The 144,179-nt window shown below is 37.2% G+C and overlaps 6 protein-coding genes across 6 annotated transcripts; 4 read left to right on the top strand and 2 right to left on the bottom strand.

Moving 5' to 3' along the window:
* The first annotated feature begins 18,812 nt into the window (after nt 1–18,812).
* LOC114193512 (40S ribosomal protein S6) lies at nt 18,813–21,061 on the top strand. Its single transcript, XM_028083340.1, has 6 exons — nt 18,813–18,988; nt 19,151–19,215; nt 19,979–20,036; nt 20,131–20,239; nt 20,318–20,590; nt 20,685–21,061. The coding sequence occupies exons 1-6, from the start codon at nt 18,983–18,985 to the stop codon at nt 20,915–20,917; spliced, it is 744 nt and encodes a 247-aa protein (XP_027939141.1). The 5' UTR covers nt 18,813–18,982; the 3' UTR covers nt 20,918–21,061.
* A 35,829-nt stretch (nt 21,062–56,890) lies between these two features.
* LOC114194344 (poly(A)-specific ribonuclease PARN-like) lies at nt 56,891–70,397 on the bottom strand. Its single transcript, XM_028084505.1, is given in 10 exon segments — nt 56,891–57,104; nt 57,107–57,595; nt 61,477–61,692; nt 61,784–61,898; nt 66,100–66,216; nt 66,319–66,448; nt 66,450–66,630; nt 69,799–69,929; nt 70,017–70,178; nt 70,180–70,397. Coding segments are annotated over 10 exon segments (1,854 nt in total). The 5' UTR covers nt 70,332–70,397; the 3' UTR covers nt 56,891–56,943.
* Nucleotides 70,398–82,929: 12,532 nt separating this feature from the next.
* Nucleotides 82,930–97,980, bottom strand: LOC114193104 (monocopper oxidase-like protein SKU5). The gene is made up of 9 exons (XM_028082803.1): nt 97,727–97,980; nt 91,977–92,086; nt 91,624–91,894; nt 91,403–91,541; nt 84,775–85,135; nt 84,148–84,513; nt 83,966–84,044; nt 83,593–83,789; nt 82,930–83,328 (listed from the first exon to the last, which is right to left on the bottom strand). The coding sequence occupies exons 1-9, from the start codon at nt 97,859–97,861 to the stop codon at nt 83,202–83,204; spliced, it is 1,785 nt and encodes a 594-aa protein (XP_027938604.1). The 5' UTR covers nt 97,862–97,980; the 3' UTR covers nt 82,930–83,201.
* Nucleotides 97,981–111,583: 13,603 nt separating this feature from the next.
* Nucleotides 111,584–112,507, top strand: LOC114194910. Its single transcript, XM_028085315.1, has 2 exons — nt 111,584–111,946; nt 112,106–112,507. The coding sequence occupies exons 1-2, from the start codon at nt 111,584–111,586 to the stop codon at nt 112,505–112,507; spliced, it is 765 nt and encodes a 254-aa protein (XP_027941116.1).
* A 22,659-nt stretch (nt 112,508–135,166) lies between these two features.
* Nucleotides 135,167–136,141, top strand: LOC114194909. The gene has a single exon (XM_028085313.1). The coding sequence runs from the start codon at nt 135,167–135,169 to the stop codon at nt 136,139–136,141; it is 975 nt and encodes a 324-aa protein (XP_027941114.1).
* LOC114194908 lies at nt 136,138–136,806 on the top strand. The gene has a single exon (XM_028085312.1). It carries the CDS (start codon nt 136,138–136,140, stop codon nt 136,804–136,806), a length of 669 nt encoding a protein of 222 aa, XP_027941113.1.
* The last annotated feature ends 7,373 nt before the right edge of the window (nt 136,807–144,179 follow it).

Genomic DNA, 144,179 nt, shown 5'->3' with positions numbered 1-144,179 from the left:
CCTTCTTCGCAGTTCGGCTAAGTCTCCCTCGTTTCCAACTTTCCTATAAGTTGCCTTCTTCGCAGTTTGTCCAAGTTCACTCTTTTCCAGCGTCATCCCCCCAAGTTGCCTTGGGCGCAGTTCGGCCTAGTTCACTCTTTTCCAGCATCATCCCCCCAAGTTGCCTTGTTCGCAGTTCATCCTAGTTCACTCTTTTCCAGCGTCATCCCCCCAAGTTGCCTTGTTCCAGTTCGGTCTAGTTCACTCTTTTCCAGCATCATCCCCCCAAGTTGCCTTGTTCGCAGTTTGGCCTAGTTCACTCTTTTCCAGCATCATCCCCCCAAGTTGCCTTGTTCACAGTTTGGCCTAGTTCACTCTTTTCCAGCATCATCCCCCCAAGTTGTCGTTGCCAACAACCTAAGAGTCCGTAGTATTCGGAGTTCTAGCGGGGCCTCCCCTTGCTTCCAACAACCCAAGAGTCCGTAGTATTCGGAGTTCTAGCGGGGCCTCCCCTTGCTTCCAACAACCCAAGAGTCCGTAGTATTCGGAGTTCTAGCGGGGCCTCCCCTTGCTTCCAACAACCCAAGAGTCCATAGTATTCAGAGTTCTCGCGTGGCCTCCCATTGATTCAAACAACCCAAAAGTCCATCTTCTTCGCAGTTCAACATCGCCTCCCTCGTTTCCAACAGGCCAAAAGGTCGTCTTCTTCGCAGATCCACGAAGAGCTCGTCACGATTTTCCACATTCCATTTGCCACGGGTTGTGAACAACACTTTCTCACATTTCCCGCAATCGAGTACGTTCATGACATGCCAAAGCATATCTTATTTGCCTTCCATCGCACTCAAGACGACGGGTTGTGAAAGAACGATATTGTTCACAACAAGTTCAAGGACAACGTCTCAATCAAGGGACACAACTGAATTATGTTGACTGGGTCGCTAAAGTAAACCCGAGTTCATATAATGCACCGCATCCAAAAGAACTAGCCCCAACACGTGCATCACTGAGATGTTTCACTAGATGGAACACGTGCGTGACATTAGGATCCTCCAACACCTCTTCGTGATGGAAAGATAAAATTCGAAGCAACCACAGAAGTATCGTTTAGTGGGTAGGCAACACAGGGACTGATCAACCAATATCACCCAAGGCAACGGGTGAAAATGGAAGAGATGCATGCTTGACCGTTCGATACGCAAGGCATGGAGCCAGCCAGCAGGTACATCTCGATCACAACTCACACACCCTCACGTTCGCAAGACACCACACCACAAGACGGTCCACCCCCCACCTACCATGGGCAAGCAAGCAAATGGAAACATCAAGTGACGCAGAGTCAAGCATCGCTAGGCATGAAAATAATTTTCCACAATATCCGAGGGACTAGCTGTCGAACTGACCAACGATCAGTGACGACCGTGTGTTGGTTTAAAAAAGCTCAACAACTATGAAGAGGCTAATCGTGCCATGAGAAACATGCTAACGCACGCACCACGTGAGGGGGGAGGCCTCATCAAGCTCCCTTTAATACCTGCCAGTGTGGAGCTGGCCGGCTCAAGGAGCACTCCCCCCTATAAGAGGTTAATATGCAAAAGGCAAATTTGTACAAGTAGATACACTTTTTTTGAGCAGACATAAGTCCATATCTTAAGCTACACTTCGAATTTTGATGCCATTTTTTGCAGTAATTCTTAGAATAATAGTATCTCCTTGTTCGACAAATTTCATAATTTTTCTCGAAGGGGAACTATTTTTTTTATTTTTTTTACTTACCGGGTATGTGTAAAATTGGGGAAAATAGAAAAGCACATGTAGACTCCGAATTTCGACCTCTTTTTTTCCAGTCCACCACTAAACAATATCAGGAACCTCCCCACAAAATTTCATTCAGTTTGGCCAAGGTCTTAAATTTCACAAAATTTGGCACCAAGCTATCTAGTCGCGGTGCACCGACCAACTTGCACAAGTGCAAACTCCATCCAATTCAAAACTTTCGTGCACTGATAAAGGATTGATCCCTATCAAGGATGATGGCCCATGGCACATGCTTAGAAGAAAGGGAGTTCCTTGATCCCTTCCTTTGCTTTTATTTTCTTTAGTTTAAAATTCCTTTAAGTTGGCTTGGTTGACTATTTTTGAGTTGACTTGTTGACCTTGACTTTGGGTTGACTTGTTGACTCAAAAGATTATCTTAACCTTAAACCAACATGCTAATAAATTCCTTAATTTGCTTTTGTAGGAATAAGAAAGGAGGAGGACCACATAGGAGACACTTGGCGTCCTAAGGAAGAGAGAGAAGGAATAAGACTTTCTAGAAGCATCTAGAAAGGGGAGGCCCACATGCCTTGGACACCAAGTCTTCTAGAATGTTCTAGAACCTTCCTTTGGGAGCCTTGGCCATGAAGACTTGCCACCTAGATGGCTTGGACGAAAATTCACCCATGTGCACCCTAGGATAACCTACTTTCTAGAACATGCTAGGTTTCTTTTGTAATCCTTTAACTTAGTTGTTTTGCTAAGGGGCCCCTAGACTTGTCTATTTAAGGGGACCTCTAACACTTGTACAAGGGTTGAACATTTTGGAGAAATTATACACTTTGTGTTTCAACCTTTTGTGAGAGCATTCCTCCTTAGGGAGTGGAGTTCTTTCAAGCCTTATCTTGCCTTGGCAAGTGGCGGCATACACCACTCATCTTCAAGGTTGCCATGGCTTCTTCTAGCCTAGCCTTGTAGTGGCGTGAATCCTCCATTCCTCCCATTTCCCTTGCTTTTCATTTTATGTTTCTTTACTCTTCTTGGTTTATATTGTTTCTATTATATGTTTTTTTCTTTTGATTTCTTACTCCCCATCAATCCATTCTCCTCCTCTCTAGAACCTTGGAAAGGAACCTTCACATCTAGATAGCTTGCTATCTTAATGTCCAGTGGGGATTTCCTTGGTTTTCTTAATCAACTCACACCATATTCAATAATCTTAAAAAGGAACAAGATAATCCTTCATCATGCACCAAGACTTTTACAGTACTCATTTGGGGACATTTGTAGGCCATTCCAACCCTCACATCTCATAAATCACGAATTTCATTTTTTCAAAAAACTCCCCACCAAGTCATCTAGCTATGCCGTGGTGCACCGACCAACTTGCCCAAGTGCAAACTCCATCCAATTCAAAACTTTCGTGCACCAAGACTTTTACAGTACTCATTTGGGGACATTTGTAGGCCATTCCAACCCTCACATCTCATAAATCACGAATTTCATTTTTTCACAAAACTCCCCACCAAGCCATCTAGCTATGCCGTGGTGCACCGACCAACTTGCCCAATTGTAAACTCCATCCAATTCAAAACTTTCGTGCACCAAGACTTTTACAGTACTAATTTGGGGACATTTGTAGTCCATTCCAACCCTCACATCTCATAAATCATGAATTTTATTTTTTCACAAAACTCCCCACCAAGCCATCTACCTATGCCGTGGTGCACCGCCAACCTTGACCATATGCAAAACCCTTCGAACTCAAAACTTTCGTGCACCAAGAATTTCATGGTATTCATTTGGGGACATTTGTAGGCCTTTCCAACCCTCACATCTCAAAAACCACGAATTTTATTTTTTCACAAAACTCCCCACCAAGCAATCTAGCTAAGCTGTGGTACACCGACCAACTTGGCCATGTCCAAAACCCACCGAACTCAAAACTTTTGTGCACCAAGACTTTCATGGTATTCATTTGGGGACATTTGTAGGCCTTTCCAACCCTCACATCTCAAAAACCACGAATTTCATTTTTTCATAAAACTCCGCACCAAGCAATCTAGCTAAGCGGTGGTACACTGACCAACTTGGCCATGTGCAAAACCTACCGAACTCAAAACTTTCGTGCACCAAGAATTTCATGGTATTCATTTGGGGAAATTTGTAGGCCTTTCCAACCCTCACATCTCAAAAACCACGAATTTCATTTTTTCACAAAACTCCCCACCAAGCAATATAGCTAAGCCGTGGTACACCGACCAACTTGGCCATGTGCAAAACCCACCGAACTCAAAACTTTTGTGCACCAAGACTTTCATGGTATTCATTTGGGGACATTTTTAGGCCTTTCCAACCCTCACATCTCAAAAACCATGAATTTCATTTTTTCACAAAACTCCCCACCAAGCAATCTAGCTAAGCCGTGGTACACTGACCAACTTGGCCATGTGCAAAACCCACCGAACTCAAAACTTTTGTGCACCAAGACTTTCATGGTATTCATTTGGGGACATTTGTAGGTCATTCCAACCCTCACATCTCAAAAACCACGAATTTCATTTTTTCACAATCCCCACCAAGCAATCTAGCTTAAGCCGTGGTGCACCGACCAACTTGGCCATGTGCAAAACCCACCGAACTCAAAACTTTTGTGCACCAAGACTTTCATGGTTTTCATTTGGGGGCATTTGGAGGCTAATCCAACCTTCACATCTCAAAAATCATGAATTTCATTTTTTCACAAAACTCCCCACTAAGCCATCTACCTAAGTCGTGGTGCACCGACCAACTTGGCCATGTGCAAAACCCAACCAACTCAAAACTTTCATGCACCAAGACTTTCATGGTATTCATTTGGGGGAATTTGGAGGCCAATCCAGCCCTCACATCTCAAAAACCACGAATTTCATTTTTTCACAACTCCCCACCAAGCAATCTAGCTTAAGCCGTGGTGCACCGACCAACTTGGCCATGTGCAAAACCCACCGAACTCAAAACTTTTGTGCACCAAGACTTTCATGGTATTCATTTGGGGGCATTTGGAGGCTAATCCAACCTTCACATCTCAAAAATCACGAATTTCATTTTTTCACAAAACTCCCCACTAAGCCATCTACCTAAGTCGTGGTGCACCGACCAACTTGGCCATGTGCAAAACCGAACCAACTCAAAACTTTCGTGCACCAAGACTTTCATGGTATTCATTTGGGGGAATTTGGAGGCCAATCCAACCCTCACATCTCAAAGACCACGAATTTCATTTTTTCACAACTCCCCACAAAGCAATCTAGCTTAAGCCGTGGTGCACCGACCAACTTGGCCATGTGCAAAACCCACCGAACTCAAAACTTTTGTGCACCAAGACTTTCATGGTATTCATTTGGGGGCATTTGGAGGCTAATCCAACCTTCACATCTCAAAAATCACGAATTTCATTTTTTCACAAAACTCCCCCCAAGCCATCTACCTAAGCCGTGGTGCACCGACCAACTTGGCCATGTGCAAAACCCAACCAATTCAAAACTTTCGTGCACCAAGACTTTCATGGTATTCATTTGGGGGCATTTGGAGGCCAATCCAACCCTCACATCTCAAAAACCACGAATTTCATTTTTTCACAAAACTTCCCACCAAGCAAGCTAAACTACATTACATGGCTACATGATAGTCTATTCCATGTGACCAATTAGTCCTTCAGAATTTGAAGCTAGAGGTGTCATAAAAGTTACCACAGGGATAACTGGCTTGTGGCAGCCAAGCGTTCATAGCGACGTTGCTTTTTTATCCTTTGATGTCGGCTCTTCCTATCATTGTGAAGTAGAATTCACCAAGTGTTGGAATGGCCTACAAATGTCCCCAAATGAATACTATGAAAGTCTTGGTGCACAAAAGTTTTGAGTTCGGTGGGTTTTGCACATGGCCAAGTTGGTCGGTGCACCACGGCTTAGCTAGATTGCTTGGTGGGGAGTTTTGTGAAAAAATGGGATCTACAAGACTTTTGGTGATGCTTCAAAGATGGGATTTCTGGTGTTCCTTGAGTTGAGCTCAGAACGTATCCCTTGAGTTGAGCTCGGGATAGGGGTTAAGCACGTGGCATTCCTCGAGTTGAGCTCGGAATGGCATCCCTCGAGTTAAGCTCGGGATGGCGGATGAACACGAGGAATCCTTAAGTTGAGCTCGGGTTGGCGAGTGTTGTCGGTATGAGTGTGCTGGTTGTGGCCAGTACGGATGGGTCCAGATAGATTGCCCTCCTTAGTTGTTGAGTGACGAGTTTGGTAGTCTTGGGACGTTGTGAACTATGTTCATATTTGGGAACTCCATCTGGCGTTACGGTGTGTGATCTGTAGCAATGGTTTCCCGCACGTGCTCTACCGATTGTGGCCGATAGGTTTGGCAGCAAGTCACCTTGGAGTAATCACTAAAAGAGCTAGAACACGATTCACATGGTGGTGGCCGTGTGGTGTGGCCTTAAAGAAAGGAAACTCACTTGATGTGAATGTTGTGTTATATATATATATATATATATATATATATATATATATATATATAAGTGTCTTATATATGTGAATATGTAATTATATGGTTTATTTGTTAAACTCACTCTATTTGTTTGTGTTTGGCGATGATCGTATACGCGGTATACGTGAGTAGATGATGTTGTTGCAGGTGGTTTTGGTGAGACTTAGCCGCGGAGCGGGGAAAGCTTAGGAGTTTTGTATTATTTTGATTTGAAATATTTTGTAAACTCTTGTGAGAGGTTTTATTGTTATGTTCAGTTTTATAAACTATGGATTGTGGATTTTAATTTGAAGTAATAAAATGTTTTAAATTTCCTGCATTTTGGGAAATGAGGTATTATTAATTGCAGCATACTTATTATTTTATTATTCTATTATTTAAATTCGTAATATATTGACGGGATGTTACAGAGAATGATCTACTTCACATCGAGTCATACTAAATTGTTGAACAACATTGTTAAACTTTCCAAACGAGGCTGATGAGTTCAAATTTTTGTCCTCATTTAATGCTTAAATTTTGGGATTTAATTGAATTTTTGTGCTTAAGGATTGATTTAATTAGGATTTGTGATTATTGGATTTATTGAGTACGTAAGGTAAAAATTGCGCAAAAATTGATTTTAGTTGCATAAAATATTATTGGATATTCTAACGTTTGTTAATGCAGCTGAAATTTAATTTGGGTCATTAAAAGTGTGGATTTGAAATATTCAAAGTTACAAAATAAGTCCAAAATCAACAAATTCTAAAAATAATAATTCAAGAGCTAAATGCACCCTAGTTTTATTTTACACACTCCTCTTGCAAGTGGACCAGAAAAACATGTTCTGCACCCTCAATTTTTACTAAGTTGCACCCCTCCTACCACTTAAACTCCATTCACTCAGATGCTACCATGTGGCAATCCTCCACTAATTGAGTTGACCAACCAGAAGAAGCCACATGGGCATAATCCTTGCACATGCATGCGAACCAATTAGGGCGTTCCACGTCATCATCTCACACATGAAACCCTAACCTTAATTTTTCTCCTCTTACACCATCACCATGTCGGCAGCCATGGCAGTCGCATGACCAATGCAGCCACCATCATCTCCACGCAGTAGCTGCACCGAACCACCATGGAAGCAGCGAGAACGAACCAGAACTGCACCGCGACGGCCACCAATCATCTTCCATCTCGTACATCTTCTCTATAACGAACCACAACTTTCAACCACCGTGCCACCATCACCACTGCACTGCACCAAGCTCGCGAACCAGTTATGCCATCTCCACTATCAATCACGTTGAAATGGCAACCACCGCACCAACAACAACCATGGAAGCCACGCAATCCTATAGTGCAGCCACCACAGTGCCATCGCAGCAGCGAAAATCACACCACATTCACGCATCCAACCATGATGCAGCAGCAGCACCGTGAGCTATGTTCCATCTTCTTCTCACAACAGCAGTGCAGCTTCCACACCAGCAGTGAATGTGAACCATGCATCACCGCAACCTCACTGGCGGCCACTACACTAATCACGAACGCACACTGCATCAGCCTCGCACCCGTCATTGCCTCTACACCTCCAACCAGCGGAAACCCTAATTCTGGAGAGAGAAAGTGCACTCTGCCATGTGTCAATCTACTATTGCACAATCAAGCTGGTCAATAGGTCAACTGGTCAAAGCAACAGTCAACTCTGGTCAAATTCTGGTCAATATTGTAAAAATGGTTGAACAAGAGGGGCAAAATTGGAAATTGGACAAAAATTAAGTTGCTAATTAATTAAATAAAGATAAAAGATTTTAACAACTGAACAAATAAAGTCCAAGTCCAAGTCCAATTGAAGCCTATATAAAGAGGCCTATGGGAGCAGAAGAGGGACACTTAGCAACTCTCTAGTTTTTGCAGATATCGTCGTTCACCACATCTCTCATTCTTCCTTTCCTTTTATATTTCTTTCCTTCATCATATTATCATGTATTCCATCAAAGCCATGGAGGGATAAGCTTTTAGGGTTGATTCCACTGTAATTTCTTAATTGGATTCTGACGTTAGATGAATTTATATATTTGTTATTTTGATTATTGTTGTGGTTTTTGTTTATCTACGTCCTTTGCTTCTTAATTGAATAAAAAATAATGATTTTAAATCTACATGCATGCTAATCATATGAGTTAAAAGGTTTTTAAATTCAATTGAGACTTTACTTTGACTTTATTTAGAAACTTTCATTTGATTAAATAAGTTTTTGCCAATAATTGAGACTATACTTTGATTAAAGGTAACCACTTTAACTAAAATTAGTCAAGACTTTACTTTGATTAATTAAGTTTTCTATTTGGTGAGGAAACAAAGGAATAGACATGATTAGGCATAGTAAAATTTAATTGAGACTGTACTTTGGTTGTATTTACTATGGATAATCTAAAAATTCTCACTTTTAATTGAGATTGAACTTTGATTAAAAGTGAGAATGCCAACAAATGAATTGAGACTTTACATTGATTGATTTGTAAATCAAGAACAATAATTAATTTAACAATAATCTCTAGATAACCGATGAAGAATCCTATTTTGAAAAAGCAGTGGAATTGACCTATTTACTATTACTATGTTTACAATCTCTGATGTGTGTGTCATTTAGTCTTTGCATATCAAAACCCCATATTTTTATAGTTTCTAATTTTAATTGCATTTAGGATAGATTTTTATAGAACTCAAATATTTGAAATCAATTTCGTATTGATAACACTGTCGTTGACGCGATCAAATTAATACTACTTATCTATAACAACTTCAGTATTGTTAAGAAAGTAGTCAACAAAATAGAAAGGGTAAAGTAACCCAAAGTCGTCTCCCAACGAACACGGAATTGATTTTTAACAAATTAGTTCTTATAAAACTATACAAAAGAGACAAATAAAATAATAAAAATATGAGAGATAAAAATAAAAAGATAAAATAAGATAGAAACAATACAATAGTAAAGAAAAATATGTCGATTCCACTACTTTTTCAAAATAGGATTCCTCATTGGTTTCCTAAAGATTATTATTATTGATTTCTTGTTTAAGATTTCAAATTAATCAATGTAACTTCTCAATTAATTTGTTGGCATCCTTACTTTCAACCAAAGTAACTTCTCAATCAAAAGCAAGACCTTTGTAGATTAATCTTAGTAAATTTAACCAATATAACTTCTCAATTAAATATTACTAATCCTAATCATGTCCATTCTTTTACCTCTTATATCTAGTAAAAAACTAATTACCAAAGTAACTTCTTGATTAATCCTAATCTAAGTTTACACCTTTAATCAAAGTAACTTCTCAATTATTAGCAAAAACTCATTCAATCATATGAAAGTTTCTAAAATTAATCAAAGTAACTTCTCAATTAAAATTTAAAAACCCTTGGACTCATACGATTGTTATGTTATGTAGATTTAACACCGTGCTAACTTGATACAATGTAAAAATTATTACTTTTACTAAATTAAGAACCAAAAGACATAGATGAAAATAAATCTCAACAAGAATCAAAAGAACAAACAAATTAATTGATCTAACCTCAAAATCCAATTAAGAAATTACAATGGAATCAACCCAAGAAGTTTAGCCTTCCATAGAATGCAAAATAAAAATAGAAGAAGAATAGAGAGAGAAAGGAAACGAAATTAGGCCCCCCTTAAGGGTTCTTAAACTCCAAAGTCCTAAGCTTTTTCTTTTTCTGCTTCCCCCTTGGTCTCTTTATATAGGACTTGGATTGGCTTTTCGGTTGCTAAAATCTCTCAAATATCTTTTAAAATAAAGATAAAGATAAATTTTCAAAAATATTTGGAGAGATAGTCAGTTTTAAAAATATTTGACAAATATAGTTGGCTAATAATTTATGATATACTTAAATAAATTAATTATTTAAAAATATCTGATAAATTATCACCAAATAATATTTGCATTAATTTTCTCAATAAGACATTTTGAAATTTGATAGTCCAAATTTGTAGAGACATCCAAAAATATCAATATTTCCAATTTAACCCCTCTTATTTGACCATTTTTGACCAGTCTTTGACCAGAGTTGATTGTTTGACCAGCTTTTGAATGTTTGACTAGATTTGACTCTTTGACTGTGCAATGACAGGATGACACGTGGCAATTTTCTCTCTCCAGAACTAAGGTTTGAGGGAAGAAGATGATGATGATGTGGCAACATGCTATTGGTTTAGATTCTTTAGTAGAGATTAAGCCCATGTGGCTTGTGTTGGTTGGCCAATTTTAAAAATTGAGGATTGCCACATGACAACATCTGAGTGCATCTATTTTATGAGTGGAGAAAAGGGGTGCAAATAGACAAAGGCAGGGGTGCAGAAGTAGATTTTGTGAGACCCATTGGGAAAGAGGGGAGTGTATAAGTAATGTATGGGGTACAAAAGTGGTTTTTCCAGAACTTGCTGATTTTAGCCTTATTTAAAGGTGTTTTGTAATTTCAATCAATTTATTTTCCCACCTTTAAATAAGCTTAATCTTAACTTCAACTGCATCAACAAACATTAAAATATCCAAAAATAATTTATGCAGCTAAAAATCACTTTTTAAAACATTTTTATCACACAAGTTCAAATAGCCTAATTATCAAAATTGTTAATTAAATCACTTTTTAAGCACACAAATTTAATCAAATACTCATAATTAAACATTGAATGAGGGCAAAAATACGCATTCATCACGTATTCATTGAGAGACGACTCAAGGCTAGCTTAACTCTGACTAGTTTGTTCACTACTAACTTGGCAATACTGAAGTTGCTAAAGTTAAGTAGTGGTAATTTGATCGCTTAACGACAACGTTATCAAATTTGGCGTCGTTGCCGGGGAATACAGTTAGTATTTCTTATATTTTGATTTTGTTTTTATTTATTTATTTATTATTTTTTTACGCATATACGTTTAATAGAGTTTGTGTTTTTTGTAGTCTTTAGTTTTCTTTTTATATATTTCAAGCAAAGTTCTATTTTTGTTCTGATTAAGAATTTCTTTTAAGAAATGTTTTGAGACTAGTTAGGAAAACTCTATCTGCCACCACCTACAAGCCACAACTTGTAGAACATGTAACATCCTGGTCGGATATTACTAATTTAAGTAATAAAAATTAAGAAATATGAAGAAAACCTCATTTATTATACTTTGCCCCCAAAACGCGAGAAATTTTAAAATATTTATTAATCTGAAGTTATCCAAAAATCCATAATTTATGAAACTCCAAAACAATATCCAAATTCACAAATCAGTAAAATATTGTTTACAAAGTTCATAAAAATAATAATGATAAAATTCCAGTAAAAGCTTTTCCCAACTAACCCTCTCTCCGATGCAATGCCTCATCAGCACCACCTACAACATCATCTGCTCTCATGTAACGCATTACATGATCATCGCCAAACACAAGCAGATAGGGTGAGCTCATAAACAGATAACATATAAGTTAATAAGAAAATCAAGATACACCCATCTATTTTATTCTAGTTAAATTCTTGGCCAAGACCTCAATCCCCAAGGCTTTTCAACCTTCACAACACACAAAAATAGTTAGTCTCGGATTCAAGGTTTATGATGCTCACACGAACCTGCCTGCTCGTGGTCCTGCCTCTACGAACCTCCCCGCTCGTAGTCCTGCTCTACGAACCTCCCCGCTCGTAGTCCTGCTCTACGGACCTACCCGCCCGTAGTCCAACACACGTGATCCACCAGCTACGTACCTCCCCGCATGAAGCATCTCTCAAGTGTGAGCACGGAACATACAAACCTACCTCGCTCGTATCCCCACACGAGAGTAACAGGATATGAACCTCCCCGCTTATATCATCACGTGTTCACCACCATCCATGAACCTACCCGCTCATGGCACAGCATCCCCTGATCCAAGTCTCACATCACATCATGATAATGAAACAAGAAAAGCACACTACGCTACACAAGGTACATACTCAAGCTGGTCTTAGGGATTCCAATGCTTCCACGAATCTGCCCGCTTGTGGTCCAACTCTACGAACCTCCCCGCTCGTAGTCCAACTCTACAGACCTCCCCGCCTGTAGTCCAACACACGTGATCCACCAGCTACGAACCTCCTCGCTCGCAGCATCTCTCAAGTGTGATCACGGAACATACGAACTTCCCCGCTCGTATCCCCACACGAGAGTATCAGGATATGAACCTCCCCGCTCATTTCATCACGTGTTCATCACCAGTCATGAACCTACCCGCTCATGACAACATCAAGCATATCCTAGACCAGAACCAACACAACAAGCCATGCAAAACATATTACCACGCATCCTGCCACTACACCATCACCTAGCGCAGCCTAAGCACCGTTAGGCGAAATGGCAGTACAGACCGCCTGGCGGTTCCACCTAACCGTCGGGTGCCACAACTCACAAGACATCCTTGTTTCCTACTATCGCTTGGCAGTCCACTCTACACCGCCAGGCGCCACACCAGTAATGTGATACTACTAGTTTTAGTTACTCTAATTCATTTCCTACCATTCACCCTTTCAATACTCAAACATCCAGAAATCAGCATACACATTCATATATTCCAAATTACAACATCACAACACATGCATCTTTCAAGTATAAGCACACATTCCTATCTTTTATAATTCATATGTACTTACCTCTTAAATCAATTCCAATGCACACTTTATTTTCCCCTTCTCATTTTCCCAACCCTTTGCATGCTTACAATTCACATACCTCACATAAGACACAATCAAAGCTATATACTTATTCCACATGCCCTCACAAATTTCATTACATTTAAGGTATGATTATCATGTTCCCATACTTCCCCAAAACCCGTCATGATCATGCAACACTCGGTCATAGTGATATCATCAATAGTGGTCTTTTTCACACACTTATAACATCATACATTCGAGCTAACATATATAAGTTCATATATTCAACATGTCTTAGCAAGCACTACCAAAAACATACTCATCAATCACACATCTATATATTTATATATATACATTCACCAATCAAGGTCATACCAGCACTTGAGAACACTTAATCATCCATTAGTAATCATATTATTAGGTTATTAAAACAACAAATCATGACTGATGTATATCTCTAGCTGCAAACATCCAATTCAAATCTCCACCGTTCAAAGTGAAGAACAACATGTTATGAATCTCCTGTCAAAATTTCACCAAAATCGGACGGTTAACGAATCCGGAAATGCAGTTTTACGGAAACTGCGCAAACTAGAAAATTTTGTGGCGCCTAGCGCCCAGAAAATCGAAAATCAAAGTCTGGCGCCTGGCAGTATCGAAGCTACGCCCGGCAGTTCCTGCTGCGCGAAAAGTACAAAAAATAGCTTTTTTGTACAGTGTTCGCGTCGCCTGGCGGAACCACCCTTGCCGCCAGGCGGTTCATCACAAAAAAAACCCAGAATTGGATTAAAATTCATGCGTCGCCTAGCGGCACATTCAATGCCGCCAGGCGGTTTCTGGGGATTTTCCAGAAATGCGTAACAGAGAGATTTTTATCATACAAAGGCATCACATTCGTATAGTATACACAAAAATAAGTACAGATCATATACACATATAAAGGAACTCCCCTAACCTGTTAATCCTTGCTCAATTCGAAAACTCCAAGCTTATTTCGTGCTCCCCACAAGTGCTCCTTTGTTTCACCACCAAATTGACCCGAAACCCTTGCGCCTATGTTGATAATGGTTGCTTTGATCACTTCCTTTCCCAGTGCACCCACAACAGCAGTTTACACACTCTTACCACTGCTTTTTCATCGAATTATTAGAGTAAAAAATCCTATTTACTCTCTAAAACGAAAATTTGTATAAAGGAGGCTTAATGACTATTCAATAGTCATTAACAAGGTGTTTTCTTAGCCCGCTAGGCTGTCCATTTTGCAGCTAGGGTTTCTCTCCCCTTTCATATTCTTGCCAAAAGAAAATTAGGCAAAAAGAAAGTTTAATTCATTCTTAGCAAGGTTTGAACACACAACCCCTCAATTACAAAGTCAATGCACAACCAATTCAACCAACACATGTTTCATGGTAATTCCTATAATATTAGGATTACATTATCACTACTCACATTCAATCATAACATTAAAATAATGCACATTTTAAAATATCATATAATTGGCATATTTAGGACTCGAATCCAAGTCCTTTCACACAACCAAGTACTCTCAACCACTTGAGCTAGTACTATTTCACATCATATCAATTTGCATTAAATGTCATAAAGGCTTCTACTACTCGTATTTATTAAATAATTATTTATTTAATTAGTCAAATTTCTTGGGTCTTACAGAACACGTAAGGGAAATCATGCTATGGACCACACTCCGTAACACCAGGTGGAGTTCCCAATACGAACTACAATTCGTACTCTCGACACAAGATTAACACATCACTGGCTACAACTTGTGATAGCACACTCACAACTCAAGGAATGTCCAGTGTTCATCCTCCATCGTGAGCCATAACTCAAGGGATGTCATTCCGAGCCACAACTCAAGTAATGTCACATGTTTACCCTCGATCCAAGCCACAACTCAAGGGATACCTTTCTAAGCTACAACTCAAGGAATGCTACAGCAAGTCCATTTTAAAGGTATCACCCAAAGCCTTGTAGATCATGCACATCCAAAGCACACAAGTCCTTGCCCCTGCATTATCACCTAGCGTTGCTTCCGCGTCGCCAGGGGAAATGCCAGTTACAGATCTCCTGGCGGAACCTATCTAGCACCATGCGCCAAGTGCCATAGAACACCCTACCTCTGTAGGTATCGCCTAGCGGAACGAACTTCACTGCTAGGTGCCATGCATTTCCAATGTCATTGTCCACACATCAGTCGCCTGATAGAACATCCACATCGCTAGGCATTGAGCGCTCTAGCAACCTCTTCAATTGTAGCTATCGCCTAACGGCTCAAAATCATCCGCTAGGCACTACACCAGTACGACGAGTTGTACTGGTTTTATGCATAAGAAAGTAGATTTTAACCACAATCCATACATTAAGACCTACAACAATCTTCGCAAGTTAATTTCGTCAAGTTCCAAAGTCTTGAAGCCCACACTCTAGATTACTTACAATATTTCTATTCCCATGCAATTTCACCAACCTAAGTATTCCACAACTTATACTTGATTACAACCCACCATGCTCATATTAATTAACCAACAATTACAAGTTTGTACACACAACCCAATTATGTTATTTCCCATCCAATAGTACCCAATGTGCCTTCATCATTTGGAATCCTATCCCTTTCACAATCCAATCCCAAACTAAGCCTACTTCTAGGAACTCCAACTTTAGCAACTCATGACACTTAACAGGATAAAATTCACACAATATTATCATTATCCCTTCCAACCACCCCTTTGCAATCCCATCCTCAACTCCCACACTTTACCATCTATTCAACTTAGGAAACTTCAAGGTAATCATCCAAACCTAGATCCTATTATGTAGTCCATTTTACAGATAGATCACAAGCAATTCCCAACGAACCTTTTAAACCTACCTCCCCGATACCAGAACTGTTAACTACCAAAAATGCACCCTACATTGATCGAGCGCCCCTTGCCACCAGGCAATGCATAAAATTCTGGAATTTCTAGAAATTTATTGCACCTGTGCAAGTCCAATGTGACTCAGCTTTCATCTCCTTTTGTTTGTTTTCACGATTTCTCATTCATTCACACATTCAAACTCACATATCATTGATTACCAGTTCAATACATAAAAAATCAACTCCAAATTGGAATCCAACCCATTCTACCCTAAATTTCTCCAAATCACTCAAACCACCTATTCAAAGATTCTTAGTCCAACCATTCATCGTAATCCAAGTTCATATTACACATTATATATCTAAATATATTTATCGCACAACTTTCCATGATCCAGAGACCTCATGATCCCCAAAATCCCAAAATAACCCTAGAAACATATCACCTAGAGTACTCCATCACACATCACTTAGTGGCAGTTCATCACCGCTAGGCGATTCAAAGCAGAAACCCAAAAATTCACAGAAAATAGCATGAGTAGCCTGGCGGCTTTGAAGGCCCACCAAGAGATTTCTGAAAAATTTCCAGAAATCCAAAAATTATGAACTTTGGCAGAATGAAACATAACCAATTCATGTTTCTTGATAATTCCTATACACCTAGGATTATATTATTACTCATAATGATCAAGCACATTATTATTAAAAATAATAAACAATTAAAATAACACACAATTGGCATGCACAAGACTCAAACCCAAGTCCCATCATACTAACTAAGTACTCTAAACCATGTGAACTAGTTCTATCGTACATCATAAACTTCAATATTAAATACCATAAAGGTTCACACTACCTCCATTTATTAAATAATTATTTATTTAATTATTTAAATTTTTTGGGTCTTACGATCTTCATGAGTGAGAGTAAAGGCAAACCAAAATGTTAACTTTAACTTTACTTTCTCCCTCTATTTTTTTACGCCTATTAAGCCAACTAACATCCACTATTCACTACATGTGTAAGCATCTCAATAACCATATTTGTTGTTTTATTTTTGTTTGTTAATTACAAACGTGGTCTAAGCCCACTCTAAACTTATCTTTTGTTTTCCTTTTATTTCAATTTACTAATTGTTTTCGTCGCCTAAGCCTTTTCTAAGTGGAGTTTTTAAATTTTTATTTAGTAATTAATCTCTTTGTGTCGGTTTAGCCCTCTCTTGAATGGGTTTCTTTCAGTTTTATTCAAAAATTAATTATAGAGCGTGGGTCAAGCTTTCTATTGTGAGAATTTTTTATTGTCAAGCTTAACCAAGCCATTTCTTTCAAAAATTAACCACTTTCTAAGTGGTTTTTTAGTTTTTTTTTATTAAATAATTAATTCCTATGCGTGGCTCAAGCTTTCTATTGTGAGAATTTTTTATTGTTTTATTATATTATACGTAAGGCCTTTTCTAAATGGCTTTCTTAAAATTTTATTAATTTTTTATCCATAATTAATTCCTATGTGTCGGTTTAATCCTTTCTTGAGAGGATTTTTTAAAATTTTTGTTTTATTACATTATTTCATCGGCCAGACCTTTTTAAAATAGTGTCTTCCAACCCATTCTTGCTATGATTTCTTTACTTTTTTATTTTTATTATATTATATTATATCGATGGCTAAACGACATTATGTTATTGTTATTTTATCCCTAACAATTTGTTATTCATTATAATTGTTTTTTTGTAATTATTTTATTTGATAATATTTAATAAATGTTTGAGAGTCGGATAAACCCACTCTATAATTCTAATTTTGATTCCCCTCTACTTGACTGACACAATTAACTTCCATTTTTTTGGACTCTCAAAATTTTTTCGTAGCTTCTTGGACTAATTCTTGTAGTGGTTCTTATCCAAAATGAGTGAATATCTTCGGAGATGACATGAGGTTGTTGGTGAGTAATGTAAAGCCAAAAAAAAAAATTCACCTACATAAGGTTCTCCGGCGCTTAAATGAGTAAGAGCATAAAAAAATATGTAATATGCGTGTAATTTGTAAAAGAGTATACGAGATTGTGTATATACTCCATCCGAGAATACATAACATTTATGGATAGGTGTTTATTAGTTAATATTATCATTATATTATGCCTCAATAATATTTTTGATTAACAAATTACTATCCATTTAATTTATTATTTTATCCATTAGTTTATTCACAATATATTTGATTGCCATAACATTTATTATAGCATAATATTTGATGATGAACAAATATTGTATGCATTAAAGAGAATATTTAAAAAATATTATTATTTTATTTTATTTATTTGGTCTAAAAAGAATGAAGTATTATATATATATATTTATATAATTTATTTAATATATAAATTTATAATCTATAACTATATATAAAGGGGATTCCCTCTTTTGTGTCCACATTTCATAATTCCAACTTTACCCTTTATAATTTAATTATTTATTAAATTTTTAAAAATTAATGGTTATTTGTATAAGTTTTTATAAAATTATTTACTTATCTCCTTTTTCTTTTTTTCTCTTACTATTCATCAACAGTTATTTTTCTCTTATTTTCTCCGTACATTTTATTTTATTTTTTATAAATATACTTTTATTTTATTTATTAACTTAATAACATTACAACATCATCAATTATTAATATAATTCAAAAAAATGTGTACACACAGGCGCGATAGCGCCTGTGTTTACACTAGTAATAATAATTTTATTCTTCTTTATTATTATTATAAAGAAAATAACAAATATATAATATATTTTCCCATATATATATATATATATATAATATGTATGTCAACACAAAAAATAAATTTTATTATTTTCTTGTAAATAATTGTCATAAAATTTGTAATGTTCGGAAAATAATGCATTACTTTTACCACAAAAAATCATCACAAAAAATTTAAATTTCAGAAAATTAAAATAAAAAATACTTAAAATTTTAGAAAGTTATTGGGCTCAACATTGTGGAGCAGGCGCAGACCAATTTCATCGAAGTGCCCAGTTTAGACCCAAGAGAAATACCTGGGTTAGTAATATTATAGTTGAACATTAAACCCTACTTTGGCTCTACCGTGTGCATGCTCCCAGTTTTCTGACCACTTTCTCAGAGAGTTTGACGCGGCGGAAAAAACATTTCAAAATGAAGGTTCTCTTCTAAAATCCTTCTCAGTTTTTTTGTTTTTTATGTGAGTCGTGGTTTTAGTTTTGTCTTCGTCATCCAATTTCTTCTGATTTATGCCTATTCTTTCTTCAATGTTGCTTAAGGCTTGTTGTTGATCAATTTCATTTTGTGCCTGTTATTCTGCAGTTCAACATTGCGAATCCCACCACTGGATGCCAGAAAAAGCTCGAGATCGATGACGATCAGAAACTGTATTATCTTTATCTTTTTTTTTTTGTTTTCTATTTTAATCTGTTCCAAATTTTGTCGTGCTCCGAAAGAAAGATGTATAGTTAGATTTGCTTCCTCCATTTATTTAGTTTGTAATAAACTATTCCTAGAATTTTTTGAATTCCTCTTAATATTGTTTCCTGATGGTATAATCATTATTGTCATTTTACTCTTTTCAAAATCTGTATAGCTTAGCCAATGAATATTAATTGTCCAGAGTCAAATTTTACTGTAAACTTTGTAGTAACATAAATATAAATAGGTATTTTAGTGTTATTTTGAAGTAAAGTTAACCTTTTTAAGAGAAAAATTAAGTCTCTAAAAATATATTTGTATTATTTGCCCATTTATTTATCAATACAAACCCTAACATTTTACTGGAAGTTTGCCTGTTATAAGTAGTATGAAGGAGACAATTTAAAATATAAACATATATAATGTGGGATATTAGCAAGGACAATCTTGCATTTCACTTGTGAATTAAAAAATGAACTATAAATGAATCTGTTGAAATTTTAATCCTTTAGGCATGTGAAATTTATGAGCAATTTATATCATTCTAGTTTCAATAGTATCTTCATATTAATCTTCCTTATACTTGATCACTATAGGAAATAAAATAAATAAATGAATTTATTTAAAATTGTAAAAGTGTTAAATGCTGCATATGAGGGTCGTGCCATATCTTCTTCTGGGCAATGCAACTTGTGTTCATACTAAAATATTCCCAACTCCAAATTACAGACGAGCATTTTGGGATAAGAGGATCTCACAGGAGGTCAGTGGAGATGCACTTGGGGAGGTATGTATGCCCTTTAGCTTGAAACCTTAAAAGTGTGATCCAAAGTTTTGGTGAATTTTTAGTGATATTTGATCACGTCTCTTGTTGGCAACAGGAGTTTAAAGGTTATGTATTCAAAATTACTGGAGGGTGTGACAAACAAGGATTCCCGATGAAGCAGGGAGTGCTGACCCCTGGTCGGGTTCGCCTACTTCTTCACAGGGGTATGTTTTAAGTACTCTTATACATATCCTTGTAGTGTTCTGTTTTTGTATTTAAAATGTATTCCATTTGTTGAATAGGAACTCCATGTTTCCGTGGATATGGAAGGCGTAATGGAGAGCGCAGGAGAAAGTCTGTACGAGGGTGCATTGTGAGCCCTGACCTATCTGTTCTTAACTTGGTTATTGTGAAGAAGGGTGAAAATGACTTGCCAGGATTGACTGACGTTGAGAAGCCAAGGATGAGAGGTCCAAAGAGAGCCTCCAAAATCCGGAAACTGTTCAACCTTTCTAAAGAGGATGATGTTAGGAAGTATGTGAACACTTACCGTCGGACATTTACAACAAAAGCAGGTAATATGAAGAATTTGGGAGAGTGGATAAGAAACGTAGTTAGTTTGTGATGGATTATAGTCTGAATGGGGTTGAACTTTGTGATGGATTGCAGGGAAAAAGGTGAGCAAAGCTCCAAAGATTCAAAGACTAGTCACTCCTCTTACTCTCCAGAGAAAGCGGGCAAGAATTGCTGATAAGAAAAAGAGAATTGCGAAGGCAAAATCAGAAGCAGCAGAGTACCAGAAGCTCCTTGCGTCCAGGTTGAAGGAGCAGAGGGAACGCCGCAGTGAGAGTTTGGCCAAGAGGAGGTCCAAGATTTCCAGTGCTACCAAGGCCCAGATATAGATATGAATATTATCATCATATGTAGGTTTTGGTAATGTTTTATCACACCATGGTTTTGCTATTTTTATTACATTGATGACACCAATGTTTACATATCGAATTGTGCATTTAAGAATATATTTTTTCGTTTTGTCTTTCCGATTATTATATATTCTTAAATATAATTTTGTATTTTGGATTGTGTATTTTAAATTAAAAAAATCTATTTCAATTTTTATAATTTTAAGTGTATTTTTCAATAAATATATGCAACAACCAGAATGAAAATTATTAAAAACCAATTTATGTAAACGATAGTTCTTGTGACAGTAGTTAACTATTCCAACACAAACTATGAGTCTGAAACAAAAACTTAAAAAGCAGGAAGAAGGATGGGAAGAATATGAAAGAGGAGGGTGAAATGGTAAAAATATGTAAATAAATTACTTCACCACTGTCGAAAGTTAAATTGAATTTGGGATTAAATATGATTTTTGATTTTGAATTTGAATGTGAAATTGAAAATTCTTTTATCCAAAATTTTGATATAATTTGATTTAAATTTTTTTAAAAGTGAATATAGTTCTTTTAATTTAATTATGTTATGTTTTTCAATTGATATCAAATTAAAAATATGTTAAATCATGTAAACAATTCATATATTAAAAACAAATATCAAATTTAACAAAAGGAAATAAACTTACTTAAACATAATCTTACTTAAACATAACTAGTGAAAAAGTAAAACAAACTTAAAAAGCACGAATAAGAGTGCGAAGATGATGAAAAGTATAAAAGAAAAGTGTGGAACTAGTTTAGGAGTTAAAACAAAAGTTAAATAGAATTTTGAATTAAATATGATTTTAGTTTTGCCTGCGAAAATGATTTGAAAAATATGAAAGAGGAGTATTGAACTAGTTTAGGGGTGAAATGGTAAAAATAAGTAAATAAATTATTTTTGAATTAAATATGATTTTAGTTTCGGGTGTAAAGATGATGAAAATTAAGAAAGAGAAGTGTAGAACTAGTTTAAGCAAGTAAATAGATTATTTCACCATCGCAAACAAAAGTTAAATTCAATTTTGGATTAAATATGGTTTTAATTTCTGACCTTTGATACGAAACTGGATTTTTTTTTATTTAAAATTTTGATACATTTTGATTTAAAACTTTAAAAATGAATATAATCTATTTTAACCTAATTATGTTACTTTTTTATGTGCCAAACACATTTCTTAATTGATATTGAATCGAGAACATATCAAACTGTGTAAATAACTCAAATACTAGAGATAGGCACCAAATTTAATAAAAGGGGAAAAACTTACTTAAATATGACATGAGAAAAAATAAAGCAATGTGAAAGCTAAAGCGTGACAGACCAAAATTTAACAATAGGGGAGAAACTTACTTAAACATAACATGAGAAAAGTAAAGCAGTAGTGTGAAAACTAAAGCAACCATCTTGCCATATGGAAAGAGACAACATCAAATTTAAAAATGGATAAGACAAGAGAACTAGTTAAAACAAAACAAGTGAAAAGTCTAGAAAGGAAATATTCAAGATTATGTTTAGTGAACATTTTTAACCTTCATGCCTTAGATACTTCAACTCCAGATTAGAAACTGTGTACTGTTCCAGTCGTCTAAAATCCGACCTAATACTAAGAAAATGGATGAAACATCCAAAAGTCAACACATAGTTTAGAACCAAAAAATTATGTTATTACTTTTGTAATTAAAATATTCACTTATTTTCGAGAGAATACATCATTTGTAATTAATTTGTTATAAATAAAATATTAACTCTTACAATAAAATTATTTTGATATAAGTAGTCTCTGCTTCATTAATATTTTTTTTTTTGGATAAAAACAATCGGTAAATTGGAACAAATAATGAAAACATTTTTCTCCGATCTTAGCCCCAGCCAACAATAATAATTGCAACTATGGGATACATTGAATGCATGTCCTGCGTTTAGAATTCAAGGAACAAAGGAAAAAATAGATTTAGAAGGCTATATAGGGATGATACAATTTCGAGGGTTCTTAAATAATATACTGAGAAGAACAACTTTTTAAATATAGGATTGGTTATTTTTTATGCATGTCAGAATTTCGTGAGGAAGTAACCCTCTTATAACAACGACTCACATTTAGATTAATTATACCATTCTCACATGTACCAATTATTCCAACCAATAGCAAATTAAATCTCAGTTTTAAGATGACCACTGTTAAATGATATTGTATTATTATATACAATTGCATAAAAGATCAGAACTTGGATGATTCAAATAATAATATTACCATATATTTTCGTTATTCAAATAATTCAATTATGATTCCTTTTATTTTAGTTTTAATAAAACAGTTTTAATATTTTATAAATCTGTAACAATATGTATCACACCTAGCCGGTTCCGCTAGCATACCAACACATATCACCCTTGATCGACAACTCATATCGGTCAAGGCTGGGGGACTGGTGTACCACACCTAGCCAAACTCGACCAAATAAGTAAACGATACATATATGCCAAAACAGTCAAGTATTCAGCCTAGGCCGAGTTGGCCTAAGCCTTACCAGATCAAATCGATAACCTAAACGTCTAGAGGAACAACCTGCACAAGATAACATATAACCAATATAAGCCGTCAAGAAAAGTAGTCGGCCTAGGCCGACTACTCCAATATACTCAGTAAGATCAAGACCCCCCAGCGTTCAATAAGTCCTAAGGGCCTGGGCTAGGGCCCAGGCCCACTTACAACCCAAAGCCCAAGCCAAGGCCCGACCCATGGGATAACCAGACATAATTAATGCTCTATAAATACACGTGAACCCCAGTAATTAAAGGTACGCATTCATTAATCATTGATTTGACCTTTTGAGAGTTTTGACTCACTTGAGCTTCAAAGCCCCTTCTGCAGGTAATCCCTCCTGGGTCCAAACCGACATGTACCAACCGGGAAGAGGCCAACTGAGGAGATAGCGGATTACATGGGTAAGGTGACGTTTGTGCCTGACTTATCTTGTTTGTTCTCTGCAGGAACACAATATATAGAGATTCCTTCTTTTGTATCCACATTTCAAAATACTAATTTTACCCTTAAAAAAATATTTATTAAATTTTTGAAAATTGACCATTACTTTTACAAACTTTTTTATAAAATCGTCTATTTCTACTCTTCTCTTTTTCTCTATTTATCAACAGTTAACTTCTTATCTTTTCTGATATATTTCACTTTATTTTTAATAAATATAATTTTATTTTATATATTAACTTAATAACATTACATTATTATGTGTTAAGTGTGGTACGAATAAACTGACCTACCAATTTTCTATTCTATGCGATGGGCCTCCAAACGAAAGAATACAGTTTAGGGGCCTTCTCCTTGCACCCCAAAAGATTCTTTTGTACCTCGAAAAATTATAATTTTGACCCTATTAAATTTTTTACTTGTCTTGGTGGTTGAGAAAATTGAAACTCAATTTACTGCGGCCAGTTCCTTTTATTACTCAGCGTTGCACCCCCAAATAATATTTCTCTGTTCCGTTTTCTTTCTTGTGCTTCCTTCGTTCAATTCTTCTGTCGTTATTCTTTGCTCTGTCTAGTGGTCCCAAGTTTCCCTCTCTTTCATTTGAAGGTGCCAGTGGTGGTGGTCCCTGCTTTCCTTCTCTGAAGTCGTAGTAGTGGTCCTGCTTCAGCTCCTCGAAGTTCATTGCTCCAAGCTCATTCCACATGTGGTTTTCAATTTGTTAAAGTTTTTCTTGTTCTCTTGCACGTTACAGGTTAGTATTCCTTCATGTTTTTATTAATGGTTTGTTGGAATCTTGGAATGGTGTCTCTTGCGTTGGATATTTTATTTTGTGATTGTAACGTCCTAGCCGAAAATTACTTATTTAAAATAACAAAACAAAATAATATATGTAAAACCTCATTTATTATTAACTTCTTTTCCCAAAACGCGTTAAAGTTTAAAAACCAAAGTCAACGCGCCAATAATAATTAAAAACGTGACGTTCAATAATTACAAACATAATCTGGTTCTCTAAAACCATTACAAAATAGTTCATAAATAAAGCTGGTAAAAGCCCCATGACTGATCCCCACTCCGTCTCTATGCATCCTCACGCTCACCTGCATCAACCTCTACTCCCATGTAACAAGTTACATGATCATCACCAAACACACACAAATAGGGTGAACTCATTTAAATAAACTAACCAAAATATGACAATAAATATAACGTCTCAAAATTATAACATTGATTAGCATTCCCCTTTTCCTTAGCTCCTCACTTTCAACACTTGCATTAGACGTCTATTATTTCTATACCCTTTAGGTGAGATCAATGATAAATCTTTGTTGCATAAGTGTCTACTCGCCCCTCCAACTACATGCCACCACCAAGTGGAGTTCCCTAAAACGAACATAAGTCCGTAGTTGTTCCCAGACTACCAAAACTCTATCAGATGCATTGAAGAGGGCAATCATCCGAAACCTCGCCGTACAAGCCACGATCTCGCACACTCCACTGGACTTCCTAAACCACCAGACTACAACCTAGAGTGGCCATGTGTTACCCCAATACAAGATGCACTCGTAACTAGGCCCCCAGCCAAAGCATCGCATCATGAACATCACCTAAAGCTGTGTAGAAATCCTCCTCGCGCACCAACACTACACCAAAACAGCCTGGCGCGCATCTCATGCCGCTAGGCAGAATCTAGTTCCAGACCGCCTGGTGGGCCTCTCACACCGCCAGGCGCCAAGCGCCAAACAATAACCTTGCCGCTCCATCACCGCATAGCGGGACAACCCCTGCTGCCAGGCACCATACGCGTCTAGTGGCCACTGCCACTGTTTTAAATACCTATCACCTGACGGCTTGCCCCGTGCTGCCAGGCACCATACCAGTAGCGCAAAGCTACTGGTTTTTGGCATTCTCACCAGGTCTTAAGAGACCCCAAACAATACAATGCATCATTCACATATCAAACATGGTATTCAAGACATAACACCATAACCAAAGACTCAATATATACCTATAACTCATGCCAAATCAAGTATTATCATGCCTAGCATGTTCTCCTTTATTTACCAATTAAAACATACCATAAAGTTGTACATAGTATATACGCTTTAGGCAACACAATAGTGAATCATATAATCAAAGCCAACTCAGGAACATTAATTCCATCCATCCAAACAGATTCATATAACTGAATTTCACTTTCACACACAATTCACTTTGCATATTTTCTCAATTAAAGTCATATCATTCCTTAATTAGTTGGAAAATCCCACATCACTAGTATAATTTACATTTGGTCAATTTCTACTCAAGCACAATCCCCTATTAGGTACTGGAATCATCCTACTCAATGCAACCAACCTCTTTATGTTCATTACCAAGTTACACATATTCTCATTCATATACATATGTATCTACTTTTCTATACCCTCTACATACTAAGTTCGATTTCCACACCTGCACACACTCTTAAACCCAATTCACCCTTTCAGTAAAACACCTGACCTGGTTTTCATGTTCATTGACACCTAAATCCATGCTACTCCAATATTGATATTATCATCATAAGAAAGTCCATACTCATATCCTATAAAGAATCATAGCCCTCATCCCCAATCCCGACATGAACCTTAATTTCCCAATCATGTAAAGATTCACGCAATTGTCACCAAATAAATAATCTCAGCTCATAATTCATCATTCCATTCATAAGAGTACAAAACAAATCCAATACATATTCATCACACCAATGATAAACCAACCAAACAAAAGAAACTAGGCAGCGCAGTATACGTCGCCTGGCGGGTCGCCCTCAGCCGCCAGGTGGTTCATAAAGAAACCTAGAAAATTGGGTTCGAATACGTGTGTCGCTTGGCGGGTCACTCATTGCCGCCAGGCGGTTTTTGGAATTTTCCAGAAACCGAACAAAATGCGGAAACACACAAGGATACAGTCTCAATTCATTAGGCATAACACGAGACACACAATTAAAGCTTAAAACATCAATTAGGAACTCACCTAACCTGGATTTCCTTACCAAATTTGAGAATTTCTACAATCCCAATCCTTAGCAATGAGCCTCTCCTTGACTTCTTCCAATCTCCTTCCCAACTTGATACCAATCTTTCCCCACTCTCTATTTTCAGTGCTATAGGTGTGCTTGTGCAAAAAGGTTGCTCTACCTCTCTAATTTCTCTATTACATTAATCTTGTGATTAATGGTTAATCAATGACCATTCATGATGGTTTTCTACTCCTTCCAGCTGCCTTATTAGACGGTTAGGGTTTCTCTGCCCTTTCCCATTCATGCCAAAAATTTATTTTAGCAAAAAGAAGTCATTTCGCCTAAGCCAAGGTACAAACCTATAACTCTTCAATATCAAATCAAGTGCACCACCAATTTAACCAATGCATGTTTCTTGATAGTTTCTATAAATTTAGAGTTTTATACCTTCTTCTCACGCTCCCATATATATATATATATATATACACACATTAGATAGCACACAATTGGCATACATAGGACTTGAACCCAAGTCCTCTCACACAATTAAGTACTCTAAACCATTTGAGCTAGTACTTTTTCATGTCATGACTGTTAGCATTTAATGCCATAAAGGTTTTTCCTACCCACATTTATTAAATAATTATTTATTTAATTATTTAAAATTAGTGGGTCTTACATCAACTACGGATGTCAAGATCAATTTCAAGAAAATGTGAAACGGATGTCGACATCCATTTGGTATTTTTTTGTTTTCTTTTCTATTACGGATCTTGAGATCCGTTTCAGAAAGATGTGAAACGGATGTCGACATCCATTTCATTAATACTCGTAAAGTCCAACATGGGAAGCGAACTCGGCGGTCGTGGAATAGGCTGCATGAAGCCAAATTGTCACAGCACACGCTTTGACAGATGGCGGTGTGTGAGGATACCAAGCGTGAGGTAGCCAGAAAACATGGCAGATACAACAAGTGGTCGACCAGCCCTATGTGCTACATATGGGTTCCAAATCACCCCATCATATGTCAAGGCAGCCAACTGGACTCTAACATCAACTATAGTGGAAATAGCGCGTCCAGTGATATAACGTCTGGCACGGGGTTCAGTCTCCATATATGTATCCCATAATTGCTTCTTTCCCAATGCAGGGAAGTGCTCGTATATCCAAGCCTGTATCAAATAACATTTCATTTAACTATTCTGATATAAAAGAAAAAACAATTAAAATATTTAACAAAATGTAATATAAAATGGTACCTGTAGAAGAGGTAGATATCCAGCTAATTACTTTGTATTTGCAAAGCTGACATCTCCTAGCTTCTCATATTAGTAGACAAGAGCAGCAACTCCCCAAACATATCTACGACATAGAGGGAGATCTATAAATAGCTCGAGGTAATGGGTACAAACATAGGTGGCACTTTTATTAGCAAATATCGTGCACCCTACAAGGTGCAAAAGATATGCACGTGCAACAATTTCCCATAGCTCGTTATCACAACAACTATCATACAGCTCTCTCAACCAGCTAAGTCTGACCTGTCCACCACGACTTTGATTTAACTCATTTCAAGCCATGGCCTAATCAACACCAAGAAGTGTCATCAAAATCTCAATTGAATCTTCATATTCAAGATTTTTAGTGGAGCAAAACTGTCATGTGATGGGAAGATGAAGGAGCGACCAGACGCCATCTAAAGTGATGGTCATCTCATCAATTGGTAGATGAAAAGTATTAGTCTCCGGATGTCATCTCTCCATGAAACCCAATATTAACCCAACATCGGGATATTCATATAAAATATCGCATAGAGTCGATAATCCAGAAGCTACCAAAAAGGGGAGAGTAAAAGGGTGAGGAGGTCCTAATTTTTTCACTTTTTTAATATAGGAGACTACTTTCACAACTCGATCCTAAGAAAAAAGAAACATAAAACAATAAAAGTACATAACAACAATAAAATAAAACATTTATAAAAACTTCTTACTAACCTAACCATCCCATATGATCCGTGTAACATGATCTTGGTACCGAGTCAATAAAGATGTATCAGAGGGACCACCTAGAAATCCTGCACCATCGTTATCAATCCCCTACTCCTCGTCCTGAGGAACATCGGAAATGTCATGCTCAACGACATCATCCTGAGCAACATCAGCCTCGTACTGACCCCTTCTACGAGCTGAAGTAATCAGTCTCCTCCGTACAGCAGCTTGTGCAGAACTCTCGGGTGCATCGTGTGAACCACGTTTAGATAAATTACCTCGTGTCCTAACCATATCTATAATTAAAAGTATCAAATTTTCAGTAACCAAATATAACAACACGTAAACAAACAAAAATCACCAACGAACAACAATATCACTCAAATTCAAATTAACAATAACATATACTAATGCATCATGCACAATTGATATGCAATTGAAACACCAAGAAAAAAAATATGCAAATGTTGCTTTTGCCTCTGCCCTTCGTCTTCATTTTTCCCTGCTAAGACCTTGCAAGTGACCTTTCAAGTTTTGATATTCAAAATTAAGAGAAAAAAATCATTTTCATGTAGAAGGCCTTAAAAAAATATCTAGTAAGAATCTTTTATTATATTTGTTTTACTTATTTATTCATTCAAAAATTATGAATGTGATTCTGATAGTGCAAATAATCAACATTAGGGATCAAAAGCGGTTGATTTGATTCCTCTAATCTATACATTTTATTATAATATTTACAAAAAAAACATATGCTTGTTTGTGTGACCATTAGGAGTCAACTCGTTATATTAGTTTGTGTGACCAATATAATTTCATTTCTATGGTTGTTTTAAATTTTGTTAATTGTATATAATTCTTTTTTATTTTAATTCAAATAGATAGAAAAGCATAAATATACTTATTTACAAAAAAAAGAAAAAAAAACTTGAAACAGATGTCAAAATTCGTTTCAGACTTTTAAAAAATGGATCTCGACATCCAAAATGCTTAAAAAAAACAAAATAAAACATGAAACAGATGTCGACATCCGTTTCAGACTTATATGAAACAGATCTCGACATCCGGAACATTGAAAAAGCAAAAAAAAATGAAATGGATGTTGACATCCGTTTCGGGCTATTATGAAACGGATCTCGACATCCGTTTTGCTGAAAAAACAAAAAAAACATGAAACAAATGTTAACATTCGTTTCGGGCTATTATGAAACGGATCTCGACATCCGTTTTGCCGAAAAAACAAAAAAAAGGAATGAAACGGATGTCGACATCCTTTTCAAATTTTAATGAAACGGATATCAACATCCATTTCAGACTTTTATGAAACGCCGTTTTGGTCAATTTCAGAGAAAAAAATTTCGACTTGCGCAATTCATATTAAACATGGATCTTTGATTATATTTTCTAAATAAACAACCTATTCATGCATCGCACACACCACGTTCCATAAAATCAAATTAAAAAATACATTGTATAGAATAACTTAACTAGATTAATTCTTGACTTTTGACATTGTTGTTGGCAATGGAGTGTGCAACAATGTGGAGCTGCATACTCGTTTATTCAAGGTAAAATAATTAAAATACTCGTTTTAAGCCTAAAAAAATAAAAAAAATTGTTTATTACTCATATTTTTTTTATTAAATTAATTATAAAATTCTTTAAAAAAAATCTCAATTTTTTTTATTATTAATTAATATTTCTCTATTAAAATAATTACAAAATTATGTTTAAGATAAAAAAAAATCTCAAAATAGTATTTTTTTTATTAATATAGTTGATAACGTTGTCGTTGACGCGATCAAATAAATACTACTAAACTATAGCAACTTCAGTATTGCTAAGATAGTAGTTAAGGAAATAGAAAGGGTAAAGTTAACCCTAAGTCGTCTCCTAACGAACACGGAATTGATTTTTAACAAGTTAGTTCTTATAAAATCTATACAAAACAGTTAGTCAAATAAAATAATAAAAATATGGGAGGATTAAGATAAACAAGAAAGAAATAGAAAAGATAAAAAGAAATAAAAACAATAGCAAAGAAAATAGATTGATTTCATTGCTTTTTCAAAATAAATTCATCATCGGTTATCTAAAGATTATTGCTCAATTAATTATTGTTGTAAATTTACAAATTAATCAATGTAAAGTCTCAATTAATTTGTTGGCGTTCTCACTTTTAACCAAAGTACAGTCTCAATTAAAAAATGAGAACTTTTAGATTATCTACATTAAATTCAACCAAAGTACAGTCTCAATCAAATTTTACTATGCCTAATCATGTCTTTTCTTTTATCTCCTCACCAAATAAAAAGCTTACTTAATCAAAGTAAAGTCTTGATTAATTTTCGTTAGAGTAGATACTTAGAATAGATACCTTTAACCAAAGTAAAGTCTCAATTATTGGTAAAAACCCATTCAATCACATGAAAGTTTCTAAATAAAATCAAAGTAAAGTCTCAATTCAATTTAAAAACCCTTGAACTCATATGATCAACATGCATATAGATTTAAAATCATTACTTTTTATGTGATTCAAAAATAAAAGACATAGATGAATTAAAGCCTCAACAATAATAAAAAGAACAAAGAAGTTATTTCATTCTAACCTCAGAATCCATAATGAAATTACAATGGAATCAACCCAAGAAGTTTAACACTCCATGAAACACAAAATAAAAATAGAAGAAGAATAGAGAGAGAAAGGTAACGAAATTAGGCCCCCCCTAAAGGGTTCCTGAACTCCGAAGTCCCGAGCGTGTCTTTTCTGCTTCTCCCTTGGTCTCTTTATATAGAAATTGGACTGAGCTTTTTTGTTGCTAAAATCTCTCAAATATCTTTTAAAATAAAGATAAAGATAAATATTTAAAAATATTTGGAGAGATATAGACTATTTGACAAATATAATTGTTTGATAATATCAATATCTAATATAATTAAATTAATTAATTAATTAATTAAAGATATATGATAAATTATCACCAATCAGTATTTGTATTAATTTTCCAAATCAACCCTTTGCAATCTCCTTAAATTATCTTCTAATAATCCAATATCTTCAAGATATATTTGGTAGTTATTATCTTTTAATATTTTATAATATAATTAAATAAAATAATTGTTTAAAAATATCAACTAAAATATCTAAAGATATATTTTTTCCAAATTATCTTCTATCATAAAGATAAAGAAAATTGCAAGTTCCAATTTTTTTTCCTCTCTTCTTGGTTTAGCCAAACTTCTTCACTTTTTCAAGCTTTTCTTGCTGTCTTCATGCAATGTTTGGCTAATTTTGTGCTTTTAATAATTTCTTATTCTTGGATTTATCTTTAAGGTGTCATGAAGCTTTAATCAATTTATTTTTACACCTCCATGAGCTCAACTTAGCTGCAGCTGCACTAACACACCTCAAAATATCTAAACAACATTTATGCAACTAAAAAGCTATTTTAACATGTTTTTGTATCTCATGCTCAATAAATCCAATTATATGAAACCCCAATTAAATCAATCTTTAAGCACACAAATTCAATTAAATACCCAAAATTAAACATTAAATGGGGACAAAAATACACACTCATCAATAGTTCTGTTATGTTAATTATAAGTTTATATTTGAAAATAAATTTAATTAAATTATTATAGTGTATGCTAATTTTGATTGATAGTAAAAATGATAATTAATGAGTTAAAATACTTCTTTAGTAAATTATAATTGTATTTATAAGAAAGAGAATGACTACTTATTTTTATTTTCTCATAATCAATCAATATCCTATCTTCTTCTCTTATTATCTTTTTATTACATTCCTTAAATATTTTGAATCTCATGTTTGTGTACCATTTTTTTCATCCTCTTTTCTAGTTAATATGTTTTTTTTTCTATTTGTGTTTGTATTTTTATTGTGTTTTGAATTTGTATTAGAATTATAAATGTGTTTCTTTTACCCAGTTTTGTTTTTTTGGTAATTTTTTGTCAAAGAAATTTTTTTTGAAATGAATATAGAACCTAAGTTTCGTGAAAAGTATATTAGACACACAAAAAAACAATTTGATGAGAATGTTGAGAATGAACTTATAAAATCTCTTTAATAATCATTTAAAATTGATTACTTTTTTATATATTGTAGATAAAATAATTATCACACTTCAAAGTAGATTTCAACCATTTAAATATATGAATATATTTTGATTTTTTATTTAGTGTTAAAAAATTAAAGTCACTAGGTTATACATTTTTGAAAAAAAAAGGTTAAAACCTTGAAAATTCTTTAATACATCATTATTTGTTGCATATTGATGAATTTGATTTATTTTTAGAATTAAATATTTTTAGAAAAATTATAGGTTTGAAAAATGATAAAGGAAATGACATTTTTAATTATATAAAAAGAATACATTCTTTTCCAAATGCTTCAACCAAGTAATTTATTAAAGCTAAAGATAATAAAAACTTATTTAAGATCAACAATGTCTATACGGATTATGTAAGGCCCCATTTTCTTTTTCCAGCCCAAAAGTTTAGTGGGCTGCCCCTAAGTGGGCCTAAGGGTTGGCCCAGGGTACATATGTCCTTAAGTCTGCCCTAAAACCCTAGGGTACCCTACACCTTTCAGAACCTTGGTCCTTGCTTTGAGCTGCAGCCGCCACACACACCTCTGCTAGGGTTCCGCCCCACTGTTGTTGAGCCAGTTCGAAGTTTCCCCTACTCCAGTTCTCCCGTTCGTTCCTTGAAGCTGCGGTGCTCGTACGTTCGGTAGCGAGGGCTTGTCGGAGCGTTTTGCTAGCTTGAATCCCAGATGGGCGAGGTCCTCGTGGTCAGCAAGGGAGCGGTGATCCAGCAGCTTAGCCATCCGGGCTAGTTTTTCGAACGTCTTTTCTTGTGTTTTATTTAGGGCCAAGGCCCATGTATTTCTTTCCGTATTTCTACGCTACATTCTACGTTGTATTCGTATTCAGCTACCCTGTTTTTGTTGGCATCGTGGTGTGCCTAGTTTAGTAGGGGTTGTGTTAGGGACCCCAAGACTACTCTACAGTACTATTATCGCGTGACGTTTCCTTTAATTTCGTTTAATAATTAAATGGGACGTTACAATTATGGTATCAGAGCGGTTATTCCTTAGGTCTATGGACTTGGATGTCCGCTTAGCTTCTCTGTGTGTCTTCTGAGTGTTCTTAGTTAAATTCTTGCCTTTATCGAGTCTAACCAAGTGATTTTCTGTGTGCCAGTGGATTATGGCACCTCCTCGCCGAGCTTCTCAGTCATCCCAGGGGGACACCTCAGATATCGCCAGAGCTATAGAGGCGATGGTAGCAGCTATGACGCAGTAGAGTGCTGCGATGATGCAACAGCACGAGGCATCTATGCAGCGACAGGCGGCGTCGCTTGAGCAGCAGCAGGCGGTGATGCAGCAGATGGAGGCTGCAAGGGTAGCTGCTGAGGATGCTCATAGGCAGCATATGGAGGCCCTCCGCCAGATGGAGGAGAGCAGGACGACGACACTTGTGGTTGGTCCTGAGCCACGACCTGCGGTCAGGGAGTGGAGCTTGGAGGACTTTCTGAAACACCACCCGGCGAAGTTTGATGGGAAGACCAGTCCTGACGCCGCAGACCAATGGCTGAAGGACCTGGAGCGCATCTACGACGCCAAGATGTGCCCTACAGAGGACAGATTGGCGTTCTCGGTCTATATGCTCACTGGAGAGGCAGAGCATTGGTGGAGCAGTACCAGATCCATCCTGGAGGAGAGGGATGAGCCAGTGACGTGGGAGACTTTCAAGGAGAAATTCCTCTCCGAGTACTTTCCTGACAGCATCCGGTACGCTAAGGAGGTGGAGTTCCTCTAGTTGACTCAGGGAGGGAAGACTGTCACAGAATATGCTGAGAGGTTTAAACACCTCAGCCGTTTCTACACACTGCCACTGGATGAGGAGTGGAGATGCCGTAAGTTTGAGAACGGTCTCAGGGGGGATATTCGCTTGATGGTGGCACCCTTGTCCATCAAGGACTTTGCTGCTCTGGTAGAGAAGGCCAGAGTAATGGAGAAGATGAAGCGCGAGGTGGAAGGCCAACACCCACCGCAGTCACAGCCGCCCCAGAGGATTGGTGGACCATCTGGGTCCAGGCCCAGACATGAGGAGCGGAGGAGACCGTATGATAGACCACACCATCAGCCTCAGGAGTCTAAGAGTTTTCCTCCGCAGCAGGGTCGAGTTCGGTGTTACTCGTGTGGAGGACCCCACCCGAGGTATGCGTGTCCACGTAGGGAGGGTTACCGTCGGTGCAACAACTGTGGCAAGGAAGGCCACTTTGGGAGAGATTGTCCCAACCTTGCTAGGGCAGCGACGCGCCCTCCAGTCCAGACACCCCATCAGCATCAGGGGAGAGACAGAGGCAACAGGCCTCAGGCGACGGGCAGAGCGTACGCCATGTCAGGAGCTGAGGCATCAGGCTCAGGTAACTTGGTTATGGGTAGTTGCATGATAGCTGGTTTTGCTTGTTGTGTGCTATATGATTCTGGAGCGATACACTCTTTTGTGTCTTTTGCTTGTGTGGAACGTCTGGATTTGCCAGCGAGCTACAGTGCGAGCTCGCGGTGTCTTCTCCGGCGTCGGGATTGGTCACGACGTCGTCCTTGTGTGCTCGGTGTCCAGTGGAGGTAGAGGGACGCAGGTACAAGGTGAATCTAATCTGCTTGCCTCTACAAGACTTGGAAGTGATCTTAGGGATGGATTGGCTCTCTGCTAATCACATTCTGATAGATTGTCGGGAGAAGAAGTTGTTGTTTCCCGACTCAGAGGAACCTGAGTTAGTGTCTTCCCAGGGTGTTAAGAGAGAACTACAGGACGGCGCACAGTGCTACATGATCTTCACACATATGGAGGTGGAGAGGGGAGAGACGACGTCGGTGATACCAGTCGTCCAGGACTTTGTGGATGTATTTCCGGAGGAGATACCAGGGTTGCCACCCAGTAGAGAGGTGGAGTTCTCTATCGATCTAGTCCCAGGAACAGGCCCGGTCTCGATGGCCCCATATCGCATGGCTCCGGTAGAGTTGGTAGAGCTTAAGAAACAGATTGAAGACCTGATGGAGAAACAGTTCATCCGACCCAGCACTTCACCTTGGGGGGCACCAGTGTTGTTGGTGAAGAAGAAGGACGGGAGTTCACGCCTGTGTGTGGATTACATGCAACTGAGCAAGATGACTATCAAGAACAAGTACCCGCTCCCGAGGATTGATGACTTGATGGATCAGTTGCATGGGTCATCGGTGTTCTCGAAGATAGATCTGCGATCGGGTTATCATCAGATTTTGGTAAAGGCTGACGATGTACAGAAGACAGCCTTCAGGTCGAGGTATGGCCACTATGAGTATGTGGTTATGCCGTTTGGTGTGACCAACGCCCCAGCGGTGTTCATGGACTATATGAACAGGATCTTTCGACCCTTCCTAGATAGGTTTGTCGTGGTCTTCATAGACGACATCCTTATCTATTCCAGGACCCAGGAGGAACATGCAGAACACCTGAGGTTGGTGCTTGGTGTTTTGAGGGAGAAGCAGTTGTATGCCAAGTTGTCCAAGTGTGAGTTCTGGTTAGACGAAGTTCAGTTTTTGGGGCACGTGATATCAGCACAAGGGATTGCAGTGGATCCGACGAAGGTCGAGGCAGTGGTAAAATGGGAGAGTCCTAAATCAGCCACAGAGATTAGGAGCTTTGTGGGGTTAGCAGGATACTACAGGAGGTTCATAGAGGGATTCTTCAAGATTGTGGCACCTTTGACTTTGCTTACGCGGAAAGACCAACCTTTCACTTGGACGGACAGGTGTGAGGAGAGCTTTCAGGAACTAAAGAGGAGATTGACGAGTGCTCCTATATTGGTAATTCCGGACGTGGGGAAACCATTTGAAGTCTACTGTGACGCCTCTCACCTTGGGCTTGGGTGTGTTTTGATGCAGGAAAAGAAGGCAGTGGCATATGCTTCGAGGCAGCTTAAGATACATGAGCGTAATTACCCCACTCATGATCTTGAGTTGGCAGCGATAGTTTTTGCCTTGAAGATCTGGAGACACTACCTGTATGGTGCTCAGTTTCAGGTGTTCAGCGACCACAAAAGTTTAAAGTACTTGTTTGATCAGAAGGAGCTGAATATGAGGCAAAGGAGGTGGATGGAATTCCTGAAGGACTACGACTTCGAGCTTCTATATCATCCGGGGAAGGCAAATGTAGTGGCAGATGCTCTGAGTAGGAAGACGGTACACACAGCGCATCTCATGATAAAAGAGGCAGAGCTACTAGAGAAGTTCAGAGATATGAGGATACAGGTGGAGTTGGAGTCCGAGTCAATTAGGTGTAGTACCCTTACTATATCTAGTGACTTCTTGGGATCGATCAGAGAGAGACAGTTGTTGGATGCTAGTCTGAACAGGGTTAGAGAACAGCTTGGGACAGATGAGGCTAGAGACTTTGCTGTGAGTGATGATGGCATACTGAGGTTTCGAGGTAGAGTATGTATTCCTGATGATGCTGAGGTGAGAAAGTTGATCCTTGAGGAAGGACACAAAAGTCGTCTTAGCTTGCATCCTGGCATGACTAAGATGTACCAGGACCTCAAGAAAACTTTCTGGTGGCAGGGGATGAAGAAGGATGTGGCTCAGTTTGTATCCGCCTGTCTGACGTGTCAGAAGGCGAAGGTGGAGCATCAGAGACCCGGTGGCGTTCTACAGTCGTTGGAGGTACCAATGTGGAAATGGGACAGCATCTCCATGGATTTCGTGACTCATCTTCCACGGACTTTTAGAGGACATGACACCATCTGGGTGATAGTGGATCGGTTGACCAAGAGCGCTCACTTTTTGGCGATGAACTTGAGGATGTCTATGGCCAAGCTAGCCCAGCTGTACATTAAGGAGATAGTAAGACTTCATGGAGTACCCTCGAGCATAGTTTCCGACAGAGACCCACGGTTCACATCCCGGTTTTGGCAGACGCTACAGAGTGCTATGGGTAGCAAACTCACTATGAGTTCAGCTTATCACCCTCAGACAGATGGCCAATCTGAGAGGACGATCCAGTCACTAGAGGATTTGTTGAGGACTTGCATATTAGATCATCTGGGTGCTTGGGACGAGGTATTGCCTTTGATAGAGTTCACCTACAATAACAGTTTTCATGCGAGCATTGGCATGGCGCCATACGAGGCTCTTTATGGCAGAAGGTGTAGGACTCCTCTCTGTTGGTATCAGGATGGAGAGGCAGTGTTGGTTGGACCGAAGTTGTTAGCACAGACCACCGAGAAGGTGAGGATGGTGAGAGATAGGATGTTGGCTTCGCAGAGTAGGCAGAAGGCTTATGCGGATCGCAGGAGGAGGCCTTTGGAGTTTGCAGCAGGAGATCATGTATTCTTGAGGGTGACCCGAACCACGGGCGTGGGAAGGGCTCTCCGCTCAAAGAAGCTTTCACCTAAATTCCTTGGCCCGTATCAGATCACGAGGAGGATTGGACCAGTGGCTTATGAGATAGCTTTACCCCCGCAGTTGGCGAACCTCCATCCAGTGTTCCATGTGTCACAACTGAGGAAGTATGTATTCGATCCGGCTCACGTGTTGGAAGCGGAGGATATACAGGTCAGGGAAGATCTCACAATGGAAGTACCACCCATCGCTCTTGAGGATAGCAAGGTTGAGGAACGTCGAGGAAAGACCGTCAGTCTTGTCAAAGTCATCTGGGATCGGAGGACAGGTGACTCGACTTGGGAGTTAGAGGAGGACATGAGAAAATCACATCCACACTTGTTTACCTGGTGAGTCTTTATTTTCGAGGTCGAAAATTTTTCTTGTTGGGGAGAATATAAGGCCCCATTTTCTTTTTCCAGCCCAAAAGTTTAGTGGGCTGCCCCTAAGTGGGCCTAAGGGTTGGCCCAGGGTACATATGTCCTTAAGTCTGCCCTAAAACCCTAGGGTACCCTACACCTTTCAGAACCTTGGTCCTTGCTTTGAGCTGCAGCCGCCACACACACCTCTGCTAGGGTTCCGCCCCACTGTTGTTGAGCCAGTTCGAAGTTTCCCCTACTCCAGTTCTCCCGTTCGTTCCTTGAAGCTGCGGTGCTCGTACGTTCGGTAGCGAGGGCTTGTCGGAGCGTTTTGCTAGCTTGAATCCCAGATGGGCGAGGTCCTCGTGGTCAGCAAGGGAGCGGTGATCCAGCAGCTTAGCCATCCGGGCTAGTTTTTCGAACGTCTTTTCTTGTGTTTTATTTAGGGCCAAGGCCCATGTATTTCTTTCCGTATTTCTACGCTACATTCTACGTTGTATTCGTATTCAGCTACCCTGTTTTTGTTGGCATCGTGGTGTGCCTAGTTTAGTAGGGGTTGTGTTAGGGACCCCAAGACTACTCTGCAATACTATTATCGCGTGACGTTTCCTTTAATTTTGTTTAATAATTAAATGGGACGTTACAGATTAGCTATATTATCTCTTGAGAAAAAAATGTTAATTGAAATTAATTATGACAATTTAATAATAATTTTGTATAATAAAAATGTTCAAAAAATAAATTTTAAATAAAATATCTTATTTTCTTTTAAATTTTTTTGACCTCCCAAATAGTTGAACCGTCCTTTATATATGTATACATATATAAACAAGATTATGAAATTATATATATATATATATATATATATATATATATATATATATATTTTCAGAGTTTTATATTTATATCTTGGTTATCTACTTCAGGAGAAGAAGAAATGAATGGGAACATGAATAGAGGTTAGAAGGGGCACGCCGGCCACAGGTCCCCTCTCCCAAATTTTTTGAATTTTTTTACATTATTTATATTTTAATTTTTTTTAATTACATAAATTTTTAATTTCTTTTAAATTGTATGTATCCTTTTAAATTAAATAATATTACATTAAAAATTAATGAAAATTAAATTATGTATTTTTTATTTATTTTATAAAGTATAATAATAAATAATAAAATATAAAATCAAATATATAAAGAAACAAAATTATTAAGATATTTTTTATTTTATCTTCAATTGTCTTTTGAGTTTCTCTTATGTTGTATTCCTCTCTCATGCTTATTTATTTTTTGTTGTTACTAAAAAAGGGTAAGATAGAAACTCATCATTTATGTCCTCATTTTTTCATATTTTCTCTTCTATTCTTAAATAAATAAAAAAAGTAACTTTCTCTTTTCTCACTTGATAGTGAAATATTTGTTTAACATTTAACAATATTTTTTATCTCATGATTTTTTTGTATATTCATTGTTTATTAATATAAAAGAAGAAACAATATACTATGTGATTTTTCATAGTCGATTTTTAAGTGTAACTTGATTATCATAGTTTTTTATAGTAATTATGTTTCTCAACTTTTGATTAGATTATGATAAATTATTAATCTGAAACTTTTTTTAAATAGGTATATTGATGAAATAAAAGAATAAATTTATTTTTTAAAATTGATAGAGAAACTGTTGGTGGAAATGAAAACATGATAATATGGTTGCTCATGCGTATAACAATAAAATGAAAGTTTGTGAAGACTTTTTGAATCAAATGCATGTTAATAAAATAGAAGATGAATATTTTGCAGATAATATGATTATTTACATAGAAAAAAGTTAACTGAAAAATTTAATTATGATCCAATTAACATGAGTTCAAAAATATGAAAAACGATAGACATTCCTTTAGATATGTGTAATTTCTTTTATAGTTACAAATATATTAGATTATGCATTTATTTTTATTGAATTAGTCACAGTAATGTTAAATATATAAATTTTGAGTATATTATTTTGGCTTCCCAAAAAATTTTGGTGAAGATCTACCAAAGAACGGGAAGACATTCTATCTCATATAAAATATGTTCATAGAAGTATTTATATGTTACAAATGATATATTAGTGTTTTAATTTTGTTTTAGTGGAAAGAAGCTCTTATTATTTTATTAATTATACTTATAATTTGATTAACTTATCACGTGTTGCAAGTTATTGAATTAATCCAATAAGTAAAATATCAAGAATTTTCATATGATTAGAGATGATATTAATAGAGTGTAGTATATTTTATTGAGATTATATCAGTATCTATTAATTCATTTATAAGCATTTAATTTTATATTTGTAATATCTCCATATTGATATATATTAGATATATTATATTTTATATACAATTAAATAGAGAGGGTATGAATTTGTTTAATGTATCTTGATATATTAGTTAAGTCAATTAATGTATTTTCTCACTTCCAAATCTCTTAGAAAAACTAAAATATTCTAGAAATTTACATGTTTATGTCAATAATCGATTATCTTTTAAAATAATCGGTTAATGTTTTTAAGTATCAAAACCTTATTTGCACGAATAATCATTGAGGTAGTAGCATAATCTTGTTCTAGTGTGTTTTTTGAAAAAAATTAATAATAGAATAATTGATTATTACTAGTCAGTTAAGTTATCTTTAGTATGTTTTTTTATATACTTTTCTTATATATATGTTGAAAGTTATCAAGAATATCTTCGAGAAGCTTTAATATTTGTTCAATGTAAATCTTTTGTTAAAAAGTTTAGGGTTCTGTGATGACTCAGCTTTATATTTATGTGATTCATAAGAGTGAGGTGATTTTCTTTTTTTAAAATTCGTTATACATCTCGTTAGTGTATCTAGTACAATCTATATTTCCATTGGGCGCTTCTCTGACCTCAAAGTTTTTTTTTTTCTATACCCAAAAACTTTTTTTATTACCAGTTTGTCTACATTAAAAAGTAAAAGAAAAAAAGAGAAAAAAGAGTAAAAAAAGCTGCATCCCGTGTTGACATGAGAAGCCAAGGTTTGCTTCTTGAAGGATTGAATGAAGCTCTTTTGAACTATCGTAAAGCTATAAACATTGGAATGAAGCCTACATTGATGAAGGAAAGGATATTTGATGATATCCATGGTGATCAAGGCTGAAACATGTGCTCTCCATGTAGTTACATAATTAAGAAAGTGTACTTGTAGTTTGTAATTCATGTTGTAGACCTTAAAGCATTAATTAGATGTAGTTTGGTCTTTGTTGTGTTTTTAATTTGTTGAATGGTTTTTCAACAGGTTAAAATGTCTCTTTTAATCTGTTAAATGACTTTTTAAAAGGTTAAAAGATTGGCTGCAGTAGTCTTAAACTATAACAAATTCAATCAGTTGATTTAGTTTTTAATCGACTGATTTCACTTAAGTCAAGTGAAATCAACCGATTGATTTGAAAATAAACCTGTTGAATTTCATAACAGTTTGACTATAAAAGCTGTGATTTTCGAAAGAGAGGTCTGTTGATCATTTTAGAGCACGATTTGGTTCTAGAAACTTGTGGAAACTCTCTCCTTCGTGATCATAGGTGTTGCAACTGTTGAAGATTGATCTTGGATCAATTCTTGAAGCTTTTGGCTTGGTTTGAAGCTTAGAGAAAGCGGTTTGTGGTAGGCAAGGTTGTGCTACCACTAAGGTTTGATCTTTCTCAAGCTTTGTGTGTGTGTCTGGTGATTTTCCAGGTCTGCAAGAGGGTTCTTGCTGTGCTGGTGTGATTCTTGTGTGATTCAAGAGTCTTTTGTGGTGTTTTTGCATATTTTGGAAGTGTAAGGGTGGATACTTTGTAAAACTTTTGAAATAGTGCAAAGTCAAGCTAAGGTTGCCTTGACAAACTGGATGTAGCTCAGGTTTGAGTGAACCAGTATAAAAATTCGTGGTGTCCTCTCTTCTCTAACCCTTCTCTTTTGCATTTTCATTTTAAAGTTTCAAGAACTTGTGCTTTAATCATCTTTTTCATGTTCTTGCATGTTTTCATAGCATATGAAGCATTGAGCATGTTTGTATAATCATTTGGAACTGATCTTGATAATTCTTGAGCATTGTTTCTGGTTTAAAATTCAAATTCACATTTCTGTATTTTTCCCAGTGTTTCAGTCAACTGTTTTTCAGTTTTAATCGATTGATTATACCATAACAGAATCTGTTTAGAAAAATCAATCTGGTAACTCTGTTTTTGATCGATTGAAAGTGTGTATTTCAGTATTGTTTGCATTCTAACTTGGTGATCTATTTGATTCAATCAAAGGTGATTTTTAGCTTGCAAAGATAGCCTAAATTTTTAACTAAGCAATTCAACCCCCCTTCTTGGCTTTTCAACCATTTCAAAACTAACAATTGGTATCTAGAGCAAGGTACTTGAAATTTGATCAAGTAAGGTCCTAAATCTGTTTTGAACTACTTGAAATGGCTGAAAACAAGTTACCCTTTGGTGAAGGTGCCTCAATTCATAGACCCCCTATGTTTAGTGGCATTAATTACCAATTTTGGAAAATTAGGATGAAAATCTTTATTGAATCAATAGATCAAGGGATATGGGATGCAATCATAAATGGACCATATACTCCTAAGCATATTGTTGATGATGTGCAGGTTAATAAGCCATGGACTCAATGGAATGAGGAAGAAAGGAGGAGAGCCCAATATGATTGCAATGCAAAGAATGTCCTTACTTCATCTCTCAACATGGATGAGTTTTTTCGTGTTTCACAATGCAAGAGTGCCAAGGAAATGTGGGAGGTTCTTGAAGTGACTCATGAAGGAACCAATGATGTTAAGAGAGCAAGAAAGCATGCCTTGGTTCAAGAATATGAGCTATTCAAGATGAAACAAGGAGAATCCATAGCGGATGTGCAAAAGAGATTCACTCACACAGTCAACCATCTCATAGGCTTGGGTAAGGAATTTGACAAGGAAGAGTTAAACATCAAGGTGCTAAAGTGTCTTGATAGATCTTGGCAACCAAAGGTCACGACTATCTCAGAAACAAGAGATCTATCCACTTTGACTACAACCGCATTGTTTGGTAAGCTTAGGGAGCATGAGATTGAGATGCAAAGGCTTAATGAGCTTGAGTCAAGTGAGAAAAAGGTCAAGAACATAGCCTTGAAGACTAGCACCAAGAAAAATGAGGAACTTGAGGATGAGGTGGCTGAATCAAGTGAAAGTGAGAACTTGAATCTCCTTGTCAAGAGGTTTGGTAAGTATCTCAAAAGGAAAGGTATCAAAGGTAATTCCAAGAGGTATACTTCCAAACACAATGAATCAAACTCTTCTAATTTTACATGTTATAACTGTGGAAAACAAGGACATATCAAAATTGAATGTCCAAATGCTAACAAAGAAAATGAGAAGAGTGTTGATAGGAAAAAGGAGAAAAAGCCAAAGGAGAAACGTGCATACATTGCATGGGAGGACAATGATGATTCAACAACAAGTAGCTCCTCACAAGATGAGAGTGAAGAAGCTAACTTGTGTCTCATGGCTGGCTATGAGTCATCTTCCTCAAGCCAAGTAAGTTCTCTAGACTTAAATGACTATAATCAATTGTTGCATGATTTTGAAGAGTTGCATAATGAAGCAAACAAGATTTCTGCATTAAACAATCGGTTGAAAGGCTTAAATAATTGGCTGGAAAACAAAGTTAGTCAATTGGAAAAAGAAACAACTGATTTAAAAACTGATTTTGAACATTTGGAAATGATTTACAGTAATTCAACCGACTGTTTTAGAAATCAGTCAGCTGAAAAATCTTGTGAAAACTGCACAGTTTTGAAAAATCAAGTGAAATACCTTATAAAGACCTGTGCAAGGTTCACAAGAGGAGGAGCAAACTTAGAGGATGTTCTTGGTTCACAAAATTGTGTTTGGCAAAGCTGGACTTGGTTTCAATCCTTCTTTTCAAAAGAAAACCAAGAAGTTCTCTAGTTTCTTTTCTAAAAGCATGCCAAGTGACATGCCATTCATTTCATGCAACTATTGTATGCAAAAAGGTCATGTTATTAAGAACTGTCATGCTAGAAAATATGATGTTCCTAAAGGGATTATGAAATGGATCCCAAAAGGATCTAGAAAGGCATAACCATGATGGACCTAACCTATCAAAGGGTACCAAATAATCCAAATCTATTTTGCAGGTCATGAAAGGTGATAAGAAGGATTTGTGGTACCTTGATAGTGGTTGTTCAAGACATGTGACAGGAGATATGATGAAGGATTGACCCCAACCAAGGATGAAGGTACATGCTTAAGAACACTAAGCATGTTTAGAAAGCAAGTTCACTAATCCTTCATCCCTTTCATTTGTGTTTGTTATTTTTGATTCCCTAAGTTGACTTAGTTGAATCAACTTTAGTTGACTTTTTGACCTTTGACTAGGTTTGACTTGTTGACTATAGTTGACTTGACTTAAGTCAACATGCTAATCTATGTTTATTTGCTTTGTAGGTTAATTAGGAGTAAGAAAGCAATGCTAGGTGGCGCATGGTGATTGGGGAGCATAAATGATGTGGAGGAGAGAGTAAAGCAAAGGCATAAAGCATAAAGTAAAAGGCATGAAACAAGTGTACCTATGTACCTTTGGTCTCCTTTGTTTTTAGCACACTTTGACCACTTTTTGGAGACATATGAGACACATTCTTTGTCTCCTTTTATGCTAGAACGAAATTAGCCTTGCACACACCATAGTTAGCTCTTTTGTCTCTCATTTTTGTAACCTTATTTAACCTAGTTTCTAGAAGCTAGGGTTAGGTTTTTGTAGAGACATCCTTAGGTATCTTTTATTTGCTTAGAGGCCCCTAAACTCTTCTTTATAAGGGGTGCTCCTAGACATGTAAAAGGGTTGAACATTTTGAAGTAAAAACACTCTTGTGTCTCAACCATTTATGAGAGTTTCCTCCTTAGGGAGTGAATACTTTTAAGCCTTATCTTGCATAGCAAGTGGCGACACACATCCACTCATCTTCAAGGTTGCCATGGCTTCTAGCCTAGCCTTGTAGTGGCGTGCTTCTCACATTTTTACCATTTCTTTCCTTTCCATTTTATGTTTTCTTCTTCTTTTAATTGTTCTTGGTTTTCTATGGTTTTTGTGCTTTCCATTTCCTTTTTGTTTTGAATCAACCCATCATCTTCTTCTCTTGAGCTTTGTGAAAGGAACCTTCACATCTAGATAGCTTGCTATCTTAATGTCCAGTGGGGATTTCGTTTAGCTTTCTTAATCAACTCACACCATATTCAATAATCTTGAAAAGGAACAAGATAATCCTTCATCATTTGGTATCTAGAGCTTTGGTTTTCCTTGAATATGGTGTTTTCATGTTCTAACCTTGTCTTGTGTAGCTATCTTTGAATGGTCCACATAAAAACAGTGCTGGCAGCAACGTGTGTGTTTTTGAAAAAAATACTGCAGCTAGCTCAGTGGTCCAAAATTAACGTTCATTATATCAAAAGAAAGCTCTGTGAGTTTAGTTTCCAACAAAAAAAGAATTAATGCATTTGGAGTTCTGTGGAGAGAGATATGATCAAATGAGTGAACAAAGGTCAGAGCTGCCGAGAATACGAAAAACAACGTTTTCAGGTTATGTTGTGGCAATTTTGGCTTCGGTTTTGTGACTCTTTTGCTCCTAAATGTGATTGGATAACATGTCTTTTGATGCTTACTCTTTGAGCCTCAAATCCATGAGTTTAAATACATGATAGCTACATGTTTGTGTCTTTGTGTATGTCATGTTGAGTTTTTAAATGTGTCTAACTTTTGCTTGAGTCATATGTCATATGCTTCTTTGCATTTTCTTATTCTTGTTTCTAAGTATTTGAGCTATTGCATGAGATCTATGCCTTTTGTTGTAGCATGCTCCTTGAAATTGATTTTGACCTAATTTTTAAGGAACTAAGTGTTCAAGACACCCTAAAATATCCTTCTCATCATCTTAAGTACCTAGTTTTGAAAAGAAAAATTATTTTCATGACCAAAAACAGTTTGGCCGAGAGCTAATGTGTTGCTTGGTGAATCCATTTGGCCAATTTTACTAGGTGTTATGCTACAAAATTTTATACTTGGATTTTGGGTGATATTGGCAAATTAGTTCCATGCTTTAACTTGGTTATGATCTTTCTTGGTGTATGCATAATTTGAGGTATAATCTTGGCTTGTTCAAATGCTTTCCATAGAGTTTTTAAAAGTGTTTTTCATTGCTTTAGTCTTGTTCAAGTTTTGTCTTTAAAACAAAATTTCCTTAGAAGTTAAACTTTCTTGTTTTTGTGCTTTTCTTGCTTGTCACTAGGTGTTCTTTGTTGTGTCTTAGTAGTTTTCTTTTCTTGAAACTCTTGGGATGTTGTGGCCGAATCACTTGTCTTGCATTTGAAAGGTTTTGAACAAGTTTTTAAAAGTGTTTGCTTCACTCCTTTGGTGAATTTTGAGTGCTAGCCTTGCCTTGTTACTTTGGGAGAGTGATCTAAACACTTGGGTTACAATTTGGGTTGGATTTGGTCTCGATTTTCATGTTGTCTAACCCCTAATCCATTTATTTTGTCTCGGATTTGAGTGTTTTTGTTGTAGGAATCATGGCAAGTTCATCAAATGCACCTACACCAAATAAAAACAATACATTGATGAGATTGCTTCGGGATTTGGAGTTGTCTAGGAAGGAGGCCTTTGAACAATTGAGAAAGGACAAGGAGCAAAGTGACCTAAGAATCCAAGAGCACATTCAAAGACTTGAAGCTAAGGAGCAAGAAAGAGAGGCTAGGAAAAGAGGGCATTTTAGGCGCAAATCATCACAAGAGAAGCAAACTCCAAAGATTCCTAAGTTCAAAGGAGAAAATGACCCAAACATCTACATTGAGTGGGAACAAAAAGTGGACCAAATTTTTACCATTCATGTAGTTAGTCATCAAAAGCAAGTAGATTTGGTAGTCTTAGAGTTTGAGGATTATGCCATGACTTGGTGGCATCAATTATGTATGGACAATATTAACCAAGAGTCACTCGCGACTTCTTGGAGGGACCTTAAAAATTTGATGCGCGTTAGATTTGTTCCTTCCTACTATAGGAGGGAGACTCTTTTGAAGCTCCAAAGGCTTCAACAAGGGTCCATGTGTGTGGATGAATATTACAAGTTAATGGAGTCCATGCTTCTAAAAGTAGGACTCCAATTTGAAAGTGAAGACGAAAAGGTAGCTAGATTTGTGAGTGGGTTAAGAAGGGACATACAAGATTTAGTAGAGTTATATGAGTACTCCTCTCTTGACAAAGTTTTACATTTGGCCATCAAAGTTGAAACTCAATTGCAAAAGAAAAAAGAGGCCAAGAGGAGTGGTTCATACAATGACTACTATTCTAGTACTTGGAAAGATAAAGAAAGAAAACATGATAAATCACCACTTAAGAGTTCCAAAGACCCACCTCCTAGGACTAATTCGTCTAGGCCTTCTAATGAAACTCCTAATTCTTCTCAAGGTAGAAGGACAAGTTCTATAAAATGTTTTAAGTGTTTGGGATATGGGCACATAGCTTCAAATTGTCCCACCAAAAGAACCATGGCCTTAAACCTTAAAAAAGAAGTAGAGAGTGAACATTCTTCTCCCTCTTCCCCCAAAAGTACTTCTTCCCACACTTCTTCTTCAAGTGAAAGGATTAAACCCTTTGAAGGTGGATTGTTAATGATAAGGCACCAACTAAGACAAGTTTTCAAGGAACTTGACCCTTCTCAAAGACAAAACCTTTTTCATTCAAGGTGCCATATCAAAGACAAACTATGTCCCCTCCTCATAGATAATGGAAGTTGTGTAAATGTGGCTAGCACAAGGGTTGTGGACAAGCTTGGCTTGAAAACTATCCCTCATGCCAAGCCCTACAAGTTATCATGGCTTAAGAAAGAAGACATTAAAGTAACTCAACAAGTCCTCATTAACTTTTCAATTGGAAATTTTAAAGATGAGGTGTTATGTGATGTTGTGCCTATGGAAGAAACTCATATTTTGTTAGGTAGGCCATGACAATTTGATAGAAAAGTCTTTTATGATGGCCATGCTAACACCTATGCCTTCTCCTTCCAAGGCAAGAAGTTCACACTCCTACCTCTCTCACCCAATCAAGCAAATGAGGACCAAAATAAAGTGAAGGATAAGAGAAAAGATGAAAAAGAAAAAGAGCAAGTTACCTCCAAAGTGTTACTTGCCTCTAAAAAAGATTTTCAAAGCAAGATGGACATCACCATTCTTTCTTCTCTTGCAAGGCTCAAAAGGAAGACCCAATGTGCAAGCATGAGAAGAAGAGTTGTCTAGAAAAGAGGGATGGCCTAACCAAAGCTAGGGGTAGTACCCTTAGAAAAGATGGAATAAGAGCTCATAAAAGGGAGGCGCAAAACCTCCCCCAAATTAAGTCAAGCTCCATCTACAAAGGCTTAAAGAATTTGTGGTCAAATTCTCTCCAAGAAGGGGAGGATGATGAAGGATTGACCCCAACCAAGGATGAAGGCACATGCTTAAGAACACTAAGCATGTTTAGAAAGCAAGTTCACTAATCCTTCATCCCTTTCATTTGTGTTTGTTATTTTTGATTCCCTAAGTTGACTTAGTTGAATCAACTTTAGTTGACTTTTTGACCTTTGACTAGGTTTGACTTGTTGACTATAGTTGACTTGACTTAAGTCAACATGCTAATCTATGTTTATTTGCTTTGTAGGTTAATTAGGAGTAAGAAAGCAATGCTAGGTGGCGCATGGTGATTGGGGAGCATAAATGATGTGGAGGAGAGAGTAAAGCAAAGGCATAAAGCATAAAGTAAAAGGCATGAAGCAAGTGTACCTATGTACCTTTGGTCTCCTTTGTTTTTAGCACACTTTGACCACTTTTTGGAGACATATGAGACACATTCTTTGTCTCCTTTTATGCTAGAACGAAATTAGCCTTGCACACACCATAGTTAGCTCTTTTGTCTCTCATTTTTGTAACCTTATTTAACCTAGTTTCTAGAAGCTAGGGTTAGGTTTTTGTAGAGACATCCTTAGGTATTTTTTATTTCCTTAGAGGCCCCTAAACTCTTCTATATAAGGGGTGCTCCTAGACATGTAAAAGGGTTGAACATTTTGAAGTAAAAACACTCTTGTGTCTCAACCATTTGTGAGAGTTTCCTCCTTAGGGAGTGAATACTTTTAAGCCTTATCTTGCATAGCAAGTGGCGGCACACATTCACTCATCTTCAAGGTTGCCATGGCTTCTAGCCTAGCCTTGTAGTGGCGTGCTTCTCACATTTTTACCATTTCTTTCCTTTCCATTTTATGTTTTCTTCTTCTTTTAATTGTTCTTGGTTTTCTATGGTTTTTGTGCTTTCCATTTCCTTTTTGTTTTGAATCAACCCATCATCTTCTTCTCTTGAGCTTTGTGAAAGGAACCTTCACATCTAGATAGCTAGCTATCTTAATGTCAAGTGGGGATTTCGTTTAGCTTTCTTAATCAACTCACACCATATTCAATAATCTTGAAAAGGAACAAGATAATCCTTCATCAAGATAAAACAAAATTTGCAAAGTTGGAGTTGAAGGATGAAGGGTTTGTAACCTATGGAGACAACAACAAAGGAAGAATCCTTGGAAAAGGAGTCATAGGCAATGGATCCTCTTTCAACATCAAGAATGTGCTGCTGGTTGAAGGACTCAAACACAATTTGATAAGTATAAGTCAACTATGTGATAAAGTCATGTTTGAACCAAATAGTTGTTTGATATATGATGCACATGGTAGTATTGTTTTGATAGGCAAGAGAGTCAATAATATATATCTACTTGACTTGCATCATGCATCATTTAGCATCCATTGTTTGCTTACAAAAGAGGATGATACTTGGTTATGGCATAAAAGACTTTGTCACATACACATGCAGCATTTCAATCGGCTGAATAGAAAACAGCTGGTTGAAGGACTACCAAAACTCAAGTTTGAGAAGGATAAAGTGTGTGAAGCATTTCAAAAAGGAAAACAAACTAAGGTCTCTTTTAAATCCAAAAATGTTGTTTCAACTGAAAGACCTTTAGAGATGCTTCACATGGATCTATTTGGTCCATCTCGAACCATGAGTCTTGGTGGCAATCTTTATGCATTAGTTATTGTTGATGATTTCTCTAGGTACACATGGACTTTGTTCTTAGCTGCCCAAAATGACACTTTTCATGCTTTCAAAAGACTTGCCAAGATGCTTGAAAATGAAAAGAGTTCCAAAATAGTGTCTATTCGAAGTGATCATGGTGGGGAATTTCAAAATGAAAAGTTTGAACACTTTTGTGAAAAACATTGTATCAACCATAATTTTTCTGCACCAAGAACACCACAACAAAATGGTGTTGTTGAGAGGAAAAATAGATCACTTGAGGAACTAGCTAGAACTATGTTGAATGAAAATTCACTACCTAAGTACTTTTGGGCTGATGCAGTCAGCATTGCTTGCTATGTCTTAAATAGAGTGTTGATTAGGCCAATTTTGAAGAAAATCCCCTATGAGTTTTTCAAAGGGAAAATGCCTGTTTTAAGTCACCTAATAGTATTTGGATGTAAGTGCTTCATCTTAAATAATAGCAAAGAAAGTCTTGGCAAATTTGATGCAAAAGCGGATGAAGGTGTTTTTCTAGGCTATGCTACACAAAGTCATGCATAGAGATTGATGACTGTTGAAGAGTCTATGCATGTTGTATTTGATGAAACTAACCCAAAATTGCAAGATCAAGTGCCAAAGAATGCAGATGAAGAAGATCTACTACAAGAGCAGATTTCTACTGTAGAAAAGTCCATTGTTGCAGGAAATCAGTCGGTTGAAAAGGAAAAACATTCGACTGAAAAAGCTGCAGACAACAAATTGCCATTTCTACTGTAGAAAAGTCCATTGCTGCAGGAAATCATTCGGTTGAAAAGGAAAAACAGTCGACTGAAAAAGCTGCAGACAACAAATTGCCCAAGGATTGGATCCAGCCTAGAGGCTTATCAAAGGACAACATCATAGGTGATATCAAACAGAGAGTATGTACTAGACGTAGAATTTTATTTTGTGAACATGTTGCATTTGTATCTCAAATTGAACCTAAGAATGTGAATGATGCTTTGAGTGATAGTAATTGGATTGTGGCTACGCAAGATGAACTTAATCAATTCACAAGAAATGATGTGTGGTCTCTAGTGCCTAAAACTAATGACATGAATATAATTGGAACCAAATGGGTTTTTAGAAACAAAATGGATGAAGATGGTAATATAGTAAGAAACAAAGCTAGACTAGTTGCTAAAGGTTATAATTAAGAAGAAGGTATTGATTTTGATGAAACTTATGCACTGTAGCTAGGCTAGAAGCTGTGAGATTACTCTTAGCATATGCTTGCATGTGTAACTTTAAATTGCATCAAATGGATGTGAAAAGTGCATTCTTGAATGGTTTCCTAAATGAAGAAGTGTATGTTTCACAACCTCCTGGATTTGAGGATCATCTCTATCCTAACCATGTTTTCAAATTGAAAAATGCCTTATATGGTTTGAAACAAGCACCAAGGCAATGGTATGAAAGGCTAAGCAATTTTCTCTTATCAAAAGGTTATGCTAGAGGTGCAGTGGATAAAACACTCTTCATTAGAAAACATGATAATGATGTTATACTTGTTCAAGTATATGTTGATGATATCATCTTTGGTTCAAATAATAACACATTGTGTGAAGAGTTTGTTGCAGCTATGCAGGGAGAATTTGAGATGTCCATGATGGGAGAGCTTGCCTACTTTCTAGGGTTGCAAGTCAAGCAACTCAAGCATGGAACATTTTTAAAATCAATCAAAATACTGTTTTGACTTGTTGAAAAAGTTCAAAATGGAGGATTGCAAGGAAGTTGTCACTCCAATTGCAACAAATTGCCTTGTGGATGCAGATGAGGCTGGCCAACCAGTAGATTCAACCAAATATAGAGGGTTGATTGGGTCTTTGCTCTATCTTACAGCAGGTAGGCCAGACATTCAGTTTGGAGTATGCTTATGTGCTAGATTTCAAGCAAATCCTAAGGAATCACACTTTAAGGCTGCAAAAAGGATTCTAAAGTACCTCAAAGGAACAACCAATGTTGGTTTATGGTATCCATGTGATTCTAACATATCTCTTAGTGGCTTTTCAGATTCAGACTATGCAGGGTGCAAATTGGATAGGAAAAGCACAAGTGGTACTTGCCATTTGCTTGGATAAAGTCTAATCTCATGGAATAGCAAAAATCAAGCTTGTGTGGCACTTTCCACAGCTGAAGCTGAATATATTTTTGCTGGACATGGCTGTGCACAAATCATATGGTTGAAACATTAACTTTTGGACTATGGTGTAAGGCTAAGCAAGGTACCTTTGTATTGTGATAACACTAGTGCAATCAACTTAACCAAGAATCCAATACAACATTCCAAAACCAAGCATATAGAGATTAGACATCATTTCATTCGTGATCATGTTCAAAAGGGAGATTGTGAAATCAAATTTGTTAAAACTGAAAATTAATTGGCGAATTTGTTTACAAAACCATTAGCAAGAGATAGATTTAACAAGCTAAGAACTGAACTAGGTAGTTTAGACATCAAGAATGTGCTCTAATGTGTTTGTAGCATGTTAATCTTATGTACTCATGCATTGGTTTCATAAAAATCTGCTGTAGTATGCAAAAATTAAAAAATTGTCATAGTCAACCTGTTTAATTTGCATTTCAACGTGTTGATTTCACTTAAATCTGCCTTTGTTTGCATAATTCATGATCTGTCAACCTACTGTTTCTGTATTTCAACATGTTTATTTCATTTAAACTGCCACTAGATGATGAAAAATTGATCTGCTATGATTTTTAATCTGATGTTTTCATAATTCAGTATGTTGATTTCATTAAAACTGAATCTGGAAAAATGAAGTTCAATTTCACGATTTTCAATCGATTGATTTTCAAATCAGTCAGCTGATTTCACTTAACCAGATTCTGTTTTTAATCTCTAATGCTCTGATGCTGTTTTAGTTGACTTATTCTATTTTTCAACGTGTTGATTTTACTTAAACTGTGCTTTTACTCACGAATTGAATTGTTAAGCTAACCCAATCAAAGAAAGCATTTTTTTGTCAAGTACTATCTACTCTTAACTGCCCATTTCATCAGCCATGTGTTACTTTTACTGAATTGTTTGACCAAAAAGCATTCTAGTGTACAATTCCAATGTGCGTGCAACTCGCATGATCTGAACTGATTGATTCTCTCATAAAAACACATTGAAAACATCATGAATGCATGAGATACTGTTTTGGACTGCATTAAATTGATTTAGGTAACATAAAACGAATTAATAAGAAAAATCTGCACTATTTAATCAATTGTTTCTGAAAATCAGTTAGTTGAATTATAAATACTGCACTTGTGTTGTTGCATTTGCATCATACATCTCTTAGAAACAGCCATACCAACACTCATCATGCCTCGTCGTTCCCAAAGAGCTACCCAATCTGATGATGAGCACTCCACTCCTCCTACTACAAGGTCTCCAAATCATGACAGCCATGGGAGAATTGAAGCATGGTTTGAGGATCATGAGGACAACATTCAAGTGTTCTTCATTGAGATGAACAGGAAGCAGATCAGCATTCCTAAGGTGCTGAGGTTCTCATGGCTAAGGGCTGAAGGCTTTGAGAGCCTATTCCAACAACTAAAGCATCAAAAGTTGAAGTCTTTCCTTGAACTTTCACGGAAAATATATCCAGACTTGGTGAAGGTGTTTTTCACCAACTTGGAGTTAAAAAATGATGTCCTACTGTCCAACATCAAGGGTATTCAAATGGAGATCAACAAGAGAGCTTGGAAAGATGTGGTTGGACTCAAACCAAGGGGTGTGCAAGTGAGAAAAGGTGAAACTGGGGATGTTCCAAAATTCAACAAGATGCAATACTATGGCCAATGCTTGAGAAATCCTGTTGTTGAAATCAAACACTTCCATGTTGGTGGTCTTAAGGTGGATCAAAGGTTACTTGGTATGATTGTCACAAAAATCCTTGTTCCACGTGGTAGCAACCATTCAACATTGAATGAGGGAGATTTGATACTCATGTACTGCATTCAACACAACATTCAAGTGGATTGGATCTATGTGTTTCGTGATCACATGCTCAAGGCCAAGAGGCTCACGGATTTTAGACTTCCATATGTGGTTTTGGTGTCTAAATTCATTGAATACTTTCGTATTGATGTAGAGAATGAGCTAGAGGAGTCAACTGGACTATTGAACCATACCTCCAACCAAAATCTGCACAAAATGGGCTTTATCAAGGTGGGAAATGGATGGACAACTGTTGGAGCTGTTGTTGGTGGTGCACATGACCATGAAGCTGATCCAAGTGGTGCAAATCAAGAGGAAGAACCAACTGCTGGACCCATGGACTTGATTCCCTACAATCCTCTAGAGGATAGAGGCCCTGTGTACTCACATTTTGAGAGGATGGTGCTGATTCTGCTGCATGAGCTTAATGTGTCTCAACATGAACATCATAATATTGCAATGAGAGGTTCAATGCATTGGATGGCCAAATCCATGATATCCATGATATGCTCCACTCATTCCAGACCAGAAATGACCTTCAGGATGACTGAGTGTGGTGGTTGTTTAGGATCATGCATTGCATCCTTGTGTTTGTGATTTTTCAGTTTGAGTTCTGTCTGTTTCAGTTGGTTGTTTTTCATTTCAGTCGGCTGATTGTATCAGCTTTATGCCTCTGTTTTCTGTTTTCAGTTTCTGTTGGTTGTATCCCCTTCCAATATTAATGAAATGAAATGCAATGCTTGTTATCTTTATGCATTTGTTCTGTTTGATGAATCCAAAGGGGGAGAAAAATTGGAAAATTGGAAAATGGATAATTGATCACATTAAACTAAGCATTAAAAATTGGAATCAATAATCAAATCTGAATTTGAACCCATATTATTGATAGGGGGAGCATGATCACAGTTGTATACTTGCTAGCTTGTGTGTATTGCTGTTATAAAATGTGTTTCAGGTTCACAAGCTTCAAGCTAAGGTGTTACTTCATCAATTGGTTTCCAACAAATGGAAGAAGCTTTTGGAAGTGCTGGTGTGATTCTTGTGTGATTCAAGAGTCTTTTGTGGTGTTGTTGCATATTTTAGAAGTGTAAGGATGGATACTTTGTAAAACTTTTGAAATAGTGCAGAGAAAGTGTAGAAAATGTTTTCTTCTCTTTCTTTTCTACCTTCTTCAATATATTTTTTTGAAAGAGAGACAAAAAAGGTGTGTGGGAGTGGTGATGGGAAAAAATTAGAGAAGTGTGGAGAAATTTTTTTCAGTTTTCATATGACAGACTACGTATTTATATTCACATATTGCAATCTCAATGCAATCCTAGCCTTAATCAATCGTAATGAACAATATAAGAAAAGAATTGGTCATGAGAGCAGCACATTATAGGAATCAAATCATAACAAATCAGACGAAATTGGGTGTCGACACAATCCATACTATATATGTGTTTTTCATTTGTTGGAAAAATTCTACATAACATGATTAAAAAACTGCATACAGAATTGAAATTCATAATTATAACAAGTTTTAATTACATTTTAAATTCCAGAAATTTAGGACTATTCTGATTTTGGTTTGGAAAAAAAAAAAAGCATTTTTTTTAGTCCCTCGAAATTGAAAAATATGGTTCTAGTCTTGAAACACTAAATTTGGGGCTAAAAATAAACTTTAAACTCTCTAACTCTTAATTCCTAAATCCTAAAAAACATATTTTAGTTTCTCAAATTTAGCAATTACATACTAAACCCAAAATCTTTCCATTTTGAAGGACTAAGAAAAGGTTTTTTTTTTTTTTTTTTAATTTGAGAGACCAAAACCAGTAAAAATATAATTAAACCTTATAACAAAACCAGACATTCTGTTTTGCTGCTCATCTAACTCCTACAATGTAACATCAGCACCAATGCCTCATAATTAAAATATGTAAATTTAGTGAAGAAAATTGTATTTGCAAGCTTGATACGTGTGATTGATGATGGAGCATCTTGCTGAATGACAAGTTCAGCATCATAAAAAAATTCATGTCCTTGCAATCAACGAAAGATAACCAACATTTGAATAATAAGATTAGAAGACAACATTAAAGATCATCCAAGTTAATTACATTGTCATTATACCAATGAATTTCAGAGGATTTTCTCTCACAATTACTCTCTTTATCACAATAAGAACTTTCCAAGGCTCTGTCAAGTGACTCCATAAGATCCATCTCCCACAAACCTAGCCTGCATATTCTGTCGAGGTCTCATAACTGGTTACCCTCAGTCCTTCTGACAACAATTCCTTTAAGTCTCCGCTCATTTCTTCACTATTCATTATGTCTAGAAATTGTTTTGATACTCCAGGTTGCCAGAAAACAACAATGGCACAACTCTTGTCCACCAATTTAACATCAAACTCTCTTGAAAAGATATTATGCCATGAACGAAGTAAACTCTTTAGCATGCCAGCAGTCATACCAAGATTGAATCCCCATAAGAAAACCAAATGTTCACAACTGATTTTTCTTGCATTATTGGTCCACACGCCAACATCCCCGGCATTAGATAAATCTTGGATTGGAGCTGACCGTGGATGGAATACATTGGTGAAGTCTGAAAGCTCTGGAGCCAAATGCTTATTGCCAGAATCAGTTACATTTGGGGAAATTTTCAATATAGAGCATAGCTTCATGAATAAATAGCCTAGTCTTAATGCATTAAGTCCATGAATCTTGCCTTCTTTTACAGTAGCTGTGTAAACCAACAAAAGAAAAAAAATAAATAAGACTTACAAGTCATCACGAAAATAAAACAAATCTTTTTATATTTTTTGTCTAAAATAATTCTTAAAGAAATAAAAAAACATAACTCAGTCTTCTCTAAATTTAGACAAGCTAAGGGGGAATTTACTTGTACTTTTTGTTACTATTTTTATTTTTAAATAACAAAGTTGTCACCTTATTTCCATTTGTTTCCTGTGTTCAAGTATTTTACAGGAAGCAGAAAAAACAAAAAAGAAAAAGTTGTTTTCAGTGTCCCCGGCACAAATCTTTAAAATAAGCAACAAATGGGAAAAAAATGACAGTTTCATAATTAAAAAGTGAAAACAAGAAATGAAATTGAAATTGAACTTTGGATTTAGGTAGTTAGACTCCCAAAATTCCTTCGTAGGGGAAGTAATTTATGAATAAGACTAGTTAAACAGCAGATTTTGATCCAAAAAACATAAGTGAGAAGATATGTCCGGAATATTTTGCGTATTTTTCTTTTGAGTCCAAGGCAACGCATAAAAGCATAAAGCGGCTACAGTGCTCTAGCATGAAAAGTTGCAACAAATTTTTCCCACCAGCCTAATGCCACAACAGTCAACCTAATATGAAAAGGAAAATGTTTCATGTACACTTAAACTTGTTGAACACCGTTGCAATACCACTACTGACTTTTAATAATATTTTTTAAGCTGAGTTGGGTATTTTGTCATTGGTGAGTCACGGTTAATAGTTTATGAATTGAGTAAGAGATTTTCAATATATTCTCTCAAAAAGGAGAAAACTCAAAACTGTCACAAGCAGAGTGCAAAGGACAAAGTGCAAGGGTAAACATCATGGTTTACATAAGGGCCAACTATGGATGAAGAACCATTGATCTTGCCAATGAATTTCAAAACCGTCAAGTCAACAACAAAATTATGCAATGGAAACCATTAAGGGACATCTTGGAGTGAACCATTCACTGAGCAAGACGTCACCTAGAGATTTATACATTCATAAGGACTTTGGAAATAACTACATTGAACCCATCCCACGTCACATTTTATAGCTAATTTAACCAAATTTAGCAAGGTATCAACATCCAAATATTTCACAACTAATTCTTCCAACCAAGGTGTCAATCATAAAAAATAGCTTAACTGTTGAGTTTAGCTCCATTGATGCATGCTCATTTTTAGGTCAGTCAACATCATTCCAAACCTAACTACCATTTAACCAACTCCTAACATGTAACCACACTTGGCCATGACTTTAACCACTATTTTTGCCAATGAATTCCAAGGCTACCATGAAGGGATGTCTTTGAGTGGACCTTTCACAGACCAAGGCATGAGGAATTCATGACATCCATAAAGATTCTGGAACTGATAAGATCGTTCAACCCATCCCACACCATATTTAATCATATTTCTTAACAAATTTAATCAAATATTTTGCAGGCCTCTTCATTGATGAAATCAATCACAATTCCCACCAACAACATGCCAATAAAAAGTAGCTTAACCATTCAACTTAGCTGCATTGACTCAATGCCCATGTTCATTCTTAGGTCAGTCAACATCATTTACAAACCTAACTACCATTTAACCAATTAGTGACCACATGTAACCACATTTGACCATGTCTTTAACCACTGATCATAGAAAAGAATTCTAAGGTTGTTTTCCAACAAATTATGCGGTGGAAACCATGAAGGGAGTCTTGGAGTGGATCATTGACTGCACAAGGCTTGACCAAGAGATTGATGACATTCATAAGGATTGTGTAACTGATAAGTCATTAAACCCGTCCCATACCACTGTTAACTACATCTCGTAACTAATCAAACCGAATATTTTGCAGACCCTCTTTACTAATGGACTTAATCACAGTTCCCACAAGTAAGGTGTCAATCACAAAAAATATCTTAACCGTGGAGTTCAGCTCCATTGATGTAGTATCCATGATCATTCCAAGGCCAGCCAACATCATTTCCAAATCTAACCACCATTTAAACAACTCCTAACAACTCGTAACCCCTTTTGACCATGACTTTAACCACTGTTTTTTCCAATGAATTGCAAGGTTGTCACCAACAAAATTATGGAATAGAAACCGTGAAGGGATTCCATGAAGTGGACCATTCACTAGGCAGGGCATCACCAAGGGATTCTTAGCATTCATAAAGATTATGGAACTCATAAGTTTATCTAATCCATCCACACCACAATTATCCACATTTCGTAACTAATTCAAGCAAATATTTTGTAGACCCTCTTCACTGATGGAATTAATCAAAGTTCCCTCATGCAAGGTGTCAATGATAACTAATAGCTTAACCATTTACTTTACCACCATTGATTAAGTGCCCACACACATATATGGGTCAGTCAATATCACTTCCAAACCTAACTTTAACTAACTTCTGACCACATGAAACGACAATTAACCATGACTTTAACCATTGATCTTGCCAATGAATGCTGAGGTTGTCACCAACAAAATTACGTAGTGGAAACCATTAAGCTACGTCTTGGAGTGAGCTATTGATTGCATAAAGCATGACCAAGAATTGATGACATTCATAAGGACTGAGGAACTGATAAGTTCATTCAACCTATCCTAGACCACACCTAACCATATTTAGTAACTAATTTAACCAAATATTTTGTAGGCACTCTTCAGTGATGGAATCAATCAAAGTTCCTTAAGCAAGGTATCAATCATAAAAAATAGCTTCACCGTTCAGTTTAGCACCATTGATGCAATGCCCATGCTCATTCTTAGGTCAGTCAACATCATGTCCAAATCTAAATACCATTTAAGTAACTCGTGACCACAAGTAACCACATTTCAGGATGACTTTAACCACTGAGATTGGAAATGAAGTCCAAGGCTGTCACCACAAAATTATGCAGTGGAAACCACAAAGGACATCCAGGAGTGAACCATTGACTGACCAAGGGCTTGATGACATTCATAAGGATTGTGGAAATCATAAGTTTATTTAACTCATCTCACACCACAATTAACAACATTTTGTAACGAAATTAACCAAATATTTTGCAAGCCCACTTCTTGCCACAACGTCGGCATGGTCCCCTTCTAATTTCTCCTCCCACTTCGACAACGAGAGCAAGAGCTTTGACAATCATTTGCAACTTCTACACTCATTATTTCACCCTCTCATCGTTCTCACTCTACATTTTCTTCCCAATCTAACTACTTTTTTACCCTCTGCCACCTATTAAATAATGCTTTGCAAGATGTCATTTTCATTTTGCCAATGCATAAATGCCAGCTCATATCAAAATGCCGTCTATTAGTGTTGGATTGGTGTATGTACATGTGATGGTGTACTTGTATCATCTCTCATATGAAAAATAAAAGATAGAAAATAGCTTGAGTTGTATAATGTGAATTTTAGTGAAGTTCTTTCATGGTGACAGTTCTTAAAAAGTGAAAACAAGAAACAAAATACAAGTAAAAGCCCCCTAGAGCTGGTTAACTTTTTGGTCTCATTTCCTATTTTCATTTCCGTTAATTAATTATATAAATTGTCACCTTATACTTTCAATCTGTTTCTGTTTTTAAAGATTCAAACACGAAACAGAAAAAGAAGAAGTTCTTTTTAATACTTCTATTACTAATATTTGAAAACAATAAACAGATTGAAAACTAGCAGTTTTGTAATTAAAAAAGTGAAAACATAAGCAAGCCTAAGCATTCAGTTTTGTAAAGTATGAAACTTTACCTTGTTCACGAGACTTTCCACAAAATAAACTAGACAAAATGAATGAAAGTATGAAACCACGTAATAAGCATGATTTTGAATTTTGCACGAGAAGAGAAAGTTGTGAACAACAAGAAGCGGTGACTAACCTTGGTCAGGAATTTCCAAATCAACAGGTGCAAAGAAATTACTATTCAAGTAGGATATAGCACTCGGAATGTTGGTCATTTTTCTCATGGTTCCATGTTTCCTCATCAAGTAATTTATGTCAAGTACATTGGGAAAAACTGAGCGCAAAGAGCTCACAAATTCATCTACCTCTGGTGGAAGTGGTGCAATGAATTTTGAATGGATTAGAGTACAATCTGCATAAGTAAATGAGAAGTTAGTAACACGAAGAAAGTAGACCAGACAGATACTACAACTAAGTTGATAATTTTCATTCAAGAGATACACCATTAAGGCAATTGTAGCAGATAACAGGTTTCAGGGAAGCAGAAATTGAATCGGTTACCTCTCTAAATCCATGAATTTTCTTTCTTTCCTCCTCTTCAAAATTCTGAAGCTCTCTCTGCAATTAAACCATAAGTATTTCCAAAAAAGAAAGTTAGGAGGCAAGCACAAAGGGTATGTTGAAATGTAATGTTTTTTCTATTATCATGTATGGGATCCCTTCTTTAGGGTTAGGGTTAGGACTGATGACTTTTTGTATTCTGCCTATTTTTTCTTATATAAACAATGGTAAAACAGTAACAGTGATAGTTTTTCACTTTTTCATTTCTCTAAAACCTCTTCAAGTTGGTATCAAGAGCCAGAATATCTTCTCTGGTTCATCTTCACTGTTTGTCACAGCGACTGTTGTCGTCCGCCGCTTGTCCGCCGTCTTCCGCCACCGTCCACCGTCCGCCGTGCCATCCGCCGTGCCGTCCGCCGTGCCATCCGCCGTGCCATCCGCCGTGCCATCCGCCGTGCCGTCCGCCGTCGCTGCCGTGTTACTTCTGCAAAATTGAACTGGAAAAATTACTCCTCTTGGTCAGCTTCGGTGGAGTTGTGGTTTCTTTGTCAAGGCTATCATGATCATCTTGAAAAAGAGGTCTCTACTATTTCAGAAGAAGAGAAACCTAAGTGGCAGAAATTGAATTTTCAGTTGTGTGTTGTTTTATGGCAATCGGTTGAGCAAGGGGTCTTAGACATTTTGAGACCTTACAAGACATGCTTCTCTTTTTGGAAAAGGGCACAAGACATTTTTGCTAACGACATTCAACGCCTCTTTGATGCAACTCAAAGAGTAGCCTCACTCAAGCAAATCAATCATGATATGGTTTCTCATATAGGAAAGGCTAGGGCTGCAGTAGAAGAATTGAAGAATTTTTTTGTGGCTGATTCATTAGACGATATCAACAAAAAACTTGATAAGTTTTACATGGTCTTAATTTTGAGGAGCTTGCACTCGACTTTTGATCATGTGCGTGATCAAGTTTTAGCTGGTGATCAAATTCCTTCAATGGACAACTTAGTTACTAGACTTCTTCGTGTACCTACATTGGTCAAAGATGAAAGTTCAACTGATGTTTTTGAAACATCAGCAATGGTAGCACCACGAGGAAGAGGAGGAGGTCGAAGCAACCGTGGAGGACGTGGTGGTCGAAGTGGGCGTCCTCAATGCTCATATTGTAATAGAATGGGCCATACCCAAGACAAGTGTTATTCCTTACATGGTTTTCCTGATAAAGCTGCTCATGTGTCCAAGTCTGATCATTCAAAATCTAGCTTTTCTGATGAAGAGTACTAAGAATTTTTGAGGTACAAATCTGAGAAATCCAACAATCCTGGCCCATCCTCTTCAATGTCAACTGCATGCATTTCTCAATTTGTGGAAGGTTTTAGTCCATGGATTCTTGATTCAGGTGCCTCCGATCATGTCTCTGGTAACATTTTCCTCCATTTCCTCTCCCAAAATTCCTCATTTTATTACTGTTGCAAGTGGATCCAAAGTGGCATCTCAAGGAATTGGCAAAATTTCTTTATCTCCTTCACTAAATTTAAACTCTGTTTTGTACAATCCTCATTGTCCTTACAATTTAATCTCCTTGAGTCAATTGACTCGTTCCTTTAATGAAATTAAGAACCAATTTGGAAAGACAATTAAAATTCTCAGAAGTGATAATGCTAACGAATATTTTTCTACTGCGTTTTCCTCATTTTTATCTTCCCATGGAATTTTACATCAGTCAACATGTCCTCACACTCCACAACAAAATGGCATAGTTGAAAGAAAGAATAAACACCTTATCGAAACTGCACGCTCTCTAATGTTGAATACTAATGTTCCTGTTCATCATTGGGGAGATGCAGTCCTCACTGCTTGTTTTCTAATCAATAGGATGCCTTCTTCTTCTATTGAAAATAAAGTTCCTCACTCGATAATTTTTCCAAATGATCCTTTGTATCGTGTCTCTCCACGTGTGTTTGGATGTACTTGTTTTGTTCATAATGTCTCTCCAGGTCTTGATAAACTTTCTGCAAAGGCTATTAAGTGTGTCTTTTTGGGATATTCTCGCCTTCAGAAAGGGTATAAATGTTATTCTCCCTCAACCAAAAGGTATTATATGTCTGCTGATGTTACATTCTTTGAGGACACACCTTTTTTCTTGTCCTCCATGGAGGAGAGTTCATCTGTTCAACAGGTCCTTCCTTTACCATCCTGTGATCCCTTGGTTATTCCTAAAACTCAACCTCCCACTCAAAATGACAATGACATTGTTCAACCACCTCTTCTCACATATCAACGTCGCACTCCAAGGACTCCTTCCTTGCCTGAAGACCCCTGGGACTCAAATCCTTCTCCACCAGATTCTCGAATCATGGATCCTTCATCCTCTTCGTCTTCTCTTGACTCTGATCATACTTGGCCTATTGCCCTTCGAAAAGGTATTCGCTCTACTCGTAATCCACATCCTATTTATAATTTTTTGAGTTATCATCGTTTGTCTCCTCCATATTTCTCTTTTGTTTGCTCCTTGTCTACCATTAAGGTTTCTAAGAATGTTGATGAGGCACTTGGTCATCCTGGATGGCGACAAGCCATGATTGATGAAATGCAGGCACTTGAACACAGTGGGACTTGGGAACTTGTCTCTCTTCCTCCTGGTAAGAAGCCTGTGGGCTGTAGATGGGTCTATGCTATTAAGGTTGGTCCTACTAGTGTTGTAGATCGACTCAAAGCCCGTCTCGTAGCTAAGGGGTATACTCAGGTTTATGGCCTTGACTATTGTGATACTTTTTCTCCTGTGGCTAAAACCAGTCCTGTTCGTCTTTTCCTTGCTATGGTTGCCATTCGCCAATGGCCTCTGTATCAGTTGGACATTAAAAATGCCTTTCTTCATGGTGATCTGGAAGAGGAGATATACATGGAGCAACCTCCTGGGTTTGTTGCTCAGGGGGAGTCTGGGTTAGTTTGTAAGTTACATCGTTCTCTCTATGGCTTGAAGCAATCTCCTCGAGCTTGGTTTGGTAAATTTAGTCGTGTTGTGCAGAATTTTGGATTGAAACGTTGTTAAGCGGATCATTCAGTATTTTATGGTCATACTTCTCCTAACAAATGTGTTTATCTTATGGTTTATGTTGATGATATTGTTATCACAGGAAATGATATGACTACAATTGCTTAATTGAAGAACCATTTGTTTAGCCACTTTCAGACCAAAGACCTGGGTCGTCTTAAATATTTCCTTGGTATTGAAGTGGCACAATCAAAAGAATGTGTCATCATTGCACAGAGAAAATATGCTCTTGATATTTTGGAGGAAACAGGCCTGACAAATTGCAAGCCCATTGATAGCCCTATGGACTCAAATCAAAAGTTAACAAGAGATCAAGGTGAACTTTTCTCAAATCCAGAGAGATATAGAAGGTTGGTTGGAAAACTCATCTACCTTACTATAACAAGATCTGATCTTTCTTATCCAGTGGGAGTTTTAAGTCAATTTATGCAAAATCCCCACATTGATCATTGGAATGTTGTGATTCGCATTCTCAGATATGTAAAAGGGAACCCAGGACAAGGATTTTTGTATGAGAACAAGGGAAGTACTCAAGTTGTAGCGTATTGTGATGCAGATTGGGCTGGTTGTCCAATTGATAGAAGATCTACCACAGGATATTGTGTATTCCTTGGAGGGAACCTTGTTTCTTGGAAAAGTAAAAACAAAGTGTTGTTGCTCGATCTAGTGTAGAGGCAGAATATCGATCTATGGCTCTAGCTACATGTGAACTAGTGTGGATTAAACAACTCCTTCAAGAGTTGAAATTTTGTGAAAATGAGCAGATGAAGTTATGTTGTGACAATCAAGCAGCCCTTCACATTGCCTCCAATCCGGTGTTTCATGAGAGAACAAAGCATATAGAAATTGATTGTCATTTTGTTAGAGAGAAATTACTATCCAAGGATCTTGTTACTAAGTTTGTCGGCTCTAATGAACAACTTGCAGACATTCTAACTAAATCTTTAAGAGAGCCTAGAATTCAATTTATATGTTCCAAGCTTGGAGCATATGATCTATATGCTCCAGCTTGAGGGAGAGTGTTGAAATGTAATGTTTTTTTTATTATCATGTATGGGATCCCTTCTTTAGGATTAGGGTTAGGACTGATGACTCTTTATATTCTGCCTATTTTTTCTTATATAAACAATGGTAAAACAGTAACAGTGATAGTTTTTCACTGTTTCATTTCTCTAAAACCTCTTCAAGTGGGTAGATATTTCTCATTACCTCCAATGATTCCTTATCTTCTTTTGAATTTACCAGAACAATTCGTATTGCATGTATGGTCCCACTCTTTGTAGGGATCAGCAAAGGAAGAAGATCATCTGAGTGGTCTAACAACATCTACAAGTAAACAGCCAAGAAACAGAAAAGAAAACAGATAGTGAGGTGATCATATTTGTATTATTCAGATTAGAACAATTAAAACTTTTTGGTTCACTAAACCTCAAGAACTAGCTGCACTTGACGTTCACTGCATACATCTATGGTCATGCAAGGTCTTGATCTGAACTGTTCACCTCCCAGGACAATATTCCTAAGGAAGTTGATAAGTTCTTCTGCATAAAATGAGTTTAAGAAAAAAATGAGTTTCACATGTCTTTCTCCAATGTTTAATCCGTGATCTAATCCTCTCAACAAAAACTGTGTCCGCAACAGTAGGTGATGAAGAAGATTTCACCACTGGAAGAGAAGAGAGAGCAGTTCCAAGACGAACTTTAGCTGCTGACTCTTGAGCTCTAGATAGATATGATATGCCTGTCATACAAATAAAAACTAACAGGTTATTAAAAGAGAGCAACCTAGTGCAGGTGGCACTGGCCAACGGAAAATGAGGTGCAGGGAATGTAAATTACTCAGTCTTAGCCCCACAAGAGGAATTGAATCCATGACCTCTAAGCAACACAGAAGCAAGTTTATCCAAGCTAAAGGCTCATTCTCGGTCATAGGTCACCAGGATATCAAAATAAGGGATTCAGATTCTCCACAGAAAGAGATTTTGACACACTTCAACAGTCAGTCAATTGCAAACTTTCAATGAAGTATGAAGATCAAATAGCTTATTTTATCTAGTGATAAAAACCTTGTGCACATCCAATATATGACCTGTCTGTCCGATGTCCTTGCAACAGTGGTCATCATGCTTATGTGAAAATCAAAATGCTTGGAATCCTGATCCCTAAATAAGTAACAGAACAATAAATCCTCAGTTTACATGTCATAGCATAACCTTTCTTTCCACATTTACCACATTAGAAGAGTCCCTAAACAGATTATACATTCCAGTGTACAGTTGAAGGGACCATCTCTTCAGGCGAGCAACAATCACCATGACCGAAACCCTACTTCATATTTAGGACGGAAAAAAACTCTTTCTATCTTTTTCCCATTCAGGAATATTTCCTCATGTGCTTACGCTGCTTTCCAATCAAAGTTGAGTTTCCCCTCAGTAGTTCATAAATAAATACTAGCATTAAAAGTCAACAGATAAGTAAATATTTAGATTAAAGTTTGCAAACTTAAGTTTGCATGGATTTCTCTTGCAAACCAATTTTGCAAAATCAGCATCCGTTTTGTGCTTTCAACTGAAAAATAGTTTTAGGTCAAATATAAATGTGCAACAGAATACTAACAACACACTCTCTAACACTCTTTTACCTACGTTTCTTAGAGCTAAAGTGGGAGGAGAGGAAGGAAAGCAGGTGAAGGGAGGAAGTTGTAGTTTGGTTGGAAGAATTCTAACCGTCTTCTTTTCATGCAAAATTCCAAAGAAGAAACATGAGGAATTGGCCATGAGTATAAAGTTCTTTTGAAAATCATAATCGACTATGGACACCCATAATCACATATGGGTCTAGTTTTTACTATTTTGTTCTTTTTATTATTATAATAAAATAAATAATTAAAAAATAGTATCAATAGTAATAAATAAAATCATTTATAATAACTAAAATATATTTTCTTTCTATCCGAACAACATTTTTTTTCCATTCATTTCTCATCTATCGATTTTTCACTTCCTCTATTTCTTACCTCTACCAAAATGAGCATTAAACATACCCTCTATTATCGGCTGAAATATACTGGAACTACAAATTCTAATGGGTCCAACATATAATGACTCCATCTCCTGGTTTTGTAGTTTCCAATACATTTTAATCAATGGTAAAGTGTGTTAAAAGGATGTCACCAGCATTCCTCAAATTTGCAAGTGTTACTACAACAGAAAACAAGCATGCCATGAAACTGGGGGTTTACAAAACAAACTAAGTTTTAAGATTCCAAACACTGGACCAAACATGAGATATGTTTAAACAAACTTCTCCCAAAGAAAATTTCTACAAATTAGCTTAACCTTGTGTTTGGATGAAACATTTTAACAATGCTTAGAAATTGAAATGCTTTGCATTTGAATTTCTTGCAATTAAATTCCATTCATTTTTTAAATAATTTGTTTGGATAAGGAAATTAAAATACCTTACATTTCAATTTCTTGTTTGGAAAAAAAATTTGAATTTATTGTGAGATCAAATTTAATTTTAACAATATTTATTTTAAACTTAATTATGTTTTGAGTTCATGATAAATTTGGAAACCCGACGATCAAGAAGGGCCCGACGACACGGACGGGTCCGACGACCCGGACGGGCCCCACGACCTAGATGGACCGACGACCTGGACAGGTCCGACGACTCATACGAGCCTTCCAAACCGTCGGGCTCGTCTGGGTCGTCGGGCTCGTCCGGATAGTTTGACCTGTCCGAGTCATCGAGCCCGTCTGTGTCGTTGGGACCGTCCATTTCATCGGGTCCGTCTAGATCGTCGGGCTTGACGTGTTGGAAGGGTCCGTCCGAGTTGTCGAACCCATCTAGGTCGTCGAACCTGTCCAGGTTGTCGAGCCCGTCCGGGTCGTCGGATCCGAAGGTTTGGAAGGGCCCGTTCGGGTTGTCAAGCAATCCGTGTCGTAGAACCCGTCCGAGTCGTCAGGCCCATCTAGATCGTCGGGCCCGTTCGGGTCGTCGGAGCCGTCTGGATTGTCGGGCCCGTCAGATCATTGGTCTTGTCCGGATAGTCTGCCACGTCCGAGTCATCGGGCTATTCTAGGTCGTCAGGCTCATTCTGGTCGTAAGGCTCGTTTGGGTCGTCGGGCCCGTCCGGGTCGACGGACGGGCCTTTCCGGATTGACGAACGGGCCCGTCTGGATCATCGAGCCCATTCAGGTCGTCGGACCCGTCTGGGTTGTCGGGCTCATCTGGGTTGTCGGGCTCATCTGGGTCGTCGGGCCCATTTTGGTCGTCAGACCCGTCTGAATCGTCGAGCCCATTCGGGTCGTTGGACCCGTCTGGATCGTCGGGCCCATCTGGGTCGTCGGACTCGTCTGGATCGTCGAACCCATTTGGGTCGTCGAACCCGTTTGAATCGTTGGCTCCGTTTGTGTCATAGGACCTACCAAAGAGTCTACAATGTGAGGTTGAGTGAGAAGAATTTCAAATTCCACCTATTTTAAGGGGTATTTGAATTTCTACTAATTTAGCTAATTGAAATCCCTCAAAAAAATGCTTACATTTGAAATACTTTTTAATTTTTGTATCCAAACAAAACATTTCATTGCAAAAAAATCTAAATTCTTCAAATAAAAATGAATTACTTCATTAAAATATTCTATCCAAACACACTCTAAGCATTTTAGAATACGGAGGAACTAGTCTCAATTTTTTCTTCTACCACTATTCTTTCCCAGAAGTGCTGAAAATTTTCTAGCCCAAATCATATTTGATCCGTAGAACAGCACCAGAAGCACTCAGGGAAGATGTTCTAGGTTTTGTGCTAATTTTAAACCATCAAGCAAAAGGAATTGAATTTACCCACTTAGCGCGCCCAAAACGAGAACAAGAACCAGAACACACAAAAGCAACAAAAGCTCACCATTATAAACGCAAGCATTGAAATCAAAGCCCCGGCGAGCCATGGAGGCGAGAAACGATGTCTGGCACGAAAAGCTGTAAGCAGGCATCCCCATTTTCAATTCGTCTCTCGGAAACAGCACGAAATTATAACTGCAAATTTTCAACATTATCTTCAAAACAAATCGAGACTCAGTATTTTCCAAAAACGAAAAAGCAGCGAAGGTGTCGGGAACTGACGGGTGAGCGAGGAGTTTGTCGGAGCTGGAGACGGAGAAGGGGCACACAGCAAAGTGGAGGAGCTGGAAGCGGTGGGCGGCGCGGCGGGCCTTGTAGTAGGCGGTCTGGGCGGTGTCGAAAGGTAGAGGGCGAAGCCAGGACGGCGGCGACGGAGAGCTGGTCCTCCATGGATACGGCTACATAGTCGGAGGAAGAGATGTGAGTCTTTAGCTCTTGCAGGGTCTCTTCGAAGATGGAAGCTGTTACCTGCTTCACCCTCCATTTCGAGGAGGACGTGCAGAGGAAACGACGCTGCAACTGAAACACCGAAGCCATGAAAACGACAGCGTTTCTGATTCGGGTTTTTTCCTCTAGGACCCGCGCATTACCACAATAGTTATTTGTGTTTAAGAAAACTCAATTTGGACTATACTTGAAAAACACCATCAATATTATTTATGTATAGAAATAAAACAAAGAATATTGTTGAGAGATAAAACCTATTTTCCTAATGCAAGTCATTCAACTACAAAAAAAATTTTTTTGTTGTTTAAGACCTTAAGAATAGGATAACTTATAAGTTCATTGTAAGGTCCATTAAAATTCTTATTCTTTTCTGTCCTAAATTAAAAGGGTTGCCCCATGTGGGTTAGGTCTAAGGGCTGAGCCAAAGGGGAACCAGACCCCTAAGTCTTCCCTAACACATCACTCTTTTCTCATCTCAGAAAAACAGCCGCTTTGCCTTTTCTTTCCCTAAAACAGAACATCTGCTAGGGTTCCGCTCTTTGGCCTCTTCAAGTGAACTCCAACCAGATCTCCACTTCACGTAAGTCTGTTCCAACTCATACTTTGTCTCCATTTAGTTCTTTCTTCGTGGTTCCAACTAGGGTTTGTCTTGGTAAGCTCGTTTTGAACTGGTTTCACTGTTTTCCAGCTCTCGAAGTTACTGCTTGAGCTATTGTTCGTCACGGTTCGGGTGTCAAAGCCTTTTAGCCAACACTTCTAGGTAAGGGAAGTTAGGGTTTGCGTCTTAAGCTTTATTGATAAGTTTTATGCCCATTTTCGTGATCTTGAATGCATGATTGAAGTTATGGTGTTGTGAATATGTACTGTGTGTTTGGTGCGATTAAAATGTTTGATCTGTGCGTGCGTGAACAGTGGAGGGTCCTGCTTTTCTCGCCCAAGCGACCTGTCTCGCCTAAGCGAGATTAGCAGCACTTGCCCATTTTTGCCTGCGCGAGCTGTCGCTCAAGCGATGAGCTCCAGCTTTAAGCAAGAGCACGTCTCGCCTAAGCGAGAGTGTGTGACAGCGCCACTGTTCCTCTTTTCGAGCCCTCGCCTAGGCGAAGGGAGCTTGCCTGAGCGAGAGACTCTCTCGCTTGAGCGAGACTTCTCTGCCTGAGCGAGGGGCTGGGCGAGAATGCACCAGGTTCTATTTTCTCTCTTGTTCTGGTATGATTATTATATTGTTGGGTGATTTGGTTTGTTTAAAACATGAGAGGCATGATGTGTATGTATGGGATTGGTTCATGGATTTAATATGATGAGTTGGTTATGGAGTTGATATGAAATATGGAGGGATTGATGGATAATAAATGATGACCCTTGACATGGTATTGTTATGAGAAATAATTCTATATTCATAGTTTGGGAATGATGTGTTGGTATGAATTTCACATGTGATTCAAATGAGGATGCATTGTAAAGGTGGGCATGAGACTTATATATGCATGCTAAATATTTCTTGTTTGATTATGATTGGTTTGTGGTCAGTGCGTAAATCCTTGAAATCTGTAGGTGAGATTTCAGGGTCGTGCTTCAGTGGTTAGGACGTAATTCCATGGCCCCTATTAGTCGTTGTCCATGGTGGTGCCCCATCTATATGGTCTGGTAAGGATTCAAGGTAAGGTTGCATCTTGATACTCTAAGGAGTCAGTTAGTCTCACTTAGAGCGGATTGACTCTTGTGGTGAGAGTAGCAGGAGACCTGAAACTCATTAAGGGCTAACCTTGTGTGGGGGGATTGATTCATTGTAACACTTGTAACACATAGCTCAGGGGTGAGCAGAGGTATCCACCAAAAGTGCAAGCATCCGTTGAATCCGACCAGATTATATGTATCCGGATGAGTCGAGTTAGAGTCTAGTGTATTGTTTGAGAAGTCGGAACATGTTTGGATGATATATAAAATGCTTGGATTGTGTAGTGGCATGTGACTACTTGATGAACTGTTTTACTCTAGCTTACCCTATTTGTTTGTCTGGTTGTCTTGTAGGTGGCTCTTCTCTTTTGTGATGATCATCAATTTATTGATGTGAGCATATGCGAGAGGTCTTCACGGTCAACAGGGGAACGGTGACTCAGCTGCTTAGCCCGCCTTGGTTGGATCCTGCTTAGTGGACTTTCTTTTAGGGCCACGGCCCATGTATTGACTGTCCTTTAAATTTCCTTTTATCGCTATTAAACTTTTCTGTATCTGGTTAGTTTGGCATTGTTGTATGCATGGCATATTTGTTAAACTATACTATACTATAGTTAATTATATTATATTAAATAAAACTATTTATAGAATTAATTGAACTGAATTATAAAACAGTTTAGTTTTGAAAAACTAAACTCTTATTAAGTTAACTAAGTTAACTATTAAACTATAGTAAATAGACTTTTGATATGAAAGAAAAGACTAAGAAAGTAAAGTACCAACAAATAAAATATTGGTTTTCTATTTTACGCTTTTCTTTTTCACATTGAAATATTTTTTTTATCCTGTTTTAATTTTTTTTCTATACTATTCATAATTAATTATTAAAAAAAATTATAAATTTATGTAAGATCTTATTTTTTATTTTGAATGAATTTTATTATGTAATATTATTTTTATATTATAATTTTACAAAAGTTGTTTTCAACAGTTAAGTTGTGTCACAATTAACATTTTTATAATTTTTTTTGTTTATATTAAAGTTTTCCATAACTGTAATTAAAATATTAAAATTAATATAATAAATATAAATATTTGTATTAATGTTTTTTTTTTATATTTTAAAATTTTATATAATATTACTTTTTAGTTTTATGATGTTTATTATGTTGCGTCAAATTTTTTAAAAAGATTTATTTTAGAAAATTATCAAAATTAATATCTTTTTTTAACAGTTGTATTCATTAATATTTATGTGAAAAATGTTCTATAAAATTTATGAAGATCTAAAATATATTTCGTGAAATACCGAACCAATAAATTTTATATTTTTTAAGAATTTTTTAAAATAAATATTCTTTAAGAAAGTTGACGCCACATGATAAATATTTTAAAACTAAAAAATAATATTACATAAGATTTTAAAATAAAAAATACGTTAGTACCAATGTTTATATTTATTATACTAATTTTAATATTTAAGTTACGAAAAACTTTACTCTAAATAAAAAATTATAAAAATGTTAGCTGTCACAAAATTAAATTTTTAAAAACAACTTTTGTAAAATCATAACATAAAAATAACATTTGTTCCTGTAGAGAACAAACAAGATGAGTTAGGCACAAACGTCACCTTACCATGTAGTCCGCTATCTCCTCAGTTGGTCTTTTCCCGGTTGATACATGTCGGTTTGGACCTAGAAGGGGTTACCTGCAGAAGGGACTCTGAAGCTCAAGTAAGTCAAAACTCTCAAAAAGGTCAAATCTGTGATTAATGAATGCGTACCTTTAATTACTGGGGTCCACATGTATTTATAGAGCATTAATTGTATCTGGTTATGCCATGGGCCGGGCCATGGATTGGGCTGTAAGTGGGCCTGGGCCCTAGCCTAGGCCCTTAGGACCTGTTGAACACGGGGGCTTCAATTTGACTAAGTATATTAGAGTAGTCGGCCTAGGCTTTAATCTTATTGGGTCTGCTAGAGTAGTTGGTCTAGGCCGGCTACTTATCTTGACAGCTTATGTTGGTTATATGAGGTGTAGGTTGTTCCTCTAGATGTTTAGGTTAGAACTGGTAAAACTTAGGCTAACTCGGCCTAGGCTAAATACTTGACTGCCTTGGTATATGTATTGCTTACTTATTTGGTCGAGTTTGGCTAGGTGTGGTACACTAGTCCCCCAGCCTTGTTCGATATGAGTTGTCGGTCAAGGGTGATATGTGTTGGTATGCTAGCGAAACTGGCTAGGTGTGATACACCAGTCCCCCAGCCTTTAAGTGTGATGAACAGTGTTAAGGCTAAAAAGTGGTAATCATCTGAAGGTAGGTGAAGGGGTGTCAGGGGTCAAATCAGGAAGTTCTGGCGTCGTAGTTTTTAAGAGTCATGTATCTCGCAATGATGGTGTTGATTGGTATGGGCTGTTGTTTTGGCGGGAAGGGGTTTTCGTTGCATGAGGTTCTGGCCTATAAATATAGGTTTCAAAACAAGTGAGGGGTTACTTGGTTCATTTGCGAGAGTTTTGAATTCAGAGGTCTTGTGTGCATTATACTGTCTGACTAGTTCCCAATTTCAACCGACATCTTCCCGTAAACACGAAAACAGGTATGTCTAGTAGCGATAGTATATCGTTATCCACATCTAGTAGTGAGAGTACAGGGTCGGAGAGAAGTAGGGGTAGGCAATTTGACGAAGAGGGTACAAGTTTTGGAGGCATGGTAAGTGGGATTCCAATGGAGACGGTGAGGGAGGTTCGAGAAGATCCCCCTGAGGAGTTGGCCGAAAGTAACTGGCCGGCTAAAGGCGGTTATAGGTGGGTGGCTGTCGACGTCCGCAACCAATCATCTTTGTTCCGGTGGTCTCGCCTATTGAAGTCCTGGTTAAACTGCACGCCTGTCATCTCAAAGGGTGTAAGTAGGGATATCGTTTCCCTGAAGAGAGTTAGCGCCATTGACCGAGTATGTCATGGGCAGGAGGGGGCTACAGAGAAGTTTTACTACATGTACATGTGTCATTTTTCTCAACTACATGTGCGGCTACCGTTAGACAGTTTTACTATGGGTGTATTGCGCGCACTGAATGTGGCACCTACACAGTTGCATCCGAATAGTTGGACCTACTTGCAAGCCTTTCGCATCTTGTGCCAGTCTTTATACTTGGAGCCTTCTCCTTATGCTTATTTGTACTTCTACGACACCAGACCCCGTCGGCCGACTACTTGGCTGTCTTTGATAAGTCGTCCTAGTATCAGCAGACTGGACGCGTTTTCCCAGTCTTTCAAGCATTTCAAAGACGGATACTTCAAGGTTGTTGTTAAAGAAAAAGGTAAAGCTCACTTTTTGAACGCAGATGGGAGTACCAAATTCTCATTTAGTTGGACGGGTAACCCTTCTCGGTATAAGGATATGGGGATGGATGAGTTATCGGCGGGTGATAAGGAGGTGGTGGAGATCTTGTTGAAGTTTGTTGATAAGTTGCCCACTAAGGGCTTAGTTAGAGTTTATAATTCGGTGCATCCGATAATAGATATTGAAGGTATCTGTTTATTACTTAAACTGTGTTAATGATTCTAAGTTGTTTTAATCCGAGTTAATATATTATTGTAGGGCACATGGCGCAATCGGGAAAGAAAAACTTGGCACTTTTCCAATCGCTAAGGAAGGAGATGGCCGCTAAGGCCAAAGCAGTTGGGAAGACTGATGTTCCCAACCTACAAGAGTCTGTGGTGGAACTGCATGTACACGGCGGGACGAAGAGGAAGGCTGAGTTGCCGTCTCGACATGGCAAGGGGAAAGACGTGAAGAAAGTGAGGGCGGTCTTGCTCGGGACGGGGTCGGCCAATGGAGCGGGGTCGGCTAGTGGGGAGAAGGGACCAGAATCTGGTTTAATCGAATTGCCGAAAATATCTGTGAGGAAGGATATTGCAATCACCTTCCCAGATACCATTGTAAACTCCATTGACGGCATGGATGCAGACCATATTGTGAGGACGATGGTGGAGTTTGGAAGTAAGGCCTTAATATTGAGCCGGCGTGTGGGGTCTTTATATAAGAGGGAGGTGAAGGAGGGGGTCAGGAGAGGGTAGAGGAGTTGCAGGGGAAGGTTGACAAGCTTGAGGAGGAGAAGGCTGCGTTGGAGAAGGCGAAGGAGAGTTGGGAAGCAGAGAGGAAAAGATTGATAACGTGGAGGGTTCGCTGTTTGGATTCAGAGGAAAGACTGAACAAGAAAATAAGGGAGTGGGAGGAAGATTATGAAGAACTGAAGGATAAGTATGATGGTGCCGTGGGAGAGCTTGACGACTTGAAGAATAGTATTATACAGGAACATATCAATGGTTTTGAGAAGGGACTGCGTCACGCAGCTTTTTTCCATCAGGATGTCGACGTAACGGATTCAAGGTTCAATGTGAATAAGGACATTATTGACGGGAAGTTGGTCCAGGAGGACGAGGACAGTGCGAATGAGGAGACGGAGGAGAAGGCGGCGGAGGAGAAGAAGGCGGGCGATCCCGATGAGGCACATGTCGCAGCAGACTAGGATTTTGGTCTTAATTGATTCAAGAATATTATTTGAGCCTATGTCTGTAATATTTGGTACATTTAGCTACATTGGTACATTATTGCACTTGTGTTTAAATGCGATTAAGATTGTGTATGTTATTATGTATGTTGTGTTTTAATGATATGTGGTGTATGTGTGATATGATCGACTGTATGTTAAGGGTGTTCGACCCAGGCCGTTTACTTGTGGTAAGGGTGGGGAACTTGAACGAATGAAGCACAAGTTAAGGGTGTTTGACCCAGGCCGCTTACTTGTGGTAAGGGTGGGGAACTTAAACGAATTAAGCACAAGTTAGGGGTGTTCGACCCAGGCCGCTTACTTGTGGTAAGGGTGGGGAACTTAAACGAATTAAGCACAAGTTAGGGGTGTTCGACCCAGGCCGCTTACTTGTGGTAAGGGTGGAGAACTTAAACGAATTAAGCACAAGTTAGGGGTGTTCGACCCAGGCCGCTTACTTGTGGTAAGGGTGGGGAACTTAAGCGAATTAAGCACAAGTTAAGGGTGTTCGACCCAGGCCGCTTACTTGTGGTAAGGGTGTGGAACTTGAACGAATGAAGCGCAAGTTAGGGGTGTTCGACCAGGCCGCTTACTTGTGGTAAGGGTGGGGAATTTAAACTAATTAAGCGCAAGTTAAGGGTGTTCGACCCAGGCCGCTTACTTGTGGTAAGGGTGGGGAACTTAAACGAATTAAGCAGTAAAAAACGTAGAAAAGTTGTATAGTTGAGAACCCTTCATTTTATTTATTGAACAGGGGTGCCTCGTTAAAACCTCCCTGGCCAAAACCCTCCTTAGGAAAAAAAGACCGGGCGAGGAAAAAGAGTACACCAGGGTTACAAGTGTTCGGCTTAGGTAGCATACATTTAACTGAAATAGAATTTGAGGTGTGATACATTCCAAGTGTTGGGAATCTCTTCCCCAGATAAGTGTTACAAGCGATAAGCTCCTCCTCCTACATCTTCGCGTATGCGGTACGGGCCGTCCCAATTGGCGGAGAACTTGCCATCCTTCTTTCTAGCACTGCTGGCCATTCTCCATACTAAGTCCCCGATGGCGAATGATCGTGGACATAGGTTTACGTTATATTTTCTGGCAGCTCGTTGTTTTGCAGCTAAATTGCGTATCTGAGCTTTTTCTCTGAGTTCGGGTAGAAGGTCGAGATGTATGGCCATGTTTTGGTGGTTGTGGGTTGGGTCATATAGTTCTCAAGGTAGGGATGGTTCGCCGATTTCAACTGGTATCATGGCGTTTGCGCCGTAAACTATGCTGAATGGGAATTTGTTTGTTGATGATTGAGGGGTGCACCTGTAAGCCCATAGCACTTCTACTAACTTTTCGGGGCATCGGCCTTTGGCGGTATCTAATCTTTTGCACAGCTCCACGAGAATAACTTTATTTGTGGCTTCTGCTTGTCCATTGGTTTGTGGATGTTCTACAAAACTTGTGATGTGCGTGATGCCTAGGCCAATGTAGAACTTGGCTAGCTCTTTGTCAATAAATTGTCGGCCATTGTTTGTGATGATGGTATGTGGAACACCATATCTGCATATAATATCCTTCCAAACAAATTGTTGAACTTGTTGGGCCGTGATGGTAGCTAGCGGTTTGGCTTCTATCCATTTGGTGAAGTAATCGACGGCTACAATTAGGAATTTCACTTGCCCTTTGCCGGGTGAAAAGGGGCCGAGAATGTTCATTCCCCACTTAGCGAATGGCCATGGGGATAGTATGTGGTGTAGTTGTTCTTGTTTTTGGTGAATAAGGTTGCCATGTTTCTGACATGGTTTGCACTTTCTGACATAATCCTGGCAGTCTGCTTTTATGGTCGGCCAGAAATATCCGGCTCTAAGAACTCTGGTAGCCATGGTGCGTGCGCCGGAATGATAGCCACAAATGCCTTCGTGTAGCTCTTTATTAATATATTGTGCTTGTTCTGCCGTGACACACTTGAGAAGGGGTTGGCCGTATCCGCGTTTATAGAGGTCCTCGCCTATCATGGTGTACATGGCGGCCTTAGCCAGCCAAGTTTTGTCCGCATCTTGAGGGGGGTTGCCGGTTTTGAGGTACTGGACATAGGGGGTGGTCCAGTTATGGTTTTGGGAGGGGGTGACGTTGTCAACTGGGGCGTAGGTTAAGCTTTGACAAGTGTGTGTGATGGAGGGCGTAGATAGTGTTTGTTGTAATAACGATCGGTGACGGTTTTTTAACTTGGTGCTGGCTAATTTGGAGAGGATATCGGCTCTGATGTTGTCGGTCCTTCGGATGTGTTCGATGCGGACTTGTTCGAAGGCGGATTGAATGACTGCACGAACCAGATGGTAGTATTGTAGAAGGATGGGGTCTTTGATCTGGAACTCGTCATTTAGATGGCCTACAGTGAACTTGGAATCGATTTTGCACGTTAATTTCTTGACACCTACCTCGCGGGTCAGGGAGAGGCCGGCGAGGATTGCTTCGTAATCGGCTTGGTTATTTGACGTTTTGAAGGCGAAGTGAAGGGATTTTTCAATGAGGATGTCGTTGGGGCCTTCTAAGACGATGCCAGCGCCGGTACCTCTTGGATTTGAGGAACCATCTACATGAAGCATCCACTGGTCCTCTGTGGGTGTATGCTGGAGGTCGTTGACGAAGTCTAGGAGGCACTGGGCTTTGATGGGGCCATGGGGTTCATAGCGGATGTTGAATTCTGACAGTTCGACAACCCATGATGACATGCGTCCGGCTAGATCTGGCTTTTCTAATATCTTTTGGATTGGGTAGTCAATTTTAACGGTTATGCTGTGGTTTTGGAAATATGGGCGTAGGTGACGTGCTGCGTGGACCAAAGATAGGGCCAACTTCTCTACCATTTGATATCTGGTTTCAGGGTCTTGCAACGTTCTGCTCACAAAATACACAGGATGCTGCGTGCCTTCTATTTCTTGGACAAGCGCGGCGCTGACGGTGTAGTCGGTGGTTGTGATGTATACGAGTAGGGGTTAATGGGTGTCCGGCTTGTGGAGGATAGGTGGGGAGGTTAGGGTTGTTTTGAGTTTTGGGAAGATTTGTTTACAATCATCAGTCCACGTGAAGCGGGAGGAGTTTTTTAAGAGTTGGACTATGGGTTGGGTTTGTTCGGCTAGTTTGGGTAGGAAGCGGAAAATGGCTGTGAGACGGCCTATAAGGCGTTGGACCTCCTTAATAGTAGTGGGGCTGCGCATCTCGATGATGGCCTTGCATTTTTCGGGGTTGGTTTTTATGCCGCGCTGGGTTAATATAAAACCAAGGAATTTACCCCGGTCAACGCCGAATACACACTTGTCTGGGTTGAGATGAAGGTTGTATTGGCGTAGTGCAGAGAAAACTGCTGATAGGTCCTCGGCATGTTGTCGATGACTTGGAGACTTGACAACCATGTCGTCAACGTATACTTCGACACATTGTCCCATTAGATGACTGAAAACCTTGTCCATCAGCCGTTGGTAAGTTGCGCCAGCGTTTTTGAGACCAAAGGGCATGACCCTATAGAAGTAGTTGGCATTATCCGTGATGAAGGTGGTCTCGTGCATGTCAGATGAGGCCATGTGAATTTGGTTGTACCCGGAATATGCATCCAAAAAACTAAGCACCTCGTTTCCTGCCGCGCCGTCAACGAGTCGATCGATGTTGGGTAAGGGGTAGGCATCACGAGGGCAAGCCTTGTTTAGATTTGTGTAGTCTACGCGCATCCGCCATTTGCCATTGGCTTTCTTCACCAAGACAACATTAGAAAGCCAAGTGGTGTATTGAGCTTCTTCTATGAATCTTGCGTTTAGTAACTTGTCGGCTTCAACCTTAGCTGCTAGCCGACATTCTTCGTCAAGTTTGCGTTTTTTCTGGGATACTTAGCGGGCTTCTTTATAGATGGATAGTTTGTGGGATGCTACTAGAGGATCCACCCCAGCGAGGTCAGCGGCTGACCAGGCGAAAAGATCTGTGTTATTGATGAGGATGGGTGTGATGATGGCATGCTCGTCAGTGTTTAAATCGGTGCCTAGGTTGATAGAGTGGCCATTGGGAAGCTCTAGAGGGGAGGTCTCTTCGATTGGTTCAAGACGAACATTCCAGCCTACTCTGGGGTCTAGATCTTCGCCAGACAGGGTGATGCAAGAGCCAGGGGGTCGCTCAATGTGGTTGGTTTGTTGAATTGGGAGTTGTGGTCGTAGGCTGGCCATGTAACATTCGCGTGCCAAGCGCTGATCGCAGTGGATGGTAAGGATGTCGCCGGGAGGGGAAGGGAACTTCATGGCCAAGTGAGGGGTGGAAACAACGGCGCCGAGGGTCTTCAGGGAAGGACGACCCAGGAGGATATTGTAGGATGTTGGCGCGTCGACGATAAGGAAGCGGATTGGGATGGTTTTGGTTTAGGTCCCCTCACGAAAGATGGTGTGGAGGTCGATATAGCCACGGGTGGATACTTGTTCACCAGAGAAGCCATAGATTGGCTCGTCATATGGGACCATGACGGTGTCCGGAAGCTGAAGTTTTTGGTAGGTGGCCTAGTAGAGGATATCAACAGAGCTGCCATGATCAACGAGGACTTTTTTAACAGCGTAGTTCTCGATTTCGACCGTGATAACCATGGGGTCATCTTGCTGATGGTCGAGGCCATGAAAGTCGTCATCTGTGAAGATGATAGGAGGCATACAGCGTCTATGGTGGGAATGGGTGATATGGTTGATGGATTGGATATGGCGAAGGTGTCTTTTCCTAGCAGAAGAAATGGATCCTCCACTAGCGAAGCTACCGGAGATGGTGTTGATGGTGCCGCGTAGGGGGGGGATCGACAGGGGTGATATCGGTGCGGGCCGGTTCGGGTTCTAGGTTGGGAGGTTGGGCGGGGCGTCTGTCGGAATGGGAGTCATGTTGAGGACGTATGTGGTCGGATCGAGGGGAGTAGCGGGATCGAGAGGAAGAGGAATGGTCATCTCTACGGATGAAACGACGAAAATGGCCAGCACGGACCAATTCTTCTGTTTTATCCTGGAGTGCTTTGCATTCTTCTGTAGTGTGGCCATGGTTGTGGTGGTAGCGGCAATATTTGGTCATATCAGCGTTGGGAGGTGTGGTTGTCTTGCGTGGTGGAGGGATTAGGTAAGCTTGTAGGGCTTCGTCGAGGATGCGGGAGCGGACTACGGTAAGAGGGGCATATCTGGTGAAGCGAGGTTGGCGAAGGGACTCCGAAGCTCAAGTAAGTCAAAACTCTCAAAAAGGTCAAATCTATGATTAATGAATGCGTACCTTTAATTATTGGGATCCACGTGTATTTATAGAGCATTAATTGTATCTGATTATGCCATGTGCCGGGCCATGGATTGGGCTGTAAGTGGGCCTGGGCCCTAGCCCAGGCCCTTAGGACCTGTTGAACACGGGGGCTTCAATTTGACTAAGTATATTAGAGTAGTCGGCCTAGGCTTTAATCTTATTGGGTCTGCTAGAGTAGTTGGTCTAGGCCGGCTACTTATCTTGACAGCTTATGTTGGTTATATGAGGTGTAGGTTATTCCTCTAGATGTTTAGGTTAGAACTGGTAAAACTTAGGCTAACTCGGCCTAGGCTGAATACTTGACTGCCTTGGTATATGTATTGCTTAATTATTTGGTCGAGTTTAGCTAGGTGTGGTACAACATTACATAGTAAAATTCATTCAAAATAAAATAAGATCTTGAATGAATTTATAATTTGTTTAATAAATTAATTACAAATATTGTATATTTTTCTCAGAGAAAGAGTAAAAAAAAAATTAAAACAAAATAAAATAAATATTTGAATATGAAAGAGAAAGAATAGAACATAAAACCCAAAACACATAAATCCAATTCTTATCCTAATTTTGCTCTTTCAATCTTTTCTTTCACATTAATAACCTATTTACTATAGTTCAACAGTTAACTTAGTTAACTTAACATAAATTTAGTTTCTTAAAAGTGAAAATACAGTTCAATTATTATTAGGAATAGTTTAGTATATTTTAATTTAGTATAGTACAATTAACTATAGTTTAGTATAGTTCAGTAAATTATGTCCAACCCTAATCATAACACAGATTTATTTGAATAAGAATAGTTTTTATTGCATGGTAGGATAGGTTAAAGAAATTAAACCCCAATGATTTCATTCCATCGAAATAACCATTTTTTTCTTCCCCAAACAAGTGTTGAACCAAATTATTAGTTTTCTTCAAATTTTGTACTTTTCGTAATCCTTTTCACATTTATTACTCAAATATTTGCAGTATGTAGAATTCATCATGATTATCACACACGACAATGCTCCACACTCATGTATAGATATTTAGAAATTACTCATTAATAAAGTACTCACATTGGTAGTGGAATTCAAACTCAATTTAATAAAAGGAATGAGCATCAAACCATATCCTTTTTATGGATAATAGATTGTTGAGAATTGAAGAAAAAGAGAAGAACACAACAACAACAATAATGAATTTAAGCATCAAGCATTCCTTTAACGACTTTCTCTTACCAAATTAGTTGGGTAGGAAAATCCTTGGGGGAAGGTTACAATCCTCCAAAATTATAAATACAAGGAAAAAAGAACTTCAATGTAGGATTCTAGTTTACAATTATGAATACATCACTGCACCAATTTCTCCATGTTGTACACACAAAAATTCATTTCTGACAAAAAAACCTATAAATCTTTAAATGGCTACTGTCATGTTACAAACAATAACTTTCTTTGTTTTAATTGACTTAAAGTTCAACACCCGACATACCAAATAAACTTTCAAGTAATGCTAGAAATAGCATGAACAACAAAATTAGAGAATTACTGCAAAACGGTGATCCCCTGGAGAACTGGAATTTGTGAGATTGATCCCTGCAGAAGAGAAACAAGCAATAGTGTTACTATAAAAAAAATTAGTATACATCAATGTATCTTGAGAGAAAAACAGGGCGTAATATCAAAATCCAACAAGAGATTTCAAATTTTTATTAATAAGCTATATAACTGAAATATTTATATTTCAATGACATCCTTTTCTTCATTTAAAGCACAAATCTTGGTGAAATTCTGAGAATTTGATTGTCTTAGTTGAAGTATATTGCTATTACAATTTACTTTCTTTAAAGGAACTCTTACCTTTGAAGGGAGGAAAGTAAGCCACAGAAAATTGCATTGTCAGGCAAATTACTTTCATCGGTGTCTTTCTCTGGGTTTACAACGTGCACATAAACTTCTTGGCCCAGATACCAAGAGTTGAGGTTCTCCGCACGAAGGTTCCAAATACCGGCATTGTCAAGAGATACCAAAATGGCTGTCCAAGCACCAGGAAAGACCTGCAGACAGGTTAAAATGAAGTAATTCATGGTTGAATGTGTGAAACAATCTCTATACTTGGTTCCCCTTGTTATATATGAAAATGGTTCATTCCAACATAACTTTCACATAAGTTTTTGAGCAAATGTATGGAGCAAGAGATTGTGGTGTGGCTAAGGAAGTAAGTTAGTAATACCTGTGTAGTGCTGCGAGCCACACCATCCCATTTATTATAAGTGCTCCTGCTATTTTCCGTCCATACTCCAAAATCCATGCTACAGTTCAAATGAGAAATTCACTCCCTCTTATCCTCAATTTTAGTGCGACATAGATAAAAAACCAAAATGATAAATTGAAATTTTAAAGCTAAAATCTTACCCAACAACAAAGAATGCATAGCCATCCAAATGATAGCTCTGGACTGCAGTGTCATTGTTTTGAAATATTATTTCCATAAAACCTCTGTAAGTACCATTAATCAGAGAAGTATCAACTTTTGGGGGTCTGTTCATCAATCTATTTGGAAAATCAATCTTGTACACACCCAAAATTTTAAATTGTTGTGCAAGCTTCAGAGGTGTTGAAGGTGGTAAGTATGATATACCATTAAGGGTAGTTCGCCACTTTCCATTTATAAGCTCTGGAGGTCTATTAAGAATAACATATACATCTGTCACAGTAATATCACCATATTTGAAGGAGCCCTGTGGGTTTGGACGTGCAGCACCAGCAGAAACATTCCACCTAAAAGTACCATAATCGAATGAGAGTTTGAATGTTCAAAATTTTATGATATTAAAATACTCTAGACCTAACCGTAAAATTTAAGGTGTGATCAAAGGGCAGCAAGTATAATATATTAATGTTGTTTTTTCTTTTTTTTTGTATTGTCCCCCTAAACGCCAATGTCAAAAAGACAGTGTAATAACTTAGGGACTATAGTATTCACCTAGTTTTTTATCAAAGCAAAAGTTTCTGCTAGGAGACAAAGTACCAACTAATAACCTTATGGATCTTGCTTGATTTATTGAGAATGAAGGATCATCTTCACCCAAAAGACTAGGAAGGGGGCCTGAAGCAGGTCCCAGAGAATTAGAGTAGTGCAAAATGGCAACTCCAGTAGCTCTAGCCCATGATGAATTAACAAACCGAGGACTGGCAACAATATAGTAATCAGTGCTGGCATTTTGATCCATTGTAACCAAGAATGAATATGACTGACCCACATGAATATCCATGTTGGTGTAGTTTTGCTGAACCGTGTATGATCCTTCAGTCTCCACAAGAAGCAAGTTGTGATTTTGTATCCTAAAATTCAAACTTGTTGAGATACCAACATTGTGAACACGTAGGCGATATGTTTTTCCTGTGTCAAACAGAATGATAAACAGTTGATGATACATGACTACAGAAAAATTTAAGTTCTCACTTGTTTACAAACTACTTTAGATATCTAGATTTAAAATGACTAAAGTATCTGCAAATTCTTGTTTGAGCATGTAAACGTGAGTGATAGAATTAAAAACCATCTATTTTTGGGTGAAAATCTTAAGTGCTGCATAATATGAAGGGACATCTTAAAATTCTTAGAGGTCCTCTTCTAATCATGAAAATTGGTTCCATCCTAAAGAGTCAAGCAGCGTATTTGGGAGCCAAAATTTAAAATCTATAGACCCTTGATAATTGGAGCCCTGTGCAGAAGCTATGTTTGTGCATGTTATTCTACGGCCTGAATAAATGTTATGCCCCAATATAGAAGAACAACATGATCAGAGAAAGATTTGGGAGGATGACAAAAATGATATGGTAGCAAGACATACTCGCAGAATAAAAGAATATACAAAAATCATAATTAGTGTCTAGATGATGAAGGATTAACCCCAACCAAGGATGGAGGCACATGCTTAAGAAGACTAAGCATGTTTAAAAAGGAAGAAGGAAGTTCACTAATCCTTCATCCCTTTCATTTGTGTTTGTTATTTTTTATTCCCTAAGTTGACTTAGTTGAATCAACTTTAGTTGACTTGTTGACCTTTGACTAGGTTTGACTTGTTGACTATAGTTGACTTGACTTAAGCCAACATGCTAATCTATGTTTATTTGCTTTGTAGGTTAATTAGGAGTAAGAAAGCAATGCTAGGTGGCGCATGGTGATTGGGGAGCATAAATGATGTGGAGGAGAGAGTAAAGCAAAGGCATAAAGCATAAAGAAAAATGCATAAAGCAAGTGTACCTATGTACCTTTGGTCTCCTTTGAATTTAGCACACTTTGGCCACTTTTTGGAGACATATGAGACACATTCTTTGTCTCCTTTTGTGCTAGAACGAAATTAGCCTTGCGCACACCATAGTTGGCTCTTTTGTCTCTCATTTTTGAAACCTTATTTGACCTAGTTTCTAGAAGCTAGGATTAGGTTTTTGTAGAGACATCCTTAGGTATCTTTTATTTGCTTAGAAGCCCCTAAACTCTTCTATATAAGGGGTGCTCCTAAACATGTAAAAGGGTTGAATATTTTGAAGTAAAAACACTCTTGTGTCTCAACCATTTGTGAGAGTTTCCTCCCTTGGAAGTGAATACTTTTAAGCCTTATCTTGCATAGCAAGTGGCGGCACACATCCACTCATCTTCAAGGTTGCCATGGCTTCTAGCCTAGCCTTGTAGTGGCGTGCTTCTCACATTCTTTACCATTTCTTTCCTTTCCATTTTATGTTTTCTTCTTCCTTTAATTGTTCTTGGTTTTCTATGGTTTATGTGCTTTCCATTTCCTTTTTGTTTTGAATCAATCCATCATCTTCTTCTCTTGAGCTTTGTGAAAGGAACCTTCACATCTAGATAGCTTGCTATCTTAATGTCCAGTGGGGATTTCACTTAGCTTTCTTAATCAACTCACACCATATTCAATAATCTTAAAAAAGGAACAAGATAATCCTTCATCATTTGGTATCTAGAGCTTTGGTTGTCCTTGAATATGGTGTTTTCATGTTCTAACCTTGTCTTGTGTAGCTATCTTTTAATGGTTCACATAAAAACAATGCTGGCAAAAACTGTTCACGATTTTAAAAGATTAAACTGCACCTGCTCAGTGGTCTAAAAATAACGTTCTTGATGTCTAAAGAAAGCTCTGTTAGTCTAGTTTTTAACAAAAAAAGAACCAATGCATTTGGAGTTTTGTGGAGAGAGTTATGATTGAAATAGTGAGCAAAGGTCAGAACTGCCAAGATCACCGCGAATCAACGTTTTTCAGGTTATGTTGGACAGTTTTGGCTACTGTTTTTGTTACTCTTCTTACTCCTAAATGTTGTTGGATAACATGTCTTTGTGTGCTTAATCATTGACCTTTATTTCCAAAAGTTTAAATGCATGATAGCTACATGTTTGAGTCTTTAAATGTGCCTAACTTTTGCTTGAGTCATATGTCATATGTTAGCTTGAAGTTTTCTTATTCTTGTTTTTCCAAGTATTTGAATCTTGCTTTCACTTTATGTCTTGCTTGATGTATGCTCCATGAAATTGATTTTGGCCTAAAACTTGAGGAAGTAAGTGTCCAAGCCACCTAAAACTCTTTCTCACCATTTTATGAAACTAGTTGTGAAAGAAGAAAAATTTGCACCAATTTTTGCCTAAAAACCGAGAGCAACCTTGCTCCTTGGTGAACTAAAAGTGTGTTTTTCACTAGGTGTTATGCTACTAGTTTTCATACTTGAGAATTGGGTGATATTGGCTAATTAGTTCCATGCTTTAACTTAGTTATGATCTTTCTTGGTGTATGCATGATTTAAGACTTGAAGATGCTTGTTAAGTGCTTTCCATAGAGTCTTTAAAATGTGCTTTTCTTGTTTTAGTCTTGTTAAAAATTTTGTCTCAAACTTTTCTTCTTTAGAGTTTAGCTTTCCTTGTTTTTGTGCTTTTCTTGCTTGTCACTAGGTGTTCTTTGTTTTGTCTTAGTACTTTTCTTTTCTTGAAACTCTTGGATGTTGTTGCCGAATCAGTTGCCTTGCATTTGAAAGGTTTTGAACAAGTTTTTAAAAGTGTTTGCTCCACTCCTTTGGAGGAGCTTTGAGTGTAGCCTTGCCTTATTACTTTGGGAGAGTGATCTAAACACTTGGGTTACATTTTGGGTTGGAATTGGTCTCGGTTTTCATGTTGTCTAACTCCTAATTCATTTATTTTGTCTTGGCTTTGAGTGTTTTGTTGTAGGAATCATGGCAAGTTCATCAAATGCACTTACTCTAAACAAAAACAATACATTGATGAGATTACTTCGGGATTTGGAGTTCTCTAGGAAGGAGTCCTTTGAACAATTGAGAAAAGAAAAGGAGCAAAGTGACCTAAGAATCCAAGAGCACATTCAAAGGCTTGAAGCTAAAGAGCAAGAAAGAGAGGCTAGGAAAAGAGGGCATTCTAGGCGCAACCCATCACAAGAGAAGCAAACTCCAAAGATTCCTAAGTTCTATGGTGGAAGTGATCCAAAAATCTTGATTGGGAAGCTAAAGTTGATCAAATTTTCAATGAAAATCATGTAAAGGATCAAGCACAAGTTGATCTAGTAGTTTTAGGATTTTTGGAGTATGTCAATACTTGGTGGCATAAAGTTTGTAAGAATTATGACCAAGGGCCACCCGCGGCTTCTTGTATGGACATTAAAACTCTTATGCGCGCTAGATTTGTTCCTCCATCCTATAGGAAGGAACTTCCTTTGAAGCTCCAAAGGCTTCACCAAGGTTCTATGAGTGTGAGTGAGTACTTTAAAGAATTAGAGTCTCAAATGCGTAGGGTTGAAATAAAAGAAACTAATAAAGAGAAAATAAAAAGATTTGTGAGTGGTCTTAGGAGAGACATAAAAGACCAAGTAGAGTTGTATGAGTACTCCACTCTTGAAAATGTTTTCACACTTGTCCTTGGGATTGAAATTCAATTGAAAAGAAAAAGAAGGGCAAAAAAGAGTTACTCACCCAACCACTACTCTAGTCACTCACGGAAGGGAAATGATAAAAAGAAACATGATAAGTTCTCTTCTAACTCTCATAAAGAACCACCAAGTAAAAGTAAGTCTCCAAGTGATCACATTCACCATTCCACTTCTTCAAGATCAAGTTCCATTAAATGTTTTAAATGTTTGGGTTATAATCACATTGCTTTAAATTGTCCAACCAAGAGGACCATGATCTTAAAGAAGAGTAATGATGTTGAAAGTGAACACTCATCTCCCCATTCTCTTTCAAAAGAATCTTCTTCCTCTAGTAAAACTAAAATTTTGAGAAAGACCCTGTTATTAAGGTGCATGATAGGTCAAGATCAAAGTGAGCTTGAGCCAACTCAAAGAGAAAACATTTTTCAATCTAGATGCAAAATTAACAAATGGGTTTGCTCTCTAATTATTGATGGAGGAAGTAGTACCAATGTAGCTAGCACAAGGTTGGTGGAAAAGCTTAGCTTAGAGACCATTCCTCATGCTAAGCCCTACAAGCTTGCTTGAATAAGTAAAGAGGGAGAAATAGATGTCAATAAACAAGTCCTAATTAACTTTTCTATAGGAAGCTACAAAGATGAGGTGCTATGTGATGTTGTTCCCATGGAAGTCACACATATCTTACTAGGTAGGTCATGGCAATTTGATAAACAAACTTTACATGATGGTCATACCAACTAATACATTTTCTTCAAAAATGGGAAAAAGACAACTTTACTACCTCTATCACCTCAAGAAGTTAATAAGGATAGAAATATAATAAGAAATGATAAAAAAGAAAAAGAAAAGGAGCAAGCTTTCACCAAGGTGTTACTTGCCTACAAAAAATTCTTCCAAAGCAAGATGTGCATCACTCGTCCTTCTCTTCCCAAGCCAAAAAGGAAGGCCCAAAGCATAAGCAAGAGAGGAAGAATAGTCTAGAAAATAAAGATGGCCTAACCAAAGCTAGGGGTCATACCCTTAGAAAGGATGGAATAAAAGCTCTTAAAAGGGAGACGCAAATCCTCCCCCAAATCAAGTCAAGTTCCATCCACAAAGGCTTAAAGAATTTGTGGTCAAATTCTCTCCAAGAAGGGGAGGATGATGAAGGATTAACCCCAACCAAGGATGGAGGCACATGCTTAAGAAGACTAAGCATGTTTAGAAAGGAAGTTCACTAATCCATTATCCCTTTCATTTGTGGTTGTTATTTTTTATTCCCTAAGTTGACTTAGTTGAATCAACTTTAGTTGACTTGTTGACCTTTGACTAGGTTTGACTTGTTGACTATAGTTGACTTGACTTAAGCCAACATACTAATCTATGTTTATTTGCTTTGTAAGTTAATTAGGAGTAAGAAAGCAATGCTAGGTGGCGCATGGTGATTGAGGAGCATAAATGATGTGGAGGAGAGAGTAAAGCAAATGCATAAAGCATAAAGAAAAATGCATAAAGCAAGTGTACCTATGTACCTTTGGTCTCCTTTGAATTTAACACACTTTGGCCACTTTTTGGAGACATATGAGACACATTCTTTGTCTCCTTTTGTGCTAGAACGAAATTAGCCTTGCACACACCATAGTTGACTCTTTTGTCTCTCATTTTTGAAACCTTATTTGACCTAGTTTCTAGAAGCTAGGATTAGGTTTTTGTAGAGACATTCTTAGGTATCTTTTATTTGCTTAGAGGCCCCTAAACTCTTCTATATAAGGGGTGCTCCTAAACATGTAAAAGGGTTGAACATTTTGAAGTAAAAACACTCTTGTGTCTCAACCATTTGTGAGAGTTTCCTCCCTTGGGAGTGAATACTTTTAAGCCTTATCTTGCATAGCAAGTGGCGGCACACATCCACTCATCTTCAAGGTTGCCATGGCTTCTACCCTAGCCTTGTAGTGGCGTGCTTCTCACATTTTTTACCATTTCTTTCCTTTCCATTTTATGTTTTCTTCTTCCTTTAATTGTTCTTGGTTTTCTATGGTTTATGTGCTTTCCATTTCCTTTTTGTTTTGAATCAATCTATCATCTTCTTCTCTTGAGCATTGTGAAAGGAACCTGCACATCTAGATAGCTTGCTATCTTAATATCCAGTGGGGATTTCACTTAGCTTTCTTAATCAACTCACACCATATTCAATTATTTTAAAAAGGAACAAGAGAATCCTTCATCACTGGATCACATGATCATGAAACATAAATGCATACACTTATGATATAAAAGACTTTGCCTTGTCACAGATGACAATTAGCTCAAGTCAAGCAGACAAGAGTTTGGTCTGCGTATTTCAGGACAACATAGAAGGACTGGATAATAAGATACCTCAAATTTCAATAACTCGGCAAAAAACTATTATTTATTCTATATTTCTATATTTCAAAAGCAAACTAACCCAGATTGGTAAAAAAACGAAAGTTAACACGATGTCCCAGCTTGACTTTGTCATCTTGTATAAGATACAATTTGTCTATTTCAAATCCAAACTGTTTTGCGACTATCTGCAATAGGCATGGCTTTATTATATTAAATTATAATTTCAGACATAAAACTTCGTGTGGACTCCTCTGGAAAATAAAAGTTCTAAGGAGAAGGAAGATTGTTGCCAACTTGCCATGTATGTTACTGTCACATGCCTCTCCCATGCTTATAAACTAAGTGAAAAAAAAAAAATCCATTGCCTATGTTCTTACCTGGTTCCACATTTATTATTTGGTAAGAAATGCCATTTTGGACAAGATTGTCATCATAGCGATAAGGACCTAGTCCATTAATAAGCACTCCGTCAGGAACTCCAAGGTCAACCCCATTTTCAACATCTTTCCTGAGATCCTGTTTCACCATGTGAAATGCTCAAAGCTCTATGAAGAAAAAGAAAAAAATTACCAAAGTCAGTCAGGGAAAGCAAAAGGACCTTATGACTCTTGGTGTACCAGTCACTCAAAAATAGGGTAATATCTCCATCTGGCCATCCAAAGGGAACAGGAATAACTGGTCGATTGTTTATGATGACACCTCCATATCCTCCTGCAGCTTTCTGGAAGTTTAAGGAAGGGAAGTAGAAAAAGCTCCCTATCTGATCTTTAACTTGAAACTCATACGTCCAATTCCACCCTGCTGGAATTGGACAATTAGTTCCCGAAACTCCATCCTGCCAAGAATTTTTCCGATGTTGTATGCCATTCCTGCATTTAACTACGCAACATAATCATTACCATCATTATTACTAGTTACATCATCATTCTGGACAAAACCCAATTATGTTACCATGTTAGAAGTAATGGTTCATCAAGATTGTTCTTGACATTGACAACTACATTCCAGTTTGTGGTGATATTCAGAGTTGGTCCTGGAAATTGTCCATTGATCCCAATAACCTGAAATAGAAATTTGTTACAAAAGAGGGTTCATGAAAAACAGCATTAGTCATAGGTGAGTATGAAACAAACAAGTAAATTCAAAAAGCTACAGAGTATATTACAAATACAGAAACAAACCACATGTTTTTACATGCACTAGTCTAATAAAAACGAATGAATTAAATTTTATGCACTTATACAACACATAAGAAATCTCGAGTACAGTGTTAAATGGTCAAACGTATATTGAAAGTGAATAGGTTTCTCCAAAGACTTTGGAGGGTTGTCTTTACAATCCATTTGGGATCTGGTGGAAAAAAGAGAGCAAGAAACTAGGGATAAGTCAAAATGGCTTCTTTGTTAGTTTGTAAGATATCTAAATTATTAAAAGGTTTTAGGATACATTCTCAGTAGTCTAATTAATTTAGGGGGTGATTGATAACCTAACGTTGTTGTACTAATTCATATCATGTCCTTGTAAGTTCTTTCTAGTGATGCCAAAGTATTTATGTCCCTTTTTTAAGAGAGGAAGGGGATCTTCCTTTTGTTTTACACTCAACTGAATTGAATGATGGTATCATGGTATGGTTATAATTAGTTTAGGGACATTATGAAGGCATTTGAAACCATGAAAACTTGGAAAGTGCATAACTATTAGAAAAAGATTAAAGAAATTAAATATGGGCGTGGTGGTGGGGGGGGGATACGGTGTAAGAAAAGTGAAGGTTTGTACATGTTTGTATGGATCATTGTCATTAAGAAAATAGATTAAAAACATCATGGTATGTGTTTTAGAAACTTTGAATTTTCAAACCACTAGGGTTGGCCTAGTGGTGGAGTTTGGGCGGTTAGCATGACGTCTTGGTCCAGATCTCATATATACTGCACAAGAACAAAAACTAGAATCCTCATTGGAGCTGAATTAGATCAGGTAGAGACCGAAAACCAAAGATGTAAGTCCTATCGCTAGTATACCTATAGATCAAGTCATATAGGCCTTCTCACATTGAGCCATGATAGAACTATGACCACAAAAATAAATCAAAACAGCACAGCAAATGATAGTGTATGAAAACTGTATTATTGAATGTGTGAAAATGAGCAAAACGGTGGTATGACAATATAGAATATCTCTAGAGTCTATGACTCCTCCAGAGAGATCACTCTCCTTACCCTATTTCATAACAAACTTCCGTATCCTCCCTCTCTCTTTCCTCCCTTCTCAAATACTTCTCTTCTTTTGCCACGTCATTACCCTCCTAACTAATTAATATTCCCTGGGCCTGTTTTCTTCCTCCTAGAGTAAACCTTCCATATCTTGGGCCTTCCACTAACATGGCCTTCTTCATCATCTTTCTCATGTTGTATCAGCCCTTCCTCAAGTGTTCTATCATTATTCCCTCCTCCAAATATTGTCATACCATCGTTTTGCTCATTTTCACACATTCAATAATACAGTTTTCATACACTATCATTTGCTGTGCTGTTTTGATTTATTTTTGTGGTCATAGTTCTATCACTGGTCCGACCTGCCAGATACCTGCTAGGAGAGTTAGCGGAGTTACCCTTCTTCCATGCCACCGAAGATGTCAGATAGAGTGGAAGCATTGGAGGAGCGTTTGACGGCAATGGAGGCTTCAATGCGACAATCGTTGGTGGAGTTTCGTCAATCTATGTTGGAGGAATTTGCTAGATTGCATACTGCAAGAAGTGAAGAGCGAGTTTCATCGTCTCCAGAAATGGAAGCGTCACCGGAGGAAAGAATGACAGCGAAGAAGGTAGAACTGCCTTTATTCGACGGAACTGACCCGGTGGGATGGATTACGCGCGCAGAGACTTATTTCGAGGTTCAGGGGTCGAAGGAGGAAATGAAGGTGCGATTGGCTAAGTTAAGCATGGAGGGGGCCACTATCCATTGGTTCAATCTTCTCCGCGACTCTGGTGAGGGGTTGACTTGGACGAAGTTAAAACGGGAGCTGATTGGGAGATACGGAGGTGGTTGAAGTGACAATCCCTATGAGGAACTTAAGGACTTGAATCAAACAGGAAGCATAGAGGAATACCTGTCGGAGTTTGAATTCATTTCGTCCCAGGTATCACGATTGTCGGAAGAACAATATTTAGGATATTTCATCGGTGGTCTTCGACCGGAGATTCGAAGACGTGTTCGCACTTTCAATCCTATCAACCGCTTAGAGGCTATGCGAATCGCGAGGAACGTAGAAATTGAGTTATATGGGGAACAAAGTGGTAGAGGAGTCGGAGGACGCATGGGAAGAGGAAATCAAGGATGGGTTTCGAATAACCCAGATAGAACTGGTATCGGGTCGGGTTACAGCCCAAATAAGATGGGTATAGGAGTGGGTCCAAGTGTTAGAGCCCAATCAAAAGGGTTCTCTAACGAAAGTGTGGCCCAAGGAGGGGCGAGAGCTGCTGCATCACCCATACAACGTGCTGATAGCGATCGATCTTCTCCATCAGAACGAAATAGGGGTACTAAACATCTCCCTTATTCTGAATTAATGAATCGTAAGGCACAAGGGCTCTGTTTCAGATGTGGTGAAAAATATCATCCATTACACAATTGTGCAGAACGACAGTTGAGGCTGCTTGTGTTGGGTGATGATGAAACCGTGAATGAGGAAGGAGAGATTATCGCTAGTAAGGAGATGGAGCAAAAGGAAGAGTCCACATTGGATTGCGGAGCTATGGGAATGTTTGGAGGAGTGGAGATAGGTGGAAATGAAAGGATTATTCCTTCGACCCTACGCTTGGAAGCATCTATTAATGGAGTTTTTGTGGTGGTTTTGGTTGACAGTGGGGCGAGCCACAACTTTATATCTCCTCATGTAGTGGCAGCTTTGGGATTGGAAATGGAGAATGAAAAGCCTATTGGAGTGCAGTTGGGTGATGGCCATAAGATACCCACTTTGGGTAGATGCAAGCCTGTGAAAATCCAATTTGGCAATTTTCATACTGTTGTAATACTGCATGTGTTGGAATTAGGAGGGCTGGATATGATATTGGGAGTAGCCTGGTTACAAGAATTTGGTAAGGTGACTTTCGATTGGAAAAACAGAGTTATCAGTTTTAACTGGTTGGGATACCTAGTGGAATTACAGGGGCAGAAAACAGAAAGGAGATGTCAAACAGAAATGGTGGCTTCTTTGCAAAGCTTAATGGCCCAAAGAACACAGAAAAATTATCTAGGTATTGACAGGGGCTTGTCTATTATACAATTGAATGAAGTGCAGCAAGTGTTGTCCACTTTTCAAGAAATTTTCAAGGAACCGAAAGGACTACCTCCAGCTAGAAAGATTTCTCATGGTATTGAACTGTATAAGGAGGTCGGACATGTGAGTGTGCGACCTTACAGATATCCGTATCATCACAAAGAAGAGATAGAAAAACAGGTGAGTGAATTGTTACATCAAGGAACTATTAGGCATAGCACAAGTGCTTTCTCAAGCCCAGTCATTCTGGTTAAGAAGAAGGATGCTTCATGGAGGATGTGTGTGGATTATAGAGAACTGAACAAGGTAACAGTGCCAGATAAATACCCGATTCCTTGGTGGAAGAGCTATTGGATGAGTTGCATGGAGTTGCTTACTTTTCAAAACTAGACTTGAAGTCCGGGTATCACCAAATTAGAATGAGAGAGGAAGATGTGCACAAGACAGCTTTTCGCACTCATGAAGGCCATTACGAGTACTTGGTAATGCCCTTCGGGTTAACTAATGCCCCAGCCACTTTTCAATCAATAATGAATCAAGTTTTCAAGCCCTATCTAAGGAAGTTTGTCTTAGTATTCTTTGACGATATTTTAGTGTATAGTCGAAGGTGGCAAGACCACTTAGAGAATTTATCTCTAGTGTTGCAACTATTACAGCAACAAGCTTTTGTGGTGAATCAAAAGAAGTGTGTGTTTGGCAGTAGACAAGTGGTATATTTAGGCCATGTTATCTCAGAACAGGGAGTGGCAGTTGACCCTAGAGTAAACCTTCCATATCTTGGGCCTTCCACTAACATGGCCTTCTTCATCATCTTTCTCATGTTGTATCAGCCCCTCCTCAAGTGTTCTATCAAGCCACCTCCCATTATGAAAAGGAAAAATATATTTGGACTCCCCATATGTTATTCAACAGCAAGTGCGACAGAGATAAAATAATAGGTGATAGGAAAAGAGAGAAAGAGTGAGAAATTAGAGGTTATGATGGACGGTTTAAAATAATAGGATATCCAAAAATCATTGCCCCTGTAGAATGTCAAAGTATAAGGGATTTGGCTAGTCAGGTATTCACTTTAACTCACATCTCTTTGCTCATAAAGAAGCCTAACTAGAGTGTCAAAGTGTCCTTTATTGCTCTACTGCAGCACTAAGACCTGCTAGTGTTTGGTCCTTAACTCTAGGACTGAACAGGAGAGTAGGAGTCTATTGCATACAACGCTAGTTTGTATCCAAATAGGTACTATGACAACATATGATGATTACTTCACTGTTTTGGTTGATGGTAGGATTGCAGAAGGGCATTGTCAGTTAGGCTCTACTTTGGTTTTCAGCTCAGCATTATTTATCATTTGAACTGGAAGGTTCCTCATCCCCAACCTCCTCCTATCCTAAAATACCATAAAACGACATTTACAAGGACACACTGAATGAAAATCGAATCAGCCCCAAAAAGGAAACCCAAAAGTACTAAAATATGTTGGAGCTTCTTAAGAACACTATAGAAGGTGATACTCCGACTAACTTTAATTGTTGATATTGCGTTTGGTTTTTGAAAAGAGAAATAGAAGGAATGGAAAATGGAAAGAAACAAGTTGATAAAAAGAGAAATAAGTAAAAGAAAAAATTGAATGTTGAGTGGTTTGATAGAGTACAAATGGGTGAGAAATAGAGACACAATTTGAAAGTTCTATAATTTGATAGAAAATAAGAAAAGATAGAAAGGTGAATATATATATATATATATATATATATATATATATATATATATGTAAGAAATAATATAGTGGTCCCCCAAATTATTTCTTTTCCCCTTTCCCTTTATCAAACGCCCAAAATTCTTCCCCCTCCCTCTCCATCCTTCCCCTCCACTCCACCAAAGACACCCTTACTGAACATTTTAAGGGCAAAAAAAGGTCAAAATCGGATCCCATCTAAACTATTCACCAGAAATACCAATATGCAAGAAAGAAGGTTAAATTCATCTGTTGTTAATCACAAAATGCCAAATATTTAACATACCAAAAATTGACATTGATAGTATACTCTCCTCTTGTCCATTTGAGTTATAATAATTAGCACTTAATTCAGAATTAACTATCAAGTAAATACTATCAGAATGGTATATCAACCGACATTTAATTTACCACAAAATTCAGGCATAAGTAAAAAACATTTCTAGCTGAAAACAGAATTACCACCACATATTAGGATACATTTGACCATTCCCTCATGAATCCAGTCACAAACAGAACTTCAGATCACAACACAAGCCTTAATCCAGAAGCACATGGAGTTTGGCAACTTGTAAACCAAGAATATTTCAAGTTTTTCAAAAACTCTTGACCTCAACAGCATCCAACATTGGCATGACTATGAAAAAGAAAAACAAAGCCACACTATAGAATTACCAGAGAAAAGGAATAACAAACCTTCTGTTTAACTCCAAGAGGGGAGGCTGAGGTGTAGGAAACCGTCCAATCGTAGAAAACATAAGGGTCACCTGCAAAAGTAACATCTAAGAAGCATAGAAGCGTTGTGAAGAACCAAGAAGATAATGATGGCATCGTATTTCTCAGTGAATCTCTCTGTCTCTCTCTCTCTTCTCAAGTTCTGTGCGCTGGGAGAGAGAAACTGTGAAGTGAGTGAGTGAAGTTACCAATTCTGTGCATCACATGCCAAAGAGGTCACTTTCTGACTTTTGCGTCCTCTCGTGGGTCCCTCTATGTTTTGCTTTTTCTAGACTTAACGGCCTTTTTTTGCCATCTTTCTGTCAATTTATTTTGATCCTTTGTCTTTTTACTATCTTACTAGCTAAGTAATTATATTATATTTCTCACCGGATAAACGTGTCTTCTTTTTCTAACATAACCATAGATGTTTGCACAGTTATATTTTTAGGAGATGCAGACGTTACATTGTAGGAGTTAGATGAGCAAAATAGAGTGTCTGGTTTTGTCAACATGGAACTCATTTTTATTGACTATAAACCCTAAAATAACAACACTATCTAAACAAAAATTATATTTGTCTATGTTGACATACAATTGATTGGTCCTAAGAGAAAGAACTATCCTAAGGTGATCTATATGACCACTAAGACTAATACTATAAACCGGTGGTGGATCTTGACTAAAATTGTTGAGAGAGCCAAAATAATACATCCAAAATTTATATATTTTATTATTGTCACTAACACAATAAAAATGAATACATAACTTAGTATAACGATAATCTAATAAAAATGAATCTATTCTTTTATTCTTCATCAATATACCTATTTTAAAAAAATAATACTAAAAAATGATTTATCATAATCTAATAAAAAATTGAGAAACATAAATACAAAAGAAAATTCGATGATAATCAAACCACACTTAAAATTCAATTATAAAAAACACACAATACATTCATCTTTTCTTCTATGTTCATAAAATAAAAAATTAATATAAAAGAGGCTCATTAAATAGATTATTAAACTAATATTTCACTATCAAGTGAGACAAAAGAGAATTACCTTCTTCTTTATTTCTTCGAGGACGGAAGAGAACATTTGAGAGATGAGAGCAAAAATAATTGATTTTTCTCTCTTCAGAAACAAAAGAAAATAGATAAGAATGAAAGATGAGAACAATTTGTAAGAAACTCAAGGCATAAACATATAAAAGAGGCTCATTAAATAAATTATTGAACTAATATTTCACTATCAAAGACGAAAGAATTACTTTCTTTTTTTCTCCCTCGAGGATGGAAGAGAATAAAGGAGAAATAAGAGAAAATATAATAGATCTTTTTCTTTTCAGAAACAAAAAGAAAAATAGATGAGAATGAAAAGTGAGAACAATTTATGAAAAACACAACTTATAATGAAAACAAATAATATAAAATATCTTGAAAAATCTTTTTAATCTTTATTCTTTATTATATTTGATTTTATATTTTATTATTTATTAGTATTATTTATTATGTTTATAAAAGAAATAAAATATTTGATTTAATATTTATAACAAAATAAAATAAAAATACCTAATATCTATAATAAAAAAATAAAAATACCTATTGTAAAAAAAATTTCAAAATTTAGGGGGGGTAAGGCCCCTCCTTGCCACCATAATAATCCGCCATTGCTATAAACCAAAATATCATCAAAATAAACAACAACAAATCTACCTATACAATCACGCAAGACATGATTCATTAAGCGTATGAATGTACTTGGAGCATTGGTTAAGCCAAAAGGCATGACTAACCATTCATAAAGAATAAATTTGGTTTTGAAGGCGGTTTTCCATTCATCTCCTTTTTGAATTCGGATTTGATGGTAACCACTCTTGAGTCTATTTTGGAAAAAATTTGGGTTCCATGTAATTCATTTCGAATATCATCAAGTCTTGGGATTGGGTGCCTATACTTGATGGTTATGTTGTTGATGGCCCTACAATCACAACACATGCATCATTTACGATCTTTTTTGGGCACAAACAACACAGACACAACACAAGGACTCAAGCTCTTTTGTACCCACCCTTTTTCTAGAAGCTCATTCACTTGGGATTCCATCTCCTTTGTTTCAATTGGGTTTGTCCTATAGGCAAGTCTATTAGGAAGACTAGCCCTTGGGACAAAATCAATTTGATGCTCAATCCCTCTAAAAGGAGGAAGTCCATGAGGACCATCTTTTGGAAAAAGATCTTAAAATTCTTGAAGGAGAGCAATAATAGGAGGAAGAAGATTCTTAAGTGAAGAGCTAGAGAGAAAAGTGAGTATAGCTTGACACAAAAGAAGGTAGGAAGGTTGTTCCTCATGAAAAGTATGGAAAAAATATTTTTGAGTGAGAAACACTTCATGAGAAATGACCTTAGGATTAGAGACATTGAACTCTCCTACCTTAGTCTTTGAAACCTCTTTAGAGTTCTTAGAACTCTCTTCCTCTATCCTAGCTCTCATTTGAGATTGATCACTAGCAACTTGGCTAGGAGTTAGAAGGTGAAGGACAAAAGTCTTAGAATGATGAAGGAGGGAGATCTCATTGGTATGGCCATTGTGGATGGTTTTGCGATCAAATTGCCACGGCCTTCCCAAGAGAATATGGCAAGCTTCCATTGGTATCACATCACACAAAACTTTGTCTTTAAATTTGCCAATGGAAAACTTGATTTCAACTTGATGCCGAACCTTGAAATCCCCATCTTCATTAAGCCAATGAAGTTTGTAAGGTTTGGGATGGGATATTAATGCTAGGTTCAACTTGTCAACCAACCTAGTGCTACAACAATTGTAGCACGACCCACTATCAATGATAAGAGAACAAGTGTTATTTAAAACATCACACCTTGGGTGGAAAATGTTTTCTCTTTGATCATTAAGAGGAAGGCTAGGTTGATTGTTAAGCAACCTCCTAATCATAAGAAGATTGCCTTCTTTGGCAAAAGAATGTTCTTTGGAAGCACTAGAATGAGAACTCTCAAAGTCACTTGAAGAAGTAGACTCCTCTTGACTGCTATAGAGGTCTTTTCCTTTAGCACAATGGTGCGCTTTGTAGGACATTGGGTAGCTACATGACCTCTACCTAGACATTTGAAACATTTAATGTCACTAGTTTTTTTGGTGGAGGACTCTTCTCTTTCATTAACCTTTGCAGGGATTCTATGAGTGGTCTCTTATTCCTTTGAAAAATCTTTCTTAGAATCTTTTGAAAGATCATTGTTAGGAAAAGAGATAGAAGAATCCTTGCGAGAAGGTCTTCTTGAAAGTTGACGCTTCACCTTGATGCACATTTGCACTAGGTCATTCAAACCTTGGTATGAGAGCAATTCAACTCTATCTCTTATATTGTAATTAAGAAGCTAACAATAGTTAAATCCCCCTCTTCTTCAATCCCCGCCCTTAGAGTATACAATTCCATCTTTTGCTTATATTCCTCTACAGTTATTGATCTTTGTTGGAGCCTTTGGAGTTTATCCATAAGCTCCCTTTTGTAATATGAAGGAATATGATGGGCATTTAGGACTGCTTTGAGATCAAACCAATAGTCAATCTCAGGTTGCCTTTTTCTTCTCTTTTGAAGGACTAAGGAAGTCCACCAATTAAGGGCATGTCCTTGAAAGCTAAGGACAACCAAACAGACACGTATATCTTCTTCTATCATGTGGCTGTCAAAAAGTTGATCAACCTTTGCCACCCAATCAAGATATGTTTCAACATTATCTTTCCCATGAAAGGGAGGCAAGTTTATCCTAACTTCCTTGGGAGGAGGAGGGCGCCTTTTCCTTCTTTGATGAGGCGATTTTCTCTCATGAGGGCGCTCAAAATCCTCCTCATAATGAACATGTTCATGCTCATGCCTTGAAGGAGGACGAAAAGGTCTAGGAGAAACATGTTGATTATTTTTGGATGCCTTAAATTGCTTAGTTAAGAAATGTATATTGACTTGCATGGCATCTATTTAAGTTTTGAGGTCATGAACCTCTTTGGAGAGTTGATGAAAGGCACGAGGGTTATCATCACTCTCATCATCAACACTAGTGTAAGGACTAGGGTGGTTTTGTTGTTGTTGTTGATGGAGCACTGATGTGTGCGTATTTTTGCCCTAATTTAATGTTTAATTATGGGTATTTAATTGAATTTGTGTGCTTAAAGATTGATTTAATTTGGATTTCCTATAATTTGGTTTATTGATTCCACTACTTTTTCAAAATAGATCCATCATCGGTTATCTAAAGATTATTGCTCAATTAATTATTATTGTAGATTTACAAATTAATTAATGTAAATTCTCAATTAATTTGTTGGCATTCTCACTATTAACCAAAGTAAATTCTCAATCAAAAGCAAGAACTTTGTAGATTAATCATAGTAAATTTAACCAAAGTACATTCTCAATTAAATATTATTATCCTTAATCATGTCTATTCTTTTACCTCTCAAATCAAGCAAAAAGCCAATTAACCAAAGTAAATTCTTGATTAATTCTAGTTAAAGTTTACACCTCTAATCAAAGTACATTCTCAATCATTGGTAAAAAACCCATTCAATCACATGAAAGTTTCTAAATTTAATCAAAGTAAATTCTCAACTAAAATTAAAAACCCTTGAGCTTATATGATTGATATGCATATAGATTAAGACATCGCAGTAATTAGCTGTGATGTAAAGACCATTACTTTTCACGTGATTCAAAGATAAAAGACATAGATGAATTAAAACCTCAACAATAATAAAAAGAGCAAAGAAATTATTTCATTCTAACATCAAAATCCACAATGAAATTACAATGGAATCAACCCAAGAAGTTTAGCACTCCATGAAATGCAAAATAAAATAAAAATAGAAGAAGAAAAGAGAGAGAAATAAATTAGGCCTCCCTAAGGGTTCCTAAATTCCGAAGTGTCGAGCTTGTTCCTCTTCTACTCCCTTGGTCTCTTTATATAGGACTTGGACTGGACTTTTCTATTGCTAAAATCTCTCAAATATCTTTTAAAATAAAGATAAAGATAAAGATAAATATTTAAAAATATTTGGAGAGATATATACTATTTGACAAATATAGTTGGTTGATAATATCAATATCTAATATAATTAAATTAATTAATTAATTAATTAAAGATATATGATAAATTATCACCAATTAATATTTGTATTAATTTTTCAAGTCAACCCTTTGCAATCTCCTCAAATTATCTTCTAAATAATCCAATATCTTCAAGATATATTTGTTTGTTGTGGATCTAAAAAGATTCAAGAAGATCTTGTCATATTTAAAAAGATTTGGTAGTTATTATCTTTTAATATTTTATGATATATCTAAAGATATATTTTTCCCAAATTATCTTCTATCATAAAGATAAAGAAAACCGCAAGGTTCAATTTTTTTGTTGCTCTCTTCTTGGTTTATCCAAACTTCTTCACTTTTTCAAGCTTTTCTTGTCGTCTTCATGCAATGCTTGACTTGGATTTTTGTGATTTTGCTTATTTCTTATTCATGGATTTATCTTTAGGGTGTTGTAAGACCCACTAAATTTAAATAATTAAATAATTAATTATTTAATTAATGTGAGGGAGAGAAGCCTTTAAGGTATTAAATGCTGACATTCATGATGTGGAAAAGTACTAGCTTAAATGGTTAAGAGTACTTTGATTGTGTGAGAGGACTTGGGTTCGAGTCTTATGTGTGCCAATTGTATGCTATTTATTTTTTATGAATTTTAAGGAGATGTATGGATTGTGATGAGTAACTAGATAGTCTTAGATGCATAACTATTGGCATGAAATGTGAATTGGTTGGATGGCTTGTGCATTTAAAGTTGAATTGTGTGGTGATGGGTTCAAACCTTGGTTAGAACAAAGTCTCTTTATTTTTGCAAAAATTTACTCTAGCATGGACATGAAGAGGCACGTAAACCCTAGGGTATATGGCAGCAAGGGTGGCTGGAAAACAGAAGGTAATAGGCCATTAAGTGATGTTAATGATAGATTAATTGCAAAAATTCGTTTTAGTGCAATTCAATCATTTTAAGAACCCAATAAAAAGCCAATTAGGAGTAAGAGAAAGGGTTTGGTGAGCTTATCAGTGTGGGTACAGAAGAGAGCACGAATTGGTGAGTTTTGGGTGAGTTTTGAGTGAAGCTTGAGGGGATGTCTTGAGAAAAAGGAAAAGGAGGACATTGGTGATCAAGAGAGAGCTTGCGAGAGTCAAGGAGAAGCTAAGGAAATCCAGGTTAGGTGAGTTCCTATTGATTGTTTGATGTTGCTTTTATTTAATTTTGATTGAATCGTGTTGTATGCGGGGTTGGGTTTATCTGAAAACCAGAGCTGAAATCGGGTTTCTGGAATTTTTCCAGAAACCGCCTAGCGGTCACGCACAACCCGCCAGGCGAAACAAGTGACAGAACCAGTTTCCGGGGTTTTTAATATGAACCGCCTGGCGGCAGAGGATGATCCGCCAGGCGACACGAACACGCTTGCACTATTTTTGGCCATTTTGGTATTTTTGGGGTACTTGTGATGTGGCCATGATGTCTGTATGCTAGAATGTGAATTTTGATGTTTTGATAAGACTGTGCATATGCTGATTATGTTGGGAGGCATGACTTTTTGATCTAAAATTGGGGGTTAGAATTATGATGGCATTAGTGATAAACAATATCAATCATGTCAATGCTTGGTGGGTTGGTTTTGCAGAATTGGGATTAATATGTTTGATGTATGAATTCTGGATGATGTTTTAATATAAAATTATGTCAGTAGGAAGGGGGGAAATTGGTATAGGAAGGTTTGGGTGCGTTTCGGTGCAGGAAAAATCTAGAGATTTCCAAATATGTATGCACCGCCTAGCAGTGCGTGAATTGCCGCCAGGGGGTCTGGTAGTGTAGTGGGTGTTATGCAGTTCTATTTGGGCTTCATGTCATTGGGGGTTTGATATGCAAGTTATACGTGTATGATACAAAGAAAATTTAATAGATAAGGAAAATTTGATTTAAACGAGACTAAAGGGAGATTGAAATAAATGAAAATGTGATGTATGATATATATAGTATTGATATTTTTTTTAAACGTGTGGGTGTATGTGGTAAGTCAGATTCAAAAAGTACGTTAATTTGATGGTAATAGTGAGATGGGTGTATATGAAATGACATGGTTGGTGTAACCTTTCCTTAGACATGTTTTGTGGTTGTGAACTGTTGTTATGGTACATATGTAATATTGATCAAGGTGTGGTGTCATGATTTATATAAATTTCAGAATGCATGATTATATGACTGGGTGTATGTGGATTGTATGAGGCATATTTAAAAGGGGAAAACGAAGGTGAGCATGGATGCATGACAATACTTGATTTGTTGGCATGTCTAAATGAGTGTGATGTAATTTGGTATAGATATATGACTGGAAAATCATAATTGCGCTATACTTGGGTGATTGGTATGTTTTGGAGATCCTTTGGGATCTGTTTAAATGCTCAAAACCTAGTAGCATTGTGCTACTGGTATAGCGCCTGGCGGCTCGCTCGGACGGGAAATAAATCAGTGACAATGGTAATAGTGTGAGTAGGGCGCCTGGCAGCGTGTGCAGGCAGCGCCAAGCAGTGATGACAGAGCAGGGCGCCTTGCGGCGAGGTGGTGTCCGCTAGGTGGTGGAGGTGTAGTGAGGATATTGCAGGCGCGTGGCGCTTGGCGGTGTGTGATGCCCGCCAGGCGGTCTGGTGCGCGAGGAAAGTTTTCTACACCGCTTTAGGGGATGTTCATGATGCGATGCTTTGGTTGGGGGCCCAGTTACGAGTGCTTCTTGTATTGGGGTAACACATGACCACTTTGGGTTATAGCCTGGTGGTTTAGGAAGTCCAGTGAAATGGGCGGGTTTGTGGCTCGTACGACGAGGTTTCAGATGATTGCCCTCTTCAGTGGATTCTAATAGAGATTTGGTAGTATGGGGACAGCTACAAACATTGTGTTTGTTTCGGGGAGCTCCACTTGGTGTCACGGTGAGATGCTGTGGAAAAGTTATTCCCACATGTGGACTATCAGGTGGTGGCCTGTAGTCGGAGGGGCGAGTAGATACTCGTACAACAAAGATCGATTATTGTTCTCACCTAAAGGGTATAGTGATGATAGACGTCTAAAGACAAGTGTTGGAAGTGAAGGAGTAAAAGAAAAAGGGAAAGTGTGCTAAACTGGGTTTAAATTTGTTGATGTTGTATTTAATATTATATTTTTTGTTTTTTTTAAATGAGCTCACCCTACTTGTGTGTGTTTGGCGATGATCATGTAACTTGGTACATGGGAGCAGATGTTGATGCAGGTGAGCAGACAGATGCTGATGAAGGATTATCTTGTTCCTTTTTAAGATTATTGAATATGGTGTGAGTTGATTAAGAAAACCAAGGAAATCCCCACTGGACATTAAGATAGCAAGCTATCTAGATGTGAAGGTTCCTTTCCAAGGTTCTAGAGAGGAGGAGAATGGATTGATGGGGAGTAAGAAATCAAAAGGAAAAACATATAATAGAAACAATATAAACCAAGAAGAGTAAAGAAACATAAAATGAAAAGCAAGGGAAATGGGAGGAATGGAGGATTCACGCCACTACAAGGCTAGGCTAGAAGAAGCCATGACAACCTTAAAGATGAGTGGTGTATGTCGCCACTTGCCAAGGCAAGATAAGGCTTGAAAGAACTCCACTCCCTAAGGAGGAATGCTCTCACAAAAGGTTGAAACACAAAGTGTATAATTTCTCCAAAATGTTCAACCCTTGTACAAGTGTTAGAGGTCCCCTTAAATAGACAAGTCTATGGGCCCCTTAGCAAAACAATTAAGTTAAAGGATTACAAAAGAAACCTAGCATGTTCTAGAAAGTAGGTCATCCTAGGGTGCACATGGGTGAATTTTCGTCCAAGCCATCTAGGTGGCAAGTCTTCATGGCCAAGGCTCCCAAAGGAAGGTTCTAGAACATTCTAGAAGACTTGGTGTCCAAGGCATGTGGGCCTCCCCTTTCTAGATGCTTCTAGAAAGTCTTATTCCTTCTCTCTCTTCCTTAGGACGCCAAGTGTCTCCTATGTGGTCCTCCTCCTTTCTTATTCCTACAAAAGCAAATTAAGGAATTTATTAGCATGTTGGTTTAAGGTTAAGCTAATCTTTTGAGTCAACAAGTCAACCCAAAGTCAAGGTCAACAAGTCAACTCAAAAATAGTCAACCAAGCCAACTTAAAGGAATTTTAAACTAAAGAAAATAAAAGCAAAGGAAGGGATCAAGGAACTCCCTTTCTTCTAAGCATGTGCCATGGGCCATCATCCTTGGTAGGGATCAATCCTTTATCATTCTCCCCTTGTTGGAGAGAATTTGACCTCAAATTCTTGAAGTCTTTGTTGATGGAGCTTGACTTGAGTTGATGAGAACTATCTTCATCTTTAATGATTTGATCCCTAGTCTTGGAGATGCCCTCTTTCTTTTTAATGCCACTCTCCTTTTCTTGCTTGTGTTTTTGTTCATCTCTCTTTGTTTGGGAAGAGAATGAAGAGTGGTGTTGCACCTCTTGCTTTGAAAAACTCTTTTTGTAGGCAAGTAACTCCTTGGTGAAAGCTTGCCCCTTTTCTTTTTCTTTTTCATCTTTTATTTTATTTTTGTCCTCATTTTCTTGTGGAGGTAGGAGAGGTAGGATTGTGAACTTCTTTCCTAGGGAGGAGAAAACATAAGTGTTTGCATGGCCATCATAAACAACTTTTCTATCAAATTGCCATGGCCTACCTAGCAAAATATGGTTGGCTTCCATAGGCACAATGTCACATAATACCTCATCCTTAAAATTGCCAATTGAAAAGTTAATGAGGACTTGTTTAGTTACTTTTATTTCTTCTTCCTTAAGCCATGATAGGTTGTAGGGTTTGACATGAGGAATGGTTTTCAAGCCAAACTTGTCCACCACCCTTGGGCTAGCCATATTTACACAACTTCCACTATCTATGATGAAGTGACATATCTTGTCATTGATAAGGCACCCTCCATGAAAAAGGTTTTGTCTTTGAGAAGGATCAAGTTCTTTGGGAACTTGCCCTAGTTGGCGCCTTACCATTAACAATCCACTTTCAAAGGGTTTAGTCATTTCAATTGAAGAAGAAGTGTGGGAAGAAGTATTTTGGGGGGAAGGGGAAGAAAAATGTTCACTCTCATCATCACTCTTCTTTAAGATCATTGTCCTCTTGATTGGGCAATTCAAAGCAATGTGTTTATACCCCAAACATTTAAAACATTTAATGGAACTTGATCTTTGAGAAGTGGAATGGTGAGTGTGACCACTTGGTAACTTATTTTTACTTGATGGTGCTTGGTGAGACTTAGAAGGAAATTTATCATGTTTCTCTTTAGCTTTTCCCTTCCATGAGTGACTATAGTAGTGGTTGGGTGAGTAACTCTTCCTTGCCCTATTCTTTCTTTTCAAATGAGTTTCAATCCTAAGAGCAAGTGTGAAAACATTTTGAAGAGTGGAGTACTCATACAACTCTACTTGGTCTTGTATGTCTCTCCTAAGACCATTCACAAACCTTTTCATTTTTTCTTTGTTAGTTTCTCTTATTCCAACCCTAAACATTTGAGACTCTAATTCTTTAAAGTACTCACTCACACACATAGGACCTTGGTGAAGCCTTTGGAGCTTTAAAAGAAGTTCCTTCCTATAGGAGGGAGGAACAAATCTAGCGCGCATAAGAGTTTTAATGTCCATCCAAGAAGCCGCGGGTGGCCCTTGGTCATAATTTTTACAAACTTTATGCCACCAAGTTTTGGCATACTCAAAAAATCCTAACACTACTAGATCAACTTGTGTTTGATCCTTTACATGATTTTCATTGAAAAATTGATCAACTTTAGCTTCCCAATCAAGGAAGATTTTGGGATCACTTCCTCCATAGAACTTAGGAATCTTTGGAGTTTGCTTCTCTTGTGATGGGTTGCGCCTAAAATGCCCTCTTTTCCTAGCCTCTCTTTCTTGCTCTTTAGCTTCAAGCCTTTGAATGTGCTCTTGGATTCTTAGGTCACTTTGCTCCTTGTCTTTTCTCAATTGTTCAAAGGCCTCCTTCCTAGACAACTCCAAATCCCGAAGCAATCTCATCAATGTATTGTTTTTGTTTGGTGTAGGTTCATTTGATGAACTTTCCATGATTCCTACAACAAAAACACTCAAATCCGAGACAAAATAAATGAATTAGGGGTTAGACAACATGAAAACCGAGACCAATTCCAACCCAAAATGTGACCCAAGTGTTTACATCACTCTCCCAAAGTAACAAGGCAAGGCTACACTCAAAGCTCCTCCAAGGAGTGAAGAAAACACTTTGTTCAAAAATCCTTTTCTTGCGTACAAGTGGCTCGGTTCAAACACTCAAGAATTTCAAGAAGACAAACTTACTATGACAAAACCAAGAGTACCTAAAGACAAGCAAGAAAAGCACAAAAACAAGAAATGCTAAACTCTAAAGAAGAAAAGTTTGAGACAAACTTTTAACAAGACTAAAACAAGAAAAGCACATTATAAGAATGACATGGAAAATACTTGAACATGCATTCCTAGTCCTAAATCAAGCATACACCACCAAATCAAAGAATGGAACTAATTTGCCAATATCACCCATTTCTCAAGCATGAAAACTAGTAGCATAACACTTAGTGACAAACACACTTTTGGTTCATCAAAGACCCATCTTGCTCTTAGTAAAATTGTAAAAGTGTACCAAAATGTTTCTTCTTTCAAAAACTAGTTTCACAAAATGATAAGAAAGGTGTTTTGGGTGGCTTGGACACTTAGTTCCCAAATTTTAGGCCAAAATCAAGTCCAAGGAGCATACATCAAACAAGACATAAAGTGAAAGCAAGATTCAAATACTTGGAAAAATAAGAATAAGAAAACTTCAAGCTAACATATGACATATGACTCAAGCAAAAGTGAGGCACATTTAAAGACTCAAACATGTAGCTATCATGCACTTAAACTTTTGGAAATGAAGGTCAATGATTAAGCACACAAAGACATGTTATCCAACAACATTTAGGAGTAAGAAGAGTAACAAAAACAGTAGCCAAAACTGCCCAACATAACCCGAAAAACGTTGATTCGCGGTGATCTCGGCAGCTCTGACCTTTGCTCACTATTTCAATCATAACTCTCTCCACAAAACTCCAAATGCGTTGGTTCTTTTTTTCTTAAAAACTAGACTAACAGAGCTTTCTTTGGACATCAAGAACGTAATTTTTGGAACACTGAGCAGGTGCAGTTTAATCTTTTAAAATCGTGAACAGTTTCTGCCAGCATTGTTTTAATGTGGACCATTCAAAGATAGCTACACAAGACAAGGTTAGAACATGAAAACACCATATTCAAGGACAACCAAAGCTCTAGATACAAAATGATGAAGGATTATCTTGTTCCTTTTTAAGATTATTGAATATGGTGTGAGTTGATTAAGAAAACCAAGGAAATCCCCACTGGACATTAAGATAGCAAGCTATCTAGATGTGAAGGTTCCTTTCCAAGGTTCTAGAGAGGAGGAGAATGGATTGATGGGGAGTAAGAAATCAAAAGGAAAAAACATATAATAGAAACAATATAAACCAAGAAGAGTAAAGAAACATAAAATGAAAAGCAAGGGAAATGGGAGGAATGGAGGATTCACGCCACTACAAGGCTAGGCTAGAAGAAGCCATGGCAACCTTGAAGATGAGTGGTGTATGCCGCCACTTGCCAAGGCAAGATAAGGCTTGAAAGAACTCCACTCCCTAAGGAGGAATGCTCTCACAAAAGGTTGAAACACAAAGTGTATAATTTCTCCAAAATGTTCAACCCTTGTACAAGTGTTAGAGGTCCCCTTAAATAGACAAGTCTATGGGCCCCTTAGCAAAACAATTAAGTTAAAGGATTACAAAAGAAACCTAGCATGTTCTAGAAAGTAGGTCATCCTAGGGTGCACATGGGTGAATTTTCGTCCAAGCCATCTAGGAGGCAAGTCTTCATAGCCAAGGCTCCCAAAGGAAGGTTCTAGAACATTCTAGAAGACTTGGTGTCCAAGGCATGTGGGCCTCCCCTTTCTAGATGCTTCTAGAAAGTCTTATTCCTTCTCTCTCTTCCTTAGGACGCCAAGTGTCTCCTATGTGGTCCTCCTCCTTTCTTATTCCTACAAAAGCAAATTAAGGAATTTATTAGCATGTTGGTTTAAGGTTAAGCTAATCTTTTGAGTCAACAAGTCAACCCAAAGTCAAGGTCAACAAGTCAACTCAAAAATAGTCAACCAAGCCAACTTAAAGGAATTTTAAACTAAAGAAAATAAAAGCAAAGGAAGGGATCAAGGAACTCCCTTTCTTCTAAGCATGTGCCATGGGCCATCATCCTTGGTAGGGATCAATCCTTTATCAGATGCCTAGAGACAGAGTGGGGATATCTCAGGGTTTTTATCACTAGTCATTATGATGAACTATGGTTTTATATGTTATAATTTTATAGACAATTTTAGTTGTAACACGTACTGATGCGACTTATTTTATCTGTATTGGCGCATTGAACCTTAATATTTAAATTTTCCTGTGTTTTTTGGGAAATGGATGATTAATAAATGAGGTGGTTATTTTATTTATTTTCTTATTTATTTTAATAAGTAATTTCCGGCTAGGACGTTACAATTGGTATCAGAGCTGTGATTTCAATGATTTCATGGGGTCTTTGGGGAGTGAGCTTATCGTGTTAACGTGAGTATGTGTTATTTGCCTTATTATGAAATTGAAATATGAATTGTTCAATTTACCAGTTAAAATGTGGCGCATTCAGGCTATGGCAAATAGGAGAAAAAGGAACGAAGCCGGCGCTGACGAGATTGCACAGACGATCCATAGGATGGTGGACGCTATGCAGCCTGTGGCGGCACAACCCAGGGCCATAGTACCACCAACGAGACCAGTGACTATGGAAGATGTGCTGAAGCATAAGCCGTCAAAGTTCAATGACAAAGTTACTCCTGATGAGGCTCATGCTTGGCTTAGGGAGTGTGAGAAAATATTCAGAGTGCTGGCGTGTACTGAGGCACAACAACTGAGTTTTGCGACGTTCCTGTTGGTGGGCGATGCAGAGTACTGGTGGATGGGAATGCAGCAGCAGATGCAGACATGCCAAGAGGAGGTGAACTGGACAAATTTCAGAACCAGATTTCTGGAAAAGTATTTTCCAGATTAAGCTAAACATGCACTAGAGGCGGAGTTCCTCACATTACAGCAGGGAAATCAACCTGTGCAGACATATATTGATCACTTTGAGTACTTGGTGAGGTTTTACTCGCAGGCGATCACAGAGGAGTGGCGTTGTCGTAAGTTTGAAGGAGGTTTAAGGCACGAGCTGCGCAGAGTTCTGGTGCCATTATGGATCAGGGAGTTTCCTGTTCTGGTGGAGCAGGCTAGGACCGTGGAGGAGTTGGAGATTGGACCCAGTCGGGTCACGAGAGCACAGAAAAATACTTATGAGGCCAGACAACAGAAGACACCATACAGCATGCCGCAGTCTTCCTCCTCAGGGTTGCAGTGTTATAACTGTGGTGGCCCACACCTTCGTAGGAACTGTATGAAGGCGGCGGGCAGTCCAGGTGCTGGCACGGAGCACGTGAAGTGTTATAAATGTGAGAAGATGGGCCACTATGTGAGTCAGTGTCCCACTAAGAAGATAGCTGGAGGAGCAACACTACAGTAGAAACCGCAGAAGGTGTTAGCCGATTGACCCCGAGCTGCAGGGAGAGTGTTTACACTGACCAGTACTGAGGCCACTCAGTTAGGTAACCTCATCCTGGACCGATGTATGTTGTTTAATAACAGTGTTTTGGTTCTGTTTGATTCAGGTGCTACTCACTCGTTCATCTCCCAAGAATACATGAGTAGGCTTGGACTAGTAGCCCGTGATTTGGGGTGTGAGTTGGCAGTCTCGACACCTGCATCAAGGCAAGTATCTACCAATCTGGCATGTTCCGGTTGTATTATTGAAGTGGCAGGACACAGGTTCAAAGTGAACCTCATTTGCTTGCCATTAGAGGGATTGGACGTGATACTCGGGATGGACTGGCTGTCGGACAATCACGTCATGATTGATTGTGGACGGCGTAGTGTAGTATTTCCTGAGACTAATGGGATATTCTTGATCTCTACTCGTGAAGTGGTACAAGAGGCGGTTGATGGAGCTTCATGTTATGTGATAATGGTGCAGCCGAAGAAAAGAAGTGTAGTTGATCTGGTCAGAAGCATACCGGTAGTGGGAGAATACGTCGATGTGTTTCCAGATGAAGTGCATGGGTTACCACCCAACATGGATGTAGATTTTACTATAGATCTCGTCCCTGGAGCTGGGCCAGTATCGATGGCTCCATATAGAATGGCACCGGCAGAGTTGGCCGAATTGAAGAGGTATATTGAAGATTTGCTAGCAAAGAAGTTCATTCGACCGAGCGCATCACTGCGGGGAGGCCCAATGCTGCTAGTCAAGAATAAAGATGGTAGCTCTCGACTTTGTGTGGACTATCGTCAACTGAATAAATTGACGATCAATAATAAATATCGAGAAGATGACTTGCTGGATCAGTTGAGAGGAGCAGAGGTATTTTCAAAGATTGATCTACGATCTGGGTATCATCAAATCCTGGTAAAACTAGAAGATGTTCAGAAGACTACGTTCAGGTCGCGTTATGGTCACTATGAATATGTAGTGAGGCCTTTTGGAGTGACCAACGCCCCGACAATATTCATGGATTACATGAATAGAATTTCAAACCTTGGTTAGATAAGTTTGTCGTTGTATTCATAGACGACATTCTTATTTACTCCAAGAACCGGGAGGAACATGCACAACATCTGCGTGTGGTGTTAGATGTGCGTAGGGAGCATCAGCTATATGGGAAATTGTCCAAATGTGAGTTTTGGCTGGACAAGCTTCAGTTCCTTGGCCATGTGATCTCGACATAGGATATTGCAATTGATCCGACAAAGGTTGAGACAGTGATGAATTGGGAGAGATCTCAAACAGTATCAGAGGTGAGGAGCTTTCTAGGGTTGGCTGGGTATTATCGTAGATTTGTGGAGGGGTTCTCGAAACTGGTTAATCCTATGACGCAACTCACCTGTAAAGATCAGCCTTTCACCTGGACGGACAATTGTGAGAAGTGTTTTGAAGAGATGAAGATAAGATTGACCACAACTCCGATCTTGGCAATTCCTGATACGGCTAAGACATTTAAGGTATACTGTGATGCTTCATATCAAGGGTTGGGTTGTGTACTGATGCAGGAGAAGCGTCCAGTGGCTTATGCGTCTCGACAGTTGAAAGTGCATGAGAAGAATTACCCGACGCATGACTTGGAGCTAGCTGCAGTAGTGTTCGCTCTGAAGACTTGGTGACATTATTTGTATGGCTCCCAATTTCAGGTGTTCAGTGACCACAAGAGCTTGAAGTACTTGTTCCATCAGAAAGAATTGAACGTGAGGCAACGTAGGTGGATGAAGTATCTAAAAGATTATGACTTTGAGCTGTTGTATAACCCTGGTAAAGCAAATGTGGTTGCAAATGCTTTGAGCAGAAAGAGGGTGTACGTATCTACCATGATGATAAAAGAGTTGAAACTTATTGAGCAGTTGCGAGACATGAATTTGGGGTTGCACACTAGAGTGGATCATATACGGTGCAGTATGCTGCGAATTACTAATGAGTTTCTGGATGAGGTTAGGGTGGAACAGGGGAAGGATTCTGAGTTGTAGCAGATAATCAGTGAGTTGGGCACCGAGAAGAGGAAAGATTTCAGGATGGGTAATGATGGCATCCTGAGGTTCAGGGAAAGGGTACGTGTACCCAGGAGTCGGGTACTGAGGAAGATGCTCTTAAAGGAAGGGAATAAGAGTCGTCTTAGCATACATCCAGGTATGACTAAGATGTATAAAGACTTGAAAGCAACATTCTGGTGGACGGGCATGAAGACAGACGTGGTTGATTTTATAGCATCATGTCTAGTGTGCCAAAAAGCAAAGATAGAACACCAGAGGCCGGGAGGTACCCTGGAACCATTAGAGATTCCTTAGTGGAAGTGGGACAACATAGCGATGGATTTCATAACCCACTTACCTAAGTCCACCAGGGGCTATGATGCGATCTGGGTGATTATGGATCGACTGACAAAGTGCGCTCATTTCTTGTCGATAAACCAAAAACTGTCAATGGATAAATTGGTAGAGTTATATGTGAGAGAGGCGGTCAGACTGCATGGAGTACTAGCCAGCATAGTATCTGATCAGGATCCGCGATATACGTCGAGATTTTGGCAGTCTCTACAAACAACATTAGGTATACAACTAAGGATGAGTTCAGCATATCATCCCCAGACTGATGGACAATCAGAGAGGACCATTCAGTCTTTGGAGGACCTACTGAGAGCTTGTGTGCTGGATCATTTGGGTAGTTGGAGTGAGGTACTTCCTTTGGTGGAGTTTACTTATAATAACAGTTACCACTCCAGTATCGGGATGGCTCCTTATGAGGCTTTATATGGGCGGCGGTGCAAAACTCCATTGTGTTGGAATCAAGATGGTGAAGCAGTGGTGTTGGGTCCTAAATTTTTGCAGATGACTACTGATAAAGTGAAGATAATTAAGGATAGAATGCGAGCTACTCAGAGCCAACAAAAGTCTTATGCTGACAAAAGACGACGACCATTGGAGTTTGAGGCTGGAGATCATGTGTTCCTCCGCGTGACTCCAACTGCTGGTGTTGGAAGGGTCCTCAAGTCAAGAAAGTTGACTCCAAGGTTCATTGGGCCATATCAGATAACTTGAAGGATAGGTCCAGTGGCGTATGAGATCGCATTACCGCCTCATTTGGCGAACTTACATAATGTCTTTCATGTGTCACAATTGAGAAAGTATATTTCTGATCCTTCACATGTGTTGGAAGCAGACGATATCAAGGTTCGAGTGAATCTAACTATGGAGGCTGGGCCGGTGCGGATCTTGGATTCGCATATGAAACAGTTAAGGGTCAAGGAGATCAGGACTGTCAAAGTCCTTTGGGATGAGGTCACACAAGAAATGACCTGGGAGATGGAAGATCTGATGAGACAGTCGTACCCACATCTATTTCCTGGTAAGCTTTAATTTTCAAGGACGAAAATTTTATAAGATGGGAGAAATGTAAGACCCGTTAAATTTAAATAATTAAATAATTAATTATTTAATTAATGTGAGGGAGAGAAGCCTTTAAGGTATTAAATGCTAACATTCATGACGTGGAAAAGTACTAGCTTAAATGGTTGAGAGTACTTTGATTGTGTGAGAGGACTTGGGTTCGAGTCCTATGTGTGCCAATTGTATACTATTTATTTTTTTATGAATTTTGAGGACATGTATGGATTGTGATGAGTAACTAGATAGTCTTAGATGTATAACTATTGCATGAAATTTGAATTGGTTGGATGGGTTGTGCATTTGAAGTTGAATTGTGTGGTGATGGGTTCAAACCTTGGTTAGAACAAAGTACTATATTTTTGCTAAAATTTACTCTAGCATGGACATGAAGAGGCACATAAACCCTAGGGTATATGGCAGCAAGGGTGGCTGGAAAACAGAAGGTAATAGGCCATTAAGTGATGTTAATGATAGATTAATTGCAAAAATTCGTTTTAGTGCAATTCAATCATTTTAAGAACCCAATAAAAAGCTAATTAGGAGTAATAGAAAGGGTTTGGTGAGGTTATCAATGTGGGTACAGAAGAGAGCACGAATTGGTGAGTTTTGAGTGAAGCTTGAGGGGCTGTCTTGAGAGAAAGGATAAGGAGGACATTGGTGATCAAGGGAGAGCTTGCGAGAGTCAAGGCGAAGCTAAGGAAATCTAGGTTAGGTGAGTTCCTATTGATTGTTTGATGTTGCTTTTATTTAATTTTGATTGAATCGTGTTGTATGCGGGGTTGGGATTGCATTTTATCTGAAAACCAGAGCTGAAATCGGGTTTCTGGAATTTTTCCAGAAACCGCCTGGTGGTCACGCACGACCTGCCAGGCGACACAAGTGACATAACCAGTTTTTGGGGTTTTTAATATGAACCGCCTGGCGGCAGAAGATGATCCGCTAGGTGACATGAACACGCTTGCACTATTTTTGGCCATTTTGGTATTTTTGGGGTACTTGTGATGTGGCCGTGATGTCTGTATGCTAGAATATGAATTTTGATGTTTTGATAAGACTGTGCATATGCTGATTATGTTGGGAGGCATGACTTTTTGATATGAAATTGGGGGTTAGAATTATGATGGCATTAGTGATAAACAACATCAATCATGTCAATGCTTGGTGGGTTAGTTTTGCAGAATTGAGATTAATATGTTTGATGTATGAATTCTGGATGATGTTTTGATATAAAATTATGTCAGTAGGAAGGGGGGAAACTGGGATAGGAAGGTTTGGGTGCATTTCGGTGCACGAAAAATCTGGAGATTTCCAAATATGTATGCACCGCCTAGCGGTGCGTGAATTGCCGCCAGGAGGTCTGGCAGTGCAGTGGGTGTTGTGCAGTTCTATTTGGGCTTCATGTCATTGGGGGTTTGATAGGCAAGTTATACGTGTATGATACAAAGAAAATTTAATAGATAAGGAAAATTTGATTTAAACGAGACTAAAGGGAGATTGAAATAAATGAAAATGTGAGGTATGATATAGATAGTATTTATATTTTTTTAAACGTGTGCGTGTATGTGGTAAGTCAGATTCAGAAAGTATGTTAATTTGATGGTAAGAGTGAGATGGGTGTATATGAAATGACATGGTTGGTGTAACCTTTCCTTAGACATGTTTTGTGGTTGTGAATTGTTGTTATGGTACATATGTAATATTGATCAAGGTGTGGTGTCATGATTTATATAAATTTCAGAATGCATGATTATATGACTGGGTGTATGTGGATTGTATGAGGCATATTTAAATAGGGAAAACGAAGGTGAGCATGGATGCATGACAATACTTGATTTGTTGGCATGTCTAAATGAGTGTGATGTAATTTGGTTTATATATATGACTGGAAAATCATAATTGCGTTATACTTGGGTGATTGGTAGGTTTTGGAGATCCTTTGGGATCTGTTTAAATGCTCAAAAACCAGTAGCATTATGCTACTGTATAGCGCCTGGCAGCTCGCTCGAACGGGAAATAAATTAGTGACAGTGGTAACAATGCGAGCAGGGCGCCTGGCGGCGTGTGAAAGCAGTGCCAAGCGGTGACGACGGAGTAGGGCGCCTGGCGGTGAGGTGGTGTTCGCTAGGCGGTGGAGGTGTAGTGAGGACACTGCAGGTGCGTGGCGCCTGACGGTGTGTGATGCCCGCCAGACGATCTGGTGCGCGAGGAAAGTTTTCTACATCGCTTTAGGGGATGTTCATGATGCGATGCTTTGGTTGGGGGCCCAGTTACGAGTGCTTCTTGTATTGGGGTAACACGTGACCATTTTGGGTTGTAGCCTGGTGGTTTAGGAAGTCTAGTAGAGTGTGCGGGTTTATGGCTCGTACGACGAGGTTTCAGATGATTGCCCTCTTCAGTGGATTCTGATAGAGATTTGGTAGTCTGGGAACAGCTACAAACATTGTGTTTGTTTCGGGGAGCTCCACTTGGTGTCACGGTGAGATGCTGTGGCAAAGTTATTCCCACATGTGGACTATCAGGTGGTGGCCTGTAGTCGGATGGGGGAGTAGACACTCGTACAACAAAGATCGATCATTGTTCTCACCTAAAGGGTATAGTGATGATAGACGTCTAAAGACAAGTGTTGGAAGTGAAGGAGTAAAAGAAAAGGGGAAAGTGTGCTAACCTAGGGTTAAATTTGTTGATGTTGTATTTAATATTATATTGTTTGGTTTTATTTAAATGATGATGTGACCGCAACAAGCCCAACCTCAAATGCATCAACAAGCCCAAGCCCACATCAAGGCCCAATCACTAGAAGCATGATGAGAAAGATTCACATAGGCCTCTCACAAGATGATCAAGTCAATCATGGGCTTTTTACATTATTCATATGGGCTAAAGAAATATCTAAAATATGAGATGATGCATGGAGGAAGTAGTCTAGATTTAAATTGGGCCATTGTTTAGGCTTTGCTTTCAATAAAAGCTAGAACACATTTTGGGATCAATTGGGCCGAGCCCAATTTGCTACCTTTGGCCAAGAATTACTTGAGTGACTCTCCATTTGGATGCAAGCAAAGCATGAACTAAGCAAGGAGAATGTGATGGAAGCATGATGCGTGTGACTTGGGCAAGGAGAGTGTGATATGCCACTTGGCATCATCAAGACTCATCTATTACATCACATGGTCTACAATCAAGCTTCTTCTCCAAGCTACATTTGCATTTCATTTTTGTTGCATTTTCTCTTCATTTGGCCGACCATGTGCCTATAAATAGAGTCACTCAAATATTGTAATGGTAACTCTTGAATTGCTAATAGATGCTAGTGTTTGAGATCACTCCACACTTCTATTAATTTGAGAGCACACATGGCTAACCTTCTCCTTCATCTCCTCTAGCCACTTTCCACACCATAGCTCCACTTCTACTCTTCATCTTTACCAAATTCTCCATTTCTGAGAGCTTCCTTCCTCTAATTCTCCAAATTCCGCTGCACTTCATCTTCTCCTCATCATTATCCATGGATTTTCTCCCTCTCCTACTCCAAGGACGTCCATCAATTGGTATCTAGAGCCATCCAAGCCTTTGGTGCATCCATCCTCTTGGTTTGGGTAAGGTTCTTGGTCCATACTTGTCTCTTGTTTCAATTTCCGTTTTGTCTCTCTTCTCCACTGTTTTCTTCACTTTTGCTGCTGTTTTTTTCATGTTTTTTATGCTCTCCACCGTTTGACATTGAGTCTACATGAATCTCCATTGATTCATCTTGTAGTACTCCTTGCTTCATTGGTGCAAATCTGTTTTTAGGTTCCATTTTCGTTTTCCAGCACTTGTTCTTTTCTTCCTTGCTGTTTTTCTTCATTTTAATCGGTGCATCTTTCAATTTTCAGTTCCTTATATTGTGTGTTGTCTTAAGTCATGTTTTAGCACTTTAATTCATCTTAATTTTCGTTCATATGGCTGAATTCTACACTTGCTTGATGAGAACCAAGTCCTACATCACACAAAATGAGCTATGAACTTCAAGTGATGCTTGTGGATGTGTAAGGCAATGGTCTCACTGTTTTTCATCCATTTCACCGATTGGATTGTGCTTTTGAGTGTTTAAGATGTTCTTCTATGATTCATACTTGATTTTAGATCATAATCAAGTTCATTCATCTTGAATTTTCATAGAACATCTTACAATTTCCGTGAGCAATTCTGCTCCAGTCTGTTTTTCCAGATTTCACTGCACGCACACCTACTGTTTGAGATTTTCATGACTCACTGCCTGGTCCAAATTTTAATCTGAATTTTTCCTCATTTAGCTAACATCCAGACGAAACATACAAAAAAGAATCATTCAAAAATATTGAGTACAAAAAAAATGAAAAATCGGCGAAGTTGAGGAAATTTTTCACGTTTTCTAGCGCAGTGGTCTCGGGAATTTTATGTTTTACTGCTGTTTTGTACGATTTGTGGTGCTTTTAAGTGCTCTTTGTTATTCTAATTGATTCCTTGATTGTGTACTCTATATTGGCTTGAGTTTGCCTTCAATAGAAGTGGAATTTATTCCCTCAATTTGGCACAAAATTGCAATGAGTACAGTGGCTGTTTTTGAGCACTTTTTCTTCACTATTTTCAGTTTTTTTCATCTATTCTAGTGCATTTCTAGGTTCCTTTTTGTGGTGCTTGCCTTTCTTTCCAGCCTTTAATTTCTTGCTTTTCACTTCTTGAATCTCCTTCTAGTCATGTTTCATTTCAATTCTCTTTTGGTTTAACATTTCTAATTAGCTTTTCTTGCTTTCTCCTTTGTTTGGGTTCAAATACTTGACTCTTGGTTATTGGTTGTGATTGATGATGCTATGAAGTTTAGAATGGTTTCTATGATTTGGTAGCATCTTAGGTGGTGGATATTGAAGTAGAATTTTAGCTTGTGTGCTTATCCTTTTCCTCACCTATTGAGAGTTTTGGACCTATTCATTTGAGAGTGTGTGTGCTAACTCCATTGCTTGGTATAGTTTTCTAGTTGTTTTGTTTTTTGGTGCAGGTTTGGTGGCTGTTTTGGCCTTAAAACCAAGGCTATAGTTGCTGTTTTGCACTTCATTTTGATGGCTTAAGGTGCTTACAAGTGCCTTACTTGGTGGTGGTCTTTGTTCAAATCAAAAGGAGGCTACAAGCCAAGCTCTTGGCTCTTGATTTTGTGCAAATTGGCAGCACTTTGGCAGCACATTTGGAGTTGCATTGTTTCTTATTTTTGGCTTTATTTCTTTGTACTTTATACTTCTTTTTGGCACATATATTTGGTACCATTTTGAAGCCTCCTTGATTGTGAAATTGCATCTCTTGAGCATCAAAATTTGAGATATTAAGTGGCTTGAGGTTGCTTCATTTTGAGTACCAAATTAGTGAACCAAAAATGCTTTCAAATTATCATTTGTATCCATGGCCTACTTAGGTGTCTCGGGGAACCAAAGGTGTTCAATCCCATCTCCTAAGTAGAACCTTTTTCATACTATAGTGCAACGTTTTAGTAAGTGAGTGTGTTGAAAGTTCTAAGTGCTTTCTCACCTTGCTTTTAGGTCGCATAGTTAGACGCTTAATGGTTTAAATTTGTGAGACCAAAGTCTCTAAAATTTTTGCCATTTAGGGGTTCGTTCTTAGTGTTAATCTTTTCTTTTCTTTGAGTCTTGTTTGTGCTTGTTGTGTGTTTTGCCTCATGTGATTCTATCTACTTATTACTTGAACATTTGTGTGAACTTTGAGTACTTTTGCAAGTGTAAGCTTGGCAAGGATTAGCCTTGGTACTTAAGCAGTCTGTGAGACTCACCTCGCTTACGTGGAGGTACACTTGTGCTAGTCCTCTTCTTTCACCCTTTTATCTAAGTGCATAAGTTCATTCAATCATCATGAGTACATATTCTACATATAGTCCTAGGTTGCATAAGCATGATATTCATGAATTGCATCATACATTTCATAGTGACATTCCATTCTTTGGGGAGGATATAGGTCCACTATCATTCATAGATTGGATGTGGGATATAGAGAAGTTGGTGCAACCATTCTTTAATAGATATAGTCAGTATGATATTCTTAGGCATGTTATTTCTAGATTTGTAGGACGTGCATGTGAGTGGTGGCATCAAAGGCAATTTCAAGTGGAAAAGGGAAGAGCATCATGCATTAATACCTTTTATGAACTGAAAGCATGCATGTGGAAACATTTTGTTCCCTCTTCATATAGGATCACTCGAGAGCAACAGTCTCGACTAGAAAACTTCGTTGATATAGGAGATGCATTCATTCAGAATCTAAAGAAGTTTTCTCGTCAAGAAAGAGATTTTAAAGATAAACTTGACTTGCTCTTGAGTAAGAAAAGAGAAATTGAAAAGCAAAGAGAAATTAAAAAGCAAAGAGACCATGTGCAAAAAGAGAAAGTGGAGAAGGAAAGAAGAGATAGAGAGGAAGAGGAAAAGAAAGAATCTGACAAGGCATTGAGACAAAAGAGAGCAAAAGTAGAGCTTGAAAAGAAAGAGAAAGAGGAAGAAGAAATCCTACTCAATAAAGGAGTGCTACTAAAGGCACTTCCGACCCCCACAATTCTCATTGAATCAGGAATTTTAAAGGGAGTGCTCAAATCTTTTAACTCTTCTCATTACATCAATCATTCTCATTTCTTCAAACCAATCTTTACTTTTGCTGAGTTTTTCAAGCCAATTTCCCTTCCCAATTTTTTAAACTCCTCAAAAGATTTTACAAAATTAGACTTTGAGTTAATGTTGCCTACTAGGTTTGACACAACTCAAAGTACACAAAATTATTTTTGTGAAGTAAGTCTTGTTCATCTTCAAGTAACTTTCAACAATACAACAAGACCTTCTTTTGTCCTCTACTTTAGATATACTCCTGCTTATCAGTATGGTGTTCATTCCACTATCAATATATCTCATTTAATTCCTTTTGTAGGATCCATGGATGATGAACACCAAGATTTGAGGACAAATCCTCTTCAAGGGGGAGGGGATGATGTGACCGCAACAAGCCCAACCTCAAATGCATCAACAAGCCCAAGCCCACATCAAAGCCCGATCACTAGAAGCATGATGAGAAAGATTCACATGGGCCTCTCACAAGATGATCAAGTCAATCATGGGATTTTTACATTATTCACATGGGCTAAAGAAATATCTAAAATATGAGATGATGCATGGAGGAAGCAGTCTAGATTTAAATTGGGCCATTGTTTAGGCTTTGCTTTCAATAAAAGCTAGAACACATTTTTGGATCAATTGGGCCGAGCTCAATTTGCTACCTTTGGCCAAGAATTACTTGAGTGACTCTCCATTTGGATGCAAGCAAAGCATGAACTAAGCAAGGAGAATGTGATGGAAGCATGATGCGTGTGACTTGTGCAAGGAGAGTGTGATATGCCACTTGGCATCATCAAGACTCATCTATTACATCACATGGTCTACAATCAAGCTTCTTCTCCAAGCTACATTTGCATTTCATTTTTGTTGCATTTTCTCTTCATTTGGCCGACCATGTGCCTATAAATAGAGCCACTCAAATATTGTAATGGTAACTCTTGAATTGCTAATAGATGCTAGTATTTGAGATCACTCCACACTTTTATTAATTTGAGAGCACACATGGCTAACCTTCTCCTTCATCTCCTCTAGCCACCTTCCATACCATAGCTCCACTTCTACTCTTCATCTTTACCAAATTCTCCATTTCCGAGAGCTTCCTTGCTCTAATTCTCCAAATTCCGCTGCACTTCATCTTCTCCTCATCATTCTCCATGGATTTTCTCCCTCTCCTACTCCAAGGACGTCCATCAAATGAGCTCACCCTATTTGTGTGTGTTTGGCGATGATCATGTAACTTGTTACATGGGAGCAAATGTTGATGCAGGTGAGTAGACAGATGCCTAGAGACAGAGTGGGGATATCTCTAGGTTTTTATCACTAGTCATTATGACGAACTATTGTTTTATATGTAATAATTTTATAGAGAATTTTAATTAACACGTACTGATGCGACTTATTTTATCTGTATTGGCGCGTTGAACTTTAATATTTAAATTTTCCCGCGTTTTTTGGGAAATGTATGATTAATAAATGAGGTGGTTATTTTATTTATTTTAATAAGTAATTTCCGGCTAAGACGTTACAAGTCTCATGAAGATTTAAGCAATTTATTTCCACACCTCCATGAGCTCAACTTAGCTGCAGCTGCACTAACACAACTCAAAATATCCAAAGAACATTTATGCAACTAAAAAGCTATTTTTAACATTTTTTTGTATCTCATGCTCAATAAACCCAATTATAGGAAATCCCAATTAAATCAATCTTTAAGCACACAAATTCAATGAAATACCCATAATTAAACATTAAATGACTGCAAAAATACGCACTCATCATAACCACACACTTATCTCTTTGAACTCTTAGGCAAAATTGAGCAATTTCAAAACTTGTTAAGAGGTATTTTATTTCACATCAACACTGGATCAAAGGAATGAACCTTACTTGAGACAAATCAATATTCTAGAAATGAAGTTACCATGCATAAACAAACGAAAAGATTATATTTTTCACACATGAGTTAATCTTTTGAATTCACAAGACAATCACTTATGAAAGAAAGCACTCAAGTTAAATGTGTATTTTCTCACCGAAATTCACTCATGTGTTTTGGCTTGTGTTTTCACTCAAAATACTGATGTAAGTAAACACTCAAAATACTTAACAGACTCTAATATTCATAAACTTTCAGAAAACATGCATTCAAAGATCATGAGGACTTTTTACAAGTTATAATGGGGCCAAGGTAAAGGTAAGAAAAATTTAGGACCTTTGAGAGTTTTTAAAATTAAAATATAGAAAGAATAATGGAGCATAATTTCAAAAATAACTCTTTTTCATTTGTTGCTTTTTTTGACAAAAGAATTATCTTTTTAAACATATTTTTCAAAACTCTTTCACATTTTTTTCTTCCTTTTTGCCATTTTCATTATTTTGTGGGTGAGGTACTCACCCACACACTTTATTCCTCAACCATTCTTGACACAACCCATTAGCTCCTTCTTTCTTCATAAGGTAGAATATGGTCTTTTTCTTTTCAAGGTTATGTAATAGGCTTAAAACAAGAAAAAGAGGTTTAAAAGCTCAAATGGGCTACCAATGGATTAATATCAAGGTGGGCTTATTTGGCCAAGTAGCTAAAAACAAAAAATGTCTCAGTCATATCAAATCATGCATATTCACCTAAGATGCAAAACAAAAGAATCAAGCTAAATATTTGAGTATAAACAAACATGAGCAAGTCACTCAAGCAAAAATAGGAATGACACATGCTGGTCCATCCTTTCACAAAAGATTTAATCAAGTAATTCTCAAATCAACTAATTAGCAAATCATAGAAACAACCCACTCATATCAACATGACTTATTTTTCTAGAATTATGATCATCCCAATTATTCAATCAAATCCTAAAAATCTAATGTCTATATGCTTTATTGAAAGCAGGGATTTGGTGACTTTCTTAAAGACATATTGTTTAAAAGTTTCACTTAGTAAAAAATTAATACTTTCACAATTTTCTCAAAAAAGAAATCACAATTTTCATTTTTTTAAATGAAAACAAAATTGAAAACAAAAACAGAAAAGGAAGAAAAAAAAATCCTATCTATAGTTTGTCTCGCCCACACTTATTTCAAAAATTGTCCTTGATGGACTTATTTTTGGGAGAAGACGAAAAAATTTTGTGACTTCTGGCTCAATCTAGCCATATATCAAAATTTATTTTCTTTAATTTTATAAAGTACAAATCAACTTGTACAATTTTATTAAAGAAAACAAAAACACATATTTTTGAATTTTTTTAATATTTTTAAAATTAAAAATAGAAACAAAAAACAAATATGCATGCATTTTTAATTTTTGATCAACAATGTTTTCAAAAGAATATGAGTCTAACCTCTTTTCCTTTTGAAAAAACCTTTCCTCTTGCTCCGCAGCCAAGTCAACAAAAATCACCACTAAAAATCAATTTTCATCATTCACATCAACAAACTTGATGTGTGGAGTGTGTGGCTTTAACTCAATTTGAGCATCATCAGGTGCATTCAGATGGTTAACCAGATCATCAATAATCCTTGTAATCTCATCTTGTGAGCAAAAATATGCACTTGAAGTAGTTGAATCTACTGCTTCATTAACCAAGTCAGTTGCAATAGTTGATGTTTCAGTTACATCTTCGAATATCGTTGGCTCTTCAATAGCACTTGGTTCCTCCATTGTATTGTTCTCACAACTTTGCTCCTCAAAAAGATAATTTATACTCATATCATCATCAATAGATAAAACTTTATATTCACATTGAGCATCATCAACATATCCATCAGTAGATATGTATGTGTCAGAATCTTCAATTTCTTCATTAGCAACATCTTTAGCAAAATTGATATGTCCATCAGTAGACATATTACTATGAGCATCATTATATCTATCAGTCGATATATCAGTGTGATGTAATTCTTGTGTTGGTTGATCTAGCATTTGAATTTCGTGTACTCATTCACATTAGTGCTCAATTGTTCCATCCTTTGATTCATGCTCCTTAACATTATCATTTCATCCCTTTGCTCAACTATCATCTTCATAAGTTTTTCTAAGGTGGCCTCCATAGCTTTGTCTTTCACTAGTTGACTTAAATCTTCCGACATTTGTTCAGCTCTAATGACCAACTTTGGAAGCATATCTTTTATTTCATGACGAAGTGCTCTAAATTTTAGGGTTTTAGCAAATCTCGGATGGCATTGGAGGGTCGTATTAACAGTACCAAGTAATTCTAAAAAAATTTTGTTACTTGCATCCTCCTTCATTTCATATAATACTTTATCATTTCCATACCATTCTTGCTCAATATATTTGCATTGTTGATCAGCTCGCAACCTTTCATCTACGGTGTCTAATTTCTCTTTCAGTCCATCCATTAATAATACAACTTCCTTATAGGATGGTCCATTGATTGCTGCAACTTGTTGTGATGGTGCATGCTATTGTTGTTGAGAACCAAATGGAACATATAATGGCTAGAGTGGATACTCAAAATATGGTTGTTGCTCATGGTATGGTGGTTGCTCATATTCCAAAAATGATGATCTAGGATATAGATCATTAAATTGACGTATAGTTAACCTACTTATATCAGGTGCAGAAGTAGGTGTGACAATTTGTTGCTGATTATCAAATGAATCATGTGGTTGTTGTGGATAATAATCATAGTTCACTTGAAAATCACACTATTGATTATTTTCATATGAAAAACAGGTTTTTATTTTTGAAAGAGGTTTTCTGAAAAGAAATAAGTTGAAAGCTTGTTGAGTAGACCTCTAGGAAAGAAAGGTGTGTCTCAATGGACAACTTAAGTATCTTATCTTTCCTTAGCCAAAGTGTTCCCCAACTAGGGTCACAAATTTCCCAACAAAATTCCTCAAAAAAAAATTATGCTTAAAAAAAAATAAAATAACTAAAGAAAGAAGATAAATGTTAGAAACAAAAATAAAGGAAAAAAATATTAGTGATAAACAAAAACAAAAACAATAAAATAAAATAAAATAAGAACTAAAATGATAAAAATTCTAACCGTACTCCTTGACAACGGTGCCAAATTTGATAATGTTGTCGTTGACGCGATGAAATTAATACTACTTTTCTATAACGACCTCAGTATTGTTAAGAAAGTAGTCAAGAAAATAGAATGGGTAAAGTAACCCTCAGTCGTCTCCCAACGAACACGGAATTGATTTTTAACAAATTAGTTCTTATAAAAACTATGCAAAAGAGTTAATCAAATGAAACAAGGAATAAAGAAATAAAATTTGAAAAAGATAAAAAAACAATGATAAAGAAAAATAGATTGAGTTCACTACTTTTTCAAAATAGATCTATCATCGATTATCTAAAGATTATTGCTCAATTAATTATTGTTGTAGATTTACAAATTAAACAATGTAAATTCTCAATTAATTTGTTGGCGTTCTCACTATTAACCAAAGTAAATTCTCAATCAAACAAGAACATTGTAGATTAATCATAGTAAATTTAACTAAAGTACATTCTCAGTTAAATATTATTATCCTTAATCATGTCCATTCTTTTACCTCTAAAATCAAGCAAAAAGCTAATTAACCAAAGTAAATTCTTGATTAATTTTGTTTAAAGTTTTCACCTCTAATCAAAGTACATTCTCAATCATTGGTAAAAACTCATTCAATCACATGAAAGTTTCTAAATTTAATCAAAATAAATTCTCAATTAAAATTAAAAACCCTTAAGCTGAATTGATTGATATGCATATAGATTAAAACATCTCACTAATTAGTTGTGATGTAAAAACCATTACTTTTCACGTGATTCAAAGATAAAAGACATAGATGAATTAAAACCTCAACAATAATAAAAAAAGCAAAGAAATTATTTTATTATAACCTCAGAATCCATAATGAAATTATAATCGAATCAACATAAGAAGTTTATCACTCCATGAAATGCAAAATAAAATAAAAATAGAAGAAGAAAAGAGAGAAAGAAATTAGGCCCCCCTAAGGGTTCCTAAATTCCGAAGTGTTGAGCTTGTTCCTCTTCTACTCGTTTGGTCTCTTTATATAGGACTTGGACTGGACTTTTCTGTTGCTAAAATCTCTCAAATATCTTTTAAAATAAAGCTAAAGATAAATATTTAAAAATATTTGGAGAGATATAGACTATTTGACAAATATAGTTGGTTGATAATATCAATATCTAATATAATTAAATAAATTAATTAACTAAAGATTTTATATGATAAATTATCACCAATTAATATTTGTATTAATTTTCCAAGTCAACCTTTTGCAATCTCCTCAAATTATCTTCTAAATAATCCAATATCTTCATGATATATTTGTTTGTTGTAGATCTAAAATATTCAAGAAGATTTTGTCATATTTAAAAAGATTTGGTAGTTATTATCTTTTAATATTTTATGATATAATTAAATAAGATAATTATTTAAAAATATCAAATAAAATATCTAAAGATATATTTTTCCCAAAGTATCTTCTATCATAAAGATAAAGAAAAACGCAAGGTCCAATTTTTTTGTTGCACTTTTTCAAACTTCTGCACTTTTTCAAGCTTTTCTTGTCGTCTTCATGCAATGCTTGATTTGGATTTTTGTGATTTTGCTTATTTCTTATTCTTGGATTTATCTTTAAGCAATTTATTTCCACACCTCCATGAGCTCAACTTAGCTGCAACTACACTAACACACCTCAAAATATCCGAAGAACATTTATGCAACTAAAGTTATTTTTAAATTTTTATTGTATCTTATGCTCAATAAACCCAATTATAGGAAATCCCAGTTAAATCAATCTTTAAGCACACAAATTCAATTAAATACCCATAATTAAACATTAAATGAACTTAGAAAGAACGTAGTAAACTGTAACAAAGTGTGGAATATGAAAGCAATCACAAGTGGACCTCCAGGTTAGTGGAGGTGAGTCTTTAAGACTTCTTAAGTACCATGGCCAATCCTTGCCAATCCTTGTCCTTGTCAATCCATGGCCAATCCTTGTCTGTAACACAATTGTCTAAGTGCTAGGTAAATAGAATCACTTGAGGCACTAAGCACAAAGCACACAAACAAGATGCTAAGAAAGCAAAAGATTAACACTAAAAATGGACCCCTTAATGGCAAAAATATTAGAGACTTTGGTCTCACAATTCAAGCCACCATGCAACGGGAAAATAATAATATAAACTATGCGGCCTAAGGCAAGGTGAAAAAGCAATTGGAACTTTCAACACTCACCACTAAAAGCGTTTGCACTATATAGAAGAAATGTTCTACTTAGGATATGGGATTGAACACCTTGTGGTTCCCCAATACACCTAAGTAGGCCAAAATTACAATGAACAACTATAAAGAAACTTTGGTGCACTAATTTGGTACTCAAAATGAAGCCACCCAATACCACTTAATGTGTCAAATTTTGATTCCAAAAGAAGTAATTTTCACAAACAAAGGGAGCTTCACAAAGGTACCAAATATGGTGTCCAAAAGATATAAAAAGAAGAACAAAAGAAAGCTAAACAAGAAGCAATTAAATGTCCAAAAGGTGCTGCCAATGTGCTTCCAAAATACACAATCTGAGAGCCAAAAGCTTGGCTTGTAGCCTCCTCTTTAATGCACAAAATTCACCACCATTTAAGGCACTTGTAAAGCACCTTGAGACCACCAAATTGAAGGGCAAAACAACAACAAAATAGTCACGGTGGGAGGCCAAAACAACCACCCAAACTTGCACAAAAAAACAACAAAGAAAAACTATGCCAATCCAAAATGTTAGCACTGACACTCACAAGGAAATATGGCTCAAAACTCACACTCACAAGCAAAAGGAGGAAGCACTCAAGAATCAAGTAAACTAATGTTTACCTTAAACTCCACCTCCTAAAATGCTACCACTAGAACATAAATCATTCATAAAGTTTACTCCCCACAATACCATAGAAAGCATAAGGCCAACAAACTTGAATTAAGCCAAGAAAGAAAGCAAGAAAAGCTAATTAAGGAAGCTAACCAAATGGAAGTAAAATGAAACATCACTAAAAGGAGAGCCAAGAAATGACAAACAAGAAATTAAGGCAAGAAATAAAGGCTAGCACAAACAAAATGAACCTTAAATAGCACTAGAATTGAAGAAGAAAGCTGAAAAATAGAGAAGGAAAAGTGCTCATAAAATAGCCACTGTACTCATTGCAAATTTGTGCCAAATTGAGGGAATAAAATCCACTTCTATTGAAGGCAAACTCAAAGCAATATGGAGTACACAATTAAGCAATCAATTAAATCAACAAAGAGCACTTAAAATGGTTTTTCTTGAAACTAGCAGTCCAAAAAACGCTGATTGTTGCCTCAACTTCACATATTTTTCATATTTTGTGTACTCAAAATTTTTGAGTGATTCTTTTTTTTCGTCTATCTCTTAATTTGAAGAGGCAAAAAAAAAAAATTTATCGAGCCATGTGTTTAGGATAAATCACAAACAATAGGTGTGCGTGCAATGAAAACTGAAAAAACAGACTAGAGCAGAGTTGCTCACGAAAATGTGAAGATGTTCTATCAAATTCAAGATGAATGAACTTGATTATGGACTAGAATCAAGCATGAATCATAGAAGAACATCTAAGACACTCAAAATCATAATCCATTCGGTGAAATGAAAGAAAATTAGTGAAACCTTTGCCTTACACATCCATAAGCATCACTTGAAGTTCATAGCTCAAATGTGTGATGTAGGACTTAGTTCTAATCAAGCAAGTGCAGAATTTAACAATATGAACGAAAATTAAGATGAAACAAAGTGCTTAAACATGACTTAAGACAAAACACAACATAATGAACTGAAAATTAGAAGATGCACCGATTAAAATGAAGAAAAATAACAAGGAATCAAAGAACAAGTGCTAGAAACAAAAAAATGGAACCTAAAAACACATATTCACCATTGAAGCAAGGAGTACTACAATTGTAATCAACAAAATTCATGTAGCCTCAATGACAATCTGTGGAAATGAAGGAAACTTGAAGAAACAAAAAAAAAAGATGAACAAAATGAAAATCAAAAGAAAAACACAAGATATGGAAGGAAACCTTACTCAAACCAACACAAATGATGAACAATGGCTTGTGTGGCTCTAGATACCACTTGATGGACCTTGTAGCACGAAAATGAAGAGGAGAAGGTCTATGGTTGCAACGAAAATGGAGTGAAATGGAGGAATGGATTCAAGCTTGGAGGCTCTTAAAGCATTGAAGGTGAAATGGAGAGGAAACCTAGAAGAGAAATCTATTCTAGGGAAGGAGGCTAGAGGAGTTCTTAGTAGAAACTAGTTTAGCAAAGTGACTCTAGAGGTAATAGGTGGTTAGTAGAAAATAAACATGTTGGTGCCAGTCAGATGCTGGGCTTTCATAGTGGGTGCTAGTCGGATGCTGGACTTTAGAATAAAATAAACCTGTTGGTGCCAGTCAGATGCTGTGCTTTTAGTGTGGGTGCTAGTCGGATGCTAGACTTTTTGAAGCTAATGCCAGTCAGATGTTGGACTTTAAATGCAAGTCCCAGTCGGATGCTGGACTTTAAATGCAAGTGTTAGTCGGATGTTTAACTTTTAAAGTTGATGTTAGTCGAATACCAGTCAGCATTCGACTGGCATCAACTTTAAAAGTAGGTGCCAGTCGGATGCTGGACTTTTAAAGCTGATGCTAGTTGGATGCTGGACTTTTAAAGCTGATGCCAGTAGGATGCTAGACTTTAAATGCAGGTGCCAGTTGGATGCTGGACTTTAGATACAAGTGCCAGTCAGATGTTGTACTTTTAAAGTTGATGCCAGAAAGATGCTGGACTTTAAATGTAGGTAAAATTGTATAGACCAACATAAGCTAGGCTTTACCTGATACTGAAAGTATGAATTGTAACACCCTCTATTTTATATTAATTATATTTAATTTTCTTGTTTAAATATATAGTATGAAGTAATTTTATGATTTCATAAGTAAATTGACAAAGAGCTTTATACAATGTAAAAGATGTTATCTTTTGGGTGCTAACTACTTCTTATTTTGAGTTGTGTAAGTAAAATTGTGATTAAGCCTTCATTAACCTTTGGATTAGATTGAAATTTTTATAGATCATTCTTAAAACATAGTTCTTCAATATGAACACTGAGATTTTGAATTGGAGGTGTACGCAAGGAGCAGTTACTTCCGCACTTTAGTGTAAATGTAAGGTCTCCAGCTGCTGTCCAGTTTTGAGTTACGTTAGTAAATATTTCATTCCCGATTCGTTAACAGTTGGATCAAGATGAAATTTTTATACAGAGGTATTAAAACATAATTCAAGCAAAAACTAGCTAAAGTTTGACCCTTTGGATTTGTATTTAGAGGTCTGTGGTGAGAGAAATAATTTTTGCAGTTTGAACTAGCGTCAATTACGTCCCGTTTTGGGTTATTTTAGTAAAAATTTGATTCCAATTTTATTAACCGTTGGATTGAGCTCCAATTTGTTCGACCAGTTCTAGAGACATAGGTGTTTAGTTTCACCATTTGGATTTACTAATAGAGTTGTGTGTTAAGAAATATGAATTTTACATTTTGGAGTGAAAATAAGTCTTCTAGAAAGTCAACAAATCTTCTTGCAACTACCATGAAGTCACCTACAATGGGAATTTCGACCAAGCTTCTCTATATAGTGAAGATAAACTTATCCTCACTAAGGAATCTCATAAATTTACCATCAATACATCCTTATCCCTTTGTCCAAGAATTTTCCTATAAATAGGACTTCACTTTACACATCTTCTTCACATAATCCAAAACAATAGAGAAGGAGAGGTCTAAACTCTTGGGAGAAAATTGAAGTAGGAGAGGGAAATCCAGAATCTTGAGGTCTTCATTTTCATCTTAGAGTATAATTAGCATCTCCACGGTATGGGGGGTCTATCTGAAATCTCTAAGTCTTTATCTTAGCAAGTTTTCTTTAAGTATACAATCTATCTTCTTGATTCTGAAATTTTTATACATTATCTTGAAATTTTGAGTTGAAAAATGGATTCCTTGGGTATGAAAACCTAGGGTTAGGTTCAAGAATCATCTTATTTGGAGTTTTACACAAAAAGTTATAAATAAAACAAGTTTGCTATTTTACTTATAAAATTTTATAGGAAAATTATGTTTTAATTATGATTACCGTTTTGATTAATTTTCTATAAAGTTATTGTGAAAGAATGATTTATGCTTGGTTGTTAATTTTAAATTCTTTTTAACTTGGTTGTTTTTACTATGCTGCAAAAATTTTGTGAAAGTCTCAAGAATTATAAAGAAAATGCGAAAGGATGATTGTAAATTAATGTACAGAAATAAAGAATAAAAAGGACTATATGGATAGTACAGAGATACACTAGGTATAAAGTCTAGAGAAAGGTCTGATAGACCTAGGACAATCGAGGGTGGTGATATAGATACCCTGGATTGACGTATACAATTAGCCGGGTATTCGAAAATTCACAAGCCTCAGACTCTATTCTCGATCGTCCTCTTGACTATACTTTAAGACCAGGAAGGTGGAATAACATACACGTTGTATCCGTGAGAACGTTTAGTCTGGTGGCACTATCCATATTGGCATAAGACAATTATGATTCGGAAAAGTCTAATCGCAGCGTTTGGGACCCAAAGTATATAAAGAAAGAATATGAGATGAATATACTGATGAGTTGAAAGTCATACTTATACGAATATGATTATTAAAAGATTGATAATGAGGATTTTGATATCCTAAATTTAAAACATACGGAAATGATTATTTTATTGATTAATTTGATTTTGATATTTTTGGCATGGTTAGTTATGACATTATGAAGATTTCAACTTTTGTGAAAATGTTTCATTCAATTGAAAGTTTATTCAAATGACCATACTTTGAAATGTTTTGATGAAGTTTTGGAGTTAAGGGAAAGACTTACCCTTACTTTCTTTAATTTTCAGAGGAAGAAATTGGAGACCTAACATGTAACAATGAGATTGTTTAGCCTAACTTTTCTTATAACCTTGGATTATGTTAAAGCTACAACTGATATGGTGTAACTTGTTTGTGATGTATTTCAAATTAAAAGTACCTTTAGTTGGTTGTAAAAGTATAAACAAACTTCTTTTACAAACACTTATATGTATGTTAACATTTTATTCGCATAAATATCATGTATGTCTAACAGATGATACATTCGAGTGATGTATTATTATTATTTTTTTGTTTGGTATTTGTTAATGGAGTACAAATAAATTTTTCCTTAAGTAAATGATACATTAGACAAGTAAAGAACATCTAGTAGCACCAGATTTTAGTTGGAGTGTTACATTAGTGGTATTAGAGCAGTTCATTCCAAGAGGACTGGGTATGGACTAACTTTGCTTGTGTTGTGTGTTTCTAAATTCTTTGACAAATAAGAATGTAGGAATATTGTTCTGAAACCTACATTGTAATTTAAGTAGGAAATATGTGATTTATTGAAAATATATTTTTTTCTTGTAAAATGAAAAATAAGTATGAAAAAAAAAGGGTATATAAGATGATTCTTTATAAAACTAATACACTAGTTTCAGAGAATCATGGCAGGTAGACCCAACAACACAAATGGTGAACTCTTAGTTAGAATGACACAAATTCTGAAAAATTTAGTGTGTGATAGAGGCAATGAACCAATAGAATATCGGGGTTTGTCTGCTTTCACAAAACATCACCCACCTAAGTTTGAAGGCAAATTCAACCCAGAAGGAGCTCAAAGATGGATAACTGAAATAGAAAAGATTTTCAATGCCATGGGCTGTCATGAAGAACACAAGGTTACATATGCAACATATATGTTGACCGAGGAGGCAGAGAATTGGTGGAGGGTTGTCAATCAAACCTTACCACATGAAGGGGGAATAGTTTCATGGGAAGATTTCAAAGCTAGTTTCTTAGAAAACTATTTTCCAAAGGATCTTAAAAAACAAAAAGCTAGGGAGTTTTTGGAGCTCAAACAAGGGAACATGAGCATTGGAGAATATGCTTCTAAGTTCCACGAACTTATGAAGTATTGGCCACACCATCAAAATAATGGAGAAGAACTTTGTGCGCGTTTTGAGAATGGGCTAAGAGCAGATGTTCGTACAACAGTCAGTATCTTCCAAATTACTGATCTTTCAACTTTGGTAAGTAAATGTAGAATTTATGAGTCTAGCCTGAAAAGAAAAGATGTGGATACGAGAATAGGAGGACCAATGAGAACTGATAAGAAATATCAGGTTCATGTCAACAAAAAGCCATATCATAGACCTAACACTTTTCATCTTGGTGGAACAACAAATCGTAATGGTAACAATAATGTTAATAATGACATCAAATGTTATCATTGTGGAGGACCACATTTGAGGAGGGATTGCAGTCAAATCTTTCCTTCTTGCAGCCATTGTGGAAAAGCTGGACATCTTGCTAGCAATTATTGGTTAGCACAACAAAAAGTTGACATTGCCATGGGAATTCTGAAATCACACATCATAATGGCACTAAACCAAAATTTCAAGGGAAAGTTTTCACCATGAGTGGAGCTGACACAACAACCTCTGATGATCTTATTCGAGGTAAGTGCATCATAAGTGATAGAGTTATTGATGTTCTTTATGACTCTAGAGCCACCCATTCATTTATATCTTTGGATTGTGTGAAAAGTCTTCATTTGCTTGTCACAACTATGCCTTATGATGTTGTGGTGTCCACTCCTACTAATAAACCAGTTACTACCTCTGATGCATGTCTAAGATGTTCTATAATCATACATGGTAGAACTTTCTTAGTGGACTTGATTTGTTTGCCATTCTCTTGTTTAGACATAGTATTAGGGATGGATTGGTTGTCAACCAATCGTGTCCTTCTGAACTGCAAAGATAAAACTTTGATCTCTAGTACACCTTCACAAGAAAACTCTAGATTTATAACTATAGAGGACTCTAAACCAATAAAAGATGTCAAAGCTTTTATGGTCTTATTTTCTTCTATTGTAGAAGAATCTCTTGTTGTGAGTAGCATTCCTATTGTTAACGAATTCTCTAAAGTCTTTCCTAAAGACATAACTGAGTTACCACCAGAAAGAGAGCTTGAATTCACAATAGACCTAATCCTAGGGTCTAGTCCTATATCTATTGCCCCATATCGCATGTCTTTAGTTGAATTATCCGAGGTAAAGAACCAAATGGAGGAACTGTTGTAAAAACAGTTTGTGAGACCAAGTGTATCCCCCTGGGGAGCACCAGTACTACTGGTGAAAAAGAAATATGGTAGTATGCGAATGTGCATTGATTACCGTCAAATTAATAAAGTGACAATCAAGAACAAATACCCGTTGCTAAGAATTGACGATCTTATGGATCAACTCCAAGGTGCCTCAGTATTTTCAAAAATTGACCTGCGATCCGGATATCACCAAATTCAGGTGCGAAAAGAAGATATTCCAAAGACTGCATTTAGGACCCGCTATGGTCACTATGAGTATTTAGTTATGCCTTTTGGCGTAACAAATGCTCCTACAGTATTCATGGACTACATGAATAGAATTTTCCATGAATTTTTGGACAAATTTGTGGTGGTATTTATCGATGACATCCTAATCTATTCAAAAAGCACTGAAGAGCATTCAGAGCATTTGAGGATTGTGTTGCAAATTCTAAAGGAAAGGAAACTATTTGCTAAGTTATCGAAATGTGAATTTTGGCTAAGTCAAATCCAATTCTTGGGGCACATTGTTTCAAGTGAAGGAATAAGGGTAGACCCATCGAAGGTTGAAGCAGTAACACGTTGGGAACGACCAACGACTCCCACATAAATTCGTAGTTTCTTGGAATTAGCTGGATACTATCGAAAGTTCATAAAAGGCATTTCTTGTTTGGCTTTACCGCTAACCAATTTAACCCGAAAAGAACAAAATTTCAAATGGAATGATGATTGCGAAGTTAGTTTTCAAGAACTAAAAAGAAGATTAACTTATGCACCAATTTTAATTCTTCCTAATCTAGAGAAGAAGTTTGAAGTTTATTGTGATGCATCAGGATAAGGATTAGGTTGTGTATTGATGCAAGAACAAAAAGTTGTTGCATATGCTTCAAGGCAATTAAGACCCCATGAAGTGAATTATCCAACTCATGATCTAGAATTAGCAGCAATAGTTTTTGCGTTGAAATTTTGGAGACATTATCTCTATGGGACCAGATTCGAAGTCTTTAGTGATGATAAGAGCCTAAAGTACTTATTCGATAAAAAAGAATTAAATATGTGACAAAGGAGGTGGATAGAATTTATAAAAGACTATGATTTTGAACTATCATACCATCTTGGAAAAGCAAACGTAGTAGCAGATGCCTTGAGTAGAAAGTCCTTACTTATCTCTGCTATGATGGTCAAGGAATGGGAATTACTAGAACAATTTCGTAATTTGAACATAGCAATAGAAGTGCGACCTAAAAGTTTGTACCTAGGAACCTTAAAGATCCACAATGATTTTCTAAGGCAAATCAAAGAGGCACAACAAACTGACAAATATTTACAAGATATGATAAAGCAAAAGGAGGAAGGAAAAGACTTGGAATTTTATCGTTCGTCTAGTGGAATCATTAAGTTTAAAGATAGAGTATACATCCCTTAAGAAGAAGAATTGAAACAAATGATATTAAATGAGGTGCATAAAAGTAAGTTAAGTTTTCATCCAAGATCAACTAAGATGTACCAAGACTTACGAAAAGATTTTTGGTGGAATGGAATGAAAAAGGATGTAGCGGAATATGTTTCTAAATGTTTGACATGCAGAAAGTCCAAAGTTGAACATCAATGTACACCAGGAACATTACAACCTTTAGAAATCCCATAATGGAAATGGGACAGTATTTCCATGGATTTTGTTTCTGGATTGCCAAAAACCCAACGAAATTTTGATGCAATATGGTGATTGTGGATAGGCTTACTAAGACTGCACATTTCTTGCCAATTAACATGAAGTATAAATTGGAAAAGCTAGCAGAGTTGTACATAAAGGAAGTTGTGAGATTGCATGGAATTCCTACTAGCATTATCTCTGAACGAGATCCTCGCTTCACTTCCAAATTTTGGGAGAGCCTACAGAAGTCATTGGGAACCAAGATAAAGCTTAGCTCGGCATACCATCCACAAAGAGATGGACAAATAGAAAGAACAATTCAAACTTTGAAAGATTTGCTACGAGCTTGTGTAATAGTACAACAAAGAAACTGGGATGATTGTCTTCCATTAGTAGAATTCACATACAACAATAGTTTTCATGCGAGCATCGGGATGGCACCATACGAGGCTCTATATGGCAGAAGGTGTAGAACGCCAATATGTTGGTATGAAACAGGTGAACAAATCCTTTTGACACCAGATTTTGTGCAAAAGCAAAATGAAGAAATTAAAATGATAAAGGAAAAGATGAAAGCATCACAAGATCGCCAAAAGAGCTATTATGATCGTAGGAGAAAATCTCTTGAATTCCTAATTGGAGACTATGTCTTTTTGAAAGTTTCTCCTACAACTGGTGTTCGTAGAGCCTTGAAATCTAGAAAGTTGTCACCAAAATTTATTGGGCCGTTTGAGGTTTTAGAACGAGTTGGTTCAGTTGCTTATCAAATAGCCTTACCTCCAAAATTTTCAAATTTGCATCCAGTGTTTCATGTGTCTCAACTTAGAAAATATATTCATGATCCTTCCCACGTAATCCATCTTGATCCCATTGAAGTCCAAGATAACCTCACATATGACGTTGTACCACTAAAAATCATTGACTGACGAAATAAGCAACTGCGTGGCAAAACTATCTCATTGGTCAAGGTAGTTTGGAGTTCAACGGATGATGGAGATGCCACATGGGAATCTGAAGAGCAAATGAAAGAGAAGTATCCCTATCTATTTGAAACTTAATAAATTTCGGGGACGAAATTTCTAAAAGGGTAGGAGAATTGTAACACACTCTGTTTTATATTAATTATATTTAATTTTCTTGATTAAATATATAGTATGAAGTAATTTTATGATTTCATAAGTAAATTGACAAAGGGCTTTATACAATGTAAAAGATGTTATCTTTTGGGTGCTAACGACTTCTTATTTTGAGTCGTGTAAGTAAAATTGTGATTAAGGCTTCATTAATCATTAGATTAGGTTGACATTTTTATAGAGCATTCTTAAAACATAGTTCTTCAATATGAACTGTGAGATTTTGAATTGGAGGTGTATGCAAGGAGCAGTTAATTCCGCACTTTAGTGTAAAAGTAAGGTCTCCAGTTGTCGTCCAGTTCTGAGTTACCTTAGCAATTATTTAATTCCTGCTTCGTTAACCGTTGGATCAAGATGAAATTTTTATACAGAGGTATTAAGATATAGCACTAAAGTTTGACCGTTTGGATTTGTATCTCAAGGTCTATGGTGAGAGAAATAAGTTTTGCAGTTTGAACTAGCGTCAGTTACGTCATGTTTTGGGTTATTTTAGTAAAAATTTGATTCTAGTTTTATTAACCATTGGATGGAGCTCTAATTTGTTCTATCAGTTCTAGAGACATACGTATTTAGTTTCACCATTGGTATTTACAAATAGAGCTGTGTGTTAAAAGATATGAATTTTACACTTTGGAGTGAAAACAAGTCTTCTAAAAAGTCAACAAATCTTCTTGCAACTACCATGAAGTCTCCTACAACGGGAATTTCGACCAAGCTTCTCTATATAGTCAAGATAAACTTATCCTCACTAAGGAATCTCATAAATTTACCATCAATACATCCTTATCCCTTTGTCCAAGATTTTTCCTATAAATAGGACTTCACTTTACACATCTTCTTCACATAATCCAAAACAATAGAGAAGAAGAGGTCTAAACTCTTAGGAGAAAATTGAAGTAGGAGAGGGAAATCCAAAATCTTGAGGTCTTCATTTTCATCTTAGAGTATAATTAGCATCTCCACAGTATGGGGGGTCTATCTGAAATCTCTAAGTCTTTATCTTAGCAAGTTTTCTTTAAGTATACAATTTATCTTCTTGATTCTGAAATTTTTATACATTATTTTAAAATTTTGAGTTGAAAAATGGATTCCTTGGGTATGAAAACCTAGGGTTAGGTTCAAGAATCATCTTATTTGGAGTTTTACACAAAAAGTTATAAATAAAACAAGTTTGCTATTTTACTTATAAAATTTTATAGGAAAATTATGTTGTAATTATGATTACTGTTTTGATTAATTTTCTGTAAATTTATTGTGAAATAATGATTTATGCTTGGTTGTTAATTTTAAATTCTTTTAACTTGCTTGTTTTTACTATTTTGAAAATTGTGACAAATTCAAAAAATAGTTGTTATGCTGCCAAAATTTTGTGAAAGTCTCAAGAATTATAAAGATAATGTGAAAGGATGATTGTAAATTAAAGTACAAAAATAAAGAATAAAAAGGACTGTATGGATAGTACAGAGATACACTAGGTATAGAGTCTAGAGAAAGGTCTGATAGACCTAGGAGAATCGATGGTGGTGATATAGATACCCTGGATTGACGTATACAATTAGCCGGGTATTCAAAAATGCACAGGCCTCACACTCTATTCTCGACCGTCCTCTTGTCTACACTTTAAGACCAGGAAGGTGGAATAACGTACATGTTGTATCCGTGAGAACGTTTAGCCTGCTGGCACTATCCATATTGGCGTAAGACCATTATGATTCGGAAAAGTGTAATGGCTGCGTTTAGGACCTAAAGTATATAAAGAAAGAATATGAGATGAATATACTGATGAGTTGAAACTCAAACTTATACGAATATGATTATTAAAAGATTGATCATAAGGATTTTGATATCCTAAATTTAATTTTATTGATTAATTTGATTATTTTATTGATTAATTTGATTTTGATATTTTTGGCATGGTTAGTTATGACATTATGAACATTTAAACTTTTGTGAAAATGTTTCATTCAATTGAAAGTTTATTCAAATGACCACACTTTGAAATGTTATGATGAAGTTTTGGAGTTAAGGGAAAGACTCACCCTTACTTTCTTTATTTTCAGAGGAAGAAATTGGAGACCTAACATGTAACAATGAAATTGTTTAGCCTAACTTTTCTTGTAACCTGGATTATGTTAAAGCTACAACTGATATGGTGTAACTTGTTTGTGATGTATTTCAAACTAAAAGTACCTTTAGTTGGTTGTAAAAGTATAAAGAAACTTCTGTTACAAACACTTATATGTATGTTAACATTTTATTCGCATAAATATCATGTATGTCTAATAGATTATACATTCGAGTGATGTATTATTATTATTTTTTTTGTTTGGTATTTGTTAATTGAATACAAATAAATTTTTCCTTAAGTAAATGATACATTAGACAAGTAAAGAACATCTAGTAGCACCAGATTTTAGTTAGGGTGTTACATAAATGCTAATAGAAGTTGAGTTTTAGCGAAAAGGTCAACTAAAAACTAGAGTTTAACATAGAAATAAACATGAGTGGTAGTGTATATATATATATATATATGTATATATATATATATATATATATATATATATATATATATATATATATATATATATATATATATGAGACATGACTATTCATGAATGCATGAAACTAAAGGAGAGAATAAGATTATTTGTCCTATTTCATTTTGTTCCTTATTTTTCATTTTCTTATATACAAAGGCATGTATTTTGTATCAATTATTTTCCATACAATCATCAAATTCGTCTACGCTCATCATTTAAAAAAAGAACTCAATTGATCATTTTTAGAACATAACACAGGAATATCATGATTCTTTTTTCTTAGCTAGTGCAATGATTGAGGCGTCATTAAATTGACTATTTTTTTCAAAAAACTTATTCATATGCATGCTCGAGTTGGCATTTTTGGAAACATAGGTAGTTAGATTGTGTGTGAATTGGTTTAAATGATTGCCTGGCTTTCGCGATCAAAACTCAAATTGTGGGGTAAATTCATCAATGATCCCAAAAAATGTAGTCACAAGAATATAAGGACCCGAATGTTGTAACACCCCGACCGGATATTACGGGTTTTTAATAAAATAAAGAAAATAAATAAACACAATGCATTTAATAATCTCATTTCCCAAAACGTGGGAACTTTAAAATTTTATTACATAAATAAAGTACTCTGAAATCTATAATTACAAAACTGGAGTTTTATCAAGCAGGCCATAAGCCTTTACAATTTATTTCCAAAACCATAAAATAATAAAATCATAAAACTCCCGAGCTATCCCCTCTCTGTGGCTAAGCCCCACTAGAACCACCTGCATCAACATCATCTACTCACATGTACCGCGTACATGATCATCGCCAAACACAAACAGATAGGGTAAGCTTAACAGATTAGTCATATAAAACACATGTACATATATATATATATATATATATATATATATATATATATATATATATATCACCCAATCACAGTCTAGAAATTTCCCCATTTGGAAGAGGCAGCAGCAAAATCGCCTGGCGGGGGACACGTACCGCCAGGCGCTGCCGCTTCCAGACCGCCTGGCGAGTGACGCGTAGTGCCTCAGAAAACCCCCATGATGCAGAGCCCGCCTGACGGCTCTACCCTCACCGCCAGGTGCAAACGTATTAGGAGCCCACTGTCTATGTCTTTATTGCCAGGCAGAACTGACCATGCCGCCAAGCACCGCGAGCTCGAGTCACTCACTGATCCTGATGCTATCGCCTGGCAGAACAAAGCTCACTACTAGGCGACAAACCAATTGTTGCACAGTGTTAGATATTGTTTGATATTATTAAGATATTTTTAGATATTGTTAGTCACAATATCAAACAATATCTTATATTTACTATTTTTATTTTCAGTTACTCTTTTTACTTGTACCTCTCTCTATTATACATAGATTACCCTATGTGTGGTTTATACACAAGGAAGATTAATCTCAATCCCTATTTTCTTTATTCTCAACATGGTATCTAGAGCTTAAGGTATCTTTTCTTTCGTTGCTGTTGCCGCTACCTTCGCCTTTGCTGCCGCTGCCACTGCTAGATCTCTGCCGAACTGCCGTCGCTGTCGCTGGACCTATGCCGGACCTTCGTCAGACCTTCGCCCAGACCTCTACCAGACCGCCGTCGGACCACCGCCGTCGCCGCCGGATCGCTGTTGCTGGAGTGTCAGTTCTAATCGACAACCTTGAAGCCACACCTCCTCCATGGCGTCTTCCACTGCATCTTCCAATTCTGTTATCTCTTCTGGTGTGTCTGACCCGTACATCTACACTAACTATGTTAATGTACACTTATCCATTGACAAGTTAACTGGCCCTAATTATGCCACATGGTCATCAGACGTCCGATTATGGCTTAAGAGTCACAAGTATCTTGATCATCTTGCCCTGAAAGCACATACTCTCACTCTTACTGAGAACGACCATTGGGAAACCATTGATGCTCAATTATGTGTGGTTCTCAAGGGTACTCTTGATCCTTCGTTAAAGCAACTTTTTCGGTCCTACGAAACATGTGCTCAAATCTGGGAGCATGCCAAGTTATTATACACCAATGATAC

This window comes from Vigna unguiculata, chromosome 8, assembly GCF_004118075.2.
Source record: "Vigna unguiculata cultivar IT97K-499-35 chromosome 8, ASM411807v1, whole genome shotgun sequence".
Classification (NCBI taxonomy): domain Eukaryota; kingdom Viridiplantae; phylum Streptophyta; class Magnoliopsida; order Fabales; family Fabaceae; genus Vigna; species Vigna unguiculata.
Note: the sequence above shows the minus strand (reverse complement) of the source record. Positions and strands in the feature narration are given on the sequence as shown.

Excerpts from the sequence above, each read along its gene's own strand:
- LOC114194909 (XM_028085313.1), top strand. The coding sequence starts at position 135,167 with ATGGCAGGTAGACCCAACAACACAAATGGTGAACTCTTAGTTAGAATG.
- LOC114194910 (XM_028085315.1), top strand. The coding sequence starts at position 111,584 with ATGTGGCGCATTCAGGCTATGGCAAATAGGAGAAAAAGGAACGAAGCC. Across the intron at positions 111,947-112,105 it reads TGCAGACATGCCAAGAGGAG|GCGATCACAGAGGAGTGGCG; the intron begins GTGAACTGGACA and ends TTTTACTCGCAG.
- LOC114193104 (XM_028082803.1), bottom strand. The coding sequence starts at position 97,861 with ATGCCATCATTATCTTCTTGGTTCTTCACAACGCTTCTATGCTTCTTA. Across the intron at positions 84,514-84,774 it reads AATCAAGCAAGATCCATAAG|GTGGAATGTTTCTGCTGGTG; the intron begins GTTATTAGTTGG and ends TGGTACTTTTAG. Across the intron at positions 83,329-83,592 it reads TTACTTTCCTCCCTTCAAAG|GGATCAATCTCACAAATTCC; the intron begins GTAAGAGTTCCT and ends TCTCTTCTGCAG.
- LOC114194908 (XM_028085312.1), top strand. The coding sequence starts at position 136,138 with ATGAGTGGAGCTGACACAACAACCTCTGATGATCTTATTCGAGGTAAG.
- LOC114193512 (XM_028083340.1), top strand. Across the intron at positions 20,240-20,317 it reads TCGCCTACTTCTTCACAGGG|GAACTCCATGTTTCCGTGGA; the intron begins GTATGTTTTAAG and ends TTTGTTGAATAG. Across the intron at positions 20,591-20,684 it reads GACATTTACAACAAAAGCAG|GGAAAAAGGTGAGCAAAGCT; the intron begins GTAATATGAAGA and ends GATGGATTGCAG.